Here is a 130,302-nt window from a genome sequence, read left to right as displayed (position 1 = left end):
GGCAATCTACGAATAGGAATGCACACTTTGGCTATTTTGAAAAAAACGTATCATTTCATTTGGCTCGAAAATAATAGCCAAACGAGTGTCTTACCCCGTATACCAAATGACCCCGGTCTCCCCCATGTACAAAAATCTTCCTTAAATAAATTTTTATTTTATTTAAGTTGCTCAGTGCCGTGAAACTTTTATCTAGTGAATTCCGAAAGAAGAATAAGGATATTGTTTCTTTTTTTAGTGAATAAAACTTTATGAAATACAAATATTTACACCATCCTTGGGTGTATTGGTTAGCGCGCTTCGGGTGAAAGAAGCTCTATATGTGTGGGCCTGAACAAGTGTTCGTAGTTCCGCATGCCTGAGTGTACCGAAATGTGCAAAAGTTGCAGAGCTGAGGATTTTTTTTGCTTATTTTTATTTAAAATATTGCACCTTTTGAAGAATTAATAGGAAAGCCGTCTCCTTATATCAGCCAGGACCATGTTGAAAATAGCGTCCAGATGGATTGACACACAACATATTCAGCTCAAGCGCAAACAGAAATTTTAACAGGCAATAATGCGATGCTCTCTATCCTCCCTTATCAACTAAGATGGCTTAATCAAGAAATGTAATTTAAATAGAATAGGAGATTTGTTATTTTGACATAACTTCAGGTGGTGATCGAAATCGACAAAATTTATATCCTTACCAAGTTAACTATTTTTATTTTTGACTTAAAAAGAATTAATAGGAAAGCCGTCTCCTTATATCAGCCAGGACCATGTTGAAAATAGCGTCCAGATGGATTGACACACAACATATTCAGCTCAAGCGCAAACAGAAATTTTAACAGGCAATAATGCGATGCTCTCTATCCTCCCTTATCAACTGAGATGGCTTAATCAAGAAATGTAATTTAAATAGAATAGGAGATTTGTTATTTTGACATAACTTCAGATGGTGATCGAAATCGACAAAATTTATATCCTTACCAAGTTAACTATTTTTATTTTTGACTTAAAAAGAATTAATAGGAAAGCCGTCTCCTTATATCAGCCAGGACCATGTTGAAAATAGCGTCCAGATGGATTGACACACAATATATTCAGCTCAAGCGCAAACAGAAATTTTAACAGGCAATAATGCGATGCTCTCTATCCTCCCTTATCAACTGAGATGGCTTAATCAAGAAATGTAATTTAAATAGAATAGGAGATTTGTTATTTTGACATAACTTCAGGTGGTGATCGAAATCGACAAAATTTATATCCTTACCAAGTTAACTATTTTTATTTTTGACTTATAGCACTACAGACGATAGCCTTATAGCTTACGGAGAATTAAATTTAAATTAAATTTGTATTTTTGAATTTTTTAGTTTCCTTACAGAAGAAAGCTAAATGCAGAGAAGACTCCACAGAATAGTGTAACGGTCATTTTAAAATCGATATTTCAATCAATTATCAAGCTTAGTTCGAATTCGTGAATCATCCAATTTAAACAAGACCGCAGGATTTCAAATTTGAAATAAGGCCCATACATATCTGATCTGAAAGTAAAAAGTATTGCATACACTCATAGCGTAGAGGGTTTAACTCGTAGACGTTTGACCAATTCAGTTTGGTCTAAGCAGTCAGTCAAGATAGTCTGTACCGAGGATCAACTGCGGGAAATTGTTGATTTTGCTAAAAATAACCCGGAATCCCGTGTAAAAACACTCTTAAAAATTCGCCAAGAAGCAAATTCTTTATTGAAACAGATCAATGTGGATCGAGAAATGTTAAAAATTTTGAATATAATACTTTCACCCTCTTTCGGGTTCTCGTGCGACGTAGTTAACAAATAGGAAATTTACCGAGACGTAAGCAACTATTCTTAAATTTAATCAATAACAAAAGTCTTAATTTATATAATTTAGCTATCTGAGATAAATTACGTTGATTTCGGATGGAATGAATATTTTGGACCAACTGATGTGAATCTGAACAAGACTATAATATAAATATATAATAAAAAGAACAAGGGAATTATTTTACTATTTAATCGCCAACATTGCCGATGCCAGCGGCCGTGGAGCGGATGCAGCGAGGATACCTTCAGCGTGACTCAAGCCCGCGGGAGGGGGGCCCCGGTTCCGCGGCCCCGAGAGGAGTACTCGAGATCATCGCGGCTAAAGAGCGGAGCCTTGGACTACTCTATCTAGAGGACGGTTCAACGACGGTGGAACATCTCCTGTCCATTTCGATCTCCTGGACAATAGTTCGCCTAGGATTTTTTAAATTTAAATTACAGGACAATAGAACTCCATTAAAATTAAAACTAAACTTAATTCTAGACAATAGCATCCCCGAATAATATTATTGAATAAAATACTAGACAGTAGTTTATTCGCTAAAAATTGAATTATATTATATTATATTAATTGACAATAGATCTCCTAGACATTAGATCTCCTAGACACTAGACTTTACAACAGTGCACATGGCAAATGGTAGAGGCTTCGATTTTCGTAAAGTAGGGCGCTTAAAAAGTCTTCTCAATAGACCTTATTGGTATCTAAAGGTATGGGTCAAGCCGACACCCTAGTGGCGCGTTGCGGTGTGAAGGGGTGCCGTGAACAGCAGATTTTTATTTGGCTCGCCCGATATTGCATGAAGCTAGGAAAAAGACAAAAATGTGCTCTTCCCTAGCAAGACAGGTTTTCTTATATCGAAAAAAGATTCATTCGGGGTTGTATAGCTCGTTACGCTGATCATTTTTAACATAGGGTATAGTGTGTGCAAATGAGCGGAAGTTCCCGTAAAACGCGTTCAAAGTTTTGAGTTTTACGGAGTGACGCGCTGCCCAAGCCGGCCAGAAAGGGGGGGGGGGGGTCGAGCGGGGGTGGCGCGTACCCATAGGAGAGGTGTGAGTGAAGGGGGGTTTACCTGGGCCATACTATACGATCCCATGTTTTTATCGGCCGTCATATTACCAGTGGTCTAATGGTCAGCATCCCGGGTTGATACGTTGAAGAACCAAGGATCGAATCTCGACAAAGTCGAAAAAAAGTTCAATTAAATCGATGTTGCATTGAAGAAGTCAATGTCTAAGGTAATGGACGGCTAGCTACTATACGACTCATGCTTTCCTTTTCGGCTCATGTCAACGGTAGACTATTGGTCAGCGTTGACATGCCACAGGCCCGAGGTTCGAATCTTGGTCAAGTCAGTTAGGAAAACAAATTTCAATTTTTGAAAAATTGAACTTGAAAATCTTCGGGAGATAGTGGAAGATAGTTATCTTCCACTTCCATTAACTCCGGTGTCATGGTAACTCATCTGCATGGTGCATCATGGTAACTCTTCACGACCACGGAAATATCGTGATGACTTTGGAGAGGACAATGGAAGAAGATAGAAATGACGAAGAGCTTCAAAATTGAATGTAATCTAACATTTTTGAAATGTTCGACCACCGATCTTCCACTTTCATTAACTCCGGAAGCTTTTTAAGCGAGTTTCTAAGTTAAATTTATGTTTGTTTTCCAACTGACTTGACCGAGATTTGAAGCTCGGTCCTTTGATGGCAACCCAGATTGCTGACCATTAGACTGCCGTTGACATGTGTTGTAAAAGGGAATGCATGATCCGTATGGGTGCTAGCCATCGATTAACTAAGACATTGACTTATGTAATGCAACATGTGACAGTTGTCTTTATAAAATTTCATAATTTAAAAATTTCAATCATTTTCTAATATCTGTTTTGACTTGTCCGAGATACGAACCACGGACCTTTGGCATTACAGCCCGGGCTTCAGACCATTAGACCACCGTTAATCGAATGCAACGGAAAAAGAAAAACGGGAAACACCCGCTCACTCTACTAAACAGGCCACTATCTATTTCACCTTGCTAAACGCTGGTACTTTGGGAGATCTATTGTCTAGGAGATCTATTGTCGATTAATAATTTAATTTAATTTAATTTTTAGCGAATAAACTACTGTCTAATATTTGTTAAATAATATTATTTGGGGGATGCTATTGTCTAGAATTAAGAGTAATTTTAATTTTAATGGAGTTATATTTTCCTGAAAATTAGAAAAAAAATCCTAGGAGAAATATTGTCCAGGAGATCTAAATAGACAGGAGATTAACAAACACATAGTTCCACTGTCTCGTTCCCTAATTTATTGGTCATACTTCAAACAATAATAAAACGAAATAGAAAGGAGAGCAACTAACGGTGGCATTTCTCTACATTGCATCGTTTGTTAGAAAAGAATCTCCTAATTTTTTCCTTGCCAAATAGGTAAATACATCTGGCTGACGCCCGAAAATTTTTTTAAATATTTTAAATGCCCGTCCGTGAAGTTGGAAACTAAATCATTTGATAGTCATTGGTGCAGATAAGTATTTTAGATATGCTTACAAAATTAAAACGGCGAACTTTTATTTCCTTAAATCTGGCTTGACACTTTAACCAGCTGGAGTAGTACAAGTTGGCTATGTAGTCGAATGATGCTGGCCGGGTAGCTGGAGCAGGCTCAACTCCCCCATGCCTCAAAGATACGAAAGGATGGCCCGCAAGTGAGCATTGCTGAACGACAGCAATGTGAGCCAACAGCCACGTCAGTCAGTCGTCGCTGATCAACAAGGCAATTCTTTGGCGAATCTGTAATAGGAACACAATAAAAGATAACCTAAATGGGGCTCAACCGGGATTGGAACCAGAATCATACTCCTAGACCGTTGAGCCGATATTTCATTAAATCTATAAGTATTAACAATGATAGTAATTGTGAATCGGTAAATCTATAAGTTAAAATCGAAGATTCTGCCATCTTCAAATAATTATCTTTCATGTGCTAAAAAATAAGTAAAAACTTTAAGATAATGCTATCTGTAAAAAAAATCCCTTTCATTTCTTAATCGAAATGAAAATTTGCTGAATGCCAGGTGCTCATAAGACCGGGGCTCTGTGAGACACGGGGTTATAATGTACAAAGCAATTAAAATATGTACAATTCATTGAAAAATTGTGAAAAAATACAATGTATGTTAAATTACGTTTTATTTATCATACAAACTTTATTTCTTGAAATTGTGATTTGTTTGTCTTGTTCTATGGGTAATTAAAAAAATGGAAATCTTAAAAAATATTTAAGACGTTTAGTTTTTTATTTTATTGATACTGAAATAAATATTGTTGTAAAACCCAGATAGCTATTTGATACCATTTTTATTCTAGTTTAAGGTGGTATATTTTTTTGTAATGGGTTTCTAGGTGTTTGATAATTTAGTTTATTTAATGTTGTTTGGGTTCGGGTTAAGCGGGACATGGAAAACGGGGTAAAACAAGTATTGCCAGACCAACGTTATTTCCAGAAAAAACGCCCCCGGCAACACAACAAAGGAAAAATGATCGAATCTACTTTTTTAATAGTATCTCCACTTATACTCTATAAAATAAATAAAAATACAGCAATTCTGAAAGGGAAATGAATTTCATTTTCACCGGTGCTCTATTCAATAAATATAATCAAGCCGTTGCAGAGAAAAACGATGTTCAATTTTACCCCTGGCTCTGTTCCGTTTAACCCTAATTTTTTTGTTTTTCGGCATTTTTTCTTGTTGGTATTTCATCGCATAACTATTAAATGATTCAACAAAAAAATGAAAAAAATTACCAAATGTAAATAAATGCCAGGGAATCACCCCTATACTTTTATTTTTTCAAAATTCTTATTTTTATTGAAATGATAGCGTAAAGAAAATAAATGTCCCACAAAGCCCCGGTCTCCCCTACGAGATACTATTGCATCACAATATTAAGTTTTGGGATTAAATTGGCTAGAAAATCTTACACAAACAACCTTGAATATGGATTACAGGTATTCCTTATCAACAAAGTCAGAAATTAGGTTAAGGCTCGACCGGGAATTTAACACGGGACCTCTCGTGAGCGAGAATCATATCCCTAGAGCATCGAGCAATTACATTTCATGAGTTAAATTACATTAAAATATTACCGAATGATGAAGGTCTCCTGAAAAAACAAACAAGCAGTATGTTGAATTTGATATGCAAGTCGCGTACTCAGCGCTCTGAACGACGGCAAGTAGTTTATGCGTATTTGGTGCTATACCTGGGCAAGTCATTCAACACCATCTGCAGAGTAGGTAATTTCTTTTTTAAATCTTGGAAATGAAAATTATCAAACCTACATTCAAAATACATGCTACAACTCCTATTAAACAGCTGTTTGATTTCTTATCCATGATTCAAATGACCAGTGCTAACGTATTTCACTTACAGAGCACGCACCACTAATTTTGATCATCAAAATTTGTAACAATAAAATGTATAAAAAAACCTACAATTTCGCAATTCTAACACCACTGCGCTAACTAGCTTGCTATTTGAAAATCAAGTGGATGCGGATTGCGGAACTGTTTACTTCCGACATTATTTCTATGAATTAAAAAAATACATAGCAATACTTTTGTTATTAAAATCAATTACCCGGTGGGTTTCTGTACGGTTTTTTTTACTGGTCACTGGGATGGATTAGTGGTTGATGGTCTCTCTAGATGATTATATACGATTACAGTATGGATTCCAGAATAAAGTGTAAATCTAGTTTCAAATTCAGGATTACTAGGAATCATCAGCTCTGTGGATTAAGAACGTCCATAAAAAGAGCGTATCTTTTAATCCGGTGTCTCGATTTTCGACTAGTTGGTATCACCTTCTGAAATCGACTTCTAAGATTCGTGCGCAGATCGCCTACCATTATACAGTTCACTCGATAATGATTAATACGATAACAAGCAAGTAAGAATGTTTCGTCTTCTGTTGTCAAACTTGGCCTTCCGTCTGCATTCACCTGGGGTTCTAAATTTCTTTTTTCGTTGTATCGTTTTATCCAGAGTTGAACCGATTTTTTATTGATATTTAAACGTCAAGCAATTGTGTCCTTTCCGACTCCACTTCCATGAATCCGAATAATTTCAATGCGAATGGCTGCAGTTAAACGATAAGTATTTCGATGAAACTCGGGCAAAGGCCCTATTAAGCGCTCCACGACATGTGCCATTCTCGAAAAAATTGCACTGGATTCCCTACTAAGACATGGACGTCCATGGTATATCCATGGGATGTAAATTTTGGGATCTGGTACATCCCATTTTACATACAATGGATGTACGGAGAATATCCTAATTACCTTCCCCTCGACGTACTGTGGGGTATATCCGAAGTACGTCCAAAATTGTCTGCAGTTGGGATGATCATTCCAATTCATTCCAATTGAAATAAATAAATTAGGGGCATTCCAGCTGTTATTTTTTCCATACTTTTCTCTCCGATTTACCACTCTGAATTCATTTTACTAGGAAACAAGCTTTGACTATTTCGGGAATCGAACCCTGACCGTAGGAGAGGAAGACTAGTGCTGTACAGCTACGCCACAATAGTTATATGAAATTTAGCATAGTTTTATTAACGTAGTTTGTTACTTAATCGACTGTTTAGAAAGGGCATAGCATAACACACATTAGTAAGGTTTTATCTTAACGTACATATAAAAGTTCTTCTTCTACTTTTATGGGGTGATTTACGTCTTTACAGTTGGATTTTTATATAAGATATTAGGGGACCATTTTAAAATATATATTTATTTAAACTAATAACTGTCATACACATTAACAGTTGTAGCACATTTTTTTTAATTTACGTACAGAAGTCTGTAGAGTGTTTACTAATAAATAAACTTAGGAATAAGTAAATTATAATAATAAAAATAAGTTTATTTTTTCATTTATCATGTTTATTTAGAAAGTTAAGTTCTTAACGGATAAATAATGCTGCTTGTAAAAGAAGAAAAGTAAAAAAATTTATATTTAATCGAAGATACGTTAAGGTGCGTCTACACTAGCAGTTTTTACAGACATACAGACACCGAATTACGACCGTAACTTGTCTGTAAAAACGGCTAGTGTAGACGCAGCATTAGATAGATATTAATACACAAGCTTTTATCTTTTTTGGATGAGAACTGTACGTACACCAAACATACTTCCGGTACATTCAGTGAATGTACTTGATGGTATGTCCATTGTATATGTTTTTCATATACTGTTGGGATAAAAGAATTTCTTAATTTTGTATCCATTTATGTACATACTGGTAGCGTACCCTGAACATCCACATGGGATGAGGGACGCCAACATCCCGTTGTACATACCTGGGATATCGCTTGGATGGCGCGTCTTAGTAGGGTTTAGTCTTAAAATAACCATTGTCAACCATTTTTAATTTTCTAACCCCCACCACTTATTTTTGTGACGAAAAAAAAAATTCTATCTCTTTGTTTTCTCGTTAAGCTTACAACCACGTGAGAAAGAAAAAGGTTCCAAGAAAAAGGGTCTAAGTACCCCCTTCGTAGCCTCTTAAAAATTTAGAGTGTTGGCAAACATTGCCGCCACATCAAGTGGAATGTACTCTCTAAGTTTTAATATCCTACTTTTTCCCTACTTTATATGGTAGAGGCGAAAAAGTATGAAAAAGGTAGGGAATTCCTTCTACTTAAACGAAGTGGAAACAATTTTATTCCTTCTACTTTTGAAAGTAGGGAAAGGTAGGAATTTTTATTCCTTCTACTTTTGAAAGTTTGATTGTTTCTGCTTTTAAAAAGTCTCCCTACTAACACAACGATGTACCATGGATATTACTGCAGCGTACTCCCAAGGATAAGGGAGATACAAACAGCATATCCATGGAATGCTTCATGTTTATCCTTATTTCCCCTTCCCCGCACGTACCATTTGTATGTCCCTTGAATATACCGGTTTGTGTATACACAGTATCATTAAATAACATCTATCTTTGGATATGATTTCTGTTAGAAAATAAAAGATAAAAGTCTCACCCCATATTTGAACTACTGACCTTCAACTCCGTAGCTCATCTATCTGACCACTTGACCAACTGTTCATACATTGTAAAAACAAATGTTTGTGTGTAGTGGAAATAGAGATATTTTTTTAGCTTTTTCGTCCACTGTGTACCTAATATGGTTACACTGTGATGCAAATTCTGTGTATGTACCAAATGGTATCACAACAAAATCATACCCCCGGGTATATTACTTTGACGTACAATCAGTATATTAATGAATATACGCTGGTGGATCTACGATTAATATTCTTTATTTGATCCCATCCTAGATCCGAATAAATTTATACCTACGCTATACTACCGCCCCCCAATTGCGACCTGGATCTATTCATCCCATATTTACTTACATCTTACATAAAGTAGATGAGCAGTGTTAGTAGGGAGGGTACCACAAACGAGGAAAAAATCAATGAAATTGTCAAAATCTCTCAAAATCTCATTTGTGGCAGTTTAAACACCCTTTTTATGGTACCCCTTACCAGACAATGGCGGTAAAAGCCTCCATCAGAAAATCTTACCAAAATACCGCGGTTTTAACTACCATCTATTGTATGATTTTTAGTAAACCGTGCCAGAAATTGGTACTAAAAACCGAGTATCAAAAATTGGGGGTTTTCTGTCCCATATTGTTATTTGCTGACAAGCAGACAAAACATTGAAACAGTTTTTGTTACAGGATAAACGTCAATTAATTACAAGGGTAAGCAACAGATTCAAACAAATCGTGATAGACTGATATTTTTTAAGTAATTTTTTTTTTGTAATAGATAATGAGTTATCGTAAAGGCAAGATGGATGACAAGGGCGATGAAACTGGTGCTGTGTTTACTGTTGTGATGTTTGATGAAGGGGTAAATCTTTTATTAGAAGAAGAACACAACTGTTTAAACATTAAAAAAAAAAAATTAAAAATCAGGATATTTTAACCAACAGCAGCATCTATTGATGATTTACCAGTCATATGGTTATGAAAATTATATTCATATCTAACGTGGAAGAACCTTAGCTGTAGGAGCTAAGATTTGTTACGAGTTGAATGTTACGATTGAATTATTTTTCTGTTCCTTTTAGATAACATCCGTAACCTTTATGCTAATGCCAATGCAGAAGAATATCGACAAAGTCTGTTTATGTAATTAATAACATCCAGTCAAATAGAATAAAAACAGACTTGTCATGTTAAATAAACTGACTTTATTGTATAGCACTTGTAGGACACATTCCCAAGAAAATCTGGTTCAGCATATATCATTAATCGCTTTTACTTTATCAGTTTCCCAAAAATTAAAAAATTTTCAATTGCGGAAAAGGTTCTTAGTCCACCATTTCTAGGTTCCAAGTTTTCGACGGTTGAGGGAACCACAAACGGGTAAGGTTTTTTTTACAGTGTGCCGACCTCATTTTTGTGTTCGTTAGGTAAAGACACATAACGCTAGAAATTGACTTTTCTGCTTTCTTTGTCAAAAAGCCCGAGTCGTTTTGGTGAAAGGTACTGTACAGTATACTTTAAAAAAATCCTAACAATGTTTTGTTTGTTTTAAGCCACCTATCCATGTATCGGGAAACTGTGTTTGGCTTTTGAATTAAATTTAGGGGGCTAGGAACAAAGCGAAAGGTGGGAAAAAAGTGATGACTGGAATAGCCTTAGGCTCGTTGTCAATTTTTAGACAAGTGTTGAGAAAACCGAAAAGCTGCCGAAACTTGCATATAAAGTGGGAAAATTTCAAATGAATCGCCTTAAGTCACTTGTTAAAAAGTCAACAACGAGCTTAAGGCGGTTATTCATTTTTTCGTGCCATGAAAATTCCAGACAGCCTTCTGATTTTGTTCATATTTTGGGGGGGATTAGGGGAGACATGGCCACGGCGTAATTGAGCCTATTATTCCTTTTTTCTTTCTTCCCAGTTCCTACCATTCGCTTTGTTCTTTGCCTCCCGAATTTGGGTCTTAAGCCAAACAGTTTCCTGAAATTTGGATGGGTGGCTCAAAATAAAAAAATCGCCGTTCGGATTTTTTTGTAGGTACTATATCTTGAGCGCACCAGCAGTCCAGCAGACAAATATTGATTAACAAAATCCGGAATGGTTTCAGTTACAATCTGCAAGAAGATTTGTAGGAATTTTTAATCAAATAATTTGTCTGAAAGTGGAAATTTTAAAACGGTAAGACAAATCAATTTTTACCTGTCCAAATCCGTTCTAAGCGTCACCAATTACCGATGCAGAGATTATAGAAGTTGACGTACCATCTACTCTTTTTTACTGAACATTTACAATAAATGAAATTAATCTGGCCATAAATATACCTGTCACAGAAACAAACTTAAAGTGAATTTTTTTTACCGTTGCTGAGAATCTAGAGCTGATGGCGATGGTATCAGCATTGCCACTGATTTGATTGGGATCGATTCCTCCCTTCAGAGGAATTAAAAATGGATTTGAAATAAACGATCCTTTGTCGATTCTGGCATGGCCTACTTAACTTCTAGTCCGGCGTTGGAGCTATATGCCCCTTAGTGTAACTTTTAATCCCCATCCCCTTCTTTCAACCTAGCCTGTACATAGCACATCTAGCGGTGAAATCACCTACTACGTGGTTGACTGGATTTAAAGTTGTATTAGAAATACCCTTGCTGGAAATTATAACAAGCGATCCATGACTCAAGTAGACCGAAATCCCGGAGCGGCTTTCCAGATCTAAATCCGGAAAAGGCCTTTACGAGCAAAGAAACCTCGTACGAGCAATCTAAGTATATTTTTTTTAATACCGTGCGAGACACCATAAGGCCTATCTCGGCGGGTTAAAACGCCTTTTTTGGACCGGGGTGATCCAATACCTGCCGTGGGTACTGTATCAATAATGCTAAATAATTTTTACACGATATAATTGTATATCGGGTCAACAATATGAGAGTGATCAAGTTACACTGTACGCCTACTTAGCACACGCATCATATAACTTTATTGCTATATTTCAGGTTTTCATATTATTACATATTGTTTGCTATTTTTATACCTTTATATAATACGATTGAGAGAGAATGAGACTTAGAAAAATTTGGTCACGTGCGCCACTGAAACAATCTTATCAATAAAATTATTTTGTCAGTAATGATTGATGGGATATTAGTTAGCTTGTTGAGCTGGTGCCCCGAACGTCTGAGGTTCAAACCTACCATGCAACAAAACTTTTTTTGTCCGTGTACATTAATTTCTCTTTATTATTTATTAGAATATTATGAAGGTAACAAACAGGGACTTGATATATCTTTTCTGTTAGATGAACTATGTTAAAAGTAGTATAGAAATAACCTGGGATATTATCCCAGGTAGCACACAGAGCTGTTACAGATTCCTGTAACCGATCTGTTGCACATACTTGTGAAACAGATCCGTATCAGGCTTGTTACATCTCTGTTTTACATGAAATTGGTCTGGAATTGCTCTGTTTTACAGGATTTGGTAAAAGTTTGTTTCACAGATCTGGAACAGATCTGTGTTTTACTTGAGAAAATTGTTTCTGATTTAGCTCTGTTTCCCATGTTTGTCACTTGTCTGTTTTTACTCTGTAGAAAGACATTCGGTTTTTCTTCTTTATTACAGGTATGTCACATGCATGTGTTTACTCTGTATTACCGAGTACAATATGTTTCTGTTCTGTGTCTGCTGTACTCCAGGTTTTCCCTTTTTTCCCCCCTCCCGTAGTTGCCGGTTTTTCCAAATACCGAGATTTTAAATATTAGGGGCAGGGGGAGAAAAAAGACAGGCCATCTCTAGGACCTTTTTTTTAGACTTGGTATTTGGAAAACCGGCAACTACGGGAGGGGGGAAAAAATGGAAAATAACTGAGAAATGAAAACTTTTCATTTTCACATCGAAATTAAAGTGATTTCTCAAATGGCATGGGGGTCAACATTGCAGATGAGGTTGTAGAGCTAATGATGCTTTTTTTTAAACCCTAAAGAACTCTCCTAGCCCTATTTTCCGTCCAGTACAAGAGAGCCAAAGTAGTACGATTTACTATTGGCCCTCTCGACTGTGCGGAAACTTTTACTTCCAATTTAAAAGGGACGTTCGCGTGAACGAAAAAATACCCAAAAAATATATGCTATAAACCTTAAGTCTAAGAACCCCCTGTCCAAAAATCGTTTTCGTCCAACGAAAACTCGATTTTTGGCGAATTTTCAAAATACCCGTTTTCCCATAAGCTTCTCTCAGCTGTGCGGAAACTTTGTGTAGCTACTGTATATGTTATAAAACTAATGGGAAAATTGAATGATATGCGCAACAATCTTTTTTAAATAAATGTTTATTTTATTTCAGTTGCTCTGTGCCGTGAAACTTTTATCTAGTGAGTTCTGAAAGAGAAATAAGGTACTGTTTTTTTTTAGTGAACAATAATTGATGAAATAAAAATATTAAAACCATCCTTGGGTGTATTGGTTAGCGCGCTTCGGGTGAAAGAAACTCTATATGTGTGGGCCTGAACAAGTGTTCGTAGTTCCGCATGCCTGAGTGTACTGAAATGTGCAAACTTGCATAGCTGAGGATTTTTTTTACTAATTTTTAATAAAACTATTGTCCCTTTTGAAGAATTTCTGACGTAAGTAAATAGTAATTCAACAATTTGACCTACTAGAATCAAATCAAGGTAAGAGGTTCAAATCTTTGGATAAGGAAATCTTTTTAATATTTCAATCTTTAATAAAATTCTCTTTTAACTCTATTTTGTGTACAAAAGAGGTTTAAATTTTATATTTTGTTTTAGACTGTCATAAAGATAAAATATCTATGTTATAAAACTAATGGGAAATTGAATGATAGGGGAGACCAGAGTTAGTTGGCTCACTTTTTACACACCTGGTCCTGCATTCCGTAATTTTTACCAGAATGGTGAAATATTTTAAAATAATGAAAGCTGATTATCTTAGCTCAAATGTGGCTAAGAAAAATATGCTATAAAGTTACTCATAAATAGTGATAATGAGGGATTCATCACTTTACTTTTGGGGAAAATCGCCACCACTACTATGGGAAAGTTGACCGTCAAGAGAAAAGTAGAAGCTGACGAAAATAATGGGCCAACTTACCGCAGCTAGCAGACAATATTAAGTAAATGGGAAAACTCACCCACCAAAAAATTTGCCAAACTACCACAAGAGTAATTTTTATCGAATTATTTAAATATAATGAAATGAAAACTAATTACCAGAAATGCAAATACACGAAACTATAGCTTAAGGCATAAGCTTTCTTAGAAAACATAAAAACATGAATATCTTCTCCATATTCTGTTAGAAAAAAGAAAAATAATTTGCCAAAACAAAATTACTCGGGAGAAATGAATTATGTTTTTGACTATTAAAACTTTTAGGGTGATGTGCAGACGGATAAAATTTTGGTCGAGGCAATCTACGAATAGGAATGCACACTTTGGCTATTTTGAAAAAAACGTATCATTTCATTTGGCTCGAAAATAATAGCCAAACGAGTGTCTTACCCCGTATACCAAATGACCCCGGTCTCCCCCATGTACAAAAATCTTCCTTAAATAAATTTTTATTTTATTTAAGTTGCTCAGTGCCGTGAAACTTTTATCTAGTGAATTCCGAAAGAAGAATAAGGATATTGTTTCTTTTTTTAGTGAATAAAACTTTATGAAATACAAATATTTACACCATCCTTGGGTGTATTGGTTAGCGCGCTTCGGGTGAAAGAAGCTCTATATGTGTGGGCCTGAACAAGTGTTCGTAGTTCCGCATGCCTGAGTGTACCGAAATGTGCAAAAGTTGCAGAGCTGAGGATTTTTTTTGCTTATTTTTATTTAAAATATTGCACCTTTTGAAGAATTAATAGGAAAGCCGTCTCCTTATATCAGCCAGGACCATGTTGAAAATAGCGTCCAGATGGATTGACACACAACATATTCAGCTCAAGCGCAAACAGAAATTTTAACAGGCAATAATGCGATGCTCTCTATCCTCCCTTATCAACTAAGATGGCTTAATCAAGAAATGTAATTTAAATAGAATAGGAGATTTGTTATTTTGACATAACTTCAGGTGGTGATCGAAATCGACAAAATTTATATCCTTACCAAGTTAACTATTTTTATTTTTGACTTAAAAAGAATTAATAGGAAAGCCGTCTCCTTATATCAGCCAGGACCATGTTGAAAATAGCGTCCAGATGGATTGACACACAACATATTCAGCTCAAGCGCAAACAGAAATTTTAACAGGCAATAATGCGATGCTCTCTATCCTCCCTTATCAACTGAGATGGCTTAATCAAGAAATGTAATTTAAATAGAATAGGAGATTTGTTATTTTGACATAACTTCAGATGGTGATCGAAATCGACAAAATTTATATCCTTACCAAGTTAACTATTTTTATTTTTGACTTAAAAAGAATTAATAGGAAAGCCGTCTCCTTATATCAGCCAGGACCATGTTGAAAATAGCGTCCAGATGGATTGACACACAATATATTCAGCTCAAGCGCAAACAGAAATTTTAACAGGCAATAATGCGATGCTCTCTATCCTCCCTTATCAACTGAGATGGCTTAATCAAGAAATGTAATTTAAATAGAATAGGAGATTTGTTATTTTGACATAACTTCAGGTGGTGATCGAAATCGACAAAATTTATATCCTTACCAAGTTAACTATTTTTATTTTTGACTTATAGCACTACAGACGATAGCCTTATAGCTTACGGAGAATTAAATTTAAATTAAATTTGTATTTTTGAATTTTTTAGTTTCCTTACAGAAGAAAGCTAAATGCAGAGAAGACTCCACAGAATAGTGTAACGGTCATTTTAAAATCGATATTTCAATCAATTATCAAGCTTAGTTCGAATTCGTGAATCATCCAATTTAAACAAGACCGCAGGATTTCAAATTTGAAATAAGGCCCATACATATCTGATCTGAAAGTAAAAAGTATTGCATACACTCATAGCGTAGAGGGTTTAACTCGTAGACGTTTGACCAATTCAGTTTGGTCTAAGCAGTCAGTCAAGATAGTCTGTACCGAGGATCAACTGCGGGAAATTGTTGATTTTGCTAAAAATAACCCGGAATCCCGTGTAAAAACACTCTTAAAAATTCGCCAAGAAGCAAATTCTTTATTGAAACAGATCAATGTGGATCGAGAAATGTTAAAAATTTTGAATATAATACTTTCACCCTCTTTCGGGTTCTCGTGCGACGTAGTTAACAAATAGGAAATTTACCGAGACGTAAGCAACTATTCTTAAATTTAATCAATAACAAAAGTCTTAATTTATATAATTTAGCTATCTGAGATAAATTACGTTGATTTCGGATGGAATGAATATTTTGGACCAACTGATGTGAATCTGAACAAGACTATAATATAAATATATAATAAAAAGAACAAGGGAATTATTTTACTATTTAATCGCCAACATTGCCGATGCCAGCGGCCGTGGAGCGGATGCAGCGAGGATACCTTCAGCGTGACTCAAGCCCGCGGGAGGGGGGCCCCGGTTCCGCGGCCCCGAGAGGAGTACTCGAGATCATCGCGGCTAAAGAGCGGAGCCTTGGACTACTCTATCTAGAGGACGGTTCAACGACGGTGGAACATCTCCTGTCCATTTCGATCTCCTGGACAATAGTTCGCCTAGGATTTTTTAAATTTAAATTACAGGACAATAGAACTCCATTAAAATTAAAACTAAACTTAATTCTAGGCAATAGCATCCCCGAATAATATTATTGAATAAAATACTAGACAGTAGTTTATTCGCTAAAAATTGAATTATATTATATTATATTAATTGACAATAGATCTCCTAGACATTAGATCTCCTAGACACTAGACTTTACAACAGTGCACATGGCAAATGGTAGAGGCTTCGATTTTCGTAAAGTAGGGCGCTTAAAAAGTCTTCTCAATAGACCTTATTGGTATCTAAAGGTATGGGTCAAGCCGACACCCTAGTGGCGCGTTGCGGTGTGAAGGGGTGCCGTGAACAGCAGATTTTTATTTGGCTCGCCCGATATTGCATGAAGCTAGGAAAAAGACAAAAATGTGCTCTTCCCTAGCAAGACAGGTTTTCTTATATCGAAAAAAGATTCATTCGGGGTTGTATAGCTCGTTACGCTGATCATTTTTAACATAGGGTATAGTGTGTGCAAATGAGCGGAAGTTCCCGTAAAACGCGTTCAAAGTTTTGAGTTTTACGGAGTGACGCGCTGCCCAAGCCGGCCAGAAAGGGGGGGGGGTCGAGCGGGGGTGGCGCGTACCCATAGGAGAGGTGTGAGTGAAGGGGGGTTTACCTGGGCCATACTATACGATCCCATGTTTTTATCGGCCGTCATATTACCAGTGGTCTAATGGTCAGCATCCCGGGTTGATACGTTGAAGAACCAAGGATCGAATCTCGACAAAGTCGAAAAAAAGTTCAATTAAATCGATGTTGCATTGAAGAAGTCAATGTCTAAGGTAATGGACGGCTAGCTACTATACGACTCATGCTTTCCTTTTCGGCTCATGTCAACGGTAGACTATTGGTCAGCGTTGACATGCCACAGGCCCGAGGTTCGAATCTTGGTCAAGTCAGTTAGGAAAACAAATTTCAATTTTTGAAAAATTGAACTTGAAAATCTTCGGGAGATAGTGGAAGATAGTTATCTTCCACTTCCATTAACTCCGGTGTCATGGTAACTCATCTGCATGGTGCATCATGGTAACTCTTCACGACCACGGAAATATCTTGATGACTTTGGAGAGGACAATGGAAGAAGATAGAAATGACGAAGAGCTTCAAAATTGAATGTAATCTAACATTTTTGAAATGTTCGACCACCGATCTTCCACTTTCATTAACTCCGGAAGCTTTTTAAGCGAGTTTCTAAGTTAAATTTATGTTTGTTTTCCAACTGACTTGACCGAGATTTGAAGCTCGGTCCTTTGATGGCAACCCAGATTGCTGACCATTAGACTGCCGTTGACATGTGTTGTAAAAGGGAATGCATGATCCGTATGGGTGCTAGCCATCGATTAACTAAGACATTGACTTATGTAATGCAACATGTGACAGTTGTCTTTATAAAATTTCATAATTTAAAAATTTCAATCATTTTCTAATATCTGTTTTGACTTGTCCGAGATACGAACCACGGACCTTTGGCATTACAGCCCGGGCTTCAGACCATTAGACCACCGTTAATCGAATGCAACGGAAAAAGAAAAACGGGAAACACCCGCTCACTCTACTAAACAGGCCACTATCTATTTCACCTTGCTAAACGCTGGTACTTTGGGAGATCTATTGTCTAGGAGATCTATTGTCGATTAATAATTTAATTTAATTTAATTTTTAGCGAATAAACTACTGTCTAATATTTGTTAAATAATATTATTTGGGGGATGCTATTGTCTAGAATTAAGAGTAATTTTAATTTTAATGGAGTTATATTTTCCTGAAAATTAGAAAAAAAATCCTAGGAGAAATATTGTCCAGGAGATCTAAATAGACAGGAGATTAACAAACACATAGTTCCACTGTCTCGTTCCCTAATTTATTGGTCATACTTCAAACAATAATAAAACGAAATAGAAAGGAGAGCAACTAACGGTGGCATTTCTCTACATTGCATCGTTTGTTAGAAAAGAATCTCCTAATTTTTTCCTTGCCAAATAGGTAAATACATCTGGCTGACGCCCGAAAATTTTTTTAAATATTTTAAATGCCCGTCCGTGAAGTTGGAAACTAAATCATTTGATAGTCATTGGTGCAGATAAGTATTTTAGATATGCTTACAAAATTAAAACGGCGAACTTTTATTTCCTTAAATCTGGCTTGACACTTTAACCAGCTGGAGTAGTACAAGTTGGCTATGTAGTCGAATGATGCTGGCCGGGTAGCTGGAGCAGGCTCAACTCCCCCATGCCTCAAAGATACGAAAGGATGGCCCGCAAGTGAGCATTGCTGAACGACAGCAATGTGAGCCAACAGCCACGTCAGTCAGTCGTCGCTGATCAACAAGGCAATTCTTTGGCGAATCTGTAATAGGAACACAATAAAAGATAACCTAAATGGGGCTCAACCGGGATTGGAACCAGAATCATACTCCTAGACCGTTGAGCCGATATTTCATTAAATCTATAAGTATTAACAATGATAGTAATTGTGAATCGGTAAATCTATAAGTTAAAATCGAAGATTCTGCCATCTTCAAATAATTATCTTTCATGTGCTAAAAAATAAGTAAAAACTTTAAGATAATGCTATCTGTAAAAAAAATCCCTTTCATTTCTTAATCGAAATGAAAATTTGCTGAATGCCAGGTGCTCATAAGACCGGGGCTCTGTGAGACACGGGGTTATAATGTACAAAGCAATTAAAATATGTACAATTCATTGAAAAATTGTGAAAAAATACAATGTATGTTAAATTACGTTTTATTTATCATACAAACTTTATTTCTTGAAATTGTGATTTGTTTGTCTTGTTCTATGGGTAATTAAAAAAATGGAAATCTTAAAAAATATTTAAGACGGTATTGCCAGACCAACGTTATTTCCAGAAAAAACGCCCCCGGCAACACAACAAAGGAAAAATGATCGAATCTACTTTTTTAATAGTATCTCCACTTATACTCTATAAAATAAATAAAAATACAGCAATTCTGAAAGGGAAATGAATTTCATTTTCACCGGTGCTCTATTCAATAAATATAATCAAGCCGTTGCAGAGAAAAACGATGTTCAATTTTACCCCTGGCTCTGTTCCGTTTAACCCTAATTTTTTTGTTTTTCGGCATTTTTTCTTGTTGGTATTTCATCGCATAACTATTAAATGATTCAACAAAAAAATGAAAAAAATTACCAAATGTAAATAAATGCCAGGGAATCACCCCTATACTTTTATTTTTTCAAAATTCTTATTTTTATTGAAATGATAGCGTAAAGAAAATAAATGTCCCACAAAGCCCCGGTCTCCCCTACGAGATACTATTGCATCACAATATTAAGTTTTGGGATTAAATTGGCTAGAAAATCTTACACAAACAACCTTGAATATGGATTACAGGTATTCCTTATCAACAAAGTCAGAAATTAGGTTAAGGCTCGACCGGGAATTTAACACGGGACCTCTCGTGAGCGAGAATCATATCCCTAGAGCATCGAGCAATTACATTTCATGAGTTAAATTACATTAAAATATTACCGAATGATGAAGGTCTCCTGAAAAAACAAACAAGCAGTATGTTGAATTTGATATGCAAGTCGCGTACTCAGCGCTCTGAACGACGGCAAGTAGTTTATGCGTATTTGGTGCTATACCTGGGCAAGTCATTCAACACCATCTGCAGAGTAGGTAATTTCTTTTTTAAATCTTGGAAATGAAAATTATCAAACCTACATTCAAAATACATGCTACAACTCCTATTAAACAGCTGTTTGATTTCTTATCCATGATTCAAATGACCAGTGCTAACGTATTTCACTTACAGAGCACGCACCACTAATTTTGATCATCAAAATTTGTAACAATAAAATGTATAAAAAAACCTACAATTTCGCAATTCTAACACCACTGCGCTAACTAGCTTGCTATTTGAAAATCAAGTGGATGCGGATTGCGGAACTGTTTACTTCCGACATTATTTCTATGAATTAAAAAAATACATAGCAATACTTTTGTTATTAAAATCAATTACCCGGTGGGTTTCTGTACGGTTTTTTTTACTGGTCACTGGGATGGATTAGTGGTTGATGGTCTCTCTAGATGATTATATACGATTACAGTATGGATTCCAGAATAAAGTGTAAATCTAGTTTCAAATTCAGGATTACTAGGAATCATCAGCTCTGTGGATTAAGAACGTCCATAAAAAGAGCGTATCTTTTAATCCGGTGTCTCGATTTTCGACTAGTTGGTATCACCTTCTGAAATCGACTTCTAAGATTCGTGCGCAGATCGCCTACCATTATACAGTTCACTCGATAATGATTAATACGATAACAAGCAAGTAAGAATGTTTCGTCTTCTGTTGTCAAACTTGGCCTTCCGTCTGCATTCACCTGGGGTTCTAAATTTCTTTTTTCGTTGTATCGTTTTATCCAGAGTTGAACCGATTTTTTATTGATATTTAAACGTCAAGCAATTGTGTCCTTTCCGACTCCACTTCCATGAATCCGAATAATTTCAATGCGAATGGCTGCAGTTAAACGATAAGTATTTCGATGAAACTCGGGCAAAGGCCCTATTAAGCGCTCCACGACATGTGCCATTCTCGAAAAAATTGCACTGGATTCCCTACTAAGACATGGACGTCCATGGTATATCCATGGGATGTAAATTTTGGGATCTGGTACATCCCATTTTACATACAATGGATGTACGGAGAATATCCTAATTACCTTCCCCTCGACGTACTGTGGGGTATATCCGAAGTACGTCCAAAATTGTCTGCAGTTGGGATGATCATTCCAATTCATTCCAATTGAAATAAATAAATTAGGGGCATTCCAGCTGTTATTTTTTCCATACTTTTCTCTCCGATTTACCACTCTGAATTCATTTTACTAGGAAACAAGCTTTGACTATTTCGGGAATCGAACCCTGACCGTAGGAGAGGAAGACTAGTGCTGTACAGCTACGCCACAATAGTTATATGAAATTTAGCATAGTTTTATTAACGTAGTTTGTTACTTAATCGACTGTTTAGAAAGGGCATAGCATAACACACATTAGTAAGGTTTTATCTTAACGTACATATAAAAGTTCTTCTTCTACTTTTATGGGGTGATTTACGTCTTTACAGTTGGATTTTTATATAAGATATTAGGGGACCATTTTAAAATATATATTTATTTAAACTAATAACTGTCATACACATTAACAGTTGTAGCACATTTTTTTAAATTTACGTACAGAAGTCTGTAGAGTGTTTACTAATAAATAAACTTAGGAATAAGTAAATTATAATAATAAAAATAAGTTTATTTTTTCATTTATCATGTTTATTTAGAAAGTTAAGTTCTTAACGGATAAATAATGCTGCTTGTAAAAGAAGAAAAGTAAAAAAATTTATATTTAATCGAAGATACGTTAAGGTGCGTCTACACTAGCAGTTTTTACAGACATACAGACACCGAATTACGACCGTAACTTGTCTGTAAAAACGGCTAGTGTAGACGCAGCATTAGATAGATATTAATACACAAGCTTTCATCTTTTTTGGATGAGAACTGTACGTACACCAAACATACTTCCGGTACATTCAGTGAATGTACTTGATGGTATGTCCATTGTATATGTTTTTCATATACTGTTGGGATAAAAGAATTTCTTAATTTTGTATCCATTTATGTACATACTGGTAGCGTACCCTGAACATCCACATGGGATGAGGGACGCCAACATCCCGTTGTACATACCTGGGATATCGCTTGGATGGCGCGTCTTAGTAGGGTTTAGTCTTAAAATAACCATTGTCAACCATTTTTAATTTTCTAACCCCCACCACTTATTTTTGTGACGAAAAAAAAAATTCTATCTCTTTGTTTTCTCGTTAAGCTTACAACCACGTGAGAAAGAAAAAGGTTCCAAGAAAAAGGGTCTAAGTACCCCCTTCGTAGCCTCTTAAAAATTTAGAGTGTTGGCAAACATTGCCGCCACATCAAGTGGAATGTACTCTCTAAGTTTTAATATCCTACTTTTTCCCTACTTTATATGGTAGAGGCGAAAAAGTATGAAAAAGGTAGGGAATTCCTTCTACTTAAACGAAGTGGAAACAATTTTATTCCTTCTACTTTTGAAAGTAGGGAAAGGTAGGAATTTTTATTCCTTCTACTTTTGAAAGTTTGATTGTTTCTGCTTTTAAAAAGTCTCCCTACTAACACAACGATGTACCATGGATATTACTGCAGCGTACTCCCAAGGATAAGGGAGATACAAACAGCATATCCATGGAATGCTTCATGTTTATCCTTATTTCCCCTTCCCCGCACGTACCATTTGTATGTCCCTTGAATATACCGGTTTGTGTATACACAGTATCATTAAATAACATCTATCTTTGGATATGATTTCTGTTAGAAAATAAAAGATAAAAGTCTCACCCCATATTTGAACTACTGACCTTCAACTCCGTAGCTCATCTATCTGACCACTTGACCAACTGTTCATACATTGTAAAAACAAATGTTTGTGTGTAGTGGAAATAGAGATATTTTTTTAGCTTTTTCGTCCACTGTGTACCTAATATGGTTACACTGTGATGCAAATTCTGTGTATGTACCAAATGGTATCACAACAAAATCATACCCCCGGGTATATTACTTTGACGTACAATCAGTATATTAATGAATATACGCTGGTGGATCTACGATTAATATTCTTTATTTGATCCCATCCTAGATCCGAATAAATTTATACCTACGCTATACTACCGCCCCCCAATTGCGACCTGGATCTATTCATCCCATATTTACTTACATCTTACATAAAGTAGATGAGCAGTGTTAGTAGGGAGGGTACCACAAACGAGGAAAAAATCAATGAAATTGTCAAAATCTCTCAAAATCTCATTTGTGGCAGTTTAAACACCCTTTTTATGGTACCCCTTACCAGACAATGGCGGTAAAAGCCTCCATCAGAAAATCTTACCAAAACACCGCGGTTTTAACTACCATCTATTGTATGATTTTTAGTAAACCGTGCCAGAAATTGGTACTAAAAACCGAGTATCAAAAATTGGGGGTTTTCTGTCCCATATTGTTATTTGCTGACAAGCAGACAAAACATTGAAACAGTTTTTGTTACAGGATAAACGTCAATTAATTACAAGGGTAAGCAACAGATTCAAACAAATCGTGATAGACTGATATTTTTTAAGTATTTTTTTTTTGTAATAGATAATGAGTTATCGTAAAGGCAAGATGGATGACAAGGGCGATGAAACTGGTGCTGTGTTTACTGTTGTGATGTTTGATGAAGGGGTAAATCTTTTATTAGAAGAAGAACACAACTGTTTAAACATTAAAAAAAAATTAAAAATCAGGATATTTTAACCAACAGCAGCATCTATTGATGATTTACCAGTCATATGGTTATGAAAATTATATTCATATCTAACGTGGAAGAACCTTAGCTGTAGGAGCTAAGATTTGTTACGAGTTGAATGTTACGATTGAATTATTTTTCTGTTCCTTTTAGATAACATCCGTAACCTTTATGCTAATGCCAATGCAGAAGAATATCGACAAAGTCTGTTTATGTAATTAATAACATCCAGTCAAATAGAATAAAAACAGACTTGTCATGTTAAATAAACTGACTTTATTGTATAGCACTTGTAGGACACATTCCCAAGAAAATCTGGTTCAGCATATATCATTAATCGCTTTTACTTTATCAGTTTCCCAAAAATTAAAAAATTTTCAATTGCGGAAAAGGTTCTTAGTCCACCATTTCTAGGTTCCAAGTTTTCGACGGTTGAGGGAACCACAAACGGGTAAGGTTTTTTTTACAGTGTGCCGACCTCATTTTTGTGTTCGTTAGGTAAAGACACATAACGCTAGAAATTGACTTTTCTGCTTTCTTTGTCAAAAAGCCCGAGTCGTTTTGGTGAAAGGTACTGTACAGTATACTTTAAAAAAATCCTAACAATGTTTTGTTTGTTTTAAGCCACCTATCCATGTATCGGGAAACTGTGTTTGGCTTTTGAATTAAATTTAGGGGGCTAGGAACAAAGCGAAAGGTGGGAAAAAAGTGATGACTGGAATAGCCTTAGGCTCGTTGTCAATTTTTAGACAAGTGTTGAGAAAACCGAAAAGCTGCCGAAACTTGCATATAAAGTGGGAAAATTTCAAATGAATCGCCTTAAGTCACTTGTTAAAAAGTCAACAACGAGCTTAAGGCGGTTATTCATTTTTTCGTGCCATGAAAATTCCAGACAGCCTTCTGATTTTGTTCATATTTTGGGGGGGATTAGGGGAGACATGGCCACGGCGTAATTGAGCCTATTATTCCTTTTTTCTTTCTTCCCAGTTCCTACCATTCGCTTTGTTCTTTGCCTCCCGAATTTGGGTCTTAAGCCAAACAGTTTCCTGAAATTTGGATGGGTGGCTCAAAATAAAAAAATCGCCGTTCGGATTTTTTTGTAGGTACTATATCTTGAGCGCACCAGCAGTCCAGCAGACAAATATTGATTAACAAAATCCGGAATGGTTTCAGTTACAATCTGCAAGAAGATTTGTAGGAATTTTTAATCAAATAATTTGTCTGAAAGTGGAAATTTTAAAACGGTAAGACAAATCAATTTTTACCTGTCCAAATCCGTTCTAAGCGTCACCAATTACCGATGCAGAGATTATAGAAGTTGACGTACCATCTACTCTTTTTTACTGAACATTTACAATAAATGAAATTAATCTGGCCATAAATATACCTGTCACAGAAACAAACTTAAAGTGAATTTTTTTTACCGTTGCTGAGAATCTAGAGCTGATGGCGATGGTATCAGCATTGCCACTGATTTGATTGGGATCGATTCCTCCCTTCAGAGGAATTAAAAATGGATTTGAAATAAACGATCCTTTGTCGATTCTGGCATGGCCTACTTAACTTCTAGTCCGGCGTTGGAGCTATATGCCCCTTAGTGTAACTTTTAATCCCCATCCCCTTCTTTCAACCTAGCCTGTACATAGCACATCTAGCGGTGAAATCACCTACTACGTGGTTGACTGGATTTAAAGTTGTATTAGAAATACCCTTGCTGGAAATTATAACAAGCGATCCATGACTCAAGTAGACCGAAATCCCGGAGCGGCTTTCCAGATCTAAATCCGGAAAAGGCCTTTACGAGCAAAGAAACCTCGTACGAGCAATCTAAGTATATTTTTTTTAATACCGTGCGAGACACCATAAGGCCTATCTCGGCGGGTTAAAACGCCTTTTTTGGACCGGGGTGATCCAATACCTGCCGTGGGTACTGTATCAATAATGCTAAATAATTTTTACACGATATAATTGTATATCGGGTCAACAATATGAGAGTGATCAAGTTACACTGTACGCCTACTTAGCACACGCATCATATAACTTTATTGCTATATTTCAGGTTTTCATATTATTACATATTGTTTGCTATTTTTATACCTTTATATAATACGATTGAGAGAGAATGAGACTTAGAAAAATTTGGTCACGTGCGCCACTGAAACAATCTTATCAATAAAATTATTTTGTCAGTAATGATTGATGGGATATTAGTTAGCTTGTTGAGCTGGTGCCCCGAACGTCTGAGGTTCAAACCTACCATGCAACAAAACTTTTTTTGTCCGTGTACATTAATTTCTCTTTATTATTTATTAGAATATTATGAAGGTAACAAACAGGGACTTGATATATCTTTTCTGTTAGATGAACTATGTTAAAAGTAGTATAGAAAAGCGCGCAATTCATTCGAGGCCAAATAAAATATTGTTTACCACAAAATCACTATAGTGGTATTATGGTAAACTATACTGATAACTATTTTAAACTGTCCAAATTCACTTCAGGTCACTATAATAAACTAGTCGTAAATCTATAGTTAACTATGTTTATTTTCTTTCAATAAAGCATGGTTAACTACAGTACTTTTTAGTAGAATCGTTTAACATGTCAAAAATAGTAAAATATAAAATTTAGAATATTTAAATGAAATAAGGGATTTTCATTTCATAAACGGTTAATAAGAAAGCCACCAAAACTGGTGAGAGGGTGATCGAGGGAACCGCTCTCGTAAATTGAACCTTCAAACAATTCTCCAGTTATCTCATCCCTTTCCTGCAGTTCGGCGGTTGCTTGTAATTGCAAGGGGAAAAACCCGTACGAATCAGTTGAATCCATATGAATTTCAGCCAACACTTCCCGTAAAGTTGGAACGATTTTTCGGTTTTTCACGAGTTGTATTGTTAAACGGCCTGTTCCAGACTCTTGCTTTTTCGTTTTCAATGCTAAAAATTATTTTAAAAAAATAAAACCCAAAATAAAGAATTAATGATAACTGGATTGTTAAGTTAAATACCTGTGAAATAGAAATGATACATGCCGTGAAATGGTACAGTAAATACGCCCGACGAAGAACTGAAACACTGGCCTTGGTTTAAAGGAACTATGTCATAAGGATGTATGACAGTTTTGACATTGAAGGTACCAGTGTGTTGCGCAAAAAATGAAATATTCCAGCTATCAAGGACGCTAGGATCGTTGTAAAAGTTCAAATCATGTTCAATTTTTTTGCTCAATATAGTTTCTCGTCCGTTCAATGCGAGCAGCATTGCTTCTTTAATATTTAGTTCTTTTTCAATAATCCCCATATTTTCTATTTGCTCTTCAACTTCTCTCAGAAGTTTTGCATCTTCTTGTACTTTTTTTTCTAAATCTGTTGAAATGGCATCTAACTGCTTCCTGTATTTGATTATACTGTTCAATGTGTGGTTCAATTCATTCGTCTCGTTTGCTGCTACGTTTAAGGATTTTTCAAGTTCGTTGACCTTCTTCGGGTATTAAAAAAATTTCAAATTATTTCAAATTTGCAACAACATATACTTAATTTAAAATTTAATTTAGTCTATTTTACACAAAAACTGGAAGTAACTCTTTTCAGAAGACAATAAATGTGCTTAGGCATGCACGTCGTATATAAATTTAAATCAAATCATGCACATCGGATTTGAAAATAAAAAATAAAGTAATTTACTTCTTGGATTTGAAGATTGATTGAAACGGATCTTACATTTTCAGCTGTTGTTGTAATGGTTTTAGGTTCAGAATTAGGAGTTTCATTGCTCTGTCCAAAAAAATTTCCACGCATAAAGCTATTTCGCCCTAAGATGGAATCTGTCAATTTGGTTTTAATTCCAACGAAAAAATGAAGACAATCAATTTTTTAAACTTCAACGTAAGTAATTACGTATGAATATTTTCTTAACCAAATTACTTATGAAATATGTATTACCTTTGCCACTAATTGTAGTAGCAACACTAGAAGCAGTCGAACTTATTTCCAGGACTAGATTAAATCAATAGAGAAAACACGTCATCGTTTTACTGAAAACTCTGACAGGTAAATTATTTGAATTATATACACTTACTAGCCGCCGCCTTTGTGCGTTCTGCATTCGCAAGTAAACAAAAATTCGAAATTGAATTAATTATATGCGTAATTCAAGTGAGATTGATTGCATTCACAGTTAAATAACAATTTGTAATTTATTACCATATTTTTACAAATTACTTTTAATTGCCTTATTTTACGAAATGACTTACCTTTCGGTCCTACAACAATAGTTGTAAGCCCACTAGTAGGAGAAGCTGTAGTTGTCGGATCGGCGGTAGTCGACGGATTGGCAGTAGTCGACGGATTGGCGTTAGTCGACGGATTGTTTGTAGTCGACGGAGCTGTAGGTTGAAAAGCAGAAGTTTCTTCGCTTTCATTAAAAATACTTCTTTGAATTTTGTTGCTATTTTGCCCTAAGATGGACTCTTTACAATTGGTGATAATTTCACCGAAAAAATTTAAGAAAATAAATTTTTTTAAACTTCAACGAACGGAATTAAGTTTTGTCTTAACCAAATTATTTTTGGTATATAGATTACCTTGGACACTAATTGTAGTAGCAACACTAGAAGCAGTCGAACTTATTTCCAGGTTTGAACAGGAACAGGTTCCAGGAGGAATGTTTCTTATTACTAGATTAAATTGTTAGAGAAAACCGTAATCGTTTTACTGAAAACTCAAACAGGTAAATTATTTGAATTATATACACTTACTAGCCGCCGCCGTTGTGCGTTCTGCATGTGTGAGTAAATAAAAATATTAAATGGAATTAATTATATGCGTTATTCAAGTGAGATTGATTGTATTCACAGTTAAATAACAATTATGTTTTGTCTTAACCAAATTATTTATGGAATATAGATTACCTTGGCCACTAATTGTAGTAGCAACACTAGAAGCAGTCGAACTTATTTCCAGGTTTGAACAGGAACAGGTTCCAGGAGGAACGGCGGTAGTCGACGGATTGGCGTTAGTCGACGGATTGTTTGTAGTCGACGGAGCTGTAGGTTGAAAAGCAGAAGTTTCTTCGCTTTCACTAAAAATACTTCTTTGAATTTTGTTGCTATTTTGCCCTAAGATGGACTCTTTAAAATTGGTGATAATTTTACCGAAAAAATTTAAGAAAATAAATTTTTTTAAACTTCAACGAACGGAATTAAGTTTTGTCTTGACCAAATTATTTTTGGTATATAGATTACCTTGGCCACTAATTTTAGTAGCAACACTAGAAACAGTCGAACTTATTTCCAGGTTTGAACAGGAACAGGTTCCAGGAGGAATGTTTCTTATTACTAGATTAAATTGTTAGAGAAAACCGTAATCGTTTTACTGAAAACTCAGACAAGTAAATTATTTGAATTATATACACTTACTAGCCGCCGCCGTTGTGCGTTCTGCATGTGTGAGTAAATAAAAATTTGAAATTGAATTAATTATATGCGTTATTCAAGTGAGATTGATTGTATTCACAGTTAAATAACAATTATGTTTTGTCTTAACCAAATTATTTATGGAATATAGATTACCTTGGCCACTAATTGTTGTAGCAACACTAGAAGCAGTCGAACTTATTTCCAGGTTTGAACAGGAACAGGTTCCAGGAGGAACGGCGGTAGTCGACGGATTGGCGTTAGTCGACGGATTGTTTGTAGTCGACGGAGCTGTAGGTTGAAAAGCAGAAGTTTCTTCGCTTTCATTAAAAATACTTCTTTGAATTTTGTTGCTATTTTGCCCTAAGATGGACTCTTTACAATTGGTGATAATTTCACCGAAAAAATTTAAGAAAATAAATTTTTTTAAACTTCAACGAACGGAATTAAGTTTTGTCTTGACCAAATTATTTTTGGTATATAGATTACCTTGGCCACTAATTTTAGTAGCAACACTAGAAACAGTCGAACTTATTTCCAGGTTTGAACAGGAACAGGTTCCAGGAGGAATGTTTCTTATTACTAGATTAAATTGTTAGAGAAAACCGTAATCGTTTTACTGAAAACTCAGACAAGTAAATTATTTGAATTATATACACTTACTAGCCGCCGCCGTTGTGCGTTCTGCATGTGTGAGTAAATAAAAATTTGAAATTGAATTAATTATATGCGTTATTCAAGTGAGATTGATTGTATTCACAGTTAAATAACAATTATGTTTTGTCTTAACCAAATTATTTATGGAATATAGATTACCTTGGCCACTAATTGTTGTAGCAACACTAGAAGCAGTCGAACTTATTTCCAGGTTTGAACAGGAACAGGGTCCAGGAGGAACGGCGGTAGTCGACGGATTGGCGTTAGTCGACGGATTGTTTGTAGTCGACGGAGCTGTAGGTTGAAAAGCAGAAGTTTCTTCGCTTCCACTAAAAATACTTCTTTGAATTTTGTTGCTATTTTGCCCTAAGATGGACTCTTTACAATTGGTGATAATTTCACCGAAAAAATTTAAGAAAATAAATTTTTTTAAACTTCAACGAACGGAATTAAGTTTTGTCTTAACCAAATTATTTTTGGTATATAGATTACCTTGGCCACTAATTGAAGTAGCAACACTAGAAGCAGTCGAACTTATTTCCAGGTTTGAACAGGAACAGGTTCCAGGAGGAATGTTTCTTATTACTAGATTAAATTGTTAGAGAAAACCGTGATCGTTTTACTGAAAACTCAGACAAGTAAATTATTTGAATTATATACACTTACTAGCCGCCGCTGTTGTGCGTTCTGCATGTGTGAGTAAATAAAAATTTGAAATTGAATTAATTATATGCGTTATTCAAGTGAGATTGATTGTATTCACAGTTAAATAACAATTATGTTTTGTCTTAACCAAATTATTTGTGGTATATAGATTACCTTGGCCACTAATTGTAGTAGCAACACTAGAAGCAGTCGAACTTATTTCCAGGTTTGAACAGGAACAGGTTCCAGGAGCAACGGCGGTAGTCGACGGATTGGCGGTAGTCGACGGATTGGCGTTAGTCGACGGATTGTTTGTAGTCGACGGAGCTGTAGGTTGAAAAGCAGAAGTTTCTTCGCTTTCATTAAAAATACTTCTTTGAATTTTGTTGCTATTTTGCCCTAAGATGGACTCTTTACAATTGGTGATAATTTCACCGAAAAAAATTAAGAAAATAAATTTTTTTAAACTTCAACGAACGGAATTAAGTTTTGTCTTAACCAAATTATTTTTGGTATATAGATTACCTTGGACACTAATTGTAGTAGCAACACTAGAAGCAGTCGAACTTATTTCCAGGTTTGAACAGGAACAGGTTCCAGGAGGAATGTTTCTTATTACTAGATTAAATTGTTAGAGAAAACCGTAATCGTTTTACTGAAAACTCAAACAGGTAAATTATTTGAATTATATACACTTACTAGCCGCCGCCGTTGTGCGTTCTGCATGTGTGAGTAAATAAAAATTTTAAATGGAATTAATTATATGCGTTATTCAAGTGAGATTGATTGTATTCACAGTTAAATAACAATTATGTTTTGTCTTAACCAAATTATTTATGGAATATAGATTACCTTGGCCACTAATTGTAGTAGCAACACTAGAAGCAGTCGAACTTATTTCCAGGTTTGAACAGGAACAGGTTCCAGGAGGAACGGCGGTAGTCGACGGATTGGCGTTAGTCGACGGATTGTTTGTAGTCGACGGAGCTGTAGGTTGAAAAGCAGAAGTTTCTTCGCTTTCACTAAAAATACTTCTTTGAATTTTGTTGCTATTTTGCCCTAAGATGGACTCTTTAAAATTGGTGATAATTTTACCGAAAAAATTTAAGAAAATAAATTTTTTTAAACTTCAACGAACGGAATTAAGTTTTGTCTTAACCAAATTATTTTTGGTATATAGATTACCTTGGCCACTAATTTTAGTAGCAACACTAGAAGCAGTCGAACTTATTTCCAGGTTTGAACAGGAACAGGTTCCAGGAGGAATGTTTCTTATTACTAGATTAAATTGTTAGAGAAAACCGTGATCGTTTTACTGAAAACTCAGACAAGTAAATTATTTGAATTATATACACTTACTAGCCGCCGCCGTTGTGCGTTCTGCATGTGTGAGTAAATAAAAATTTGAAATTGAATTAATTATATGCGTTATTCAAGTGAGATTGATTGTATTCACAGTTAAATAACAATTATGTTTTGTCTTAACCAAATTATTTATGGAATATAGATTACCTTGGCCACTAATTGTTGTAGCAACACTAGAAGCAGTCGAACTTATTTCCAGGTTTGAACAGGAACAGGTTCCAGGAGGAACGGTGGTAGTCGACGGATTGGCGTTAGTCGACGGATTGTTTGTAGTCGACGGAGCTGTAGGTTGAAAAGCAGAAGTTTCTTCGCTTCCACTAAAAATACTTCTTTGAATTTTGTTGCTATTTTGCCCTAAGATGGACTCTTTACAATTGGTGATAATTTCACCGAAAAAATTTAAGAAAATAAATTTTTTTAAACTTCAACGAACGGAATTAAGTTTTGTCTTAACCAAATTATTTTTGGTATATAGATTACCTTGGCCACTAATTGAAGTAGCAACACTAGAAGCAGTCGAACTTATTTCCAGGTTTGAACAGGAACAGGTTCCAGGAGGAATGTTTCTTATTACTAGATTAAATTGTTAGAGAAAACCGTGATCGTTTTACTGAAAACTCAGACAAGTAAATTATTTGAATTATATACACTTACTAGCCGCCGCCGTTGTGCGTTCTGCATGTGTGAGTAAATAAAAATTTGAAATTGAATTAATTATATGCGTTATTCAAGTGAGATTGATTGTATTCACAGTTAAATAACAATTATGTTTTGTCTTAACCAAATTATTTATGGAATATAGATTACCTTGGTCACTAATTGTAGTAGCAACACTAGAAGCAGTCGTACTTATTTCCAGGTTTGAACAGGAACAGGTTCCAGGAGGAACGGCGGTAGTCGACGGATTGGCGGTAGTCGACGGATTGGCGTTAGTCGACGGATTGTTTGTAGTCGACGGAGCTGTAGGTTGAAAAGCAGAAGTTTCTTCGCTTTCATTAAAAATACTTCTTTGAATTTTGTTGCTATTTTGCCCTAAGATGGACTCTTTACAATTGGTGATAATTTCACCGAAAAAAATTAAGAAAAAATTTTTTTTTAAACTTCAACGAACGGAATTAAGTTTTGTCTTAACCAAATTATTTTTGGTATATAGATTACCTTGGCCACTAATTTTAGTAGCAACACTAGAAACAGTCGAACTTATTTCCAGGTTTGAACAGGAACAGGTTCCAGGAGGAATGTTTCTTATTACTAGATTAAATTGTTAGAGAAAACCGTAATCGTTTTACTGAAAACTCAGACAAGTAAATTATTTGAATTATATACACTTACTAGCCGCCGCCGTTGTGCGTTCTGCATGTGTGAGTAAATAAAAATTTGAAATTGAATTAATTATATGCGTTATTCAAGTGAGATTGATTGTATTCACAGTTAAATAACAATTATGTTTTGTCTTAACCAAATTATTTATGGAATATAGATTACCTTGGCCACTAATTGTAGTAGCAACACTAGAAGCAGTCGAACTTATTTCCAGGTTTGAACAGGAACAGGTTCCAGGAGGAATGTTTCTTATTACTAGATTAAATTGTTTGAGAAAACACGTCATCGTTTTACTGAAAACTCAGACAGGTAAATTTTTTAATTATATTCACTTACTAAGTACTACTTACTAAGTAAATAAAAATTCAAAATTGAATTAATTATATGCGTAATTCAAGTGAGATTGATTGCATTCACAGTTAAATAACAATTTGTAATTTATTACGATTTTTTTTCAAATTACTTTTAATAAGCCTTATTTTACGAAATGATTTACCTTTCGGTCCTACAACAATAGTTGTAAGCCCACTAGCAGGAGTAGCTGTAGTTGTCGGATCGGCGGTAATCGACAGATTGGCGGTAGTCGACGGATTGGCGATGGTCGACGGATTGGCTGCAGCCGACAGATCGGCAGTGGTCGACGGATTGGCTGCAGCCGACAGATCGGCAGTGGTCGACGGATTGGCGGTGGTCGATGGATTTGCGGTGGTTGACGGATTGGCGGTGGTCGACGGATTGGCAGTGGTCGACGGACTGGCGATGGTCGACGGATTGGCGATGGTCGACGGATTGGTTGTGGTCGACGGATTGGCGGTGGTCGACGGATTGGTGGGGGTCGACGGATTGGCAGTGTTCGACGGACTGGCGATGGTCAACGGATTGGCGGTGATGGCTGCAGTTGAAGAATTGGCAGTGGTCGACGGATTGGCAGTGGTCAACGGATTGGCTGAAGTCGACAGACTGGCGATGGTCGACGGACTGGCGATGGTCGACGGATTGGCTGCAATCGACGGATTGGCGGTGGTCGATGGATTGGCTGTGATTGAGGGATTGGCGGGGGTCGACGGATTGGTGGTGGTCGACGGATGCGCGGCCGTCGACTGATTGTCGATGGTCGACGGACTGGTGATGGTGGACGGGTTGGCGGTGGTCGACGGGTTGGCGATGGTCGATGGATTGGTGGTGGTCGACGGACTGGTGATGGTCGACGGACTGGCGATGGTCGACGGATTGTTGATGGTCGACGGATTGTCGGTGGTCGACTGATCGGCGATGGTCGACGGACTGAATGTAGTCGGTGGATTGGATGTAGGCCTAGTCGACGGATTTGCATTAGTTACCGGAGAAATTGAAGCCTCCGTAGCAATTTTAGTAGATCTTCGCTTTTTTACGCATTTTTCACTTAGGATGGACTCTGTCAATTTTTCAAAACTTTAACGTACCGACCAAATTATTATTCGTATATGTCTTACCAATGACCGCAATTTCCCTGGAAACAGTAGTATGCCCAATAGGATGAATTGAACTAATTTCCACGACTAGGACTACATTAAATTGTTAAAGAAAACACGCTATCGTTTAACTGAAAATTCAGAATGTTAAATTATACATGCCGCCCTAGTATTATAGGTTTTGCATTTGTTGGTCAATAAAATTCAAAAAGAATGGATTGTATGTAAATTAAATAAAGCTAGAGAATTTTTTTAGCTTCATATGCAGGACTTATAAATAGAATTGCCCCTGCAACTATACACCTGGTCCTACTTCAATTGTTTCTACTCTCTACGACGACGACAGTTTGTCGACATGATTAATATTTACTAATACTACCTCCCATTAAAATCAAATTGCTTACCTTCAGCAGAAAGAGCTGCAGCAATTGGAGAGAAATAAAAATGTATTTAATTATTCTTGAGTTTTTTTTAAATCTTTAATATTAATATTAGTACTTACCGCAAGCTGAAGCCGTAGTGGCTGCACTCGTAATTGATAAAAAATGTACGAATAAATTTTTTGTTTAAAATTTCTGAAGTAGAAATATATAAAAAAAAATTATCACTTACCTGTAGCTGTAGTAAATGAAAAGGTACCAGCGTCATGGAACGGACTGGCGATGGTCGACAGATTAGCTGCTGTCGATGGACTGTGGTTGGTCGACGGACTGGCGATGGTCGACGGATAGGCGATGGTCGACGGATTGGTTGTGGTCGACGGATTGGCGGTGGTCGACGGATTGGTGGGGGTCCACGGATTGGCAGTGGTCGACGGACTGGCGATGGTCGACGGATTGGCGGTGGTCGACGGATTGGCGTTGGTCGACGGATTGGCTGCAGTCGACGGACTGGCGATGGTCGACGGATTGGTTGCGGTCGACGGATTGGCGGTGGTCGATGGATTGGCTGTGATCGACGGATTGGTGGGGGTCGACGGATTGGTGGTGGTCGAAGGATATGCGGCCGTCGACTGATTGTCGATGGTCGACGGACTGGTGACGGTCGACGGGTTGGTGGTGGTCGATGGATTGGTGATGGTCGACGGATTGGCGATGGTCGACGGAGTGGCGATGGTCGACGGACTGGCGATGGTCGACGGATTGGCGATGGTCGACGGATTGGTTGTGGTCGACGGATTGGCGGTGGTCGACGGATTGGCGGTGGTCGACGGATTGGTGGGGGTCCACGGATTGGCAGTGGTCGACGGACTGGCGATGGTCGACGGATTGGCGGTGGTCGACGGATTGGCTGCAGTTGACGGATTGGCATTGGTCGACGGATTGGCTGCAGTCGACGGACTGGCGATGGTCGACGGATTGGCTGCAGTCGACGGATTGGCGGTGGTCGACGGATTGGCGTTGGTCGATGGATTGGCGGTGGTCGACGGACTGGTGATGGTCGACGATCTTCGCTTTTGTTCGCATTTTTCCCTTAGGATGGACTCTGTCAATTTTTCAAAACTTTAACGTACTGACCAAATTATTATTCGTATATGTCTTACCAATGACCGCAATTTCCCCGGCAACAGTAGTATGCCCAATAGAATCAGTTGAACTAATTTTCGCGACTAGGCCTATATTAAATTGTTAAAGAAAACACGTTATCATTTAGTTGAAAATTCAGAATGTTAAATTATACATGTCGCCCTAGTATTATTAGGTTTTGCATTTGTTGGTCAATAAAATTCAAAAAGAATGGATTGTATGTAAATTAAATAAAGCTAGAGAAATTTTTTAGCTTCATATGCAGGTCTTTAAAATAGAATTGCCCCTGCAACTATACACCTGGTCCTACTTCAATTGTTTCTACTTCCTACGACGACGACAGTTTGTCGACATGATTAATATTTACTAATACTACCTCCCATTAAAATAAAATTGCTTACCTTCAGCAGAAATAGCTGCAGCATTTGGAGAGAAATAAAAATATATTTAATTATTCTTGAGTTTTTTTTTTAATCTTTAATATTAATATTAGTACTTACCGCAAGCTGAAGCCGTAGTGGCTGCACTCGTAATTGATGGAAAATGTACGAATAGATTTTTTGTTTAAAATATCAGACGTAGAAATATATAAAAAAAATTTATCACTTACCTGTAGCTGAAGTAAATGAAAAGGTACCTGCGCATAGTAAACATTTTCGAGAGTGTGAATTTGATTTAATTTTGTAAATTATTCTGCATACCATAAGTTTTTCCAGTAACGCAAGATAAAAAGCAAATATAGACGAAGAATACGCAGTAATAAATCTTCTAACAAAATAATAAAGATAACAAAACAAAATAAAATGAAAAATTTTATGCAACCGAATTTGTTACCATTTTTCCCATGTTGATTTCAACGAAAGCTTGGCTAACACTGAAAATATTTGTTATTTTTATATTAAAAGCACTGTTTTTTAAATCAACCAGCAATGGCAAAACAACACCAACAATGACAAAACAACATCAGTTATTCACTTAGCTTATGCCAGAGACGGTTTTTTTTTAGCCAATTACAATAAAACAACGCAAATTCATAGAACTACTACCTGATCGTACCTGATTTCCGCCTTCCCACCCCTGCTCCGTTCCATGACGTAATTGGGGTTTTGGGTTTACACAGCAATCTGCCTGTTACATGATAACCGATGTTGATGCACAGGCACGCAACACTATTTACGCCTCTTCGTATTAGCTCGTTTCAACATTTCTCTCCATTTCGTTGTACCTTTAATCTCACCAATTTGTAAAAACAAAGCAATCGCCTGTGGTGATATATACGAAGAATCCTGCTTTATAATTTGTTTTTCAAATAAAATAAAATAATAAATAATTTTTCCCTGTATACTAGTGAGCTTCAATTTTTTCTTAATAAATATAATACCACACAATCAACAGCGGTGCCATCACTCTGACACCGTATCTCCTGCAAAAAGTCAAGATATTTGGAGAAAGCGACAAGAAGAGGCGGAAAGTGGCTCTATTCCTTCAATTTCTTTGGCTGCTGGGCATATTCATTGGAAAAGACAAACAACAACCACATAGAGTCGCTGATCTCATCTGAAAAACACAAAATCAAATAATTTCCAGGAGGCAAAAAGAAGAAAAAATCAAGCAATAAAAAATTGATGGCGTGGTCTGCTTTCAGTTCATTGGGAATGTGAGTGCTGGGACGTGACAACATGGGCTACACATCTCACTGTATCACACGAACGTGTGCCACAACTGACACCCGAACCCCCAAGGCTTGATGAAAAAATCGCGGCATTGGCCCACCCATGCAATGAAACAAATGATTTTAATTCAGCCAAAGAATTAAATTAAACTTAATTTCACTCACGTAAGATACGGCATCAGAGACCCAGGGTGGTGGGGCTTGATCGGGGCACCTTCTCAAAGCAAATTTCTAAACTTTAAACCCAAATTTCCCTACGCATTGCCCATACTTTTCAACCATGTAGAGACTTAAATTAACAAATGTATAAATTTAAAATAAAATAAAAACTAAATTAAAAAGTAAATTATTACCATCGTATCTGTATCTATACTGTTTTACAGACGTTTAAATTGACTCTTTCCATCTCTTCACATCTTTAGCGCTAGATGGCAGGAATTTCTCGTAGCAGTAGGAGGAACTGGAGGATGGGAATAGAGGGGAGCTCGTAAAACCGTATCGTGGTCCAAGGTAAAATTTTCTTATGGAGCTGACTGACCTCCCGTACGAAATATTCAGCTAAGAAGTTTTTTTTTACATCGGCTCATAAATAAAATAATAAATCTCATCAGCCATGGAGGTGCTGCTAATGGAATTATCCGCGATAGTTCGTTTTTCTCTTTAATTTATTTTGTCCTTTTTATTATCAGTTTAATTGAGTATCTGTGCCCCAAAGTTTCATTAATATTAAACTATATCCGTTCATGCAATACGAATGTTGTGATTTTGTTATGTTTTCATTATTTCTTTTTGTATCTGTTGGTGGTGGCCGTGAATAATTATTACGAAATAATAAACATTTTCAAAATATATATTTTGAATTTAATTGATGAAATAATAAAATCGTTTAAAATAAAAATGTTTAGGAAATATTATTATTAGCGATGATCATCATTATTTTGATTAGGTGATTGGCAAATGGCAACACTGTTTTTTGTTAATCGAAAAATTCAGCTTGTCCAAATTCTGTTACATCTGACTAATGAATAATGAATTAATACATTGATTATGATTCTCAGAAAATAGAAAATTTCTCTCATAGTCTCATTCCTTATATTTAATAATAGCCCTCCACCATAAGCACGTAAGCTGAAATTCAGAAGAGGCTTCAGATTTTTAGGCGGGAAGTAGTTGTCTGCTACCATATCCGTCATGGCGTCCTGCAGGGGTTCGTTAAGTGAACAATTTTTTTTTTGTTTTGTGGCATTGCCAGATTTAAGAAAATGTAATCGTAGTAGGAAAACAAAGTCTAAAAACAATAGGGAATTTACGTATTTTGCTTGACGGAAAAACGGCGACGCATGTCAGAAGAAAATTTTTTTAGTGTCTTATTAAATAAACTTGATTTTACAACTCAATATACGAAATGTCCAAGTCAATTGATACTAAAAAATACGAAGATCGGAGATTTTTCTAACGCCATGACTTTCTTCGTAATTTTCGGCTGCTAAAAGTTTGAAAAAAAAGAGATTTTATTTGTTGGCTACAGCGCTGCCATATCACCTTAACAAAAGTTGTAGTTCGCATCACTTCTTTCTCATCAAAAATGAAAGAGAGAAAGAGGTCTGGCGTTTATTGCTAGAAAACTCTACTCTGTATTGGCTAAGAAACATTGTCACGTGACATTTGGCAACGTTGATTGGGTAGTTTCCAAGTCGTTCACTTAACGAACCCCAGTTTAACTAATGGCAGTGCTTTCTGCTTGAAGACGGTGTGACAGCGTCTCGCTTATTTCTTTCGTAAAATCATTTCATATTTAGTTTATTGCACTTTTATTCTTAGTCTTAAAATGGAAAAGGATTCCCTGTTGTTTTTTTTTCTTTTTGAAATTTGTGAAACAAAAATGTTGGGAATTGGAACAAGTGAATCAATAACTATTCCCAGAAATTTCAAAGCTAAGTTGCAGAAAGAAAAACTCAAGTTCGTCGAAAAAGCAAGAAATTGGTGTGAGGTATGATTTATATTTATCCTTGTAAAAAATTGAATGGTATACTTGAAAATATTTTTCTTTAGTTGGCCTATTGAAGGTTGTGAATTGTCAAGTCGACCAAAGAGAGGCATCAGTACATCTGAAGAGAATTATAGCACGACAACTATGAAAGTAATCATTCTCAACTTCAGTGTTAATGTACCTGAACTTTATATAACTACTTTAATGAAAAGGTCTAACTCAATTTGACTTGTTGCAGATGCCAAGGAAGTCATCGAGGAAATACAAACTCAAGTAATCAACAAGAAAAAGCCACGAGCCAAGTCAGCTGTGACAAATTCTTATAGGTCTAATGCAGGTAATATTTAGGCTTTAACATGAATACTTTGGTGTTTGTTTCTGACTTTCTGACATATTTCCTAATAAGGCAAGTTCCAAGCTGAGGCACCAAAAGCTTTATCGTGCAAAGATTTTAATGTTGCCTCAAAAACCAGTGTCCAAGAACATTTGCCTTACATCAATGCAACAAATCATGGTAAAACTTAAGTTACAATTTTATAGTTGATATTATTCAACTCATTTTTACTTCAATTTTTTCAGAATCGTGATTTGATGGCCACTCATTCTCTTTCAGGAAAGAAAAGCCCCAGCACTGACAAGTCTAAGGAAAATAATTTCTGCTGAAAATGGCGTCCGTCAGGATGATGATGAATCGGTTGCTTAAACAAAGCAATCATTAATTCAAACTATCATTAATGAATGATTGCTTTGAATCGGTTTCAAAGCAATCAGTGCTTAAACAAAAAAACGTTAAGCCATATTCAGCGCAACCCCTTAAATGCTTATATATTCTTAGTGTCGGATTGATTTTTTTATTTTGTTTTTTTATATCCTGTCACTTGTGTACAAGTTATCTTGTATAAAATAAAACAGATCAGATTGATAACAGACTAACAGGATTCCGTTTTATTTGGTTTGGTTCTTTATTTCCTTTCATTTCCTTGAATTGAAAGAATTAGCTAAGTTATAGTAGTTACTGGTAGTACCTAAGAATAGCTAGGAAATTGCAATGTCCATAAATAGGATTATAAATAATAGCTACTAGAAGCCTATCCCCTACAGTAGCCGTTTTAAGCTTCTTTTTCTTAGCTACAGATAGATCATTAAAACGGAGCTCCGTATTTTAAGTTTCTAGGCTAGATTTCAAACAGATAAAACCATCCTAAAGGGATAGCAAAAGTTAGTCATTTTTTAGCTGGACTTTTCGTACGGGCTCCCCCTTAATGGCTCTGCCTTAGCATTGGAAGCATTCCAGTTATAGGGCAATATTTCGCAATATTTCGGCGGCAAGACCCGTTGCGGGAGCACGAAATATGGAAACCTACGCTCTTTCAATTTTTACTGAATCCAGAAACTTTGAGAATACATCAAAGAAGCTGATGAAGCTGAAACAACTCAAATGCAGCTGGATGTTTTAAAATACATGAAAAAAACAATCGAAAATAATGGTATTCAAAACCCACCAAAGCAGCATGAACTCAGTGACAATTACATCAAAAGCACACAGCAAAAGCAAAAATAAAATAATTGTCATAAACTTAGCCATAAACTAATCGAGTACTTGATTACCCTCTAATCATGCACTCTCGTCCTTTTTCGGGCTACATATTTGTAGCTGGTGTACAAATTCGTCTTTGTACACCTTTTGTACCCGTATGTATACCCTGTTTAGGAAAAAACGATTTGTACGCCTCCTTTACAAGTATGCAAATTATGTTTTTTCGAGTTTTTCACTCTTTTAGCGAAAGGAAGAGACCCACAAATCTTTTTTTCTCTCTTCGTTTCTTCGTTTCTCTCCCTTCCCTAAACCGCCATAATTATAAGTTTCTTTCTCTGCCCTTAGAATTAATCAGCACTATAAGCTTCCTAGGCACAGTATATTAGCACTTGGCATAGTAGATAAATGCTGCCTGCTAAAGCTGAAGATTCGGGTTCGACTCCCAAAAAAGCAAATATAATTTAGGGCTATGCAAAAGGTGTACATATTTCTTTTGTACACCCTTTGCATACACTGGCACGAGGTCATAACGTCTTTGTTTTATCAAATTCGCGCGACCACTGTTTTTCTCACCCATTCTCCACTTTCAAGAATAAAAGGAAATTTTTTTTGCTTACCTTTATTTTATCTCTTTTTACTTTTACTTCCATTTAATCTCATCATTTGATAACAGCCTCCTTCACATTTTGTAACTCATAGCTTTCTTTAGACTCTTTCAAAGGCTGTCAAATTATATTTGCTTTTTCGGGAGTCGAACCCGAATCCTCATATTTCAAACGGAAAAATTCGACATCAACGGAGGTGACAACGACGGGAGGAAACCTCTCCATTACGCAATGGGGGGAACCAACAGTGAAATAAATGTTCGTCACCTGATTGAAAAGGGAGCCGATCCCAATATTGCCGACAAGAAAGACTCCATCCCCCTTCACTATATGGCTTAAATGCCAAAAAATTAAAACAATCAGTCTATATACGCCTGGAAAATTAACGAGTCGATATCAATCACCATTACAAAGATGCTGGCATGACTGCTCCTCACAGCACATCAAATTTCAAACCCATGGAGATTGCTTGATGCTTGAGGAAAAACGAATCCCACCATATACGCGACAACGATGGCGACACTTGATTTCATTTGGTAGCACCATTTGTGACAGCCACTGTTGTTCTCAGACTCGTGTTATTTAGGAAAGGAAAACAAATGATATCGACGAAAAGAACAACATATATAATAGGAGCACTGCCCTCTATATATGGCCATTGGTAAATCCAACGTGACTGCCGCTCGCTTCCTGTTATCAAATGGAGCCAACCCCAATGTCGTCGATGAAGATGGATACACTCTAAGATTTTTGTTATCACTTTCGTCTACTTTCGGCTACTTTTTCGGTAGCAAAATGGCCATAGTACTTTTTGGTAGGGCTTTCTACCTTGTGGACATAACGTCTACCATTGCAATAAAGTCGCGAAAAGGTAGTAAAAAGTAGAGTATCTACTTTTTGTCTACCATTTAAAAATTACTCAAAAGTAGAGCATTGGTAGGAGTATATATACTACCTTGATTCTACTACTTTCATACTATTTCCACAATTTTTTTTTTTAACAGGATTCCTTCTGTAATGTCCTTCGGGAATTTTTTTTAAAACGTTAAAGAGACCGAAAATCAAGGTTAAATAGTAGATTAATACATACTATTATGTTTGGAAAATTCTGTTTCCCTTTATTCTCTTAAATTTATTGATTCTTATTAACTAATTGACTAATAATCTGTCAATATTATGAGTGGTGCGACTTAGGTGTGACGGAGGCTTCGCCTCGCCACCCCACGTCTTACTTCATGTTTAGATTAAGTTAAAGTAACACTTATTAATATAGTAACAATACAATTATATCATGCGGTCACATGTTGCATTACATGAGTCTTGTCTAATAGATAGCGAAATACCATCATATCTTTTTTCCCTTCCAATAATATAATAATGATGGACTAATGGTCACCAAACCGGGCAGCCATTCGTATGGTTCGTGGTTCTAATCTCGATGAAGTCGGAAAGGAAAAATAAGTTTGTAATTTTTGAAAAATTACTCTTAAAAAGCTTTCTGAGGTAAATGAAAGTGGAAGATCGGTGGTATCTCTTCGCGACTTCAAGAAGATCTTGATGACCGAGGAGAGGACAGGAGAAGAAGGGAGAGATTACCCAGAGCTTCAAAATGAGTATAATCTAAAATTTTAAAATGTTCCTCCACTTCTTGGTTGATGACTAACTGTTAAAAAAAAGGAGGCATAGAAATTTTACTTGGACAACCAAATTTATTAAAATCAAGATAAAAAAACAGTAAACAAAAAGAGGAAATAATAAAACAAAGGAGTTAAAAAAGTAATAGTAAGAAAATACAAAGTAAAAAGAAGAATAAAGACGAAAACGAACAAGAACATAAAAATCAAATCAAATTAGACATACTCTCCACTCCCATAGCAGAAAACTTGTCTTGTTAGGGAAGATCAAAATTTTTGTTTCTTTTTGTTTATACTGCTGAGCACTCACTGCACTGACAGTTGGAAGGTTTCGCAAAAAAGCGAATTCACTGCCTAGGATTCGGCAACCAGCTAGGTAACAAATACGCAAATTAAATTTTTAAAACAGTAATGAAAACAAATAAAAACCCCACTACGCAATGTATCAAATTTTGACAGAATTATGTACAAAATTTGGTGACGATTGGTCATTCAGGGAAGAATCGTATAAGCAAATACATAATGGACATTAAACCCTCTGAATTTCACTACTAGCTACTACTACCCTACCCCCTATACCCCACACCCTATTGTTAAGGACCTTCGTATATAACTATACCTCAGGGATAATTAATAGAGATCAAGTTGAGGCCCAGTGTGTAGTAAATGAGGCACGAGCGGAAGAGTTTACCCAGGTCGGATACAGCAACTCCACAATACCTTCCTTCTTGCTTACTACAATAAATTATCCTGTTTAACAAATTCAATAATTCTTGCGCTGTGCTGGCTGTGATCAATTCACACAACTAACAATTATTCGCTGCGAAATCTACATCAATCGATTAAACGATTAAACCACTTCGGCGAACCAACGTTTTCGATTATAAGACGACGAATTGGTCAATTGGTCTGAACAATCAAAAGGTAGCCTATGGAAAAAAGATGGGGGGTATTCCCGCAAGGATTCCTAAACCAGGATAAAAGAGAACTTCAATAAAGTTGCGACAGTTTTGTAGGTCATAAACCAAATACATATTTCTCTACAAGTCGAGCAACGGTTTCTTTTCAAACTCAAGTTATATGATCAAAATTGGGTACTAAATTGTAACCGGTTGTTCAATGTTCATCAAACTTTTCCCTTCATTTGGGTGGGGTGTGCATTTAAATTTTCTTTTACCTTGACTACTTATTATTTGCATAACCTCTACCAATTACTTTCGCTGAAAACTTGACTTTGGCAAATTGCCATACATATTTAAACGTATCGGGCGGGATATACTCTCTAATTTTTAATAAAAACGAGAGCAGACTAGACTGAAATTATCAGTTTCCCAACTGTTTTCAGCAAGTATACTATACTACTCCAAAATGAAAGTATGAAATATTTTAAAAACGTTGTTTCGTAAAACGCATTACCTTGTACATGGCGTCAAATTTTCAAAATTTTATTAGTTCTTCATCCTCGCTGCCGTTTTCGCTGTCGCTGCCGCCAATTCTTACAGGTCAGCCGAATACGCTCCCTAGTAGGGAAGAGGGGGGCTAGTTGGCAGGGTCACTTTTTGTGAATTTATTTGAATTTTTGGACCACACGTTTTGCAAATTGAATGAATGAATCAGATTCAGATTTCAATTCTCTATGAATTGATCGTATTTGTTTACAATATTCATTTACACGAAATTGTGAAATTGAAAAAAAACTGAAAAAAAAGTCTGCCAACTTGCCCCACCTACGGGGTAAGTTGGCAGCTGACGATTCTCCATTGCTCCAAAATTTCTAGGTCGAATTTTGAAAACTTGCAACTCAGCATCTCGTGAGAAATCTGTATGCCAATGCCCCTCAAAATTTCTGCCAACTAACCCCACAGGGTGCTTTTCGAACAAATAAATTGATAACTTAATAACTTTTTAATGTAGAAGTGTCGGGTTTCTTTTACAAATAAGACAAAAGATTAATTCTTTTTTTGCTTGGGTTTTCTGACACTCTTAGAGTTTTATACTATAGTTTGGTCATTTTAGCCGAAAAAGGGGGGTGTACCTCAAACAATTAGTAATTATGAATTTTTGTAATGAGCACTATTTCTACTTACTTTTTAAGGAAGTGAATAAAATAATTTTAAAATCGTACTGTGGGATCCCATATAAATTTTCAATTAAAAATTAGAAAATAAGAAATGGGTTGAATATTTTATTATTTTTAGTACATGTTATCAAACTTTATACGTAAATAAACGTGTGTAAGTGGGTAAGTTGGCATTTTGCTAGTTAAACCCCTTACAGACCAAAAAAAATCAAGCCTTTTACAGCAAATATATATGTATATATGCTCACCCAAAATTTCAAAAGTATACGACTTCCCCAACAGGAGTTATAGCAAAAAGAAAAAAAAAACGGCAAAAAGTTTTTTTTGGGCCTCTCAGCACTTTTTATTTTTCTCATAGTATAAAACTCTAAGAGTGTCAGAAAACCCAAGCAAAAAAGAATTAATGTTTGTCTTATTTTTAAAAGAAACCTGACATTTCTATATAAAAAAGTAATTTAGTTATCAATTTATTTGTTCGAAAAGCACCCTGTGGGGTTAGTTGGCAGAAATTTTGAGGGGCATGTTGGCATACAGATTTCTCACGAGATGCTGAGTTGCATGTTTTCAAAATTCGACTTAAAAATTTTGGAGCAGTGGAGAATCGTCAGCTGCCAACTTACCCGCAACTTACCCCGTAGGTGGGGGAAGTTGGCAGACTTTTTTTGCAGTTTTTCTCAATTTCACAATTTCGTGTAAATGAACATTGTAAAGTAATACGATCAATTCATAGAGAATTGAAATCTGAATTTTATTTATTCATTCAATTGCAAAACGTGTGGTCAAAAATTCAAATAAATTCAAAAAAGTGACCCTGCCAACTAGCCTCCCTCTCCTACCTTTCTATTTTTCAAGCGGCCAATTAAGCCCGTAATGCCTATGATTAAGCTGATCGACGACTGAGAGACCTCGAGCGAGAAATCCGTCATAGTTGGAAGATAATCCAATTCCAAAGACTTACGGCCCGAACGAAGAATTCCAGCCGATGGACGGCCAGTGCTACGAGTACAGTGATAGGGAATACACCGGAAGTTTTTCATCGAAAACATGAAGGGTTACATGTGTCTCATTCTTATCTAGTTCCACCTGGAAACAACCATGCAATTTAGCCTACATATACTCGCTGCGCCCAATATTAAATTAATGGTTATGGTTACATGTATCAATCAATCAATCAATTATTTCCAATGCTGTCCGGCAACAGATATTCGCACCCTATCTGGATAAAAACATATCTACTTTTCTCCCGTATTAATAATAATAGATAGTGGCTCCTACAGCTCTTAGGCCTATATATAAATGTCTTTTATCACATATATTCTATTTCTCAACAGCCAATAGATTTCTTTTCTTTGCCTATTTTCTTCTTTTTTCTCCTCTTTTTGTGTGTGTGTGATATTATTATTTGAAAGAAACGTAGTGATGTACAGGACGCCTGGGCGACATGAAAATTCAATCCAATTCCATCTCTTTTCTCGGCAGTGTCTTTCTATCTTTTCCTTGTTGGTCGTGTTATTTGTCGGATAAAGTGCTACTACTACCACTACAGTATATAGACTAGGGTACACATGGCAAGCTGGGAGCTGCTGGCCTGCAGTCTGCTGGCAAAGGAGGGAGGAGAAAAAAAAGACGGGGAGTGTGTGTGTGTTGAAAGATGATAGAAATAGAGAGCAGTTGCATCATATCATATCAATTCAATACTCAAGTGCCTCGTCGAGTCGATTGAATGTGCGAGCTCCCTCGCCCAGTCTCTCGCCCGGGCCGGCCCCCACACACACAGCAGCGGCCCGCTCATTTTTTTTTTCTCTTTTTCGAAGGCAACCAATTGAATTTCTATCGCTCCTTCTTCTTCCTATTATCAACCGACAAGAAGAAGAAGAAGAAGAAGTATATTGGTAGCCTCTGGGCGAAAGGGAAGAAAAATGAAATGAAAATAATGATTCCCTTTTGTGGACGTAGGGATATGGAAGAAATTTATCACCAGTCGTGTGTGTGCTGTGTGTCTCTCGAAGTATTGGCCACCATTTCATTTGTCCGCTGTCGATGAAAATGTCTGGATATTAGCCGAAGATGACATCATCGTATGGCGGCCGTAATTGAAATTCGCGCCATTTTTTTTCAAGCAAATAAATTCGGGGGGGGGGGAGGACTGTTGGCTAAATGCGCTAACAAGTTTTTGTTTAATTGACAAATTTAACAGGACGTTGGGAGTCTTTTTTCGAACGGAACAAGTATAGGAAATTCACTGCTGGGTTCCTTTTATTTGTATTCGTATTTTTCGCTCCTGGGTTCCATTTACTGATGTAGATGTCGTCGGGATAGGAGCAGTCAAACTCCCGGGCATATGAGGAGGGGGAACAATAGCAACTTCCTGGGAAACATCACGAGGAAAGGTCAATCCCGAGACGGACCGAGTAGGAGAAGAAGAAGAAGAGGGAAAGAGATATAAGAGAAAGAAGGAGATAGGCAGCCATAGGGGTGCCATTATGATCTACTTCGGCTGATTGGAACCAACGAACGAACGTGCCAACTCTCCCTATTGCTCTCCCTTTCCCGCCAGAAAAAAAAAATTGCACACGCAACTTGCCAGCGCATTTGAAGATGCAGCTCTTCTTCTTTTTCTTTTTCTCGCCCCCATGGCAACTCTTCTTCTTCTTCGATTACCTAGAGTGTGTGTCTCTCTCTCTTTTTCTTCCAAACACTGCAGACGGAATATATGAATTGAATGTTCGGCAACCAATCAACTTTTCTTTTTGTTTTTTTCCCCGACAATCTTTCGCACTTGTTTCTTCCCTGGAATAACTTTGTGGAAACCCAATCAAAGCCTTCCTTTTTTAAATTTTTAGTTTGAAAAAAAAAAGAGATATGGCCAAGTGGATGGTCATCCAATTCTCGCCTATTCTGCCAAGTGGCAGTGCAGTGTGTCTGATGTATAGTAGGCTGCTTTGCTTGGTGGATGTAGCATCTTCATTCCGCCAAGAGCGAGAGTTTCTATAGCTACATGACGACCCTCTTCAACATCACCATCTCATTTCACATATTGGCCTTTTTTTTCCATTCTCTCTCTTTTTTTTACCGGGCCTTTTATATCTTTGATATGTACTGCCTATCCATCTGTCAATTTTTTTTGCTCCTCTCAAGTGTTTTTTTTTTATTTCCTCCCCTTTAAAAAGTTAAAAAAAAAAATTATTTTAGTTTCTAATCGTGAGCCGGGCGGCCCTTTTTCAACCCAATCTCTTTTCCCGCATACCTAAAAGCCCCCAGTAATGTACTCTAACAAATGAACAAGTGGAAATTGATTTGCCTGAAAACTTTCACGGATAGTCTATGGCTATACGTCGACTAAACGTCGTGTAGTACTTTTGTCGATTTGTTTCATATCTCATCGATATGATTTAATGGACTGATTGACTGTCCCCTTCTATTGTATCTCTAAATGAATTTTACGATTCCCTTTTCAAACGTAAATAGTATTTCAACATTACTTTTTAACAAATATATATAGTCTTTCAAGTCCATGTAAAAGAAGTCTCGTAGCTCACAACCAAACAATTGAAATTTGGAGGCTAATCCGTTGGGAAACTGACGGCCGACCCCTCCCGAGACTTTTTATTTTTATAAATTTTATTAATTAGATTAATTTCCCAGTAACTTGAAATGCTAAATTTATTCACAAAACTTCTGACGTGGGATTTTTCAGGCGTATTTTTTGTCATGTTGGCTCCATTTTTATGTATCCTCCATAGCTCCATTTTATAATTGACTATCCCCTTTTATTGTATCTCAAAAAGAATTTTACGATTCCCTTTTCAAACGTAAATAGTATTTCAAAATTAATTTTTCAACAAACATATAAAGATTTTTCAGTTGTAGGCCTAAGTCTCGTAGCTCACTACCAAACAATAGAAATTTGAAACTTGAAGGCGACACTGATGGGAAACTGATGGTCGACTCCTCCCGAGACTTTTTATTTTTATAAATTTTTTTAATTAGATTAATAGCCCAATAACTTGAATTACTAAATTTTTTCACAAAATTTCTTACGTGGGATTTTTTCAGGCGTGTTTCTGTCATGCTTGCTCCATGTTTATATCGGGGGTTGGCAACTCACAACTTGGGTGTACGAAGATTCGGGATTCTAGAGAGATTCTAGAGATTCCGAAAGATTCTATGAGAGGAGAGATAGGGATATTCTGGCCAGGGCGGACCAGGGTGTACGAAGATTCTGGGGAGTTGCCAACCCCCGGTTTATATATCCGGATCGAATAAAAAAAATATCCGCTCACGTCATGGATTGCATTTACGATTTGAATTTCCCACGCAAAATATGTTGGAACTTTCAATAGACCCCCCGTTTATTTCCTCTATTTAATGTCTACATTATACAACCTACGACATCGGCCTCTTCATTCGCTTTGTATAAATGGTATCCAAATTGATAATGTTGTCGTCTTAAATGGTGAGCCCCCAAATCTCTTTCCCACATATCGGGCGGCAAATTTAAAAGCCCAGTAATGCACTCGTATAACAAACGAGCAAGTTGTTGTGCCATACGGCCTGCTGATGGTCTGGCTGGCTGTGTTATATATAGTGACCATATAATAGAACTGAAGGCACTATAGCACGCTATTTACTACACTCTTCTCTCCACTTGTTTATTGTCTTTTGAAAAGGTTGCCAGTTAAAAGGGGGGAGAGAGAAGAAATTTTTTTTATTTAGCTGTTGCACACAACAGAAGAAAAAAAGGAAAATAATACTATATTTCGAAACAGTGGCGGCGCTCTATTACCACTTTTCCCACATTATGCTCGACTATATAGTATATAGTTAATTAGTTATATACCGCGTCGTGTCTCTCTGTTCTTTCTGTTGCGTACAAGTTTCTTTTTTCAATTTTATTTTATTTTACCGACAGCTATTTTAAACTGACGGACTGGACCGTGAGCTGATGTGGCCGCAGGGTGCCCGACGATGCTCCTGTTTGGAAATTGTTTTGCAATCTTAACTGTCGCACGCGATTTCTCCAATTCTCCTTCTTTCACCAGGTAGTCTTCCTTTGGCCGTCAAGTATTCCGAAATGCTACAGATAAGCCAAATTAGTCGTAAATAATAAATGGCAATTACAATGAAACTTTACCTTGGGACCAACTGCATTAGCGACTGCTGTTTGCCAACCTTATTCAACGTTTGCATGATGTGAGTCTCGAACTCTCTCAGACGGTCGATTTCACCAGCGTAATTGTCTTCCCATCAGTTCAAAAATTCGTCCATGACTTGCTCCCGTTTCCTCAAGTCTCGGTACTTACGGACCTCGTTCGCTCTGACTATCTGCGAATGTCTTGAATGGAAAATTAAAAGTTAGTCGAAAGAAAAGTTAAAGAAAAATTTAGAAAATGTAACATACATTATCAATTTCCTGTAGTTCATTTTACAATCTTATTCCGTCTCGCTCAACAGCTCCTTGATTTGTTCCTCCATGGCTGCCAGTTCGGCATTGTCACCCTTGATCGCTCTTGACACTGGCCACCAGCTGAGCTCGTTCGCCTTCCGGGTCAAGAGGTTTTGTTCTTTCATTTGCTCGTGTTTGTATTGAATGAATTCCAATTCGACTACAGTTTTGCGCAATCGAAACATTTATTCTTTCGCCTGCAATTGGCAATTAAGGGATAAGTCATTTACAAGTTAAGAAATTGAAAGTCAAAATCAACTAACAGGAAATGGACGTAGTTCTTCTTCCAGTTTCCGAGCCCTAGTTTCCAGTGCACTCAATTGTGTGGTTGTATTCTCAACTTCTTTGGCCAGTATGTTCTGTTCAGTCCTCAGTTGAGAGTACTTTTCCTGCTTTCCTGTTGTTAAGGTCGTGATGAATTTCTCAGCTTTGTCGTTTTCCTAAATATAAGACAAATTTCAGTTAACATGACAAATGCTATTTAGTATACACAGGAACTCACCATTTGTATTTCACTTTCTAAGGCTGCAATCTTTTCTTTGACTGTTGTGACAACGTCGAAAAGATCTTCGGCTTCGTGAGCTTCTCGTTCGTTCTGGACAAGTAACCATTGAAGTTCAATCTCCATTTGAGCGCGGCGTCGCTACTGATGTCGATCTTTTCTTGGAGTAAATTTAAATCGACAGCCTGACTCTGCAAATCTTCCTCGTCACAAAAGAACATTTTTCATTGGATGTTAAACAGAACCATGAAAATAGGGAAATAATACCTGTATGATTTCCGCCGCCATTTCTTTGACCCTCTTTTCCAATGACGGTAGACTCTGCAATTCCTGGTTATTTTTCTCAATCCCTTTAGTGAGTTTGGCCATATCGGCATTCACTTCCGTCCATTTTGGGCTCTCTAAACACCCAGATCTGACAAGAGAAAGTTTGGTTAGAACAGTTTTCTTTTAATATTTAACAAGCAATCCACCACTCAAGTGCACCAAATCCATGGACCCCACTTTTTTTTCCCATTCCGCTATGGGACCTAAAAATCTGAAATAATTCAGGCATATCCAGTTTTTTACTCCGGATTCACCTGTGATTGCAGAATTTAAATATTCCCTGCCGTTCGGGAGATATTTAATGGTAAAGTTTGGGTTTTTTCACATTTTAACAATTTTGGGGGGTCTTTGGTATCGCTTTACGGGTAAATGCTAACCTTTAAAAAAAAACAAATTCTCCCAAAAGTTTGCTCGTTCATCCCTCAATACGAATCCAAAAGGAATTTACATTCTAGATTAGATTGGCCGAGTTATTCCCAATCTAGTAAAGTGTAATTTTTACAAGTTTCCCACCAAGCCTAGTCGCCATTTTTTATCACTCTCCCTCGCGTTCCTGGCGGATGACAGCTCAAGCTACGCTTTCCTGGCCTTCACTTTAGACCGGGGGACATACTGTAGGCCCTTTCATATAGTCTAGTGGCCGGATATATGAAGCCCGAGGTGCAAAGAACTCGTATGCTTCGGCTGTCATCCACCAGGAACGCGAGGGAGAGTGATAAAAAATGGCGACTAGGCTTGGTGGGAAACTTGTAAAAATTACACTTTACTAGATTGGGAATAACTCGGCCAATCTAATCTAGAATGTAAATTCCTTTTGGATTCGTATTGAGGGATGAACGAGCTAACTTTTGGGAGAATTTTTTTTTTTTTTTAAAGTTAGCATTTACCCATAAAGCGATACCAAAGACCCCCCAAAATTGTTAAAATTTGAAAAAACCCAAACTTTAACATTAAATATCTCCCGAACGGCAGGGAATTTTTAAATTCTGCAAACACAGGTGAATCCGGAGTAAAAAACTGGATATGCCTGAATTATTTCAGATTTTTAGGTCCCATAGCGGAATGGGGAAAAAAAGTGGGGTCCATGGATTTGGTGCACTTGAGTGGTGGATTGCTTGTTAAATATTGTTAAATCATAGAATAAGACTTGTCTTGTATTTGCCTCTGTGGGAGACCTCTTGAAGCTGTTTTCAATCCTCCTAGTCCTTGCTGACTTGTTGGTCGTTCAACAGCAGCCGCATTCTATTCAGAAATTTGAAATAATCATCATATAATGTGATCATGTAAAATAAAGGGTCATCGTACGTAATTGTAAGCTGTAAACCCGCATTGCGTTAGCTAGTTTAAATCGGCTGTGCAAATCCAGCTGACATAATTCCTGCGGTTGGTTTCTGTACTCCGTATTCATTCGCCTAAGTATTTAAAAAAAAATTATATATATTTTTTTTTAATTTCGTTAAACAATTTCAAATCTTCGAATAAATTACCATTCTCGTTAAGGGTCTAGATGATGAGTTAGTAATTCCGCCGTCTCCACCACCTTGAGTGCTGTTGTTGCTCACTGGTTTTTGCTGCTCCCAAAAGGAACTGTATCGGAACTTCCACGTCGAGTTTAAGGGTTTTCCATGCCATAAATAAAAAAGCCTTTCGTGCGTCCGTGATTTCAATTCATGGTTCGCAGGCCACCAGACCACTAACAAATACACTCAACTGTTTGGTATGCTTGAAACCCCCCGTTGTCATGGAGACAGTACACTTGAAACATGCCCAAAACACACGAAACCACCACCTATAGTTTTACCATGGAAGCCTTTTTTTTTCAAAATATGAATTTCATTACCTCATCATTTTATTCACTTTCATGAATGATACAGTCAATTACATAATATTATGATTTACGATAACTAAACAGGTAGGCGGAGGAGGGGAAAATTCGACTTAAAATAATAATGAAAAAAATTAAGTTATCTCTTTTCTGGTTCTCCTATTTTCTTGTTTTGTGAGTAATCGATTTATGTTCCTTTTTTTTTATGTACCAATTCTTATTTATCCAGTCGTATCGAACGTCGCACCGACGAAGTTCGAGCAATGATAACCGTATCTCGTTTCGAGAGATTTTAAGGCGCTGGTCGGGATGTGGGAGAGAAACGTAGCTCTTCTACACAAATATGAAGAAATTAAGTTAAATTAAAAGAATAATCCATTAAAAAAAAAAAAAAAACTCACCCCGACCTTCTTCTTCCTGTTTATTGGTGGTCTTTCTTTTCTTATTGCAAACCACCCTCTTGGGTTGGGCCGCTTTCTGGCTCGACTCTTCACCATCATCTCCATCTCTTTCCTCAACTGGTTCTTACTGAGACGGACCAGCTTGTTCTTCTTGGTCTGAGCTTTCTTCTGAACCCTCTTCTCGACTTCGCTTGTTGTTGGAAGTCGCCGATTCCGCAGCTGCTGCAGCAGCGGCTTCTTCGGAAATGATGTCCAACTCGGAAGGTCGTCTACTAGCACCTCGTCGAAGGTTGTAACGACCGGACGCCACTACTACTACTTCTACTTGGCCAGTCGCTTCAGCACTGGCTGCTTCTTCGTCCCTGCTGGAACCCAGGCAGACAATTTTGATTTCATCACTATAAGACGATCCACTTGCTTCTTGTTGCTGAGGTTTCGTTTGCAGTGTGGGAATCGGAAGAGATGACGCAGGTTCTTTCTCGACGTCGGCGATGGGGTCCAGAGTCGTCAACGTCATTGCCTTTACCCTTTCGAAGCCATCCTCCATGACGACGGTCATGAGACTCGAGATTAGTAAAGAGTTGAGAAGGCTGGATGGATGTAGCCTCCAAGTTCGTCAGTTCCATACCAAAATCAGAAGGTTCACCATCATCGACATCATTTACATCATCGACAACATCTTCCTCTTCCACGGCTACTGGAGCAAGGATCTCTTCTTGTGGATGGACGATTTCCTCAGGCACTTCTGCTTGAGCAACTTCCGGAAGAGAAGGTTGAGGAGGAAGAGGTTCGCTGTCTTCTTCGAAACTTATGAATTGAGACTCTTCCGTCTGTAGATTGGAATTTGACAGCTGCAATTGCTTTGAGAAACAGAGATAATTATGGTCGTTTTTCTTCTTTCGGATGACTGATATCCGATTCCAGTTGAGCGACGGAAGTAATATCCATCGAGGAAGAGTCTGCGTTACCTTTAGGAGACGGAAAACATAGCGACATGCCCAGGGTGATGTTGCGCTGTGCGGGCTGGACAATGTTGCACAAGAAGGGAGTCTTTTCCAGTTGGATCTCATCCGGATACAATCCGCTCACTGGCATGTCAAATTTGCGTTTCCTGGGTCTCAACGGAGTCTGAACCTCTTGATTAAGTTTCTGTTCAATGAGCCAAGTGGCTCGGGACTGCTCAATCACCGTGCGAAAGAAATTTGAACCAGTCGACTGAACTTTAGAAGTGGCCGGTAAAACGGCGACGGAAAGCGGTGGCGAGAATTTCGAACCGCCGGAAGAAGTCGACGAGGACGTGGGTCGTGAATTTGCGATAGCGGCTAATTTGCAGGTGGCGGGAGGTAAGGCGCCGATCAACGTTTGCATCAACATTTCACGGCGATTGCAGCGCTCCCTGGAAATGGCGTCGCGGGCCGGCCACATTTGGTTCAAACGTTGGCTGTAGGCGATGGCGTCGGGGTATTTGCACCGTTGGATGTAAAAGAGGAGCAGAGCTTCCTGGAGGTCGAAATTTCTGCTCTGTTTCAAGAAATTCGTAACGTGATCCTTTTCTTCATCCGACAAAGGCAAAGTCAGGAGAACGCTGATCTTTCGCATCTCCTGGCATCCGTTGAGGAGGTGCTGCATCAGTTCGACGCTGTTCCGCTGGTTCTTGTTGCGTCTGATGTAACTCAGGGCGTCGCTGATCAATCCGTTTGCGATCAGGATCGTCAGGTGGAGCTGAATGTCTTCTAATTCGGGACAAACTGGCTGGCGCAGAGTGGCGTATTTGAGAGCGTGACGACGCTTATCCTGGTAGAGAAACGAACGAAGGATGGCCCTCTGCTGCGCATTGGTGATGTCCATCGTGTGTACCCAAAGGATCCAGAAACATGCTGAGAGCGTCGTCGAAGTTCTGGTGATTCAAATGCCAAAAAGCTTGCGTCACCATGGCTCATTCACCATGGCTCATCATGCTGGGCTTAAGCGAGTAGGTCGACGGGAAGGTCACCAGGTGCTGCAAAATGTTACCGAAATTGGTGCGGGAACCGAAAATCCACGTCAGATCCATAGAAACGTACTGCACAAGTCGATGCTTGGTTCCGTCATCCACATCCGGACGCAAATAAGCCGAAAGCAACGCGTACAGTGATGGAGGAGGATAAGTTTGAATCTCTTGTGGATTGACTACTTTCTGCCATGCCCATTTCTCCCCAATATTCAAATTGGCTCCTTGATGCAGGAAACCAAGAAAGATCTCGAGTTGTTCTCTAGACCAATGTTCAATAAAGCTTCCGTTATTTGTGTTGTGTGGGGCGCGACGGTCTCGGTAGGTGTCAGACCTGCCTTCATCGCCTGAAAGTAAAAAAAAAAATCATGTTAAACTTGGACAGAAATTTAAAATTCAAAGTTATACCTGAACGTAAAAGCGGTGAAGGTGATTTAGAACTTGAGCACCTGTTTGTGATAACTTTTGGAGAAGGAACGATTGGATACCCAAGAATAAAACAATTTCCGACTCTTGGGGACAGATGACAACGGCACGGAAACTCAGTGCCGATGGATAAAAGAATCCTTCGGTGGGTGTGGTGGATGATCGATGAAAGATGGACAGCGTGGACGGTTGAATCCACACTTTTTGTCGGACCGAACGAGCGCTCCCGGATGTTTGGGCCTGGTAGAATCTCATAAAAGGACACATTCGAGACGAATCGTCAAAGATCCATCGAGGGGACATCTGGGCCTGGTACCATTGGTTCAGGTCAAAGATGGCCAAGTAAACTCCGCTTTTCCAGGTCATGGCGAAATAACAAAGGCCATGACCAGTGGTCGCTCTCGGATTGCCATGGCTACTTGACGAGGCAAGACTTTTGCATGTCAATAATTCGAAATTCTCTTCATCGGAATCCTTGGGAAGCTGCAACAGTCAAAGATTAAATGATTTTGGATTCAACGATTGACAAGATAAGTTGACTTACGATCAAGGATCCAAAGTTATGTACTGCAGATCTTCATATAAAATAAGTCTCTCAGAGACTACCTCTTTCATTACGTAGGACAGCGAGTAAAGCTAGGGGGCAGCATAAGCCTCGCACGATTTCCGCGCTACGACAGTCAGGTAGCGAAAATGTCGTGGGTCATCGTCGGGCTCCAAAAACTCGAAATCCAGAATTCTTCCTAGTTGCTCGCTATTACAACCTAGAAATGGAACCATCAGATAATTTGTATTTTTGAAAAGAATTTCATATTATATCTACCTTGAGCAAAGCCACTAAAATCTAGTTCCAATGACTTTAGGCTAAACATTTGAAAAGCTCCTCGAGTATTATAACCAACACATAGGGTTTGATTCTGTGGTATGTATTTAACCTCTGTTGCACTAATTTCTTCTTGTTGTAAACTCAGCACTGCATTAGATTCAAGCATAGACTCTAGAACAAATTTACCAACCGTTAAATGACCAAAAATAAATATGAATACATATTATAATAAATAAATATTTTTTTTTGTGAATTTACCTGTACATGGAGTCATTGAGAGGAATGACCAAAACCACTGGAGGTTTGAAAAATACTTGTTTTTGTAAAATGTCATCTGGTGTGACATAGTGAACAATATTCAAATCTAGTTGATTGGTGCCAGCACAAAACTTGAAATTTTGGTCAATGGCCAGTGACATAACATGACCCTCGTTCTTCTGTGCCCAGTGCAAATAGAAAGCAGCCAGATTTCAAAAATTGCTTGTAACTCGCATTTTGAATTTCCATGCTACAAATGCAAGTGACCTGTATAAAAAAGTAAGAGGATTTATAAAAGTATTTGAATGAATCTCAACTAAACTATACCTTATGAGAAACACTCCAAGAATTTAAAATCATTGACGTGACATAATTGTAAAGAGCTACAGCAGTGCCAGTATTGGAACTCTAACCGACAAGGGCAAGATTTTAATTTGGAATTCATGCTACACAAGTGATTTCAAATTCTTGTCCTTGTGGACATTGGAAATGTCTAATCTGCACTCTGCTGTATGTTGTTGACACAACATAAACCAAACACCAAGTTGGACTCTGAAAACAAAAATCAGAATAATAGTTTTGGGTAACATCTATAAGAAGACATTATCCTTACCAGTTAAAGATCCATGAATAATATTTCGACATTCTTTATCTGCCGAGTTCACCAGTGAAGACGAGAATTTCACAGCAGACTTCACATCGACGGGCTCAGTCCACTCTATATTCTCGAATTAGTTTTAAAGCCTTTCGATTTAATTCAAACTAGTTATGATTATAGTTTTGAAAACAAGAGAGAACTTCAAGTATTTCCTTTACACATCTTACGTTTACCCACGTTTTGTAAACTGATATCCACAAACAAAATACAATTACAATTATCAAAATTATCAAAATACAATTTTCAAAATTGCCTATGGCAAAAAGGCTTCTTAGGGGGGAAAATGTGGCTGCCCTAATGCTGATAATTACTTTTTTGCTGATTAGCACTTGTTTTTTAATATTTTTAAATATTGAAAAAAAAGTTTAACTCTGCATCATAACAAACAAGGTAAAATAAGGATAATTTTCAATAACAATTATAGATAATGCAAATAATAAGAAACGGAAAAAGATCCCGAAAATTTTTGTACCAATAATGTTTATTTTAACCATAATAATAGACAATCTACTGTAAAATGTAAACGCAACTTGAATCTATGTAGTCTAAGTCTTGCACAATTTTCCATCGCTGCAGCGGACACGAACATCGTAGCGAACTGGGTCTGCAATAAAAAAGGTTGTCAATCTACTAATAATGAATAAACGTTACGACTGACAGTATTGGCTTTATCAGTTATTTACAGCCAAAGTATGAGTTTCATAAGAAATCAAACGGTAACTCGTTTTCATCACGTCAACATCCTATCATGTGAATTATGCGGAAATTACCTCTACACGGACCCAAGGAAGCACATTCTACGGGCCGACTTCATATTCATAATGCACCTCAGCTGAAACGAATCCTACAGAAAATAAGCCTTTTAGTAAAGATACTTTGTAAAAATGTAAGAATCTACTTTGTTTTAATCAGATCTTCTTAGAGGTAGACTGCTCATGGTTAATGCAGCACAAGTTTTGTCATCATACAATAAAAAGAAGGATGAAAATAAGCCTGCTAATTACCTTGGTTTACTTGCAGAAGTATAGATCCCCAAGAAAGTGTAGATGTCAAATGTTTTTCCTGCAAAAACACAGTTGCTAATTAGAGGAAGTCTCCAGTTTGTGAAAACAACTTTTATGAACAGATTTTCAGTACCAGGAATCCATTGCTTAAAATTTAATCAAAGACATTTAACCTCATAAGCAAAATTTCTCATCATGATAAATAGGCCTACATATATATAAAGGGAAACTACTCACCAATAACTCCAGCAGCAAAGATTCCATCATTCCCACTTGGTTAGACCTGCCAAGGTAGAAAACAAATCTAGCTTAATTCAAGCTAGTCAACACATTTTAAAATAACAAATTCAATGAATCAGCAGGTCTTCTTAGAGGTAGACTGCTCATGGTAAATGCAGCACAAGTTTTATCATAAAATGTAACAAAGTAACAATTTGCTATAGATTTACCTGTCAACCAGAAACCCAACCACTGAAGCAAATCCAGCCAAAAACTGGAATCATTGCCGCCACCTGGCCACTCCTGCTAAGAAACATTACACTTTTAAATACAAGCAATTTTTTTCAAAATATTTTACAAAAATTCAAATTTTCAGTACCAGGAATCCATTGCTGGTATATAATCCAAGACAATTCTGACTCATAAGCAACATTTCTCATCATATTTATTATGCATAAGTTCATTACGACAAAACCAAGCTTACCCGAGTTTTGAATTTCAGCTTTGTAAATCCTTACGACAAAGTTGAAGACCATTCTTGTGAAAAGCACCCTTTACAAGTATATAGGACAAAACTTCCTCCTAGAATGTCAACATACACATGAGTAAATTGAAGCTTCCACAAACATTTTTAATACATAAACTAATGTAATTCAGACAAGAAATGCAGCCAAGGAGCATGTTTCAAGAGAATCAAATGGTAACTCCTGTTGTCATCATAATAAATTTAAACTTTAAATTTACTAAAATAAAAACTATGCATCAACCTACAAATGCATGGTTTACATTAAAAATTAAGAAAAACTTGAGAATCTTCCAACTTACATATTTTCTGCACCCCACACTAGACATTTGAGGGCTACTTGCAACAGCCAACAGGATGTTGACACCTTGTCATCTCGGCTGAGCTGCGCCAAGTGATCCTGAAGAGCAATGTCGCATTGTTGCCCATTGAAGAAAGGTAGAACACATGGGGAGTGGAAAAGAGGGAGACCGGGTAAAGAAGAGTTGTCATTTAATTTTTCTTGTTTCAGTTATTATTTCTTTTACGAACAAATAATATTTGTGAGTTAATGACAGTTAAAAGACAACTAAAAAATTTAGAATTTAATTACTAGTTCATAGTTATATCGTTATATATATTTGTTAATTGTATTTATGCTTTTGAATTAAAAAAAAAACAATTGCAACATCATCAAACTTAGCCTACATTTCTTATTCACAAACATTATTGAATCTAAATTAATGGCAATGATTTTAAACTCACTCGAAAATTATATTTTATTTCATTGCAATAAACAGCATTACCTATTTCAAATGTAAAAATATTATTTCAAGCATTATTTCAAACAGAGCTATAGATGATGAAAAACAAAGTCATTATATTATGAAATACGTGACGCCACGGACATCTATAACTCTGCCACTCGGCTCATCTTCCCGCCCAAATTCAAAACAAAAATCAATGCATCCGTGAAAACGACGAAAGGGCAAACGAATAAGCCAAATAAACATCTCATTAGATAGAAAAAGATAAAAGAATAAATCAATGAGAGCATAAATAGCTGAGCATTGCATTGACTGCATGATCAGTTTTTGGTTTATTTTCAAAACATGTCATTATCGGCTCACTCATTGATGATGCTAAAAGCACACGTCGATTAAAAAATTACACACAATTTGCAATCAACAATAATGAGTAGATCACAGTCAAGTCGATCAAATTTCAAATGCACACGACTCGGCGAAATAAAGTTTCATTCTACTACGTTCAGAGTCAGATTTTTAAGAGAATAAAAAGAGTTTTGACAATTTAATGGCAATAATTGCAGAGGGGATGACATTTGACGCCGTCGACGCCACACCGCGCGACAGCCGCCGCTCGTGTCACCTTTGCCCTAAATCAATTCCCTCAAGTCAATTTAAATTCCTTTAGAAAATTATTCTAATTATCTAATACCTTTGGACCCCAGCGATTTAGTTTGGTGACCCAACGATTTCAGTCCGGCAGACGGAACAGCGGACCCAGTCGCAGCCCCACCGTTTCATCAGGACCACCTGACACTGCGGGCACGACAGAGCCTCACCGCTGGCCACCAGCGCCTATAAATATTCTCCAATTATAATTAAATTCAATCATAAATAACAATTTTTAAATTTATCACGTCAATCATTTCTTTGGTCTGTCTGGCGTCGTCGTCCGTCTCGGCCCTTTGGTTGACTCGATCCTGAAATTCCTTGCAGTTGGCGCCCTCGTGAATGGCCTGGCAGGTGAGGCAGTTGCTCTGGCGACAGACTGGGCAGCGGAAGACGTTGACGTTGTCCGCCTCGACGACGGCCCAGCCGGGACAGTCGGCCGTCTGGCAGTGGAACGTGTTGGCCATCGCCTTTTCGGCCAGCCGCATCGAACGCTCCAAATGTTTCTCGTACAATTTGGCGCCCACCAAATTTTTCCCCAAAATTTTAGAACCAAAATTTCAATTGCAATCAAATTTTAATCTAATGAAATGTTTAAAAATACATTTTAAATTTCGAGTTCCTGGAGGATGGCGTCACAGGCGTAATGGTCGTCGCGGTATGGGCAGGTCACGGTCGCATCGTCGCTAAATTCAATCACGTGAGCCAAACAATCTCTGTGACATAGCCTATAATTGACATTTTTTGAATTTACTTCATTTGAAAAAAATTAAAATTAAGATTAGTAATACCGGCAGAAGTTGTGGAGACATTCCCTGAGGGTGACGCCCACTCCGGCCGGAACGGTCATCAAACAGACGGGGCAGTCGAAAGCCTCGGCGTTAGTCACGACGTCGCTTCCGTCCAGCAGGTCCACCAGTCTCTTGTAATCCACTTTAAACTCTGGCTGCTCAGTCTTGGTCATTGCCCGCCAATCAAGTTGATCCATCGGCCGCTTATTATCCGCAGGATCCGATACGACAGTCGCTCCTAATATCAATTCATCCAAATGTCATTTAATCCGCAGGAATAAAGAATCAAATTGAATTTGTTTCCTTTTTTCATACCGCGATCAGATTCCGCCGGCGGTTGTTGTTCATCCGTTGCGCTGGTGTTGTTGGTTGTTGTTGTTAGTGGAGGGTTAGCAGGTTGGGTCATGTTGTTGGCCGTCGCTTCCAGCGGCTCGTCGTCCTCCTCTTCTTCGCATTCGCTGTACCGATCCTCCTCGTAATTGTAATACTTCCAGATTGCTCCGTTGTTGCTGTTGCTGCTGGTCGGATGCGGTGCTGCTGCTGGATCATCGGGTCGGGCGGGTTCAATTTGAGTATTAGCTGGACCCGCCGGTCAAGGTGAAGAATGGCTGCTGATTTTCAAATGTTGAATAGGAGCTGCTGGCGGCACCGGATTGTTCTCGAGAACGTAGAGGAAAAGTGAGATATTGGACGGGAAAATGTCGTAGTCCTTGAGCGTCAGCTGATCCTGCTGATCGTTGGCAAGACGACGGCCAAGAATCCATCGCTGGCACTCGACTTTGACGCCGTGCGGACTATTGGCCATCCGTTCCTTGAGCTCCAGCAGAGTCGTGGCCGGCCGGACGGGCAGCTGGAAGGGTCCGCTATGCGTCGATCGATCCTCGATGAAGACTTCTACGCTGAGGCAGCCAACGGATTCTGGCGACGACCATTAGATTCCATAATCGACAACAACAACAAATTGAGATTCAGGTCAACACGTCCGTCGTTGAATTGAATTTGTAACCATTTGAAGTTTAAAACGATTTCAAATTTTGGCGGTTCATTCACTAAAGGAGGAGAGACTGTACCTGAAAGTGTCGTCGGCGATGCAACTCCGAGTCCGCCTCTGTTGGTTCTTCTGAATGGTCCCATCCAAATTGGCGGATGACTTTTTCTGGAAAGTCAACGACCAACGTCGTCTGCTGGCCGGAACTGGTGACTTTGACGCTCGTCCTTCGCTTGGTCCACACGCTGACTTCCGGCGTTGAAACGGCAGCTTTATTCGGCTGCTGTTGAACTGATGGAACAGCTTGAGGATGAGCAACAACTTCAGTTTCCGGCTGGATCGGCGACTGGATTAATGGCTGAACTGGCGGCTGGACTACCGGTGATTCGATGACGATGACAAGTGCTGTTTCCTTTTCTTTCGGTTTTGCGCGGTTTTGTCGTTTCTTCCGCTTTTTCTTCCGGCCGGATGGAATTCCTAGGAAGATTAAGATTTGTTGTGCATCGGCACAGGTGATGAAAGAAATCATGATATGGCAACGGTGGCGGGGGAGGAGAAGAAAACGAGCGGGCAGTCGATCCAGATATTTCAACGAGGCCGGAACATTCCGGCGAATCGAGAGTTTTTTGTGCTTAATTTTGAGTTTAATCGAATCGACTGTAAGGTGCGCGTGTTCCCTGGTACCGTGATTCCGGGGCGAGAATACATATTCTTCGCTGTCTACGGTGTTCGTGATTGATTTTCCTCAGCGGACAGCGGTCCGTCACAAGATTGATCGCACCACTTGTATCGCACCACTTGTAAGCCGTTGTAAGCATTTCAAAATATGGGTTGCCCAGAAAAAAGGAGGTTCCTCAATTTGTGGCGGAACTTTGATTAGTGAAATCAGTCCTACTGGCGGCTCAGTGCCTGGGACCGTAATAGAATTTTCATATTCATTTTCTAATTAATTACAGTTAAGTAGCCTATTTCTCGTCCTTTACTTTGCATTGTTAAAAATGTCTTCTTGGGATGGGGAATTATATATAGCTGCTATGGAAAAATGAAAATACCAAATCATTACCGGTATCGATTTAACTGACTTTTCATTATTCAATTCGAAATCCACTTACCCCAACCAAAGTTTTGCAACAAGCCAAAGTTGCGATTTTATCAATCACCAACTACAGGTTCGGACGACAGTTGTCGACATCATTTTGCTTTACGTGCTAACATTCGCACTGCATTACTAGTGCTTTGATAATTTAAGCGAAAAATAAGCGAAAAATTAACTAGGGCAATAAAATTACTAATCGAACATGACTTTATAGTGTATATACAGTGGGTACCGAAAGTATCCGTACGGCTGAGAGGATCAATAGGGAAAACGCGTTTTTCAAAACGCTCCCATTAATTGAATCTCGGTAGAATTCCATAAAATTTTTTCTAAGGGTAATATTAGGGTGGGGTTTCATGTGATTTTTTTTTTTAGAATTTTTCAGCAACGCGATATGTGGCTTTTATCGCGTTGCGTAAGTATCCGTACGGCCGAGAGGCCTAGTAGGAAATGGGCTTACTTTGGAGGCCTGTCATTCGGTATATACGTAATATTATAGGGTGGGAAAGTTCTTAAAAAAAGAACTGCATTAGCTCTATGTGTGGTCATAAGATCACATTTTTCAAGTTTCATTTATAGTAATGAAATCGAAATTGAAAACACGAATTATAAGTTTTCCATTTATTTCCCCTCGATTCCCCCTCACCAGTGTTGCCATATCTCTAAATCTCTTTCTTCCCTTGAACGGAAGAGGGAGAAAGAGAAAAGGTATAGATTATGGGATATGGCAACACTGGTGAGGGGGAATCGAGGGGAAATAAATTATATAAGAACTCTAAATAAGCCTTATGCGACTAAAAATTCACGGAGCGAGTATAATAAGTCGGCCTACTCATACAAGTACTGCCACCTATGAGCCAGAAATCGAAACCATAGGCTGCAGGGCAATCGCAATCATCTCGTAATTGGACTAAACCGGACTAAACTTCAGTGGCTCAGGCTCTTTGTTAGTCTTATACTACGCTAAAGGCGACACAATCAGTCACGTCATAAGCAAAGAAATGCTAACGTTTTCTGTGATTAGCCCAAGTACATTCTTCCACATTTCTATTGTTTGATCAAAGCAAAATCTAGGCTGGAGAAGTAGAGAGATGAAAAAACAAAACATGAAAAGAATATTGAGGATTACCACTAAAAAATTTTTCGTACACCTTGCCTGAAACAGGGCAGGGCCCGGTAGTCTAAAAAAACTACCGCTACCGCGGTAGCAGTAACTGAAAAAAGAAAAATTTATCGCGGTACGGTACTACCGCGGCAGCGGTAGCGAGTACTGCGGTAGTATTTAATTCTTTTGCAAATGAAAATGTTGAAATGTTTCAAATCCATTTCAAGCGGAATATACAGTCCCCTCAATAAGTATGGGATCACCCCGCGCCGTTCCATAAGGCGGCGTGTATTTTTCTAGTTGGTTTTTCGGGTGGTAAAAAGTGAAAAAATGACATAAATTCACAAAACTTGGAATTTATGTCATTTTACCTCTTTTGTTTTGTCTGAATTTTTTTCAGATTTTTTCGTTCATGGGATAGGCCTCTAAAAGTGGCTCCGAAAGTATCGGATCACTCCGACGCCAACCATGTTATCTTATAACCCGAACTTGTTTTTCACATAGCTTTTTATATATTTAATTTTTAAGAAGGAATTTTTATTTTCAAACCGTGTATACACTACCCTTTCATAAACTAACTGTGAGTTTTGCATAATGATCCGAATTTTTTTCGAATTTTCCCAGATTTATTCGTTTCCCAAGTTTCTGAAATCAGAGACTGCAGAAGACTTCATTTACGGTTTACAACCTCTATCAGCTGGCGTAGGCAGGAAAATTAGTGTCGTTTTTATACACCACTGGCGCTCTGCTACCTTTTTTACTTAAGGGGCGTATAAAAACGACACTAATTTTCCTGCCTACGCCAGCTGATAGAGGTTGTAAACCGTAAATGAAGTCTTCTGCAGTCTCTGATTTCAGAAACTTGGGAAACGAATAAATCTGGGAAAATTCGAAAAAAATTCGGATCATTATGCAAAACTCACAGTTAGTTTATGAAAGGGTAGTGTATACACGGTTTGAAAATAAAAATTCCTTCTTAAAAATTAAATATATAAAAAGCTATGTGAAAAACAAGTTCGGGTCATAAGATAACATGGTTGGCGTCGGAGTGATCCGATACTTTCGGAGCCACTTTTAGAGGCCTATCCCACGAACGAAAAAATCTGAAAAAAATTCAGACAAAACAAAAGAGGTAAAATGACATAAATTCCAAGTTTTGTGAATTTATGTCATTTTTTCACTTTTTACCACCCGAAAAACCAACTAGAAAAATACACGCCGCCTTATGGAACGGCGCGGGGTGATCCCATACTTATGGAGGGGACTGTAGAAGAGTTGATATACTTTCATTAAAAATGTTCTTTTTAATTTGGATCTCAAAACCCATTCCTCAGTGGCAATCAAGATTTATTTTGATCAAAATCAGAAATAATTTTTTTGAAGTATTGTATCAATCAAAAAATTCAATCAAACATTTTTTGATTATGAAAATTCATTTTTTAAAATTTATCTTGGCAAAAAGATTGTCATTTGTGTGATTTTCTCGTCTTGTTAAAATTTTATTATTTATCCGTGATTCACTGTGTTTTAAACTGTTTAAATCACGAATTTAATTAAACATCCTCGCATGATTTAATTCTTGTAATTAAATAAATTCGAGTTAATTTTTGATTTAATTTATAACGAAACGGTTTAAAATAAAAAATCATTCAGGAAACTGCTCACTGGTACAATGGATCTTTCCAGCAAGGCAGAACAAACGTTCCAACCATGCAGAGAGCGGAGTACGGAAGTGCGACGTTTTATTTCAGAAGCCGTGAACGCGTGCGCGTGCTTCTGGAAAACAAGCGTTCTTCTCACTCAAGGCGCTAGGCGCTTATACGCCGCTCATATTTAATTCAAGTTGACCTACAATATCATGAAATTTCATTCGCAAATGTCAATTAGAAAGTTTAAGAATGGATAACTATAGTTGTTTGGACTAAAAACGTGAAAGATTGGTGATCCAACAGAGGCCTGATGAATTGCTCCAGAAAAATTAGAGCGCCATCTATTGTTTTTCTATTGTGTTTTACAAAATCAGCGCTAGATGGCGTGGAAAACTACCGCTACCGCACGGTAATTTGAAAACTAACGTGGTAGTGCGGTACTACCGCGCGGTTTTACCGCTACCGCACGGTAGTACCACGGTAGCAAGATCACCGCGGTGATCCAGCCCTGGCCCGAAAGAGGTTAATTTTTAGCAAATTTTAAGCAAAATAAGCAAGTTTTAGCAAAACACGCAAATTTTAAGTAAAAATAAAAAAATTAAGCAAAAAAAGCAAACATCACGCAAATTAAGCAAAAAATACGCAAATTACACAAATTAAACACTTTAAAGCTATTTTAATGTACTTAGAAATAATAATAAAAAAAAACAAATACACCAAACGAAAGCTCGGAAAAAACTGTTTAAGAAACTTATATTTAAATTTAAAAAGTTAATTGATAGGGACAAAGATTAAAAAAACAACACGTCACCAGAAAATCCTCTATGGCAAAATGAAAAAAATTGATTTTCATTTTGCTGTATCTCGAAAACTACTTGTCAAAAACAAAAAAAAAATTGTAAATCAGTGTTTCATAACGATATAAATCCACTGTCAAAATTAAAAAAAAAATCAGTGACTTACCCGCGGCCAACATCTGACGGTTCGGCGTGGATTGACCCTTAAAAGTGACAACGGTCCGCCATTTCAGAGTTAAGATTTATCAATTTGCTAGAGATTTAAATTTCAAACTCAGAAGAGTCACTCGGTTATGGCCGCAAACCAATGGCGGAGTAGAAAGATTGATGAAGATGATAAAAAAAGCCGTCGATCGAGTCAAGATACCGTCGATTGAACGAGAAGCATTTTTCCCCCAGAGCAAACACAGCTAGACTATTGGAAGCACTTGTACGTAACCCGCCTCCAAATGAATTGGTTCGACCGACGAGAGTTAAATCCGAACCAACATTTCCGAAAGAATTAACGAGACCGAAGAGAGACAGCGACAACCTCCCAAACGTTTAGACAATTTTATAGTTAATATGTTTAATTAAAAAAAAAGGAAAGTGAATGTAGCGTAGCTCTAGCATATACACCCAATAGATATATATATATCGTGTATCCCGTAGCAATGTAATATGATATACCACGCGCTGCTATATAACGCGCTGCCCCTTGTAGTCAATATATTCACTGTAGTCATTCATAGTAGTGCAGTCATTCATAACAATTACCGTGCACTGTGTAGGCATTGAGAGCCCACGAGAGAATATACACAAGAAAATATTAAAATTTGGACTTTCGACAAGTCTAGTCAGTTAAAGTACAGTACCTACCTAAAGTTTGGAAACGCGCGCGCGTGCGAGAGAGAACCTTATGGCGTTTAGCTTTTTTTCTCGGCGATTCGAAAAATCCAATTTTCGTCGGATCGCGAAGCTGAATTTTTTTCAGATTTTTCCTACCAAGGGGAAGGTAGGTTTAAAATGGATCCCTAAGTTTGGAAACACGCTATAGTGCTCCATACAAATTAGGGTACTTTGAAGGAGAATAACTAATGAACGGGTAGAGCTAGGAAGACGCGGAAAACTCTGAAATGAAGAACTTTGCAAGTTGAACAACACTCTTCATTTTCAGATTTTTCGCGTAATATTTAATCTAGTCAATCCTGAATTGGAAACGGTTTTTATTTTATTGCCCGTTCTAGTCCCTTTCTTCTCCACCCATTCCACCCACGCCGGGTTGTCGCCCCCTCATAAGCGCGCGATTTCTCTGTTTAACGGAGAAAAAGGCGCGCGGGGTGGAAATGGGGAGGAAAAAAGGGACAAACACTTTGTCTTTCCATTCGTACACTTTTCTTATGGAAGACGTCAATGCTTTTGGGGTTGAGGTTGCACCAAACCGGGGGTAAAAACTAACCAAGATGGCAACCTCAAACCACTTTATAATTATATTCTACTTTTCCTTCAGCAATTTCTGATCAATACGTAGGTGAAATTTTTGGCAGGAAGTGTCCTCATAGAAAGGATATGAGATCATGATAAAAATAATCCTGGACTTGACAAGATGACGTGACTTCTTCACGATTCGATCTACTTGTAATCTGCTTTTACTTCAACAGTTGCCATTTAATACGCAGTTGAATTTTTTGGCTGGAGGTGTCTTCTTGGATGGATGTAACTAAATAATACAAATAATTCTGGACTTTGTGAGATCTTTGATCACTGCTGGGATGTTGTTAAATGTATTCTACTCATTCACTAAACTTTTCCGACTCACCATTTCATTCTTGTGCATAGTGTAAAACTCCGAAAGCCCAGGCAGCAGTTGAATAGTCAAGGAGCAGTCTCTCCTCACTACCCTTGCGGCAGCAATAGCATTCATTTTTGGAACTTGCATAAATTCATTGACACACGAGAGTAAATTCTACACCAACTGACTCTAGTAACTCGAATGGAAATTAAGAATGATGTGAATAAATTTGAGATGATTAAATTTGAAATGAAAATTCACTTTTTACCTTGTAAAGGTATTCAACATTATTTTTTTAAATAGATAAATAATTAGGATAGCCAATAGATTTACTGTTAGTGGAATTACCGTTTTGAATTAATATTTTTATTTCAGGTTCCACAAAGCTTCAAAATCGACTTCTTTTTGAACAGCTTGCTCCAACTTTTTCTTCGGACTTGAGAACCATTTGCTGTTGATAGACACAAACCAACTCGTTTGATAAAAATGAACCCTATATGAGCGAACGACGTTAGTACCATATAGTATTAGTAGTACTAGTACTAATATACCATAATAATTTCCTTCTTGTAGTATCCCATGGACATTATTACAAGGGGAAAAAAACCAGCAGCCCTTAACACCAGAACAGCCCCAAACACCAGCAGTAACGATAAATTGTTCTTACTTGTTATCAATTCACTTCACGAGAAGTCTAAAAACTGTAGGTCTATTCTTTAATATCTTCCATTTCATCCTTACCATGATCCAACTTGCCTCTTCAATTTACTGTATGGCTATGAATGGGCTTTAAGAACAGAATTGACGAAATGTTGAAAGCGAAAATTTATCCAAACCGATCGTAACATCCCTATCCCAGCAGTTAAATTAAAAACATGGAACTTTACTTTAAAATAACAATCGAAAACCCAACAAAAGAACTTGAGTTTACAACGAACATAATAACACAATAGATTTCAAAATTACTTTCGTAGCAAAATGAATTTGCTTTAATAAGTGATATTTCGTTAGAAGCAGAATTCCCTTAACAAGGGTTTCCGGCATAAAACATTCGCAACTAATGCTTTCCTGTCTCGCCTGGTTTAAACAATTGAAAATTCAGAAATTCCACTTATGAGAGCTGTGCTCTGCTACCGGGTCTACGGCATTGTTAACTCTCCCCCCACATCCCTACTAACCCCTTTGTTTCAGAAAATCATGGGGGAGAGTAAACAATTCCGGATACTTTTGGTTCCTACTATATTAAGTATGATGACAATATAATGCGCACCCCTGTTGCCTATTGCCGAACAAAATTTTTTGCTCTGCTTGATTCCTAGCGTATTCATTGTCCTGTGCCATAAAGCAGACGTATCTTCTTGTACAGTGTGATAATACGATGTGATCAATTGATTCTTGGTATACCCAATCCAAAGTCGGATCCAAAGTCACCCACTCAATTTCAAAGTTGGGTGGGTCACGAGTGTTGGTCGGGTTGGTTCGTCAACACTTAAATGGAAGAGCCGATTTTTAGATTGGGTATACAACGAGTCAAGGACGGTTGGCACCCTAGCGATGTTGTACAAAAGCGCAACAGCCGCTTCTGTCCAAACCTTACTCAACCGATAAAGGAGTGAACAACATTTATAGTGTTACGAATCAATGATTCGGAATCATCAATCTTTCCCATTGTGTATTCATTCTGGACTCCAGATGTCGTTGTGTTGTGTTTAAGTCTTTCACTGGTTTACCAACCGCTAGAGGGTTTGGAGGGCGAGGAGGCACAGGGGAGTGGCCACCAACCCAGGTGTGGACTATCACTTCATTACTAGATGCCAACATCCTGCATTCGGAGATAATCGGAAGATTTGATAACACTAACTTATCAGATAAGATCAGATTAAATATCTTTTTTGGCGAATCCAAAAAAATTTTCCTAAATCAAATTTTTTTTGCTTATTTTAGTTTTAATTCATCAGTAAATATTAATTTTAGATTTAACTTACCAAGTTTAATGCATAGAAACAGTCTTTGACAGAAATGTCAATTTCGAAGGTTGCTCCACTTTTGGTTTCTTTTGGTTGCTCAACTTCAGTTTTGTCGAGTCACAATCCTTTCCCTTGAGCAAGAAATTTCATTCATCTTTTCTGGAAATTCTTTCTTGAGCTTAGAATCTGCAATTCTTTCACGGTAAATTTTCCACAAAACAGGTTTGACCATGTCCAACTTTCCAACAAGGATCAGTGGACACCAGAGTTAGGACCTAATAATATGGGGGCCTCAGGTTGTAATGGATAAATAATTTGACACTGGTTCAAGATGCACTTTTTCCACACTGAAAACTCATTATATTCTCGTGAACAAGAACAAACATAGCACATAAAACATAGCACATAAATCAATGTTACACATTGCGAATTTTCTGAATCGTATGAGTCGTTGTGGACATATTAAAGATTATCACACATTTGACATATTGAAGAGGGAGGAACAAGAAAGGGAGACTATCCGACAATGGAGGAGGTCGCGTTGTGACTTTCGTCACGGATTCCGTAGAAGACCCCATTGGCGTCCATGATGTCCATGACACCTCTGACAGTCAGGACGCACAACTCGACAAATCCAAGAAAGAAGGACATGTAACGAAAGCGCCGTGGGTTTGGCGCCTCATCGATGTCAATGATGCTGATGACGAGACACAAAAAGATTTCAATCGCCAGCAAGCTGGCGTAAATGATGTTCAGTTGGCGCGCAGCAGTTGAGAGATCCGAGGCGACGAAATCGTAGATAACCTTGATCAAAGCTCAAAATGCTTTGGCCATGGTGGCTGCTGCGCCAATCGTGACAGCCAAGTTGTTCCGAATTTCATCCTAGAGGAGAAAAAAAAAGTTAAAAGTTGAATTTAGGGTTAAAAGTTAAAATGAATTAGTTAAAACTAATTTTAGGGTTACCATTTCGAAAAAAACTTTTGCCCGACGAGAGAGAGCGACTTTAAGACGAGAGCTACTTTAAGACCTTCGACCTTCGACAGAAAATGAGGTTGAGGAAGCTTGTGCTGAACTCGCGTCATTCGCGTGCCCCTTTTCATGAATTTTGCAATGAAGTCACGTATAGACTTGAAAGTGTGGACGAGGAAAAAATCATGTATGTAGAGTTTCTCTCCGGCAAGGTGTGGCAACAAAATGAATCCTAACACATTGATGTACTGTGATAGAAATATACACAATAGACTGATTTCTATCTCTCTGTATTGGGCACATTGAACGTGTATCAAGAGTTATGAGACACTTACATGAATGGGGAAAATCCTGAGTGTAGAAGAGACACTGAATATATGAGAGAATAAACGGAGTCACAGACTGCCGTCGAGAGAGAGCTGAAACGCGAACGAGTAGCGAGGCAGAATGGCGGAGCGACACAGAGAGAAGGAGGGTGCTAAACAGCAACTAGGGTTTGGCAACCCAGTACATTTTGCTATATCTCAACATACTGGACTGTATCTTATTTGCATGGAGTTTTTCTAACGCTTGTAGTCAATCAGCACTTGCGCAGTCCATAGAGCAACTGTGTTGTGAACATGAAGTCCATGGGAAAGTTCTATGCCCATTGTTGTCGAAACTATAAAAATAAATTGTGACACGAATAAGTCTAATGTGAAGGTTAAACTGCTAAATCAAATAACGTATAAAGTTAATCGTCACCAAAACAAGAATGGGTCCAAAATTCTTCTATCGAAAGATCTAGCTGTTTCAAAGCAAACTGTTTTCATTCTAACTTGTTTTCGAGACCTAGAATTGAGATGAAAGAAGTCATATTAGTAATAAAATTGCCGTCAAGTCACATACTCAAAAGTGAAGACAATAACAAACATATGATAAAGCAAAGTAGTTTCAAGATGTAATTAACAATGTTTTTCCCATATGGCATGGCAATGTAAACCATACATGTTGTACCATACATGTTATATTGCTATTTTTTAGCTCTAATTGACCCACATAACCCTATTTTAAGTCCCGTACAAGAAAGACAAAGTAGAAGAACCAGGAAATAATAGGTATGATAGTACATGTCAAATTATCAATCTATAAATTATACTACCTGAACAACAGAGTGATTGTACATTTGATTTCTTACGCACTTAAAAGCGTGTGGGGGATATTGTAACACAAAATATCTGTTCGACATTGTGGGATGAGCTAAGCTATTTTTAACACTTTCCTCATTTCTTTTTTGAAATATTGCCGCCCCAGCCAATTTCAAAAAATTTCATATTGGTTGACGTCCAACCGCTAACAACAGTCAATATTCGTAAGCCACGAGCCTCTAAACGAAATGATGACAGTGACGACCAATCTATGCAAGTCGTCGCCAGACGAATCACCAGCAGAGGCAAATACCCCAGAAGGCTGAATCTAGTTTTCATGTAGTTGCCTAGCCATAAAATCTAGGGCGTGGTCTGCCAAAACGGGGATTCAGCGATGTCAGTATCGGGTCTTGGACTCTGGGTCTGCATCGTCGTGATGATCTATTTAATCCCGGTTGAGAACTGGATTGGTACTGGTGTATGAAAAGCCATCAAAAGCCAACTAAGTCTTGAATACTTCATCGAAAGAAATAACTACGAGAAGTTTACGGCCTTTTTTTACTTGGAAAAAGCCTCCAAAGCAAAAATTTTATTTTACGCACAAGAAATATTTGGAATACGTATGATGATGATTACCTATAAAAATTCAAATAAAAAAGAACATATATTTGTAAAATGCATAACAAGGAAAAATTTGCATAGTAAGGAAACAACGATAAGAGATCAGAAAAATAAGTGTAGCTATCTAAAACATAAATATTATATGCGGGGATGATGATAAATGTGGCATCTTGTTGGCATGATGGTACAGGTGAGTAGTTAAAGATAGTTATTTGTGTTTGTTGGGCGATTATTTATACCTGTAAAGGAAGTGTTGGGGTTGTGTTTAGGTCAACCACGAGAAATTTAAAAGGTGATGCAGTAATGCATTCCAACTGTTATACCTTATTTAATCTTGTATTTGTTCGTTTCCTCCATAGAAAAATAATTTTTATTTTTTTTTCTAGCTTTAGTTCGTGGTACGTTTGATCTGTAGTTTTCCAAGCACGACTTACTGCTGATTTTTATCGTTTTCTGATTCGTACGACACTTTAAAGTCAACATACATGCAAGTGATATGAATCCTGCTTTAATATAACTACCTGTTTCCGAAAGTAAATTATACCTAAAATGGAAAACATTATTTCAGTAAGAAGTAGTTGGCAATTAAAATTGTTAACAATGAACGTACCAAAAACCTATTAAAATTTCATTTTCATAGTGAGGCATAACAATTACACGAGCGTTGATTTCCGGATCGGAATTTCCTATACACCTCACTTTGGCAGTGAAGTCTCTAAAAATTTCGTTTGCCTCGGCATTATTTGAGAACGACTGTGAATTTCCATTTCCAGATTGACTGGGCCTCAGATTTTCCAGGCATGTAAGTTGTCACGGTGAAATGAAGAAAGTCCACGGTCACATATACTTCCCAATAAACTGCTTCCAAAACTTATTGCTTAATAAAATGAGATGTGTGACTTGGTATACTGCTCAATCCTACGTTCAGCTATTGAATTTAATTGAATTGCTGTTGAAATGTCTAATCGCTGGTGGAGGAGATTGAGCTAGTATGTCGTCACATCAGCCAAGAATTGTTATCTTCCCATTATTTTTGCCTTTTTCCCAATATAAAATCTTAAGAGGCTATGGATGGTTCTTCCAGAAGGAAGTTTCTTGCAGCATTACCGTAGGAGCTATTCACGCGATCGTAAAACCAAATTTTTCTGCAGCTTCTTTAGTCATTTTACAAAATGTGATTTCCCTGTACCCAGAATAAAAGTATTTAGTGTATCTTTCCCTGTATCTAGAATGAAGTTCAAGTAATCGATTGAAAGTAGTTGATCGTAAAATCAGGAATGTAAAATTAGGATCGGCCTCTGGGATATTGGTGTCCACGTTATTTTTTGGATCTCTTGTTCAATCTTCAAAAGATTCGCCAAATCAATTTTATTGTTGCACGTCAGCCTCTTAGTATAGTCTGGGCTCAACTTCTGAAGGATGTGATGTGATAGAATTTACTTCAGAATGAAGTCGAATCAAATTTTGAATCATAGCATCTAAAAAAATATTTGACGAAGGGAAGGCAGCATTTTTAATTTCTCCCATAACATTCTTCAGTGCCTCTTCAGTGGCTTTCAGGAATTGTAGTTCTTGGAAATTAGATTTTTGCGTAGGATTATGACTGCTGCCCCGCTCCATCTATATCTATGTTTAGCTGTGCTAAGGTAGCTAAATTTTTATCATGGTGTCTTTAGAAGTGTTGTTATTCTCGTCGTAGCGTGTCTCATAAAAAAGTGAAGATGATCCATCTGGTATACCCCAAATCGTTGCTGCCCGACTGCGGAATAGTTGAACGGCTACTCTTTCACTACTTGATGTGTTTAAACCATGTGCAATTTATTTTATTAATTTATTCTAACACGCTCCATAAAATTTGCTCCAAGAAAATCTGCTTCATCCTCTAGTTGACTCACAAAGGTACAAAACTTGTTCCAAGTCCAACCAAAGAGAACAAGAAGAACTTAAAAGGACCACAAATATTGGGCGAACTTTCTAGCTTGAAGTTTCCATGGTTCCAATAGCTTTACTTGCTCAGCAGGAGGAGGTCTTGGAACATAAAAGGGGATAGGCACTTTAATTTATGATCGGAGACGTGCCTCATCCCTAAGAAAGAGAAGGTGACTATTTGTGAGGCTGAAGGTACCATTTGATTGACGATCCCTGTTGCATTGATTGGTGGGAGGAGTTTGATCGTCTTGAAGGCCATCTTGAAATAGTGAATTATTGTTTTTTGTTGACGACGAGGTATTTTTATTGACAATATCAACCAAAGCGGCAAATTCGTACAGGTTGTAGTTTACAAAAGACGACAAATGGTGTGAGAAATTGACGTGCTGAGGAACCGCAATATTTCCGCTTGATCCAGTACTAAGAGAAGCAAGTGTGTAAGTTGGCGCATTTTCCGAACTGTCTTCATTGTCCAAGCAATATTTCAAGCTTAGAATAGGGATCTAACAGTTATTCTTGGTAAGGGGCACAATTTTATTGATTACAAATTTCTTGATCAATAAACTAATCGCCAGGTAAATTTTAAATTTTTCTTCCTCTCCTTCGACGGAATCCTCGTAGTCTGGATGGTGAAGCACGTATTTTATTGCTTCTTTAATGTAAACGTCTAAAAATTTTTACAGGGTTTTGTTTCTGTAGGAGTTCTTAATTAAAGCTACAGCGGCCATGTTAACGGGGTTTCTACGGAGCAGCTGATTTTGTTTGTTTTTTGATTCAGAAGAAATATCGCGGTCCGTTCAGAAGATCCACTATCTTCCGCAACTGAAGCGTAACGGTAAATATACGACGGAAATGTAGAATGAGACTGGCACTGTGAACGATTCCTGTGTTGGATTTTGTCACATACTTTAATAAATAATAAAGAGAATATTTTCCTTCATACGAGATTCTCTAATAGATACCGGAAAAATCAACTTTGCAGTACTCTGTTTTTTTTCGAGAATCAAACGAGTGATCAAATATTTCTTATTCCTTTGTTCATTTGAAATTGTAATCGAATGTGACTGTGTATGTGTAAAATCTATTTTTATCATACATGTCATTCTGGATTTTAATGAGCTTGATTCTATAAATATAAAAATTCTTTGCTCGAACCTCCAAGTCCGTTCAAACGTGGTGTGTACTAAAAAAAATGGGATGTTATCATGGAGTTTGTGGTAAAAAATCCAGGCTCAAGGGTTTGGGATTTTCATCAAGTTCGTAATACCATGGGGCTTGTGCAACAATGTGATGGTGTCAATCGAGAGATTTTGCGAGAATTTTAATGCAGGAATCGCACGTTTTACACAACTGGGAGAAATACAAGGAGGTAAGTTTCTACTCTTTCATCAAATTATTTATCCATTCTAACCTAACCTTCCCATATTATTATATACTAACTCTGGTGTCAACTAATAATGGTCGGGAAGAAGAGCACCAACCATGTTTTATGGAACGAATGGTTTTACAACGACGATTGGTTTTATAACGAACAAAATTCTTGAAAATTGCGGATTCTAATCTGAAAAATAAATAAAGAGTCAAGATGGACACAATGCTTTCGTGAAAGGATTGTCAGTCTCGAGAAAGCTAAAGAAACTTAAATTGATGGTCAAAGAATGTTTCTTTGCATTCATTTATGTAAGTTAAATCTAAAAATAATATTAAACTAATGAATTTCAACTAAAATAAGTAAAACAATAAAGAAAAATGAAAACAAAAAACAAAACAATAAAATAAAAAAGAAATTTGAAGGTGACACTCCCTCATAAAGTAGCAGGAATAAAAAGAAAACAGAATAATTTGAACTGACCGCCTTTGGATCTAAATTGATGCAATTTTTTAGATATCCATTATTTTATCAAAATAAAAAAAATCCAGCTGGAATGGGTTCATTTTTTTCAAAAATATTGTGTTGAATGCTTAGGACGACTATGACTATAGTTCTTGTGTATTTTTATTCAGTGTTCCTGCTGATGATGGATTACGCGTTTTCTCTATTTATTCCTTTACATTTTTTTTGTACAACATTATGATATGGCCATTATTTTCGTGTATTAAAAACAGTTGTTTAATTTCAACACAAATAGACTTGTTATTCTGATTCCACGTCTTGAGCCTGCAATTTCTTTAATTCCCTAAGTTGTGCTTTTGAATATTTTTTGTGAGTATGCCCAATTCTTCCAACAATTGCTAAGAGCCTATGGAATCAATAGCTGTGTTGTAAGCATTCCAAAGAGTGGACATTTGGTTCTGCATTATGGCAACGTTCTTTTTCAGTTTTTTAAAACTTGCCTTTGAGACAAAAGCTTAGCCGTCAAAGAAATTTTGTCAGCTTCTTATTTAATTAGAAATTAAAATGTTACAATCTTTGTCGAAGCAGTTCTGAATGTCGCCCACCACTTCAATTGTAGTGAAGGGTTTCCAATAGGCATTATCCATGTGAATGTGTCAGCATCGGCACACTTTTTCCCACAGCAGCGCCTCCTTTATTCCTCCCTTAATGTCATTATTAATTAGAATATTTATTCGAAACATAAGATATATCCTATTTTGTACTAAAATCTCTCTAGCCCATACTAGTAGTATCAATACTAGTAGGAACTAGCATTTCATTATATATATTTTTTAAATAACTTGTTTACAGGAAAAAATGAATACATCAACTGACAAGAGAAAAGTTCCCTGCTGAAGTTGACAAGGAATATTCTTTGAATTGCATTACCATTAATGAAATAAACAAAAATTATATAGACAGATATAATATAAAACAGTGTTACTAATAGTCACTGTTTTCAGGTTTACTTTCATCTTGTATTGACAACAAACCAGGAGGTGCCGGTGTGGCAGCAGGTCCCTCTTGGTGTTGTCTTTTGTGTGTGTGTCGTGACTATCGTCTGCTTGATGATTGTAACAAAACAAATCGAAAGAAGACGACAGTACGACACTTTAACTATAAGGGGTGGGTAGGCACCCCCCAGTAGAAAAATCGCCTCCTCGTCTTATCCCCTCCTCCCAAAAAATCCGACCCCCTTCCCAACCAACCCCCCGCAAAAAAGAGCCTCTCTCACCCACCACCCTAAAAATCCGACCCCCTTCCCAGTTCCCACCCACCCCCCGCCAAAAAATCGACCCCTTTCACCAATCCAAACTGATAAAACAAAAAAGGCGGTTTAATCGACAGCGTTCACGATCCGCTGAACGGATCAGGATTATGTTAGTGCCAACTTGTCCGTCTCACCAAGCCTGACTTCACCTACCCACCACAGACAGGATAAAAGAGACAATTTGCACGAAACCCGCAAATTGTCCGGAAAACTGGTCCTAATAACACCCCCCAGGACCCTCTTGGAAGCCAAGAGGGAATAAATAACTCTGATTGGTTTATACCCATTCCAATTCCAATGGACCTATTTGGTGCTTAACTTTTCTGTGTTACAGACTTACAGTTAATTCACTAACAATATTTGATTTAAAGAATCCTTCCCAAAATAGTTATGGTATCATAATTTCTATCGTATGTAATCTAGTTTTGGAATTTACCTTAAAATTTTCTAGATAATTTTTTTTTGTCTTGACTAAACTTGATAAGAATAAAGTAAAAAAAATTAAAAATGTACCACAAAGGAAAACATCTGTCTTCTGCAACGGCAGAAGCCAGCTGTTGATTTCAAATGTAAACAACATTCTCTAATCACGCATTAAAACAAGAAAGAAACAGCTATTGTGACTGAAATTCATTGTATGAAATAAGAAAAAAATAAACCATTAAATTTAATTATACATACGTATGAAATTATCTTTTTCATAATTTTAGGAATTAAGAACATGTTTTGACGAGAAATCAAGATAGGAACGAATACACCAGTTGCCTTTGCTTAGATTTAGAGATCGTGAAACTAAGCATCCCCCACTCGACTAGGGTGCGTCCAGACGGTATCCGATTGAATTAGTTTTGATCACATGATGTCTGAAAACCAATGGCGTTGCTGAAAGTTTATTCGTAAATGAAACCACTTTGAGATCAAAACACTTTCAGCATTGTCAAACTTCTTTAAACAAATAATTTTGTTGGGGAGGACATGATGATAATATGTGTCCACTATCAAAAGAATACATCTAGTTGAGTGAGCTGGTTGGGGCGTCACAATTCATAGTGCAGATTCATTAGATCGTTGGTTGAGAGCATCAGAGTTCAACTTCTGATGGGAGCAAGTAATTTATGATAAAAATTTACTAAATATTTTCGCTAGTAATGTCAAAGGATCGGAAATGCTTCCAACACGTGTGGAATTTAATTTAGAAAATTGAAAATTGCAACAGAAATTAAAGTGTTAGATTGCAAAAATGTATTAAAATGGTAAACAAAAAAGTCTTAAGTGACACACAGCATTGTGTGTATACTCATCTTTCACTTTCCAATTGCCTTACCATATATTTCAAAATCGAATAGCTTTACCATATATTTCAAAATTAAAAAGTACCTATGTACTAAACAAAAATTTAATTGATCTTAATGTTAAAAGTCATGATCCATTCCGTTTAGCTGTAAGTAAAACTACATTAACAAAAACCAGTATAATAAAAAAACGAATTGTCTTTTTTTCAAAATTCATGCAAAAGTGATAAATTCGGAAAGTGGCAATACTGTAAACTGTAAACTCATTCGAGCTGTACAAGAACTTAGAAAATCAGCTAATCGAAAACTAATTCAATTGAATACCGACTGGACGCACCCGATACATCAACATTTTAAATTCTAATTGGCTATGCTGTATATTTTTCCAGTAAATCCCAGTTCATTTTAAGAAATGGTAGAGAAAAGAGCTCACGTTTCATATCATTCAATAGGGTCATTGCATAATTAAGGGATTTGGATTTAAAAATATCCCGACTTAGTTTTTTCACGCTGATTCGCGAGATAGTTTTTAATTATATTTTAGATGAATAAAAAAGTCCCTTTTCTCCACTGCTAACATGACGGATGGAAAAATACTAAAACAGTTAACAAACCTACCCAGATAACTGTTTTAAAAAGTAAACTTATTAAAACTTTTTGAAGTTTTGGGGCTTGTTATTGTCAATAGCCAAACCATAAATTGAAGAGGCTAGCTAAGTCAAGACAATGAAAAAATGGAAAACGTTGAAGAGTAAACCTCTAGTAAGATTTCTTTAAAAGTCTAGAAGAATCCTGGCCATGCTAGTACATTCTTTTCTGAAGACACTACCAGCTAGCGTTCTTGATGAAGGAAAAGTAACAAAAATTACGAAGAAAAAGCAAAATATCGCAGCCAAAATGGGAAAAGTAAAAAAGAATTGGGGAAAAAGACAAAGAGAACTAACGCTAAGGAAAAGTACAAATTTACAAAAACTAAATACCTCGCTCAAGTTAATGAGATTTTGTGGGGGAAATAAGAAAACAAATTTTCGCGAGGGAAAGGAATTTTTAGTTGCCATTTGCCAACCCCTTGATTACAATCTAAAAGACATGACGGCCGAGGTAAGAAACGATCCTGACTATCTAGGGATCGGAAGAAACAATAGGAACTATCGCCTTGTTTTGACATCAGTCAAGGAGCTACGACTCGATATGGCGCATGGACGTTACGAAAATACATTCAATGGATTTGAAATTAATTGGAAAACGTCATCGAACTGTTGCCTCTGCTAGGAGCCCCGGAAGTGGCAGTGGAAGCCGGTCTCATTCGAGACATCCTTGTCGAACTCAAGAGAACAGGCCAGCAGGTATGACCTAGTCATTTTCCGTCGCTCTTAAAAACGTGCCAATGGAGGATTGGATTTCCTTTAGCTTACAGCTGGATTCCTTTGGCTGGGGACAGTGATGGTTTGACTTGATGATAGTTGTAAGTCGAGCTCAGAACATCGGGAAGTAAACTCCCCCGCCACACCTGAATCTTCTCGCCTGGCTAAGAGATTTCCTTTTTTTTTTTGCTTTTGCTTTTGCTTGTTTTCTTTCTTTTTCTTTCTTTTTTTAGTTTTTTTATTTTATTTTTCTCAAGCGTCATAATGCATGACTATACATAGTAATAAAATTCATAAAATCAAAACACTATACTTGTTGTCTAATTCATTACCGATATGTTTTTATGTTGTTCAACTGTTTTAAACAACGATAATAGATACATATGAAAATTGAACAAAAACTGGGCTAAGTTCCTAAGCTTTTTCGAAAGAATTGAAAACGGAATTGGTATCCGCTATCGAAAAGGAGAAATAAGGGGTTAAAGAAATGAAGATTTAAAAATTGGTCTGATGCAAAAAAAAGTTAAACAAGTTGTCATTCCGGGAAATGCTGATCTTATTTAACTGTCAATTTTTGAAATGTTGGCCAGCGTTTGTTGAATACTCGTACCAATTTATGCTGACATGAAAGAGTAAGACTTGACAACAGGCTATTTTTCAATCGGTGAAACGCTAACGTAATCCAAATGAACCTTTAGGCGAACGATGGACTTGCCAAGTAGTAGGCTACAACAATTGTAGATTATAAAACAAGGAAAAAGAAACTAGACCATTTCCTCTTTTAAACAAAAAAAAATAAAATAAAATAAAACGAAATGTAGATCAAACCAAGATTTTGAATGAGGGGTTCTAGAACTCTATTCTATACATTTTACATATCAGTATTTTCCTTGGAAACGAGGTTCCACCATTTTTCAAATAGCTCGGGCGTTCACGAAAAAAAGCCCATCTGCTGTTCAATTGCCTTGTCTTGTCGCCCATAAAAAAGAAACGACCCATCACTCAGCTGCGCCCGATCGACACCATTCAGCAGCACGTCATGGGTGGGAAGATGGAACTTCGAAACAGGAACTTACTTCCGCCTGGGTCTAACTTGGCCAAAAAGAAGCACGGGCAGGGCCTCGGAGGGGCTCTTTGAATTAATTTCATCTGAACCCGATTGTCACGCTACTTTTCGACTGACGTGCACTGAATTGGTGTAAACGTCGCATTTGCTCGAAATGATCGTCATAACCCTCTTCTTACGTCAACGTAGAAGGATTCAAAGAACGGCTTTACAAACTGCAACCAATTGAAAATGTCGCTCATTTAACCGCCTGAAAATGTACCAAAAGTGGCCAGGAAAAGATTTGAATAAAAGTAAAGAAAAAATGATAAACCTTGGCTTCTTGTTTTCCTCAGTTTGCCCTCGAATGATCAAAATTAACTTTGTGGCAGGACTGATGCAGGAGAGCAAACGTGCCGCACTAATGAACGCGAAGCAGCTCTAAATGAATCTGCTGCTTCACTTTACCAACACTCGTGCACGAGACAGGACGAGTGTCGACGAAATGTGAGCAGCGAGCCTCTTTAACTTTTCTGATTCTAAAATTCTGCTCAACTTGAAGGGAAAACGACGGCGTCCTACCTCGATGGCCAATGCTAGGCGACATCGCTGGGTGCTCGCCCTCCCAAGTGAATCACGTCGTTGGCCTTGGCCGACATCAGGCGGGGAAATAAAGGGTTGCCTCGTGAGTACAACCACACAAAAGTGCGGTGCGTGGATTTGGCACGAGATCAGAAAGAGAGGCAATGGAGGACGATAGAATTTCTTTGAGCCTGCTCCGACATAATCCTGAAACAACACAGTCAATGCTGCATAAACAAGCGGCAGAGAGAAAATGGCCCTCACCATTCAATGATGATCGAAACTAGTGTGCCATCACCAACCACCAAGACTTGGATGCAATCAACTCGACAACAGACGGTCAACAACTTTTTCCTTGTTCCAGAATACCAGCGGTCTGAAAAACGCCTAGCCTATGGACAATTTCATATGAAAAGGAAATTTGGAAAACTGCTCGAATTTTGTTAGGAGAGTCGGGATTCACACAAGAGTTGAAAAGTCTCTTGCCGAATGGCGATGGAAATAAATCAACAACAAGAAAACATTCAACGAAACATGTCAGCATTCCCCTAGCCGACGCGTCAAGGAATCTCAAGTAAGATTTGAAATTGTCGATAGCCGATGACAGTCAATGAAAAAAGAAAAACTGGAGGCAGACCAAAACTGAATATTCAGCATAGGATCAATCTCGAGGGCTTCAATCGTCAAAATGATTTCGGCAACTGGGACGGATAGTTCTCCAAGAATACCAAGTCAAATTTACCCTCCGTCATTCATAAACGTGAAATAAAAAATGGCCAACCCGTCTGAGTCTGCATCGATTCGGCGGTTTCAATCACCAGCCAGCCATAACCAAAGTCCCGACCTAAGTAGCAACGGATTAATTTTATAAATTTAACGACTGAATCCCGATAATAATTTAAAACACTATTCCCAAATAGCCGCCGTAAATGCGCAAAACAAATACCATTAACTTCAAGTGGACGTTTGTCAACCACACCAAGTAGAAAGCATCAAGTAAATTCCACATACCGGTGCATGATTCTTACGGAAAATCAACAGCTTTTCCTCTCCAGCATCGCCGTAACTCGATGACCATTTAAGTAGGTGTTTGTTTTGTTCGTCGGCCGTCGACATCGCCAGTCACCATCCCTTGGTTTCATCAGTAATTATTTCACGGCTGGTTACTACTCTCCGAAGTGTTGGTAAGTAGATATGGTAGGCTTTGATGAATTCGAAAAAAAACCACTAGGATGCCTTCGATACATTTTTGTTCTAGTTTCGTTCATTTGGCATCCGGTATGTGAACAAAAGCTTTGGAGCCAAAAATTCTGAGATATGAAAAGTCTGGTTTGTGCCCAGTCCAAGTTTCAAATGGAGATAGTTTTGTTTTGTTCGCTGGTATTTTGTTTTGAATGTAGGTGGAGTACGCCGTAGCTTCGCCCCAGATCAAGAGTGGTAGTCTGCTTTGACTTGCCTGAGTCATAGTTCTTGCCATCTCCTAGATAGTTTGGTTTTCTCTTTCTGCTATGCCATTTTGTTGAGGACAGTAGGGTGCACTTAATTCGTGTTTGATTCCCATTTCAGCTGGTCTTGCATAAAATCTTTCACTGAAGTATTCTTTTGCGTTGTCAGAGCGCAGTGATTGATGCCAGAGCTTGATTTTTGACGAGAGCAGTAAAGATTCAAAATGATTGGGTACTTCTAATTTGTTTTTCATAAAATACACACCGAACCAACCACTTAATTCGTCTTTGAACAGGACAAAGTATCTTGCGCCTCTAATCTATGCATGTTACAATGGTCCACATACATAGGCATGTATGCGTTCACCTTTAAAGGTGGCTGGTCGAGTGCTGATTTGGGGATAATGTAATCGATGCATCTTGCCTTTTGTAAAACCTGGACAGTGATGTAGGTCTTTCCATTCGTCTTCAGTTCCATAAAAGTCCAGTCCTTGGACCAATCTTTGCGTTCGCATTCTTTTCAGGTTTCTTAAGTTGACGTGACCAATGCTACAGTGCCAAAGTGAAGGAGGGGTCAGCTATCCAGTTGATGTAGCAGAAGTCGCATGATCAATGTTTACTTGAGATCTGATTCGAAGATGATACATTGTGCGACCAGCTCTGTCTCCTTCCATGTAGATGTTGGCATCAGGAGTAAAGATGTCCACTTTTGTGCCACTGAAAATAGCCTTCATGCCAGCTTCAGTGGCCGATACAATTGAGAATTAGTTTGTGCCTAAGTCTGGCACATGGAGTACAGGTGAAATGATCCGTTCATTTTCTACCTCTCCCTGTATGCACTAAAATACACTAGGAATGTGTGCTTGTATAATAACGTTAAAGTAGCGTTGTACCTCCGTAAGAAGTGACACTTGTCCTTGGCCGTGTATTGGTAAAGTCGCACCACCGATATACCGTTGACCATCCAAAAGCCTGTAGTGATAGCTCGGTTTGTTGTTGAAGATGTGAGAACGCTGATCAGTCACCTGGGATGTTGTTCCCGAATCAGCAAACCAGTCAAAGATGGATCTACTACTGTAACATGCGGATGCAAGAAAGCCGGTATCTTCTTCTCAACTGCAGCTTACATTTTTTCATTTGTTTTACTTTTTTAGCACCGAAAGCTACATCACACCCAACACATGATGATTCACTATCGACACAAATATAGTGACGTTTCAAAACATATTTTCGTGAATTTTTACAAAAATTCCTGAAATTACGTTATTCGAAATGTTTATAATTTTGCTTCAAGATTTGTGAGTAGCGCTCAAAATATGACAAATGATGATGTTCTGTTGCACACAAGTTTGTTTATTCTTGTGCTCCTCGAAAGGAATCCATTTGAGTTTGCCCCAGTTAAAATTCCATGAGGTTTGATATTTTTTCTTAAAAAATCCTTGTTTGATTGTTTATCAACCTCTTTAAAACGTCTTCCATTGAGCAAGCATCAGAAATAGATCTCAATCTATCAATTTTTGATGGATTAATTTTGATTAAGACTGTATTTTAGAAATTATAAGCTAATTTAATGATGGCAATGAAAAAGATCTACATTAAAAAATGCTGATTCAAAGGGTGTCTTGTTCTCGTTTACGACATCAGTTTGTCAAGATTTCCAAAAGAATTTCTGAAAAAAACTCGATGTTGTACGTAACTAGAACCCGGAATATTGATACTCATTTACATTTACATTGGCACATTGACACCAAGAACGCTCCGTGTGAGTGAATCCACTTGCTGGAAGGGCGTCCTCTTGAATACACCCATATTCACATCGACTTACACGAGGACAACTGATGGACTCTTTCCTTACTCAATGAAAAGCGTGCATCCAGTGAAATCTAAAAGTAGAATGGCGGCCATTAGAATGCCCATGACATATATATCTCAATGGTAAGCTGGACCTTTTTTCTAATCTAAGGGAAACGGTAATGGTCAAAATCGGCTCCTTATACAATATGCAATTACTTCCTGAGTTGCGTCTGTTTCTTACGCAACTTGGTTGATTTCATCATAGCTTGTTTACGATCCGACAGATAAAGGAATAGATAACATTGATGGAAGTATGATTTTCTAATTAATAGCTTTCTAATGAAATTCTAAATGTACCCCTGTGAGCCAACATTTTCATATTTTTAAGTTAACCTTTATTATTGGGGTTCGCCCGCTCGCGTCAATCCCACTAGAAGCCGGTGACACTCCGTTCCGCTACATTGAATTTTCAACCAGCTTGGGATTCCGAGGATTCTTCAGAGTGTTGGTTGCGGATGGAGCCATCAATCAGAAGACCAGGACTCTGTGCGTTCCCAAACCGGTTCCTGGCCTTGTGAGCGGAGAGCAAGCTGAAATCACCGTCAAAGGTTCATCAAGTTTAATGAAATTAAATTTGAGATTGTTTTTTGTTTTTTTAATAATTTACTTTTATCAATTCACAAGGTGGAATAGCGTCAAGTTTAGACGATATGTGGAGCGCCACTGGCTCCACCGATCCGTCGACCCTTGTCACCGTGCTGGAACGCTTCCATCACAATCAGTACGCCAAAAAACCCGCTGGCAAGGAGGACACCAGCTGGAACGGAATTATGCAGAAAATTTTGAGCTTCAGGTAAGCCGACGGATCCTTCCACGATGCCGACGGGTCCTCTGATCTCAGATATTCCGGTTATTTATCTGCCGGAAAAAATAAATGATGAAACAATTTCCGCAATTTCTTCTAGACTAACGGCGCTGACAGTTCACGCCCTGTCTTCTATCACCCTGCAGAGATATTTCGATCCTGATTTGCTCAAGTCCGCCTTGACTTGGATGCACGGGCAGCAGAACGATGACGGAAGTTTCGCCGACGGACCCAATGTCACCCAAAGTCAAAGGATAGAAACCACCGCGTTCATTCTAACGTGTCTTTCAGACGTCCAGCACGACGACATCGTACGTGATTTATTAGTTCATTTTTATTCAATTGATTTATAGATGAAAACTTATTGATTCGTTTTTTTCGTCCAGGTGTTGTTCCAAGTGAATTCGGCCGCCCAGCGTTTCTTGGAACGTGAATTGGCGGCTAGTCGTGAAATGAAGACGATCGCTCCAATTGCGACGGCCGTCCTGGTGTCGCATTCTTCCGTCTGGCCGGAAACGTTGGCCAAACTAGATAGTGTCTATGACGAACTTATTGATTGCTACTTGAACGATCGCAAACGTAAAGATAACAAAAACTCAGCTACAACAACTAAATTTAATGGCTGATTACTTAATTATATTTAAAACGCAGAATGTTTAAACGAGATGACGTACGCCCTAACAGCTTATTCCCATCAGAACAAGCCCGGCAAAGTTTTGGAAATGGTCAGGATTTTAGTTTCGGCACCGTGGCATATTCTTCATCCTTTGGTAATCAAATTAAGAAAATCAATTATAAAATAGAATTTAAAACAAAATTTAATGTTTTTGGGCTCACTAGGACAAATTGAGAATGATGAAAGCTTGGAGCAAATACAGCCAGGTGCTCAACGATCCAGTGCGTAATCTCAACATGCGACTAACATTCCAGAACGGCGAAGTCACTTTCATCCAATCCCATCATCTGTCTAACGTGAGTTGGCTTATAATTATTTCCTTAATTTGTTTCAAATATTTATTGATTTAGGTTATGTTTCACGCTTTAGGAGTCGGCGTTAGGCAACGCTTCCACGCCTCTGCAGATGGATTACGACGAAGAAAATGTCATAGCCGGAACCAGTGACAACGAAACACGTTCAGAGTCCCAGGAGGAGCAGCAAAACGTGCGGATGCACACTCCGGCGCTTATGTACGACATTCCAAGTCTCCCGCAAAACGTTTAAGTTACCCTATCCGGAACGGGATTCGCTATTTTTCAGGTACGGATTATTTCTTTGGCATAAGAGTTAACTCATTTTTTAAAATTTGATAATAAACTTAAGTGTACTGGAAAACAGTGGAGCCACCTATTGTTGATGGATCGTTACTCTCCCTGTACACCTCAGTCGAAAGTGCCGGACTGGATGATTGTATCCTATGATGATGATGATGATGATGATGATGATTGTATCAGCTGCTTTGCAATCATCATTGATACTCATCTTCATGTCTCAATGAAACCATCTTGCGGCCAATTTATCAACCCTGAAAACACGAATTTAGTTCACCGATTTCAATTTCACCAATTCCAAATCGGCCAATCAGCGTACAGCGTTTTAAAGAGGCTGTACACTGATTGGCCCTTATTGGACACAAATGAGATTTCCAGACGAGTGTGTAACTGCTCCATTGAACAATTTTTCATGAACTCGAAAAGGAACCTTAAAGGGTAGACTCATGATAAAGACTATGAAATAGGTTATTCAACCAAATATATACACGAATGGTTTGTTCTTAACTTTTTTTTTCATCCAAAACACATGTTTTTTCATTAAAAACTTTTCGGGTCCGTTCTAGAGGGTAACATGCACCTTAGGCAACAAGAGAACGTTACTTTTTACCTGATCGGCATCGCCCGTATTGAATAAGAAACACCAATTCTTGTTGCAATCAAATTCTTGAGTCTCGTGAGTCTATGTATTGTCATCTGGGGAGTAGGGAACATTCCACAGTTAGGATATTTCGTATAACAACAAAGAAAATTTATCGATTTGCTTCGTTTTAGGAATATTTCGTCAAAACATGATTCAAAATTTGTTTTGTTTTTTTTTCCCATTTTTTTTTGCTTTTTTTCTTTCTTTTGACCGGCAGTGGAAGCCGGTCTCATTCGAGACATCCTTGTCAAACTCAAGAGAACAGGCCAGCAGGTATAACCTTGTCATTTTCCGTCGCTCTTCAAAACGTGCCAATTGAGGATTGGATTTCTTTTAGCTTATAGCTGGATTCCTTTGGCTGGGGACAGTGATGGTTTGACTTGATGATAGTTGTAAGTCGAGCTCAGACCATCGGGAAGTCATCTCCCCCGCCACACCTGAATCTTCTCGCCTGGCTAAGAGATTTCCCTTTTTTTGCTTTTTCTTATGCTTTTGCTTGTTTTCTTTCTTTTTCTTTCTTTTTTTAGTTTTTTTTTTAATTTTTTCTCAAGCGTCATAATGCATGACTATACATAGCAATAAAATTCATAAAATCAAAACACTATACTTGTTGTCTAATTCATTACCGATATGTTTTTATGTTGTTCAACTGTTTTTAAACAACGATAATAGATACGTATGAAAATTGAACAAAAACTGGGGCAAAGTTCCTAAGCTTTTTCGAAAGAATTGAAAACGGAATTGGTATCCGCTATCGAAAAGGAGAAATAAGGGGTTAAAGAAATGAAGATTTAAAAATTGGTTTGATGCAAAAACAAGTTAAACAAGTTGTCATTCCGGGAAATGCTGATCTTATTTAACTGTCAATTTTTGAAATGTTGGCCAGCGTTTGTTGAATACTCGTACCAATTTATGCTGACATGAAAGGTTAAGACTTGACAACAGGCTATTTTTCAATCAGTGAAACGCTAACGTAATCCAAATGAACCTTTAGGCGAACGATGGACTTGCCAAGTAGTAGGCTACAACAATTGTAGATTATAAAACAAGGAAAAAGAAACTAGACCATTTCCTCTTTTAAACAAAAACAAAAAAAAAACTAAAACGAAATGTAGATCAAACCAAGATTTTGAATGAGGGGTTCTAGAACTCTATTCTTTACATTTTACATATCAGTATTTTCCTTGGAAACGAGGTTCCACCATTTTTCAAATAGCTCGGGCGTTCACGAAAAAAAGCCCATCTGCTGTTCAATTGCCTTGTCTTGTCGCCCATAAAAAAGAAACGACCCATCACTCAGCTGCGCCCGATCGACACCATTCAGCAGCACGTCATGGTGAGAAGATGGAACTTCGAAACAGGAACTTACTTCCGCCTGGGTCTAACTTGGCCAAAAAGAAGCACGGGCAGGGCCTCGGAGGGGCTCTTTGAATTAATTTCATCTGAACCCGATTGTCACGCTACTTTTCGACTGACGTGCACTGAATTGGTGTAAACGTCGCATTTGCTCGAAATGATCGTCATAACCCTCTTCTTACGTCAACGTAGAAGGATTCAAAGAACGGCTTTACAAACTGCAACCAATTGAAAATGTCGCTCATTTAACCGCCTGAAAATGTACCAAAAGTGGCCAGGAAAAGATTTGAATAAAAGCAAAGAAAAAATGATAAACCTTGGCTTCTTGTTTTCCTCAGTTTGCCCTCGAATGATCAAAATTAACCTTGTGGCAGGACTGATGCAGGAGAGCAAACGTGCCGCACTAATGAACGCGAAGCAGCTCTAAATGAATCTGCTGCTTCACTTTACCAACACTCGTGCACGAGACAGGACGAGTGTCGACGAAATGTGAGCAGCGAGCCTCTTTAACTTTTCTGATTCTAAAATTCTGCTCAACTTGAAGGGAAAACGACGGCGTCCTACCTCGATGGCCAATGCTAGGCGACATCGCTGGGTGCTCGCCCTCCCAAGTGAATCACGTCGTTGGCCTTGGCCGACATCAGGCGGGGAAATAAAGGGTTGCCTCGTGAGTACAACCACACAAAAGTGCGGTGCGTGGATTTGGCACGAGATCAGAAAGAGAGGCAATGGAGGACGATAGAATTTCTTTGAGCCTGCTCCGACATAATCCTGAAACAACACAGTCAATGCTGCATAAACAAGCGGCAGAGAGAAAATGGCCCTCACCATTCAATGATGATCGAAACTAGTGTGCCATCACCAACCACCAAGACTTGGATGCAATCAACTCGACAACAGACGGTCAACAACTTTTTCCTTGTTCCAGAATACCAGCGGTCTGAAAAACGCCTAGCCTATGGACAATTTCATATGAAAAGGAAATTTGGAAAACTGCTCGAATTTTGTTAGGAGAGTCGGGATTCACACAAGAGTTGAAAAGTCTCTTGCCGAATGGCGATGGAAATAAATCAACAACAAGAAAACATTCAACGAAACATGTCAGCATTCCCCTAGCCGACGCGTCAAGGAATCTCAAGTAAGATTTGAAATTGTCGATAGCCGATGACAGTCAATGAAAAAAGAAAACTGGAGGCAGACCAAAACTGAATATTCAGCATAGGATCAATCTCGAGGGCTTCAATCGTCAAAATGATTTCGGCAACTGGCACCGATAGTTCTCCAAGAATACCAAGTCAAATTTACCCTCCGTCATTCATAAACGTGAAATAAATAATGGCCAACCCGTCTGAGCTTGCATCGATTCGGCGGTTTCAATCACCAGCCAGCCATAACCAAAGTCCCGACCTAAGTTGCAACGAATTAATTTTCCAAGTTAACGACTGAATCCCGATACTAATTTCAAACAATATTCCCAAATAGCCGCCGTAAATGCGCAAAACAAATACCATTAACTTCAAGTGGACGTTTGTCAACCACACCAAGTAGAAAGCATCAAGTAAATTCCACATACCGGTGCATGATTCTTACGGAAAATCAACAGCTTTTCCTCTCCAGCATCGCCGTAACTCGATGACCATTTAAGTAGGCGTTTGTTCTGTTCGTCGGTCGTCGACATCGCCAGTCACCATATACAGGCTACAACATCTGTGAACTGAAATTTTGATCAAAAAAGATTACTTACATTTAGTGATACAATTGGTCTATTCAATAGGCACTCGACGCGGCAAATGCACATGAACTTGCGTAGGCCAACTTTGGAAAAAACATTCAATTAATATTCCCATGCCAACTCAGAGTACAGAGTCACGAGCGAAATCTTGAGTTGAGTCACGTATAGACGTTCTTATCTGGTCTACTTGAAAGTTCCCAGTTTACTGATTAAGCACGAGAGGTATCAATGGTTGGATGATTGAGGGTTGGTTGATGACGAAGGGTATGATGGCTAGCTGCAGAGTAACAGACGATTTTTTGTCTCGACTAATTTCGTGAGCGGCTACTGTTCGCCATAAATTAATTTCAGGGATTACTTCTTGACTCGTCAACTTGTCGTTTGCATTTGAGGTTTCCATCTCCATTGGTTCTATCTGTGTCTCTTGATTCTCTGGGACAGTGTGAGTTTTCCCGGTATATTTTCAGACGTAATGAATCTCTCGTTCTCTCCGAAAGTTTGATCTGGTTGAATTTTTTTTTCAATTCGCGGTTCAATGTTTGTCTGAACATCAAGTTCCATAGGGATCTCATCGTTTTTACCTTTAGTTTCGTCCACCTTGTAAAAATAATTTGAGTTTAACATTGTTTGTTTTAATTAATTTTAAATAGAGTAAAATTGTTACCAGTTCCACAAAGGGGTCAAATTGAGATTCAAGTACTGGTTCAGTGTGGGGATTGGGAGCGTCTCCGTTGTATCCCTTGGTTTAATCAGTAATTATTTCACGGCTGGTTACTACTCTCCGAAGTGTTGGTAAGTAGATATGGTAGGCTTTGATGAATTCGAAAAAAAACCACTAGGATGCCTTCGATACATTTTTGTTCCAGTTTCGTTCATTTGGCATCCTGTATGTGAACAAAAGCTTTGGAGCCAAAAATTCTGAGATATGAAAAGTCTGGTTTGTGCCCAGTCCAAGTTTCAAATGGAGATAGTTTTTTTTTGTTGGCTGGTATTTTGTTTTGAATGTAGGTGGAGTACGCCGTAGCTTCGCCCCAGATTAAGAGTGTTAGTCTGCTTTGACTTGCGTGAGTCATAGTTCTTGCCATCTCCTAGATAGTTTGGTTTTCTCTTTCTGCTATGCCATTTTGTTGAGGACAGTAGGGTGCACTTAATTCGTGTTTGATTCCCATTTCAGCTAGTCTTGCATAAAATCTTTCACTGAAGTATTCTTTTGCGTTGTCAGAGCGCAGAGTATTGATGCCAGTACTTGATTTTTGACGAGAGCATTAAAGATTCAAAATGATTGGGTACTTCTAATTTGTTTTTCATAAAATACACACCGAACCAACCACTTAATTCGTCTTTGAACAGGACAAAGTATCTTGCGCCTCTAATCTATGCATGTTACAATGGTCCACATACATAGGCATGTATGCGTTCACCTTTAAAGGTGGCTGGTCGAGTGCTGATTTGGGGATAATGTAATCGATGCATCTTGCCTTTTGTAAAACCTGGACAGTGATGTAGGTCTTTCCATTCGTCTTCAGTTCCATAAAAGTCCAGTCCTTGGGCCAATCTTTGCGTTCGCATTCTTTTCAGGTTTCTTAAGTTGACGTGACCAATGCTACAGTGCCAAAGTGAAGGAGGGGTCAGCTATCCAGTTGATGTAGCAGAAGTCGCATGATCAATGTTTACTTGAGATCTGATTCGAAGATGATACATTGTGCGACCAGCTCTGTCTCCTTCCATGTAGATGTTGGCATCAAGAGTAAAGATGTCCACTTTTGTGCCACTGAAAATAGCCTTCATGCCAGCTTCAGTGGCCGATACAATTGAGAATTAGTTTGTGCCTAAGTCTGGCACATGGAGTACAGGTGAAATGATCCGTTCATTTTCTACCTCTCCCTGTATGCACTAAAATACACTAGGAATGTGTGCTTGTATAATAACGTTAAAGTAGCGTTGTACCTCCGTAAGAAGTGACACGTTTCCTTGGCCGTGTATTGGTAAAGTCGCACCACCGATATACCGTTGACCATCCAAAAGCCTGTAGTGATAGCTCGGTTTGTTGTTGAAGATGTGAGAACGCTGATCAGTCACCTGGGATGTTGTTCCCGAATCAGCAAACCAGTCAAAGATGGATCTACTACTGTAACATGCGGATGCAAGAAAGCCGGTATCTTCTTCTCAACTGCAGCTTACATTTTTTCATTTGTTTTACTTTTTTAGCACCGAAAGCTACATCACACCCAACACATGATGATTCACTATCGACAAAAATATAGTGACGTTTCAAAACATATTTTCGTGAATTTTTACAAAAATTCCTGAAATTACGTTATTCGAAATGTTTATAATTTTGCTTCAAGATTTGTGAGTAGCGCTCAAAATATGACAAATGATGATGTTCTGTTGCACACAAGTTTGTTTATTCTTGTGCTCCTCGAAAGGAATCCATTTGAGTTTGCCCCAGTTAAAATTCCATGAGGTTTGATATTTTTTCTTAAAAAATCCTTGTTTGATTGTTTATCAACCTCTTTAAAACGTCTTCCATTGAGCAAGCATCAGAAATAGATCTCAATCTATCAATTTTTGATGGATTAATTTTGATTAAGACTGTATTTTAGAAATTATAAGCTAATTTAATGATGGCAATGAAAAAGATCTACATTAAAAAATGCTGATTCGAAGGGTGTCTTGTTCTCGTTTACGACATCAGTTTGTCAAGATTTCCAAAAGAATTTCTGAAAAAAACTCGATGTTGTACGTAACTAGAACCCGGAATATTGATACTCATTTACATTTACATTGGCACATTGACACCAAAAACGCTCCGTGTGAGTGAATCCACTTGCTGGAAGGGCGTCCTCTTGAATACACCCATATTCACATAGACTTACACGAGGACAACTGATGGACTCTTTCCTTACTCAATGAAAAGCGTGCATCCAGTGAAATCTAAAAGTAGAATGGCGGCCATTAGAATGCCCATGGCAAATATATCTCAATGGTAAGCTGGACATTTTTCTAATCTAAGGGAAACGGTAATGGTTAAAATCGGCTCCTTATACAATATGCAATTACTTCCTGAGTTGCGTCTGTTTCTTACGCAACTTGGTTGATTTCATCATTGCTTGTTTACGATCCGACAGATAAAGGAATAGATAACATTGATTGAAGTATGATTTTCTAATTAATAGCTTTCTAATGAAATTCTAAATGTACCCCTGTCAGCCAACATGTCCATATTTTTAAGTTTACCTTTATTACTGAGTTTATCTTCTTGACAGTCAAGCCCTTCATTCTGGACAACAACAAACATACCGCTTATGTCGTCTTCGTCGCCCACTCCTTTACGATAACTTATTCCTTATTTTTAGTTATCGTTAAATAATGTTTAGCGATAATTTTTATAGATTATTGTTGCATCTGCCAGCAATCCAGACATACCACCAATTTTCGCATTTTTCGTTTGGATACCAATTTAAGCTTCCAATAAAAATTTACCAAATTATTGGAAAATTGATATAACATGTATTTCATCAATTCATCATGATCTGAGTTTCTTTCTGAGTCCAGTTAATCTAGTAGTATGTGCGGGAATCATGGAAAATTTGATATTTTTATTGATTTGTGACCATATGTATTTTTGTTTTCGAATGAATGCCAACTTTCCCACTAATTATGTAGGATTCTTGACTCAGGAGGAGTAGCCAATAAAAAGGGTTCGTAATGTAGAACACTTTTTGTTGTGAGGTGTTGGGGTGTGAAAACAAAAAATATAAAAACATTATCAAATGCATCAACCCGATGTTTTAAAAAAGGAAAAAAAACGAGATTTACTTGTGTATTTATTTCGAAGAAAAAAATTAGTAAATAACGATGTTGTTCCTTATACGATATGAAGACGATGGGGAAGCTGCTTGGAGGTGCTATAAGCCAAATGGTATGAGAAATGATAATCCATTTCAATCGTTCAAATAAATTTCAGTTGTTTTGCTTTCAATCTTTTTGAAATTTACATCTTTGATTAAAGCAAAATTAAAATTTTTGGGACTGCGAGTACGTAGGTACTAGTATAGTTATTAATATATGGCCTGAGATATGGACTGAGTTTCAGTGTATATGAGTGTGAAATTCAAATGACCTTTAATGGAATATGTTGCAGCAAATTCTTTATTTTGAAACCACGAAAAGGTGTTTCTAATCATAATTTCCTCACATAAAATCTTGTCTCGGCAATATCTAGTAACGTCTTAGATAATGATTTTACCTTCATTCACACTTACATTATTAGAAAATACTCCAGTCACAGGTAAATGAAACAATTTAGACAATAAAGAAACGACGGATGGGAAGGGAGATCTTGAATTTTATCAAACTGAATGCTTTATCATGAACCGACATTTTAATTTAAAATGTTGTGATCATTTTTTAAACCAATATGCGGTGTTACATTACACATGCTCATAATTTCCACATCAATCTATTCTAGGAAAATGTTGATGTAGACCTCAAGAATCCCTAGTCAAGAACAAATGGAAAAAGATGAATCAGGATACGGACATTAACTGTAACTTTTTAGATTACAGTTTCCCATCGATTACCAGTTGTTCCAATTTGTGCCTTAAAAAGAATTTACCCTTGATACAATGTTTTGTAAAAGATTGATCTGGTAAGGAAGACGCTTTAGGTAATACAATACTTGAGAGGGATCAAACCTTCCAATCAGGGATCAAAGCCTTTCTATTGCTAGTAACATCGATTATCAAGAAATTCAATCATCATTCAATAACGTCAGTAAAGTGGTAGGGTAGATTATTTGCAGTTAGTATATAGCTATCGATAACTTGATCCCCCCCCCCTGAAGGCCAATGTTGTTTCCATTGATTTCAGCAGTTGAAGAAAACATTTTTGTATCGAATACAAATTGACAGCAAGAGTGTAAATAATCTGAAAAATAGCTTTTAAAAATAAAAGTTATAACAGCATTTTGGCCAGCAACCACACTATTGACTATTTTGCCAAATTCCTCTGTCAAATAAAAAAAAAATTGTCAAGGGTATAAGGTGAAAAAGTTAAGTGTTCTAGGTAACTTTATTTATTCCTCGTGAAAATTCTGGGTCAGGTTGTCGGTAAATTCAAATGTTTTCTCAGTTTCTATTATTTTGAATCGTCATGTTTATTAGGTCAGGGCGAGTGATGGTGTCGACTTTGACAACTAGAACCCGAATCCTGTTCAGTTTTCTAACGAAATTGAAACCATTTCTCTATAATAGTCTCTTCAAATTTGCGATCGATTCAAACCATGAATGTTTTTCTAGGGGCTGTATCTGTTCCCGAATCTCGACCCATACAGCTAACAGTACAACAAACTTGCGCTAAACTTTTTAACTCGTTCTTTGTGGATTGCCATGAGGGATAAAAGAAATACTTGTTTGTCTTGAACTATTTTGTCTCATTGGCATAGATCTGAAATGTCGCCATTCCTTTGTTTTTTTAAGTATCTGATGGGATACCAAGGCGTTTCATGAATAATTTAAGCTGTTTCCCAATCTGCATTACAATGATGATACAGTCACTTGATTTTTGTTCGTGTTTGTGACCACAACTTTGACGCAATTGTGGATATTTGTACTTCCAAACAGCAAGAACATTTTTTCAATGGTTTTCGTCAAACATACCTTATTTTTACTTCGGGCTTTAAATGCAGTTGTAAAAGTTTTCGACGCACAGTCATGACTGTACTTTGACATCAAACTATGCAATAAAATTATGAGATGGAAAGCAACACTAAAAAAGGGGAGGTAAACAAATGAGTGATCTTCATTTTTAACCTGTAGTCAAAGGAACGCAATATTTAGCTTGCTGCAATTCAAAACAACGATAAAGTAAAAATTACATCTTAGTAATCTTTTCCATCAAAATCAGAATTTCACATTTATCGTCTCTCTTTTAACGATCGTGTCTTTCTTTAAAGTGAAGTAGACAAACTACCAGACAAAAAAGAGGAGTTCCAAGAAAAGGTAATTAACATTGGCACGGTGAGCGAGCTTAAAGGGAAGGAGAGCGAGCTCCAGAAGGTGGGCAAATTGGAAGTCAAAAAAAGTTCTTTTAACGAGTTGGCCGTCGAGAGATATGCGTCTACGAGAAGTCCCAGCACTGAAGGTAAAATCTTCATCATTTCATAAATTTTAATTGCTCTAACCGTGTAAAGTAATTTGTTTGATGTAGGCTAAATGAACAAAATTTGAACTTAAATTTGCCCCAATGGTCCTTCGAACTAATTGAACGAACCTTAAAATGACTATAAAATGTTAGTATCAAGCATTGAACCCTCGTTCGGCACCTGCATCACGAGGGTGAGAAAAGAGTCGGAAAATCTACTAGACCAGAACGATATCAAAGTTGCTGGGTACTTCTTGATTGCTTGTTTCCAAGGAAATTTTTCTAACGTCTCGGACTCACTGCACCACATTCTGGAAAAAAAGGGGAGCAACGAAGTGGCATAAAATGCCATACATGACTAGTCACGCGCACAGAGCATTAGAGTTTAACACTCGAGTCCAGAAGATAAGTAGGAATTCTGTAAGCTTGAGGAAGAAAAACATCGTCAAGAAGCACTGAAAAAACAGGCAGCTGCAAAAGCCGAACAAGTAGAAATGCAATCGAAAGTATTAATGTAACTGGCCAGAATTCAAAAGAGGAAATCGGATATATAAAGAGAGAAAGAAGAATTGGCGCAAGATGTCTCAAGCAATTGCAGCCCACGGGTGAAAGCAGCATAGTAGTATACCCACGGCTTTCACACCTCCAGCCACACCGGTGAAAACAGCTATCGAGAGAAGCAAGGAAGCTCTGTTAGATGCGATTCAAAGATCTGACGCTGCAAAGAATTCATTAAAAAAATGGATCTCTCTGAAAAATTACGGGCTTTTGTCAGAATTCTGAAATTACGGGATCTCATCAAACTGAAAACGTGCCTCCTGAAGACATGAGTCTTCTTAAAGTATTGTCAACAAGAACTCGTGTTACCAACTGGTCATGTTAAATTTTGGCAGTTAGACCAAGACTTCTGTCAGCAACAACCTATGTCCTTCCAACAAAGTCATTTCTTTTTGCTACGTCCTTGACTTGTTTGTCAATAAATATCTCAATCAAATTGTTTTCTCTTTCTTAAAATGGACCCGCTAGCTCTGAATCAGTCTTCTTCATCCGGCGGGGGAACCCTTGGTTAAGTTTAATTTTGGTAAAAATTAGAACCTATAGGACGTAGCATTTTGACAAAGAAGCCTTCACTAGCTTCCAATCACCAACGGTTGGTTGGTACACCGAAAACGTAATAAGCAAAAACTTCGAAAGGATCTTATAATGTGGAGTAAAATAATCAGGACTAATGCTAGATTGAGGTCGGTTTACGCTTTTTTATTGTCAAGAGGTTCTTCGTCACTTGTAATTTAGCCTTCCGTAGTCTTTCCTGAAACTCAGGATCATATCCTACAGCGGGGAATGTGGAAGATCATTCAAGAAACAGAAAAGTAAAAATATTTTGTGATCAACCCATCAATGCGCAAGGTTATCATACAAACATTTCCATGGTTCCTCTTGCATATCGTTCACATCTTCGTTTTTTTCCTCGTCTGTTTCTCGGCTATCGTCTTGGTGTTCCTAATCTAAAAAGGTTAATAATTCTTTTGTTATCACGTCTTTTCTGTAGAAATGCGTGTATCTTATAGCATTATCACATTTCTCATGCAATCAATGAATCTCTTGCGATTTCAGACACAAAAAAATAAATCAGAGAAGGATCACTACTTGAATCAGTGGAGTGCAGCTTTCTGCTAATTAATTTTGCACAAAACCTTGATATTTTTTACAACGAAAAGTGATGTATTGTGAAATGTTCCAAAAGGACTGTTCAATATGCACTCTATAACGACCACGTAAATGCCAACAATCCAACAGTTTGAATTTTTGTTTGAAAGTTAACGTTGTAAAAATTGAAAATTTTATTAAGTAAATAATCATCTTCATAGAATAAACAGATGCATACTGCGACTTGCAGGTTCCCAAGGATAAATTCCTTATTCAAAATGTTTAACTGTAACGGGATCATTGACCTTGCCAACACGGTTATCATTTACACTTGCTTAGTCTTCTTCATTAACATTTATTGATTTTAAAATTTTATTGGCTCTAGCATAATCGACGGATTTATTTAATGCTGCTATTACCTTAACCGCTTTGACATTTAATTATTTGTTGCAGCTAATCGGATATTGCTAACATCATATAGGAAATTTAAAAAAAGCAAAAGGAACAGTATTTATCATTCTCAGTATCAGTTCTTTATAGCTACATTAGCAGAAAAAAATCTCAAAGTATAAAAGCAAATGGCAGACATCCTAACTTACAGAAATTTTTTTAAATACACGTTATTGATATGCTGTTGATAAAGAAATATCCCATATCTCTTACTTATCAAATAAAGTGTTCCTTCTTTAAGGAAAACAACTCTTTACACAGTTTCATCTAGACAGATGCCACGCAGATGCACGAAGAATTGTCCCCACGTCATGCTAGTTTTAGCAGATGTATTAATCCGATGGTTGCACCTATTGCACCGTGGAGTCCACGGCCCTCTAGTGTCACATAGTGCTATTGCGCCGTGGATCCACGGCGCTCTAATGTCACTTGGTGCTATTACACCGTGGATCCACGGCGCTTTTGGGGCAAAACATGCTATTACGCCGGGGAGTGGATCCTAGCGAGAAAAATACTTGTTTGTATTATTTATGCCATTGGAAGTCTCCCAAGATTCACCTTGTCGCTTTAACACAGTCACTCCTACTGCGATTGCTCATAATAGCAATGATGTCCGCTGTGATCGACATAGTTAGAAACAAAATCGTACATAAGTGTCGACCCTTTTAACATTCAAAAGGAAAACGGACCTGCATTGAAATGTCCAACAACTAACAGTTACTTGTGTTAGTATACGCTAGCAGTTACTAGTGGCATGTGCCGCTAATGGTTATGCCACAGCCGCGATAAAATCCGTCGGAAGTATTATGGATAAACAACGACGATAGATTGGCTGATGCATCTGAATTCATTTCAATCTGGTAAGGGACATCTTTATCCTACTTTTCGACCTATGCAAATAGTCATTATTAAAAAATGAGTAACACTGCAACCATTAAGATATTTTTACCCTTGTTTCGTACTAGGTAACTAGGACTAGGTACTAGGAAACCAAAGAAAACCGAGAAAGCAAAAGAAGGTATAGCAGGGCAGTCCGCGCCACCTGGTATCCACGGCGCAATAGCATATTTTGACACTAGAGCGCCGTGGACTCCACGGTGCAATAGATTTTTCTGATTTGGATGTTCCTTGATTTTCTGTTTTCTTTTCAGTTGTAAAAAGATTGCCCGAAGGACAACCCCGAAGGAATCTTGTTTTTTCTTAAAAATTAAAAATATAATTTTATTTGTATTTTTTTTTTAGTATTAAAATGAAAAGAAACCGTACCACAAATCCGTCTTCTACATTGGGTAGGCTTTTCTTTTTTGACCTCTTCTTTCTAACTCGCCCGTATAAAAAAAAATTAAATTTTCTAATTCAAGTAACGGTATCAACGGTTTCTACTAGAATATTTCCGGCTTACGTTTGCACCCAAAGCAGCAAGTAGAAAATGGGTATAGAATGCGTGGTATTGAAGTTTCATACTATCGCCTATGTAATAGATCCTCGCTAACTGATGATGTCATATTAGGTTTTAAGAACGTGTGAGGGTGTTAATTGAAAGGTTGGAGCACGTAATTAAGAATATAATGATTTCATGGTTACGTGACTTAAGTCTTGTTTTATTTCCGCACAAGTCATCAAATGTAACTTGAGCATTTATAGAACTGTGCAGTTAGACGTCAACTGTGTGGCAATGGAAATGCTTGAGTATATAAGATTATGTTTACTAGTTAGTTGTGGCACTGCTATTCGAGAGATCAGACCTGAATTTAGTTAAGAGTTAGCCAGAGCTGTTAGTTGAGAGTAACCATGAACGCGTTTACGGGTACTGGCGCTCATTTGCACACCCTAAACCCTATATTTAAAAAATGATCAACGTGAAAAAATCTACAACCTTTATAAATAATTTTTGGAAACCTGTCTTGCTAGTGCATGGACTTGCTAGGACTGGGTTTGTAATATTATTTGATATTCATTTATAAAAACTGTTAGAACAAAAATTCAGTGGCCATTTATTTATTAGTATGTCATAGTATTGTATATGGACTGGATTCAAAAATTTGTTCGTGAAATATTCTGACGAGATCATTAAACGTCCTTCAAATCGTTCTCCAGATGACACCGAAGAAAGCTATTGAAGAATGCTTATGTTAGACAGATAAACAGATGTTAGAATAGTTGGGGATCCCAATCAACCCAGTAATCGACGAACAAGGCAATGCGATTGAAGTTGATCAAATTGTCTTCTCAGGAGATCATGTCATTTGCAGCCAGAGGTGGCGTGTGTGATGGCCGTTGGCTATATATTCCACTTAAATCTGGTAATTTGACTTTTTCTTTTGTAATGTTAAAGATCAATCGTTACAGCATAATTTACCATCGTGTACCAGAATCGCCGTCTCGGGACGTTTGGAATTCAAAAGAGAGTGGCGTCAAGTGGCTTCTCATCAACTGCAATTGTTCAGAGTGAATATGATTTAAAAAATGCCAAACCATTTTGCCCAATTTTGTAGTTTAGCGTGTTATCCCAATAACATGTTTTTCTACAAAGTAAATAACTTTAATGACATCATTTACTAGTTGAAGCATGACTCCTTATTGCAAACTCATAACACTTTCATACCATAATTTCGGGTTGGTTCTATACTAGTGGTGGCAATACTAAGTAACGTAACTGCGAGTAAGGTAGTTAACGAAAATACTATAAAAATACTGTTAATGTAAGTGTTTGGCTGGATTGTAATTTTAATTCTGAATTTCATGTTCTGTACTCTGTAGGCTTTAATTGGCTACGTTCCCAATTCCTACTTCAAAATTGTAAGCCACAGCACATTTTCACTGAGACGTGACTGCGAGTCTACGTTTGGCTGGATTGTAATTATAATTCTAAATTTAATGTTCTGTAGGCTTTTATTGGATACGTCCCAATTCCTACTTCAGACTCAGAGTTCAGACTTCTAACTTTCCAAGATCAAAACTTCCAACTCTGCAAAAGTTCTACTTTTCAAATTTCATAATCACCTCTCACCTCATATCACCTCATCTCCTCACCACGTGCAATGGCAGAAAACTCGCACTCTTCTTCAGCTACACATTCAATTGTGGAACAAGAATCTGAAAATGAAGAAACTGAAGAAATACTTCAAACATCAACTCCGAAGCGTACAAGAAACACATCAAGTTTACTTTAGGTGACATTCACGACGAAAATGCATATGAAAAAGTTGAGTCCTCTTCTCAAAATGATACAGAATCATCGTCTGTTTCTCGTCCAAACACTCCAAAAGCAAGAGGGCCGAAGAAGAGGAGCCCTATTTGGCAATATTTTGGATGTGAAGGATGGAAAAAAGATGTCAAAACATTTTGTCTGGTCAAGATACAATATAGAAACAAAGAAGATATAGATTGCAAATATGCCAACAAAAGAAGAAATACAACATATTTGAAATTTCACCTAAAGAACCAGCACAAAGAAGAAATGAAAAACTGAAAGAATATGAAAAGACAGCAGCTGAAAATAGAAAACAGCAAACTGGGACACGGCCCGCGAAAACGCGAATTGGGACACAAATCGACGATTTTTTCTTTAAGTAAAATACAAAAAAAATCGAGGTTTATTGCAAAATCTAATTTATTAAATTAAAAATATAGGGGGGGATATTCAATTAAGCAAAAGGACGTAATATAATATTTAGAATTAAACGAGATATCGTTAATTGAAATTTAATAATTTTGCTTACGGCCAAGAAATTTGGCTCGGTGTTGGCTGTTAGCAAACAACATTACGGCATAAGGAATATCTAGAGTATAAGTAGATTAATCCCGTAAAAAATTAACCCCAAATATAGAGGGTGAAAAGTTATACGATAGGGTATAAGGTTTTGTCAATATTTTGAATATTTATTGAAATATTTCATTACCAGGAAATGGAAGAAAAATGCGAATTTGGGACAGCAGATGCGAATTGGGACCCGATTTAAATTTCATTTCCATTTAATTGCACGATTTCATTCCAATTGAAGGCAAACATCAGAGATTTAGAACTTTTACCAAAATCAATTATAAATATCTGCTTGGTTATGAGTATAAAACGCACGTTTATCTAACTCGACTGCCGAGATTTTACCAGTACGCCATTACAGTTTAATAAAGGCATAATTTACACTCTGTTTATTGATGCTACTTAAGTATGCTGTCCCAATTCGCATCATGGGCTTAAATGGGGAACACAAAACATAAGTAAGATGAATAAAATCAACACTTTGTTAGCAAAATACACACGTACATACAAAACAGTATCCTGAACCTACATACATAAATTTTTCTTACAAAACTTTAGCTTTATTTTATTTTTAATATCGCAAGTTTTCGGCTAGTTTAGGACATTCGCAACACGGACGTCCAATTTTCCAATAAATTTCTCGAGAAATAAACAACAGAATTTCGCCTAGTTTTTTATTTTGTAAATCTTATCCTTTCAAGTTAGGCTAATGAGTTAATAAGATATTCAAAATAATTTTTTTATGAATAGTTTTGATCCACTGTCGAAAAGTTCAGCTGACGAAAAAAGCTTTTTGACAGCCTAATGTTTTAATTTTTTAAAAGAAAATATCTCAATATTTTTCTATTGCACCATTCTTGGTGTCTCAAGCAATTCGATAAAGAAAAAAATTCTGCGTCGAATGAAATAATGAGTTTTTAAAAATAAGTCTGTCCCAATTAGCATTTTTTGTCCCATGATTACACGTTTTGTTCCATTTTTTTTATAAAGGTGTATATTCGCCAAGGCGAATGTTACCCGACTTCTGTCCCATAATTCACATTTCGTCGATACATGTAAATGCCATAAGAAAGTCCATTAGGAAAAACGCTGTCCCAGTTCGCTGTTTAAGGGTTTTACCCTAAAAGTAAGAAACCTTCCGAAGCTGAATCAGGAGTATCCCGATCTTCAGGAGGAATCGTCGACTTCTTCAACAAACCATCTTATTCATCTAAACCGCGGGTCAAAATCTGTGTCCTCAAAAAAGTTTAGCCTACAAAACGTTTAAAGAGGATCTAACTCGCCTAGCAGGATGCACCTCCTTTTCACTTAGTATGGTAGATAGCAGTTATTTCCATGCATTACTGTTTCATGCAAAAGTTGCATTGCCGACTGTCTTCCCAGCCGAAACATCCTCAAAAAATGGGTTTTGGATTATTCAACAAGAGTGAAGAAAAATGTCGCCGTATCGTTAAAAGCAGCGAAGAATTTTTCGTGACAATGGACATTTGTAGCCAGCCAGGACTCGACCAATTTTATCTTGGTGTTGTAGCTGTATTCTAAAATCCGAAGTCATCAAGAATCAAAGTAGCTGCATTGGCGTGTAAAGATTTTTCTAATCCACATACTGGATTGCGTATTAGGCAGCTTTTTGAAAAAATTTTCGTTGAATGTAATTTTGATGTGAAGAAAGTTATCCGTTTCACAACTGATAAAGGCACTAACGTTATTAATGCTTTACAGCCTTATAAAGTTTTTCAATACGTTAAAGCAACTCCATTGCTAGATCAAGCTGAGGATCTTACACCTGACCCTGAACGTACTGATGACGCCAACGAGGAAATTGAATTCGATATTGAAATAGCTGATGAAGAAAGGGACGATGACGACGAACTTCTTTCAGACAATGAGTCAGACGATGGAAATGGAAACGCAGAAGAAAATGGAGATCCTATAAAGCCGACAAAGATGATGATGTTTATGATTCTGAACAAGAACATTTCCGTCAAGCATTTCCAAAAAGGATGACATAGGTCGCTCATGCCTTAAACATTATTTTTCACAAAATTTTGGATGTAAACAAGTCCTGCTTAGGCAAACTTAAAAAAAAGTCTTGTAATTGTTAAAAAAGATAAATTAAAAATTAAAAGGAACTCATTATCTAAGTACTGAGACTCATCCACAATCTAAATGTGATTTTTCTAGATTGCAATTCTTCAATACTCGAATTTGTTCTTAGTATATATTCAATAATTCAACTTCAAATTTTCAAAATTTTCTTTCTTTTTCAGATTCACATACTCAACTGTTCGACCGTAGAAGGATTCGAAACACTTCGTCTTCCGCTTCCGTTGTACAAGAAGATTCTAATATTACTGAAATGAAAAGGGAGGTGGAGCAGTACATTGAAATCTTGAACAAAGGAGATTTTCATGAGGAAGTGGATCCCTTCGTTTACTGGAGAGAAAAGTCCAGGAGATTTCCGAATTTGTCGTCGATTGCTTTGCAGTATCTCGCCATGCCAGCTACTTCTGCCTCTGCAGAGCGTCTCTTTTCGTGTTGTGGTCTTTCTTGCAAAGGCAAGAAAACAAATGTCTCCTCTGTCTTGTTAGAATCGCAAACATACTTTGCCAATTCAAGAAAAACTTTGACTTTTTATTTCTCAGTCTCTAATTTTCTATTTCCGTTCTTATCGCTTAGTCCTTTCTATCCTAAAATTGATCTTAGCGAACAGGAACAGAAATTGTAATAAAAAGAAAAAACTCAGTTGCAACTTGTTGTGAGAAATATCCAAACTAGGTATATAACTAATAGAAATAATTTCAAATACATCATACGTTTCCTTGTCCACTTCAATTTTCTTGACATCACTTCTAATAATTTTTGCTGCAGTTTCAAGAATTACAATTTTTTCTGCTTCAACTTTTCTTTCAGAGAAGTAGTTATTTTTCAATTGTACTTTGTAGCACTTATCAAGGATGGAACCAATAGATGATGAATTGAAAGCAACACAGTCAGGTTTATTTGGTGAACTTATTATTTTGATTGAATCACCAAACCGTTCTATTAATTTAATCTTCGTGTACCTTACTGAATATGGTTCGTATCCAAGTGATGCCATTTTATTACAGATGTATTGCATAGTAACTCGTTCCAAGTTATCCAAACTTTGTTGATATTTTATTGTTTCCTTAAATCCAAGTAATCGAGAGTTATCAATCAACTTTGTCAGAGCAATTTTTATCTTTTTGGCAACATTTTTTATTGATTTTAATGGCATCCTCTTTAAGTTACAGAGGTTACTGTAGCAATCTTTATGATAACCAACATCACTTAGAACACAATCCACAATTGAAGAGATTTTTGAGAACACTTCCAATCCCCAATCATAATTTCTTTTTTGACAAACTTGACAAACATGACATTGTGTTTGAATGTATCTGTTGTTACATATATCATTGTTCTTTTACAACTTTTTTATTCATGAATGATTTCTTGGTGACAAAATAAACATGTGTCATTGTTAGATCTATGTTTCCTCTTTTCATGGATAGGCGTAATGTTTTCTTTGTTCGTAAGAAACTGACGAATTCATTTTTTGTTGACCAAATTTTTACGACAACTCTCATGCACTTCAGAAGTCCTTTCTGTCCTGTTCCCACGATTTGTTGGAAAAGAAAAAGGAACACTCCCATGATCTCTGACTTGGAACAAGTTTTGTATATTTGTGAGTCAATTAGAAGATGAAGCAGATTGTCTTGAAGCAAATTTTATGGAGGGTGTAGAATAAATAAATTAAATGAATTGCACGTGGTTTAAACACATCAAGCAGTGATGTAGCAGCCGTTCAACAATTCCGCAGTCGGGCAGCAACGATTTGGGGTATACCAGATGGATCTCCATTTTTCTATGCGAAACGTTACGACGAGATTAACAACACTTCTGAAGACACCACGAACAACATTTAGCTACCTTAGCCCAGCTAAAGATAGATATACATCGAGCGGAAGTAGCAATCATGATCCTACACAGAAATGTATTTTCCAAGAACTACAATTCCTGAAAGTCACTGAAGAGGCACTGAAGAATATTATGGGAGAAATAAAAAATGCTGCCTACCCTTCGTCAAATATTTTTTTAGATGCTATCACTCACAATTTGATTCGAGTTCGTTCTGAAGTGAATTCTATCACATCACATCCTTGAGAAGTTGAGCCCAGACTACTTAGAAGCTGACGTGCAACAAGAAAATTGATTTGGCGAATCTTTTGAAGATTGAACAAGAGATCCCAATAATAACTTGGACACTGATATCCCAGATGCCAATCCTAATTTTACAAATAAAAAAAAAATAAGCAGTGGATCTTTGTAGATCATATTTCATTGAAAAGAAAAATGCTAAAACTGGACTTTGTTGTGAACCAACCCAATTACATTATCTCCATCCAATCCATAAAGGTCCGGGTAATTAATTTACAAATCGCAATTTCGATCGATGACTTGAACGTTATTCTAGGTACAGGGTAACATACACTAAATACTTTTATTGAAGATACAGGGAAAGCACATTTTGTTAAATGCCTTAAGAAAGCTGCAGAAGGATTTGGTTTTACGATCACATGAATGGCTCTTACGGTTATTGCTGCAAGCAACTACCTTCTGGAAGAACAATCCATAGTCTCTTCAGATTTTCTGCTGGAAAAAAGTCAAAAATAATGGGAAGATAACAATTCTTGGCTGATGTGACGACAGACTAGCTCAATCCACTCCGCCAGCGATAAGACATTTCAAAAGCAATTCAATTCAATTCAATAGTTGCAACAAAGGACTGAGTAGTAGACCTAGTCATAAATCTCATTTTGTTAAACAATAAATTTTCGAAACAGTCCATTGGGAAGTATATGTGACCGTGGACTTTCTTCATTCCACCGTGAAAACTTACAGGCTTGGAAAAATCTGTTGTCCAGCCAATCTGGAAAAGAAAATTCTCAGTCGTTCTCAAACAAAATTTCGAGAGTTCACTGTCAAAGAGAGGTGTATAGGAATTTACGATCCGGAAATTAACGCTCGTTTAATTGTTGTGCATCACTACGAAAATGACATTTTATAATAGCTTCTTGGTACGTTAATTGTTAACAACTTCAATAGCCAACAACTTATTACTGAAATATTGTTTTACAAGGTACAATTTACTCTCGGAAACAGGTTATTGGCTTTATAGGCAGGTTTTATTTTCAGGTTTATTGGGAGGTAATATTGGCACAGAATGAATATCACTTGCACGTATGTTGACTTTAAAGTGTCGTACTAATCAGAAAACCATTAAAATAAGCAGTAAGTCGTGCTTGGAAAACTATAGATCAAACGTACCACGAACTAAAGCTAGTTCAAAATAAAATTAAAATTCTTGTTCTATGGAAGAAACGAACAAATACAAGATTAAATAAGGTGTAACAGATGTAATGTATTACTGCATCACCTTATAAATTTTTCGTGGGTTTGAACAGGTTTTGAAGAAAGATGTTATAAGAATAAGGATTAAGAAGTCTCAAGCTGCCAAGTTAACTACGTTGCAGAAAATTTAAGCTAAAATGAAAACAAAAATGGACCCTAAGCACAACCCCAACACTTCCTTAACATGTATATAGAATCGCCCAACAAACACAAATAGCTATCTTTAACTACTCACTTGTACCGTGTTCCATCATGCCAACAAGATGCCACATTTATCATCATCCCCGAATTTAATAATTATGTTTTAGATTGCTACATCTATTTTCCTGATCTCTTATCGTTGTCACTTTAATGTTAAAATTTTTCCTTATTATGCATTTTTACAAATATATTTTCTTTTTTATTGAAATTTCTAGAGGTAATCATACGTATTGCAAATATTTCTTGTGCTTGTCAATATATACATATATATATACACCAGAATTACGCAGTCAGAAGCAAAAAACAAATACGGCATGAGGTGTGAGGCAGAGTGTTTTCTAGAATGTCTTCTTTAACGCCTTAAGAGTATTTAAGGCTACGAACATATCCAAAAACTGATATGGCTTCCCCTTCCAAGCCGTGGCACCCTTTTAAGACTTTTCAGTGGTGTTAGCTGTCATTTCAGGTATGAAATGTTTGCGTTAGAAGCTTTTTCCAAGGAAAAAAGGCCGTAAACTTCTCGTTGTTATTTCTTTCGATGAAGTATTTAAGACGTCGTTGGTTTTTGATGGTTTCGCAGACCTCAGTACCAATCCAGTTCTCAACCGGGATTAAATAGATCATCACGACGATGCAGACCCAGAGTCCAAGACCCGATACTGACATCGCTGAATCCCCGTTTTGGCAGACCACGCCCTAGATTTTATGGCTAGGCAACTACATGAAAACTAGATTCAGCCTTCTGGGGTATTTGCCTCTGCTGGTGATTCGTCTGGCGACGACTTGCATAGATTTGTCGTCACTGTCATCATTTCGTTTAGAGGCTCGTGGCTTACGAATATTGGCTGTTGTTAGTGGTTGGACGTCAACCAATATGAAATTTTTTGAAATTGGCTGGGGCGGCAATATTTCAAAAAAGAAATGAGGAAAGTGTTAAAAATAGCTTAGCTCATCCCACAATGTCGAACAGATATTTTGTGTTACAATATCCCCCACACGCTTTTAAGTGCGTAAGAAATCAAATGTATAATCACTCTATTGTTCAGGTAGTATAATTTATAGATTAATAATTTGACATGCACTATCTTACTTATTATTTCCTGATTCTTCTACTTTGTATTTTTTGTACGGGACGGAAAAAAGGGTTAGGTGGGTCAATTAGAGCTTAAAAAATAGCATCGCTTGCTATATAACATATTTGGTACGTGCAACATGTATGGTTTACATTTCAAGCCATATGGAAAACATTGTTAATTACAACTTAAAACTACTTTGCTTTATCAGATGTTTGTTATTGTCTTGACTTTTGAGTGTGTGACTTTAACGGTCTATTACTAATATTAATAATATGTCTTCTTTCATCTCTTCTCGGTCCCGAAAACAAGTTAGAATGAAAAAAGTATGCTAAAAACACAAACGAAACAGCTAGATTTTTTACAGGAGAATTTTAGACCCATGCTTGTTTCGACGAACAACGTTATGCGTAGCTTGATTTAGGAGTTTACCAACTTCACATTTGACTCATTCGTGTCACAATTTATTTTTATAGTTTCGACAGCAATGGGCATATAACTTCCCCATGGACTTCATGTTCACAACACAGTTGCTCTATGGGCTGAGCAAGTGCTGATGGACTACAAGAAAAATTCCATGCAAATTAGATACAGCCCAGTACATCAATTTGTTGCGATTCAATTAGTGGCCAAACCTTGCCGGAGAGAAACTCAACATACATAATTTTTTTCCGGTCAACACTTCCAAGTCTGCACGTGACTTCATTGCTTCAAAAAACAAAAATGTCATGGGCAAATGGCCCAAAAAATCAGGAGACCTTATGCCTCTAAAGAATTAAGGTGTGGTGTGAGATGTTAGAGAGACTGCATGAGGGTGAAAAATTTGTGTTCAACTATGAGGGTTTATGGTCTGCATTTTGTGAAATGTGGGTAATCTCGTTGAATGAGGGTATGTAGTAGAAGAGGGGATATATCTATAAATTTCTCATAAGGCTAATTCCTAGGTTTTTCTTTTAAGTTTTCTTTGGTAAACAGTTACCGACAATTTAGTGTTTTTCGTAGTTTACTTACTAATAACCTACTTGCTTAAAAGTTTAAACTCTTTGTCTGAGTAATAATTCCTAAATCTCCCTCTTGCGCGCAAACGAAGTCTTACTACACTTTTTTTCTAACGCTAGATGTCTCTTCTATAATTTTCAGCTGTCGAAACAGTAAGTTTCATAGTTACTTTGCAAATCTCTTTAAATATTTATCGACTGCTGTCGATAACTATTCCACCAGCAAAGCTCACTTGTTAAAATTTCGATAATGGTTTTTTTTATCTACTTCCGGTTCTAAACTCGTTAATAGTCGTGTAATGCTGTAATATTCATGTGGCGCAAAAAAGAACCACACTGGATTTGACGGGCGTTTGAAAGAAACGGCAACATTGCCGTTGACGTCCGCATCCATCTCTCAAAAAAGATCAAGCGACTGCAAAAAAGTGAAAATGGCAATGTTTCTCCTTCCTTTCAAGATAGATCCTGGCATTCATCAGTAATCACGACTTCACGAAAGCCCCTGAAAGTGCCAGCATATCTGGAGTAATTGTTTTTCGTCTTCTTCGGGTTTATTGAATGTATTTTTGATTAATGTATTTGTATTCGTTTCGTTACATTTTTCAATGTAAAGATAAAAAATCATGCAATACAAATGTTATTTGAAAAATAACTGGAATTTATTTACATTTGAATTACTACCTAGTTTAGCTGGACATCTTCAACGTTATTAAATACATTGAAAATAATTTGACTTTTCTTGAAAGATTACACTTTTTTAAGGTGATACTGAGTCGACAGGATGAAGTAGTGTTTGGGATATAGTTGCTGGATCCTGTTGAACAGTCCTGTCGCAGATTAGCAAGGTCAAGTTACCTTTACAGAAGAGTTGAAGGTAATGGCAGAACAAGTGGACAAAGACATAAAGCCAGTCAATATTGAATGAAAACAGAAGTCTTGGTTACAATGATATCGGAATATTAACAACAAGATTGATAGATAATTAGAATTGGTTGTAGGAAAGCAAAATTCGACTATAATTTTGCAATTTGAGCCTCCACTTCCCGAATATTAACGACAAGACTGAAAATGATTAGAATGGGTTGGAGGAAAGCGAAATTCAACTATAATTTTGCAATTTGCTCCTCCTTTTCCCGTAGTACACAATAATAAAAATCCACTTGCATTAGTTTAGCATCGTCGTCCGCTTGGTCCTGGCTGTCCCCGCGAATTCAGGACCCATTGCCTGTCGTCGGGGGGAAGGGGATGGATCCGATCCTTCTGTGTTGAACAGCCTTCTTTTTTACCTGAGCCTTGTTTTCCTCCGGGGGATGGACTCATTGCCTGTCGTCGGAGGGAAGGGGATGGATCCCATCCTTTTGTGTTGACCAGCTTTCTTTTTTTTTACCTAAGACTTGTTTTCCTCCAGGGGATGGACCGCATCTTCTTACAGCCATTGGTGTTTTTGCTGGTGGTGTTAATATTGTGTTTCCTTGGATGTCGGTACCTCGACCCCTTCCACGTCCTCCGTCAAATATCTTTAGCCATGTCGCTGGCGGTAATGGCACGGGACTTTTTAGGGCAGTTGGTGTAGTTACTGTTTTTGTTGCAGTCTTCGAATTACCCGGCACCTCTCGATAGGTAATCCTCGTATTTAATTTTTGACCGTGCAGGAGTCTCCGCTCGCAACCGTCCTTACTCACGACTTCCTCGGATCTAGAGAGCATTTAATCTTTGTTCTTTTTAAGAACACAACCGCACGACGTCCTCTTCTTTTGTAGAATAGATTGTGTTTTATTTCTTCTATTACTGAGGGGAGAGAGAGAGAGACAGTTCATCTTCTGCGGTAAAAAGCTTGCGCTTATGGCCTTTGTGTTTTTTTAATTCTTGGATGTCGGTACCTCGACCCCTTCCACGTCCTCCGTCAAATATCTTTGGCGTTGTCGCTGGCGGTAATGGCACGGGACTTTTCAAGCCAGTTGGTGTAGTTACTGTTTTTGTTGAAGTCTTCGAATTACCCGGCACCTCTCGATAGGTAATCCTCGTATTTAATTTTTGACCGTGCAGGAGTCTCCGCTCGCAACCGTCCTTACTCACGACTTCCTCGGATCTAGAGAGCATTTAATCTTTGTTCTTTTTAAAAACACAACCGCACGACGTCCTCTTCTTTTGTAGAATAGATTGTGTTCGATTTCTTCTATTTCTGAGGGGAGAGAGAGACAGATAGTTCATCTTCTGTGGTAAAAAGCTTGCGCTTATGTCCCTTGTGTTTTTTTAATCCTTGGATGTTGGTACCTCGACCCATTCCACGTCCTCAACCAAATATCTTTGGCGTTGTCGCTGGCGGTAATGGCACGGGACTTTTCAGGGCAGTTGGTGTAGTTACTGTTATTGTTGAAGTCTTCGAATTACCCGGCACCTCTCGATAGGTAATCCTCGTATTTAATTTTTGTCCGTGCAGGAGTCTCCGCTCGCACCGTCCTTACTCACGACTTCCTCGGATCTAGAGAGCATTTAATCTTTGTTCTTTTTAAGAACACAACCGCACGACGTCCTCTTCTTTTGTAGAATAGATTGTGTTCGATTTCTTCTATTTCTGAGGGGAGAGAGAGAGAGATAGTTCATCTTCTGTGGTAAAAAGCTTGCGCTTATGTCCCTTGTGTTTTTTTAATCCTTGGATGTCGGTACCTCGACCCATTCCACGTCCTCAATCAAATATCTTTGGCGTTGTCGCTGGCGGTAATGGCACGGGACTTTTCAGGGCAGTTGGTGTAGTTACTGTTTTTGTTGAAGTCTTCGAATTACCCGGCACCTCTCGATAGGTAATCCTCGTATTTAATTTTTGTCCGTGCAGGAGTCTCCGCTCGCACCGTCCTTACTCACGACTTCCTCGGATCTAGAGAGCATTTAATCTTTGTTCTTTTTAAGAACACAACCGCACGACGTCCTCTTCTTTTGTAGAATAGATTGTGTTCGGTTTCTTCTATTTCTGAGGGGAGAGAGAGAGAGATAAAGGGGGTTCATCTTCTGTGGTATAAAGCTTGCGCTTATGGCCTTTGTGTTTTTTGTATCCTTGGATGTCGATACCTCGACCCCTTCCACGTCCTCCGTCAAATATCTTTGGCGTTGTCGCTGGCGGTAATGGCACGGGACTTTTCAGGGCAGTTGGTGTAGATACTGTTTTTGTTGAAGTCTTCGAATTACCCGGCACCTCTCGATAGGTAATCCTCGTATTACATTTTTGACCGTGCAGGAGTCGCCGCTCGCCACCAGCCTTACTCACGACTTCCCCGGATCTAGAGAGTATTTGTTCTTTGTTCTTTTTAAGAACAGAACCGGACGACGTCCTCTTCTTTTGTAGAATGGATTGTGTTCGATTTCTTCTTCTTTGTCGTCACCCAAATAACCAATGGAAGAAGCTTTACCTACAGATCGGCCATAACTGTAGCCATGTCTTCTGTAGCTTTTAGACATCCTATTAAAATATAAGAAAAAATAAATTAATTTTGAGGAAAAACTTCCTGATCATCAGATTCAAAACTATTATTGATGTCCTATCTATCCTCACACACAGATAAATTTAAAACATCGACGTAACGATTAGCCTCTCGTATAATTCTTCTCACTCTTGCTTGGGATATCCCACTATCACTAGTTCTTTTCATTCTAAAATGTACCTCGAATAAAAATGATGGTATCGTTTGGCGAAGGCGCTGAGTGGCGATGGCGTGGGAAGTAACACCGGTCTGCACCTGTAACGTATTACATAATGAACAATAAAGTTGATCAGAAATTTTGAGCATGAAAAAATTACCTATCAATTTGTCAAATGTGAATCCAAACAACTAGACGGCGATGACAGAAATGAGAAGAGTGTGGATAATTCAGTATTCTGTACAGTTACGGCCACAAGATCCTGATAGAATAGTTTTGTAATGCCAGGAGGAATTTTCACCACTGAAATGATTTTTTAGATAAATTACCAAGGCAAGAATAACAGGTAATTCCATTCCAGAATGCATCAAATAGTTGACGAAATCCACGAGAAGATGTAATCCACTTTTCAGTTGAAGAAGACGAGATCCAGAAGGTGAACTCGTCAAATAACGAAATAAAATGACGGCCAATTCGATAGCGGCTAAGGTTGAAAAAAGAGTGATTGGTCGTTTTACATATTGCCAGTACATCAAACGATTTCAATTAACACAACACGATGCAATTAGCGATGAAACAAGAAATTTTGCACTTCCGCAAGAGTAATTCAAGAATAAGTATTTGCGTGTTCAATTATTGAAAAACTTAACAATGCTGGAAACGCAAGGAATTCCGGCAAAATTTGATACAAACCGTGTTTTTAACCTTCACATAGACTCCCTTATCAATTAAAAAAAACTCCAATGTCCCAATCGGCAGTCAAGTCAGAATATAAAACATTGCGCGATGAAATTTTTGTCCTTGTCCTCGAGTACGCATGTTTGGCAATACTGATACTCAGAGTTCTCTGATAACTCATTCTTGAGCAAGGAACCGTAGAACGCATTGAACTCTTCATGTTTATTCTAAATGAATATTGGAAATTGTAAATAAATAAATGGTCTAGAACTTTGAAAAAAATGCTACTACATGAGCAAAACAAACAGAATTTTCTAAAACCACTACGATTGTTAATACAATTTTATGATGCCACCAAAGTCAGAATGGTAAAGGAAAACAATTTGTGACCGTATAATCTTCTGCTTGGGATGGCTTTTAATACAGTTCCTTTGTGCTAGGAAATGAGACAATAGTGCAGAGCTGTCCTGGAGTTGTCCATGGCATAACCAGAAACCCAGTTGACGATGGTGATACATTTTGGTACTCGGGCATGCCAAATTCAAGATTCTCTAGTCTGTCTCGATGGAATAATCTAAACAAAGAATTTTAAAACAAGTTCGAAAAGTTGCTGCTATTGAAGCAACAGTTGATTTTGAAAAAGAAATGCAGCTTTGCGAACAATAGAAATGCGGGGAAAAATATGTTTCAAAACAACTGCTACGAAGAGAGCAATTTCAAAATGAAAAATATTTAAAATCTACTGCCATGTGAGTAAAAGAGTAAAACCTGATCCATCAATTCAACATAATAACGCGGGGAGAAATGTTTCAAAACAACTTCTACGAAGAGAGTAATTTTAAAATGAAACACATTTAAAATCTGCTACTATGCGAGTAATGTATTTGACAAAGTAACCACCGTATGTGGTTTACGCCATTTACCGTTTTCAGAACAGTGGCTTTGTGAACTGTACTTCCGCCGACGTTATAGAACTTGGCACTCTCATCGTCAAAGCACGTGATGGCCGAATTCCCGCCAAGCAGCAGTGGAAAGCAGATGTTGGATCCAGTAATGTGCGTGGCGATTCCCGCAGATTGTGATCGATCGAAAAATTACTTTTGGTTTTTGCTGATTTGGATTGAAGAACGGGTTAATTACTTTGGGGATAAATAAATAGTAATGTGTTTCCAACAATAGGTTGACAAGAGGAGGACGGTCTTAGACCCAAGTTCCAGAGGGAACCGAAAAAGTTTTGTTGTTGTTGTGTGATTTTAATTTTATTTGTAAAACTTTGCATGTAGGAATTGACGAAAAGGGATTACTGTAGCCTGCTGGGAATGAAATTTTGCGTAATAAACATCATTCAACATCACTTGATGGAAATTTTCCTCTTCTTGGATGGTGTTTTGTAGCCAAGGGTTTCATCAATTGGCATTGGTTCCGAAGTATTGATCTTGAAAATATCATTCTAAATAAAAATCTTTAATTACTATCCCGTTAGGTTAGGTGAGGTTGTGCTTTAAAGAACAAATTAAAAAATTAATAAATTAACTTACACATTCTATATCAAGGGCAAGCTCTTCAAAAGATGCCACTACTTCCAAGCTTTCAATCACTTCTCCACCCTTCGAAAAGTTTGCTTTAATTACCAATTCAACAATCCTAGTGCGATAAGTACTCAAAACATCATTTTTTTAAATACTCTGGTTTGAGTTCAGAATCAAGAAGCCGACAGTGATATATTTTTTACAATACGGGATTCGTGGTCTTCCAAAACTAGATTAAATACCTAAAATAAGTCAGGTTTATAATAAATCATTATTTTATTATGATTATTATTAGAAACCTACGTACCTTTTTACAGTTTTCGATCTGGTGAATTATGTCACAACTGAACGAGTAGGAAGGCGAGTCCTGCCAAGTTCAGCCAACATTTCTCGGTCTACTCCTTATTGTTCGATTAACCTTAACTTTCTGCGGATTCCAAACAATACAGCAACAGGGGATTGTGGGTTGGACTTAATTCCTTGTTTTGCCACTGTTCAAACGAAAGTACCATTTTAAATATAGTAAACTTTTAAGGACTGACTATGCAGTTGGAATCAGAACAGCTTGGGGGGGGGCAACATCAGCATCAGACGACAACAATAAAATGGAAAAAAGGAGAAACCAAATATATGGCGTGCATTTTGCAAACAAGTAAAAGGTAATTAAATAAAGACGACTTGCAAGATCTCGCTTGAATCTTGATTGAAGTCAAATTACATACAGTCTCCTCCATAAGTATGGTATCACCCAGCGCCGTTCCATAAGGCGGCGTGTATTTTTCTAGTTGGTGTTTCGGGTGACAAACAGTGAAAAAACGACTTAAAATCACACAACTTGGAATTTCTGTCATTTTATCTCTTTTGTTTTGTCTGAATTTTTTAAATTTTCTAAAAGTCTCTCTAAAAGTAGCTCCAAAAGTATCGATGAAGCAATTCACCCTTGCACGTAGTGGCTGTGAGGCTGCTTGTGTGAATTTTGGGAAAGGAAGCTAGAGGAGGACGACTAGCATGAGGTGGGGATCATGGGATCAATGCGTTTATTAATAACCTTCTCGCCTAAAACATGTTTTCATATCAAATATAAGTGTTTCACATTTAAGATAATAATAATCAAGAAGAATTATATCTGTTTGTGTCACTTTGGTGGTGACTTGAAAATTCAGACAAAAACAAAAGAGATATAATGACAAAAAATTCCAATTTTTGTGAATTTATGTCTTTTTTGGGGAACTTAATGACTTTTTTCGTGAAAGTGGGCCGTGAGCTGTGCGCTGTAAGCCCCGCCGCTGTTCCTGGAAATCAATTGGGTGTTCAAAATCAACCCCGACACAGACAGACACCGGACAGGAAAGAAATAAACGTTTTTACTTCATTGAAGGTTAGGTTTAAATTAATTTTTTATTCATTGTTTGATAAAAAATTTAATTGATTTTACTGATACTTTTTCGTATTTTTGTGAGCAACAGTCGAGATAGAATTATGAAAGAAATTTGTCACTTTTGTGTTTTATAACAGTTGAAATTCCAAAATCTCAGCAGCGGGAACATATTTCTTTATCCAAATTTTGTGACATCATGTTACAATTAATGAAGAGCCGACTTTTAGATTGGGTATACCATAATTCAAGGACGGATGGCAACCTGTTATAATATATTTCTCACAAGAAATTTACTTAGTTTCTTTGTGTCAATCCCAACATCTTTCAAGTAAAGTTTACTTCGCGGATAGGATTTTTTGGGGGGACGGGGACATGGATTAATTCATACAACGGGAGCTCAGAGAATCAAGATTCGATTTGCATTTGCACAATTGATGGGGCCATATTCCATCTTTTGAATAATCAATTGATGAAATACATTTCAAAAAGAGGTCAATTTAAAAGTCAATGTGAAAATGGAAGACAGTTGGGTGCTGTGTCACTCATGGATAGACTCTAAATTCGCTTCACCTTTCACAACTTCCCACGCGATTTTCAAAAAAAAATATGCTCCTTCACTTCATTTTATTCCCCCCACCCCCTCCTTGACGTAGTATTGAACAAATTTCGGTTGACACAAAACAAAATAATTCCAAGGATTTAGTCAGCCTGTTCTATTCTAAACAGAAAGAAGCGGAATTGAAATCTTGAATCAAACATTTTAAAATGTTGAACAGAGCCTTCTCCTTCTCCCAGATCCTGTGTGGACGCTGCCCAAGTTTATTCCACCGCTGCAAGAGACACTGTGGCAAATCAGGAAGCAACAATACAATTAGTTGAAACCTCAAAACTGAGCTGGAAACGATTCCAAACGTGTACGTCATCCATCACGACGTGTCATCTGTACACTTTGCGCTTTGTTTTTCTATTACAGCATCACCACCACAATCTTGGAGGATCGGCGACAACGACGAAGATTTCCGCCCCTTTGACCGGGCCAACAGTCGGCCGCTCTCACACACGAATATGCGGAGTGGCTCCGAATTGACGAGCAGCCAGACTTTTGCATCGCGGTGTCATAAATAGACATTTTTCCCCATGTGATTACGCCTTCTTACGCCATAATCTTTTTTTTCTCTTACCGATTGCTGCAGTTTCATTACGTTTGAGGATAAATGAGGTTCCGATCTTTAGCCAAGCTGTCACATTATTTGTTCATTCAAAGGGAAAACACTAAATACATGATACCGCGTGTAATCTTGTTACCATAGTTACCTAAGGCCGAGATGGTTTTTTGAACATTCTGTCGCTCTATTTTCGTAGGATCAAGATGCCTATTTGTCAATTTATTCACAAATTTCAGTAAAAGTTTCCTTTATTTCTCGTACAGTCTAGGAGTATCTTAGTTATTGTAAACACAACACAGCATTACACAGAAAGGTGTATTTCAAATAGTAACTTACAGTGCAGCAGTGGCGGACCAACTCCGAAGAAAGGGAGTTTTACAGGGGGTTTATATAGAAGTGGTGAGGGAAAATTAATCACACTCGATTACACAAGTTTATGCTTATCTATGTGTATTAACTGTTAACAATAATTAAGACGTAATTCCGAACGAGCTTAGTGAAATCATGCGTATTAAATTTAATCCTTCTTGTGGCGACGATCTTAGCGCAGTCAAGCGTGAAATCTTGTGTCTTCTTTTGTGTCCTTTTGTCGGTGACATTGCTTTTTTATGCCGATGTCACCTGTTGTTGTTTGTCAACAACCTATTAGGTTGAATTAGCATGTTGATGTTCTTCTCTGCTCATGACACCACGATCACGCAATAAGAATCATACAGGCCGTTGTTGCTAATTTTTGTTTGTTTTTGGGTTCTGCAATGCCAGCCATGGCCATGGTCAACATATTAATCGACATATTTCATGTAATTTTCACAGGGTTTTATCGCGACTTCGTCAACGGTGACGTTAACCTCAACGCCACATCCATTTCCAAGTTCTTGAAATTTTTTCACGTAATGCATCCTTGATAAGATCTGTGATGCCAACGTCCATGGATGACGATCTGAGGTATCTCCGGAGTGTTTTTTCACAAGGTAAGTTCATCATTCCTGATTTTCTGATAAATTTATAGGATCCCGGACTTCTTGATTTCACCTGTTTCCATTCTTATGCTTTTTCATTTTGTTGTTAATCTGGTCCAACATGATAGTGCTTCATAAATCTTCTGTGGAAACGGCTTCTATTTGTTTCACCATTATCATCTCGTATATATTCAGGCCTTTAATGGAACTTTTCTATTCTCTGACTTCATTTTCCAACTTTTGATTTCTTCTCTTTAGTCTAAGGAGACGCTGCTGTAAACTTCAAATATGCTTATGCTTCTCAATTTCATTTTTTTAGGAGATGCTGGTCGCAGCATTCCAACTTCCGTGTCTGAGTTGCCCAGCTCATTAACTGCCGAATCGGAATTTCAATCACTCACGTCATAATCGGGATCAGAATCACTCACGTCATTTTCGGAATTACTCACGTCACATTCGGAATCGGAATCACTCACGTCATTTTCGGAATCACTCACGTCATATTTGGAAATTCTCCGACCTGCTGGAATCGCAGTCAACATCCAATACTTGCCCGGACGTAGTTTCATTGTGTATCATCTCGTTACAGGCACCCATAATTCTTGGAGTAATATGAGCTTCCCATCCCTGCTATTATTAGCAGCTTATGATAGTAAATGATGTAAATCATTTAAATCAAGAAATGTGTAAATTTTAGGAATAATGCGATGATATTTCTTAAATTTTAAATTATAAACCTTCATTTGATGCACCGCTAACTAGCTGGTTTGTTATCACATAGTTTATCCGTTGTTTTTTTTCGTGGTGGCTGCTCGGACAGATCAGCTTCATCTCAAGGAATAGTAGGTTCTATGGCCACTACTTCCATAGAGCCAAAAAATATTGATGAAACCGCATTCGGTAGTATTTTTTTTGCTCCCGCTTGTACAAATGGGTGGAAGCTGTCCTCACTGAAATGTTTTTCGCACACAATTGTTTTTTTTTTAAATTGCATTGTTTTCTAACAGGTCGTAATCTATTGCAATTTTCAATCACACTCAACCACATTTTCCTTCGTTCGTCGTCGAAAGGCATTCCACAAAGATTAGCATGTTTAGCTACGTTGGCATCCCTTTTCCCACTCACGGAATTACATCCGTTCACTATACATTTGAGCTGAGCCATGATTGCAAAGAGACTAAATGACCTATTCCATGGCTGACTACTAAAATCATTCAAAGCGCAACAAGTCTCATTTCTGACTATTTTTTGTCTTTATTATGACTTCGACTCATTATTTTTCCTTTAGTTATAAAGTGGGGGGGGGGTGAGCAAGTCGAACATAGCGCATAGAAAAGGATGAAAACATATCCGTCAGAAAAAGGAAAACAAAATGAAAAGAAAAACTGTTTTTTTTATCTGTATGTTTCCCAACGTTCGAAAATTATGTAAATAGGTTTAAAAAAGACACGAAAGATTTAAAAAAAATGTTTCAAATTTTGCCGGTCGCAGACGTTCAGTTGTAAGCGCTTCTGGAACCTGGCCGCTAGGTGGTGACCGGAACCAGACTTTGATCCCAAATTGTGTTTCCTTACATTTTCTAATGGTGCAGGCTTTGCTGCCGCCTCTTCACTAACCTCTCCATCATCATTAAGAGTCTGAGGGTTTCCTAGTATTTCTCCAACCTAAAAAGGAATTATAAAAAAAGAAGTTTTGATTTCTTCACTTCCAGCCACAAAAGGTTCAATATCCAAAAAAATTATAAGCTTCCTTTTAACTCTGCCTGCAGTTGCCTTGGTAGCAACATTGTTAACAGCAAACTTTTTTGCTCTAATGATGGTAAAGTTCTCAAGCTGACCATCCACGATTAGATAATTTAGACTAACAGCCAACATCCCATATGCATAGGAATACTTTCCATCAGAAATGAGAAGGCGGTAACGGTCACTGTTATCTTCTGGTAGAGATTTGTTACCCTATTGTAAGAGAAGAAATTGTTAAAACTCTACAAATCAGGAAAATTCGTTCTAGTTTTCTATACAAAAACTTGTAAAATAGGATTTTCATTAGGCATGCCATACCCAACGATGTTCTACATTGATAAACAAAGAAATTTACAATTTCATCAAAACATTAAAAACAAAATTAAAATTACCCGAATTACGCCGATGATTTTTTCTTCTCATTTTTCAACTTCAAATTTTGTTAACGAGGATAATTCTTTTCATAAAACGTGCTCGAGCAGTTTTTACTGACAAGGCGAAAAAGTAAAATGGTGGGGAAACAATGATCAATGACGGTAAACAAAAAACCAAGGCATAACGTGCTGCGTTGCACTGTCAATAAACATTTCAATTGGACGATTAGCTATAACAAGATTAATATTAAAAAATTACGAAAAAGTGTAGTTTTTGAAATAAACATTTAAACTAAGCAAAATATAAATAATGATGATTATTTAACTGTAATTCTAAACCACATTAAAATTTCGAAATTTTGCAACGTTGCACTAAACTGCCATTTTGGGATCATGGCACAATGACGGATTCCCATAAGTAACACCGTTTATAAGTAAAAAAAATATTTTTCTGCTCATAAGTAAACAAATTCAAATATCTTCTTTACCATAAATAAAAGTTGTCATAAGTAAATATATTTATAGGTAAACCTAGGTTATTTACAATAGTAACAATTTCCATAAGTAAAAAGTATTATAACAACGTCGCATTTAATAAAACAAAAAATTATCTCGTAAGTAAAATGTATTACACGCTAGTAATTGCAGAAGAACTTTTTGTCATTGCGACTATGCTTCATAAGTAATTTGTTTCACAAGTAACACCAAATAAATAAAACGTGTAATAATTTGCTCATTAGTAATTTTTGTTCATAAATAAAAATTCCCACTGTAACATTGTTCCATTAAAACTTTTTGTCATTGCGACTATGCTTCATAAGTAATTTGTTTCACAAGTAACACCAAATAAATAAAACGTGTAATAATTTGCTCATTAGTAATTTTGTTCATAAATAAAAATTCCCACTGTTACATTATTCCATTAAAACTATGTTTCACAAATCCCGATTAATTTTATTATTTATAAGACAACAGCCTACTCATGAGTAAGTAGTTTCATTAGTAAAACCAGCGATAATAAATTGATACGCTATATACGGCGATATATGGCGGTTCTTTTAAAAATGCAGCCTTCTTCCGTCTTGAAATGTAATAGTTTTAGCTTATGTTGCTATTATTTTAAATATGTGCACGCACGTTATTCAGACTATTGAAAAAAAGAAGATAACGCTGAATAATTTTTTTCCTCCAATCGACCTTTCCTTCTAGACAGTGCGTTGAGTCGATTGTAACGGTCCTTAACAACTATGGAAGAGAAGACGTCTTTAGCCCCGATTGTCTCCACTCTTATTTTTTTAGTCACTCTCTTTCCTTGCGTCGAACCATCCGGATTCACCCGTGACTTGGTTGAATCAATATATAGATGAGACCATTCCCGCGTTCGGTCACGAGTCTCACGATTTTCAAATTTCGTGGTCTTGCTGGAATCGTGCTGTACTTTTATTCATCAGTCGAGGGAGAGGTCGACAAGAGAACTTTTCATTTTGGCTTTTCAATTGATTGTATCACACCTGTACATTTCTACGGAGGGGGGGGGGGGTATCCACTGGTTGATTCGATTAAAGGATACCCAAAAGAGTTTCATTGGAGAGTGACTCGGTCGTGATGATTAGAGGAATGATTTTGGAAACTTTCTCGCCCTATTCCATTGCTTCATTTCTTTCTTCAATCGCGAGCACATTCGTATGGCAAACACGCACCTGAAATGGAGTCGGTGGCCCTGCATTATATACATCTGAGAGTGAGAGCAGCAATATCGGGCCGCAAGTCGGCTGGGCGGGGAGGAACTCTCCCATTGAATAGGTTTAAAAACTCCTTATGGGATTCTTGCCATTTGGGGACTACATGTACTACCAATTTGGATGTTTGGCTGGCAGCACAATGTTTTTGAAACACATTTCTTATTTTTCATTTCTTATCCTACGTGGATTGTTCTATCAGGAATTTTATAGTTATGTAGAAAAATTGCGAATAATTTAAACATTCTGTTTGGCTGGAAACCCTGGCGGAACTGTCGCCAATAGCAGCAGTCACAACCCAGCCGGAAGGTAAAGTCGTCTCGTACAGCGTCCGATTCCACTCAGAGTTCCTCGTCGTTTTACTGGAAACGGATAAGAAGCAAAAGAAAATGTGTTGTTATCATCGCAAAATCCAAGAAGGAAATAAGAGAAAATGGATCAGAGATCCCACCTGTCATCGGTTCAGTCGGGACGCCATGATCCGATCTAGCGAGGCGGGTGTGGCAATAGCCAACGGAAGCAGCAAAATAGGCATCATTCAACTCTTTGAATTATCGACCGATCAATCCAAATGGATGGAACGTCAATTCACATCCGGCCGATCCGCCATTTCGTTTGAAATGTTGGGTCATTTCATCGTGGGCTACGACGACCACCAAATTTTCATTTGCCATCCGGACGCAACTAATAGCCAATGGCGGATGCACATTCTCGAACGGCTGCCCAATTTATTTCGCGATGGATTGGCTATCCTCGCCAAGTTTCCACCTGAAATTGGAAAAATATTATTAGAAACTCTAAAACAAAATCTTATTCAATTATCCGGAAATTCCATCGCCATCAGTTCGCTGCATTTGGAAGACGGCCATCAGCTGTCACTGCGGATCCGCTTATTTCAATTAAGTCCAAATTACAACAGATCCCGACGCCGGGAATTCACCATCAAAGCCGAAAATGTACTCAAACTGAGAAGTGAATTCAACGATGAACGCAGTCGCTATCAGCTGGGCTATCGCGTAACCAACGACGGTTCCTATCGCGTCAAATTGTTCAACTTGTCGGGATACCAAGTCGACGAAATCCTGACAGCCATGAAAGAATATCAGGTCAGCAATTTCGAGGAACTGAGTAAAAACGTCGTCATCCAGCGGGATGTCGAATTCAAATCCTTCGACAGCCAAACGCAGGAAGAATTCCAGAAACTTGCCAATGTAATTACCAGTCCAGGAATTCACAACAGCACCAACAACACCGAGGAAACTTAGAATAACAAGTCGTGTGATGACGTGATGTTTGCGCCGTGCAACGACCAGTGCCACAAGATGGAAGGATCGTTTGAGACCGACAATGTCGCACTGGTCATTCAATCGAGAAGAAATTTCGATAAATGCCGGGCCGACGACTGGAAAGAAAAGTGGGAAAATACGTCCAAATGGAACTGCAACAATTGAAAGAGAAACAAAATTTAGAAATGTCAAAGCTGGAAACCGAGTGAACGGAACGGGGCATCGACAGCAGAAGCAGCTCAAATGTGACGCGGGAACACCTTTTTATTCTTGAAAAATCATTTGAAAAGTTTTTCCTAATCAACTGGTCCGCCTGCCAGACGAAAATGTTTCCCGACGGACTTTTGGCCGGCAACGAGACGTTTATACGGATGAAGGGTGACGACTGGGAGAAGAATCCATTGGTGAAAAATAATAAAATGTCTATACCTCTGGGTCAATCGTTCGTCTAGCTGGATGAATCGGATGAATCTCATCAGTTCAGGAACATGACATTGTACGGGCAGGATCCAGTCAACTCCAATCAAACCATTGGCCCACCATTGTATCGCCTATTGGAAATCAGCCCGTCAGATCGGATCATCAATCGCCATCCGGAATATTTGGCTTACGGGATCCGGAATGGCACAAAGTTGATCCTCTTTACCGATGGCGGAAAAACGTTAGGAAATGTAATTATCCTGGCCAATGAGAAACTGGTGAGCGGTTCGTACGAGAGACTCACGACGCTGTCGCAAACGGGCGAGACGATGAAGCTGTTGACCCGATCCTTGCGTTCGATTCATCCGGCGATTGCTGACGCCAAAAGAAGCGCCGTTCACGTAGTCAAAATGAGCAACAGTGACGATAGTCTGACACGTTCGACCGGCTACCAGTGGGATCCCGTCAGTAGCACCAAGGGCAATGTGACGGTCACAATCATTCCGGGAAACGACCGGAAACTGGGTGGATGGATCCAGGAAACGTAGAGGCCGGGGAAAATTCCTTTTACAGGTGGATGGATCAGGACGGCATTGGAAATGTTTGACTCGGATGGTCGGCCAGTTCAGGGTCCAGCTAAAAACAAGTCAGACGATCCATCGAGTACAAACGACGGAAGCATTTTATGGGATTCCGACAAGCGGCGGATCATTAGCGATTTATCTCCTTACAAGATGAGTGACCAGACCATTTCCTGCTACGGATTCAAATCTTACGAGGTCTTCAGCTCCCGATGGCGATTTGTCGAATCCAACGTGATGGAAGGAGGATTTGCATTGACTGGATTCAATTTCCTGCGATTAAACAATTCTCCGCTGGAAGGATCTTTCACTCCAGTCGATCAACAGTCGACAGTTTATGTGGCGTCTGGCTGGATTCGTCCATCTGAAGGACTTTTAGAAAGCACAATGGAGGAAGACTTGGAAATCACAGCACATTTGAAAGCCATTGTGATAGTCAATAAGACGGAAATTGTCCGTCTGCTGGGACGGATTATGCGCAAGGCCGGCGATTGGTCGTACGTTGAAGTCCTCATCGATTTCGACATAGTCCATCATCTTTTCAACAGTCGAATTGGTGACGATCGCCAACAGGATCCTAAATTCACCATCACAATTAGGATCGAAGCCCAGAATGACACCAGTGTGGATGTGGATCACGTCCGTTTCTCGCCCATGGATCACGATTTTCAAGAGACAGTTTACGATCGCGGACGGCCCGTCTCGGTCATCGGCTCCAGCGGCTCCATAAGTCCAACCGTCTATTACCGTGGCCGTCCAATGGTTCTTGTAACGGACGTTGGCGGTCAGCTGGAACAGGTAACGACATCCACTTACACCGGCCGTTTGGTACCAACACCAAAAGGATCTTCTTCCATCACCGACAGGAATCCACCGTGCCGGATCGTCTTTTACCCGCAAAATGGAGGATTGCACGAAATCTTTGATGCCTATTCGTTGCGCAACCGCTGGAACGATCCTGAAGTTTCAGCGTGGACGACAGCCCCGGGTCGACTATGGCACAACCATCCGCAATCTCACAGCCTGTCCAGTGTCGATCCTTCCGTCTTATTTGGGAAGGAATGTTCCGCAGCTGTACGTTGTTACTACTCCCTCATTTCTCCAAGCGCGTCCATGGCCTGGAAATGGAAAAACGGACAGATGAAATTAATCCGGAATTCACCTGAATTATCCAGCACGTTGAATTTTACATCAAAGAATAAAACGCTCATCACAATGACTCATTTACCCAATAGCGGAGAGTTGATTTTCATGACGGAAGGCGAACGATTTTTCGTCTGGATCGACAGTGTACTCCTGCTGGATCAATTCGTCGCTTCCGCCGCAAGTTGGTCGTCGTTTTCTTTCGAGGCGCAGGGAAACAGTTTCGTCGAGGATTGCGTCTTCATGGGGAATCCTCGAACGGAAATCGAGTACGTTGACGACTGGGGCCAGAAGATGCAGACGATCCAGCTGGAATCTGACACATCCGTTCTAGTGTCGCAGTTCCTTTACGATTCTCTCGGTCGACCGGCAATCACAACCAAGCTGACAAGAGTGACGGTGAATGCCCGGAAACCTCTGTTGACGTACCACTCGAATTTCATCAGTGGGCCCATCGATCCGCCCCATCCACTTTCGGTGTGGCAGAATCACCGGCTTGAAGGTAAAGTGGATCGTTTAAATCCACTCGACGGAGGAATGGCTTACTTCCGCACGGAATACGAAGCCAATCCGCTAAACGAGAAACAAGTGAGAGGACAGCCCGGCCCGGATTTTTCCGTCAACGGCCCGTACGCTCTGAAATTCTGGTCCAGCCTCCGGAAAGACGAAATTGACGTCGTTGAAAATCACTTCCCAACCAATCAAGGCTTCCGGCACCGATTGGAAGAAATGCCAAACGGAACCAAGAAAGTGGCCGTCCTGGACGGGCAAGACAACAGGGTGGCCCTATACGTTTACGTGACCGGCTACGACCATTTGCTGAGCACGTACGAGTACGATTCCGGGAACCGGCTGGTCAAAATGCTTCCACCAATGTATCACGAGCGTATCGAAACGTTTGGAAGAACCGCCAGTTGGAATAATAACAGGACGTCGCCGGAAGA

General features: G+C 37.8%; 5 protein-coding genes and 6 long non-coding RNA genes across 14 annotated transcripts; 4 read left to right on the top strand and 7 right to left on the bottom strand.

The window, feature by feature from the left end:
* Positions 1-26,576: 26,576 nt before the first annotated feature.
* LOC124348384 lies at positions 26,577-27,795 on the bottom strand. Of its 2 annotated transcripts, none has more exons than XM_046798583.1 (3): positions 27,662-27,795; positions 26,987-27,458; positions 26,577-26,915 (listed from the first exon to the last, which is right to left on the bottom strand). In XM_046798583.1, exons 1-3 carry the CDS (start codon positions 27,773-27,775, stop codon positions 26,638-26,640), a joined length of 864 nt encoding a protein of 287 aa, XP_046654539.1. In that variant the 5' UTR covers positions 27,776-27,795; the 3' UTR covers positions 26,577-26,637. The 2 variants fall into 2 exon arrangements, with proteins under 2 accessions (XP_046654539.1, XP_046654541.1); XM_046798585.1 differs by having other exon boundaries at positions 26,987-27,455; positions 27,698-27,795.
* A 1,840-nt stretch (positions 27,796-29,635) lies between these two features.
* LOC124348438 lies at positions 29,636-30,936 on the bottom strand. Its single transcript, XR_006919986.1, has 4 exons — positions 30,868-30,936; positions 30,055-30,075; positions 29,881-29,973; positions 29,636-29,766 (listed from the first exon to the last, which is right to left on the bottom strand). It is a non-coding gene; the product is annotated as an uncharacterized LOC124348438 (long non-coding RNA).
* Positions 30,937-32,956: 2,020 nt separating this feature from the next.
* LOC124348561 lies at positions 32,957-33,636 on the bottom strand. The gene is made up of 4 exons (XR_006920033.1): positions 33,544-33,636; positions 33,391-33,411; positions 33,217-33,309; positions 32,957-33,102 (listed from the first exon to the last, which is right to left on the bottom strand). It is a non-coding gene; the product is annotated as an uncharacterized LOC124348561 (long non-coding RNA).
* Positions 33,637-33,716: 80 nt separating this feature from the next.
* Positions 33,717-37,306, bottom strand: LOC124348734 (sialidase-like). The gene is made up of 12 exons (XM_046799006.1): positions 37,193-37,306; positions 37,060-37,126; positions 36,969-36,995; positions 36,859-36,879; positions 36,760-36,774; positions 36,376-36,447; positions 35,445-36,317; positions 35,335-35,355; positions 35,237-35,251; positions 34,854-34,925; positions 33,878-34,795; positions 33,717-33,730 (listed from the first exon to the last, which is right to left on the bottom strand). Exons 1-12 carry the CDS (start codon positions 37,202-37,204, stop codon positions 33,717-33,719), a joined length of 2,127 nt encoding a protein of 708 aa, XP_046654962.1. The 5' UTR covers positions 37,205-37,306.
* A 2,443-nt stretch (positions 37,307-39,749) lies between these two features.
* On the top strand, positions 39,750-40,926 carry LOC124351127. Of its 2 annotated transcripts, none has more exons than XR_006921392.1 (5): positions 39,750-40,020; positions 40,083-40,170; positions 40,259-40,357; positions 40,427-40,534; positions 40,600-40,926. It is a non-coding gene; the product is annotated as an uncharacterized LOC124351127 (long non-coding RNA). The 2 variants fall into 2 exon arrangements; XR_006921393.1 differs by having other exon boundaries at positions 40,083-40,197.
* A 9,039-nt stretch (positions 40,927-49,965) lies between these two features.
* LOC124351068 lies at positions 49,966-77,007 on the top strand. The gene is made up of 3 exons (XR_006921353.1): positions 49,966-50,119; positions 71,565-71,579; positions 76,996-77,007. It is a non-coding gene; the product is annotated as an uncharacterized LOC124351068 (long non-coding RNA).
* On the bottom strand, positions 51,491-52,238 carry LOC124351066. The gene is made up of 4 exons (XM_046801830.1): positions 52,092-52,238; positions 51,825-52,023; positions 51,586-51,762; positions 51,491-51,519 (listed from the first exon to the last, which is right to left on the bottom strand). Exons 2-4 carry the CDS (start codon positions 51,948-51,950, stop codon positions 51,508-51,510), a joined length of 315 nt encoding a protein of 104 aa, XP_046657786.1. The 5' UTR covers positions 51,951-52,023; positions 52,092-52,238; the 3' UTR covers positions 51,491-51,507.
* Positions 53,983-57,428, bottom strand: LOC124351065 (protein ELYS-like). Its single transcript, XM_046801829.1, has 4 exons — positions 57,338-57,428; positions 56,776-57,276; positions 54,378-56,714; positions 53,983-54,309 (listed from the first exon to the last, which is right to left on the bottom strand). Exon 3 carries the CDS (start codon positions 56,223-56,225, stop codon positions 55,257-55,259), a length of 969 nt encoding a protein of 322 aa, XP_046657785.1. The 5' UTR covers positions 56,226-56,714; positions 56,776-57,276; positions 57,338-57,428; the 3' UTR covers positions 53,983-54,309; positions 54,378-55,256.
* LOC124351067 lies at positions 58,999-60,711 on the bottom strand. Of its 2 annotated transcripts, none has more exons than XR_006921352.1 (7): positions 60,584-60,711; positions 60,243-60,340; positions 59,989-60,064; positions 59,777-59,822; positions 59,540-59,597; positions 59,306-59,379; positions 58,999-59,139 (listed from the first exon to the last, which is right to left on the bottom strand). It is a non-coding gene; the product is annotated as an uncharacterized LOC124351067 (long non-coding RNA). The 2 variants fall into 2 exon arrangements; XR_006921351.1 differs by having other exon boundaries at positions 59,989-60,061; positions 60,584-60,710.
* On the top strand, positions 60,076-60,368 carry LOC124351069. Its single transcript, XR_006921354.1, has 2 exons — positions 60,076-60,153; positions 60,218-60,368. It is a non-coding gene; the product is annotated as an uncharacterized LOC124351069 (long non-coding RNA).
* An 11,514-nt stretch (positions 77,008-88,521) lies between the features above and the next one.
* Positions 88,522-89,240, top strand: LOC124348733. The gene is made up of 4 exons (XM_046799005.1): positions 88,522-88,597; positions 88,670-88,788; positions 88,859-88,990; positions 89,064-89,240. Exons 2-4 carry the CDS (start codon positions 88,684-88,686, stop codon positions 89,238-89,240), a joined length of 414 nt encoding a protein of 137 aa, XP_046654961.1. The 5' UTR covers positions 88,522-88,597; positions 88,670-88,683.
* Positions 89,241-130,302: the final 41,062 nt, after the last annotated feature.

Source organism: Daphnia pulicaria, chromosome 7 (genome assembly GCF_021234035.1).
Source record: "Daphnia pulicaria isolate SC F1-1A chromosome 7, SC_F0-13Bv2, whole genome shotgun sequence".
NCBI lineage: Eukaryota > Metazoa > Arthropoda > Branchiopoda > Diplostraca > Daphniidae > Daphnia > Daphnia pulicaria.
Note: the sequence above shows the minus strand (reverse complement) of the source record. Positions and strands in the feature narration are given on the sequence as shown.

Bases quoted from the DNA above. Each gene is read 5' to 3' on its own strand.
- LOC124348734 (XM_046799006.1), bottom strand. The intron at 36,996-37,059 runs GTATGCAGAATA...TACTATGCGCAG, and splicing joins CGTTACTGGAAAAACTTATG to GTACCTTTTCATTTACTTCA. The intron at 35,356-35,444 runs GTAAGTGATAAT...TTACGAGTGCAG, and splicing joins TTCATTTACTACAGCTACAG to CCACTACGGCTTCAGCTTGC.
- LOC124351066 (XM_046801830.1), bottom strand. From the start codon at position 51,950: ATGGAGATTGAACTTCAATGGTTACTTGTCCAGAACGAACGAGAAGCT. The intron at 51,763-51,824 runs GTGAGTTCCTGT...TCTTATATTTAG, and splicing joins TAGAAAGTGAAATACAAATG to GAAAACGACAAAGCTGAGAA.
- LOC124348733 (XM_046799005.1), top strand. From the start codon at position 88,684: ATGACGTACGCCCTAACAGCTTATTCCCATCAGAACAAGCCCGGCAAA. The intron at 88,789-88,858 runs GTAATCAAATTA...TGGGCTCACTAG, and splicing joins GGCATATTCTTCATCCTTTG to GACAAATTGAGAATGATGAA. The intron at 88,991-89,063 runs GTGAGTTGGCTT...TTCACGCTTTAG, and splicing joins AATCCCATCATCTGTCTAAC to GAGTCGGCGTTAGGCAACGC.
- LOC124351065 (XM_046801829.1), bottom strand. From the start codon at position 56,225: ATGGACATCACCAATGCGCAGCAGAGGGCCATCCTTCGTTCGTTTCTC.
- LOC124348384 (XM_046798583.1), bottom strand. From the start codon at position 27,775: ATGCGTGGAAATTTTTTTGGACAGAGCAATGAAACTCCTAATTCTGAA. The intron at 27,459-27,661 runs GTAAATTACTTT...TAATACCCGAAG, and splicing joins TCAATCTTCAAATCCAAGAA to AAGGTCAACGAACTTGAAAA. The intron at 26,916-26,986 runs GTATTTAACTTA...AATAATTTTTAG, and splicing joins GTATCATTTCTATTTCACAG to CATTGAAAACGAAAAAGCAA.